Source organism: Tachypleus tridentatus, chromosome 2 (genome assembly GCF_004210375.1).
Source record: "Tachypleus tridentatus isolate NWPU-2018 chromosome 2, ASM421037v1, whole genome shotgun sequence".
NCBI classification, from domain to species: Eukaryota; Metazoa; Arthropoda; class Merostomata; order Xiphosura; family Limulidae; genus Tachypleus; species Tachypleus tridentatus.
This window is the reverse complement of record NC_134826.1, coordinates 21,764,758-21,908,936: the sequence shown is the minus strand read 5'-3', so window position 1 is coordinate 21,908,936 and position 144,179 is coordinate 21,764,758. Positions and strand designations below refer to the sequence as shown.

The 144,179-nt window shown below is 34.1% G+C and overlaps 4 protein-coding genes and 1 long non-coding RNA gene across 11 annotated transcripts; 3 read left to right on the top strand and 2 right to left on the bottom strand.

The window, feature by feature from the left end:
• Positions 1-75,804: 75,804 nt before the first annotated feature.
• LOC143239353 (small EDRK-rich factor 2-like) lies at positions 75,805-94,069 on the top strand. 4 transcript variants are annotated; one of them, XM_076480354.1, is made up of 4 exons: positions 76,015-76,162; positions 79,843-80,611; positions 89,256-89,379; positions 93,365-94,069. In XM_076480354.1, the coding sequence occupies exons 3-4, from the start codon at positions 89,291-89,293 to the stop codon at positions 93,444-93,446; spliced, it is 171 nt and encodes a 56-aa protein (XP_076336469.1). In that variant the 5' UTR covers positions 76,015-76,162; positions 79,843-80,611; positions 89,256-89,290; the 3' UTR covers positions 93,447-94,069. The 4 variants fall into 4 exon arrangements, with proteins under 4 accessions (XP_076336458.1, XP_076336477.1, XP_076336469.1 ...); XM_076480343.1 differs by lacking the exon at positions 79,843-80,611 and having other exon boundaries at positions 75,805-76,162; XM_076480362.1 differs by lacking the exon at positions 79,843-80,611 and having other exon boundaries at positions 76,001-76,162; positions 89,239-89,379.
• On the bottom strand, positions 94,064-114,458 carry LOC143239342 (PCNA-associated factor-like). 2 transcript variants are annotated; one of them, XM_076480339.1, is made up of 6 exons: positions 114,311-114,458; positions 108,839-108,904; positions 107,656-107,739; positions 102,913-103,063; positions 99,040-99,104; positions 94,064-95,552 (listed from the first exon to the last, which is right to left on the bottom strand). In XM_076480339.1, exons 2-5 carry the CDS (start codon positions 108,873-108,875, stop codon positions 99,059-99,061), a joined length of 318 nt encoding a protein of 105 aa, XP_076336454.1. In that variant the 5' UTR covers positions 108,876-108,904; positions 114,311-114,458; the 3' UTR covers positions 94,064-95,552; positions 99,040-99,058. The 2 variants fall into 2 exon arrangements, with proteins under 2 accessions (XP_076336454.1, XP_076336447.1); XM_076480332.1 differs by lacking the exon at positions 94,064-95,552 and having other exon boundaries at positions 98,926-99,104; positions 114,311-114,457.
• A 6,258-nt stretch (positions 114,459-120,716) lies between these two features.
• LOC143239307 (uncharacterized protein C3orf38) lies at positions 120,717-126,770 on the top strand. 3 transcript variants are annotated; one of them, XM_076480238.1, is made up of 3 exons: positions 120,717-120,858; positions 122,806-122,991; positions 124,848-126,770. In XM_076480238.1, exons 2-3 carry the CDS (start codon positions 122,899-122,901, stop codon positions 125,442-125,444), a joined length of 690 nt encoding a protein of 229 aa, XP_076336353.1. In that variant the 5' UTR covers positions 120,717-120,858; positions 122,806-122,898; the 3' UTR covers positions 125,445-126,770. The 3 variants fall into 3 exon arrangements, with proteins under 3 accessions (XP_076336353.1, XP_076336362.1, XP_076336373.1); XM_076480247.1 differs by lacking the exon at positions 120,717-120,858 and having other exon boundaries at positions 122,831-123,011; XM_076480258.1 differs by lacking the exon at positions 120,717-120,858 and having other exon boundaries at positions 122,831-123,041.
• A 5,643-nt stretch (positions 126,771-132,413) lies between these two features.
• RpS15 (ribosomal protein S15) lies at positions 132,414-141,139 on the top strand. Its single transcript, XM_076480222.1, has 4 exons — positions 132,414-132,487; positions 133,785-133,873; positions 135,501-135,735; positions 140,969-141,139. Exons 1-4 carry the CDS (start codon positions 132,479-132,481, stop codon positions 141,080-141,082), a joined length of 447 nt encoding a protein of 148 aa, XP_076336337.1. The 5' UTR covers positions 132,414-132,478; the 3' UTR covers positions 141,083-141,139.
• Positions 141,069-144,139, bottom strand: LOC143239299 (uncharacterized). The gene is made up of 2 exons (XR_013021108.1): positions 143,950-144,139; positions 141,069-141,328 (listed from the first exon to the last, which is right to left on the bottom strand). It is a non-coding gene; the product is annotated as an uncharacterized LOC143239299 (long non-coding RNA).
• Positions 144,140-144,179: the final 40 nt, after the last annotated feature.

Genomic DNA, 144,179 nt, shown 5'->3' with positions numbered 1-144,179 from the left:
CCATTACTGATATGGCCAGGTGGTCAAGGTGATTGACTCGTAATCACAGGGTCGCGAGTTCGAATCCCTGTCACACCAAACATGATCGACCTTTCAGCCGTGGGGGCGTTATAATGTTACGGTAAATCCTACTATTCGTTGGTAAAAGAGTTGGCGGTGGGTGGTGATGACTAGCTGCCTTCCCTCTAGTCTTACACGACTAAATTAGGGACGGCTAGCGCATTTAGCACTCATGTAGCTTTCGGCGAATTCAAAAACAAACAAACAAACCCACTAGTCTTACACTTCTAAATTAGGAACGGCTAGCGCAGATAGCCCTGGTGTAGCTTTGCGCGAAATTGAAAAACAAACAAACATACTGAAGGCTTTAATTTTTGATACAATCCTTTTTTTTCTTGGCTAAACTCGATAAAATATCGATCTTTCTTCTCAGATTCTTAAAAAACCTAAATTCTTCAGTAAGAATAATAAATTTTGATAATTAATTAATTTTTTTTATCTTCGTTTTATCTTAATATCCATAGTGTTTGTGTTTATCCAGAATCTATATTGTTTGTTTAAAAAAATCGAACGGAGGTTAATTTGCAGAAAGCAATTCTTAAGCTAGCAGATAAATTATATTTCTTATAACTTCCTAAACCCGCACGAAGAATAAACTTTGAATGTAATAAGCCTTCTGACATATCTTAAGATAAGGTTTGTTCTCGGTACAAAACAACTAAGAAACGTATATACATAGATTAAATTATAAAATAGTTTATACATATATAAGTGTAATATATTGTGTAACATGAAAGAAAGCGTCTCTGAAATACATCTATTTCCATAAACATTTATATTTCATTATATCAGTACTTTGGGACATAATTAAGCTACAACAGATATAGGATCTAGTGAGGAGAATCCACCAGACACTTTAAACAAAAATCTGTCTGATATCAAAATATTGTACAATAAACGTCTAAAGAGTCTTAGTGTAAGAGTAAGTCTGATACAACGTCTAACAAAACTGTATCTTTTAATTTTTATTTAAATATATCTGGTCTGTTTTCCTTTTATAAAACTACGCTCTAAGTAATTTATTTATATCTTAAAACTATACTTTGTTTGATTGCTTCTCGCCAGAGGGCCTCGATCCCGAGCAGCTTATCAAAGATTTAATGGCTTTCTGCATTTTAAAAGTTGTCTGGTTTGCCTTCGATACAAGTTTATCATTGCAATGTTACACCATGTGGTGAACAATAAAAAAAATATTGTTTATAAAAATCACCTTTAAAACAAATTTTATTCCCTCTAGAAAATATGCCTCTCCAGTAAATTTGAGCTATTTTAATATTTCATTAAAAGTTGACTTACGTTTTGTAACTTCAATATAAAAAGTTCACGATGTCGGGTCTTTCAACTAGAAGGTAATTAATCTGTAAATAAGCAGATAGTAGTTGATAGAGTAATATTCCACAGTTACTATAGGATCTTTCTGAACCCTAATTGATTAGAAGTAAAGTTACACATGTCTATCTGAATCTAACATGCTTTTAGTTTTCTTCTCCATTGTTTGCCAATATTAAGTTTCATTATTGTGCAGTATAAGTGTCAAGGTATTTTTGTTTATCCATTGTTTGCCAGTATTAAGTTATGTGGAGTTATAAGTTGGTCACTAAGGCTAAGTGCTAAAGCTGATTGGAATTGTGGGATCAGTTTAGTGAGAGAAGTAATATTTTTTTGGAATTAGTGATTTACACTTAACTAATAAAGCTGTCTTGTTCGCTGCGGCCTAGCTGTAAAGTTTTGAACTAGGACTATACAGTGATGAAGGATCAATCCCACTTTTCGTTGGTAAAAGAGTAGCCCAAGAGTTGGCGGTGGGTGGTGATAACTAGCTGCCTTCCCTTTAGTCTTACACTGCTAAATTAGGGACGGCTAGCACAGATAGCCCTCGAGTAGCTTTGTGCGAAATTCCAAAACAAACAAACAAAAACAAAAGAAGGACAAAATAAACTAAATACAAAAAAAAATGGTTTAGAGAAACGTTTGGGATAGGAAATGACCATGGAAGTAGTTATAAAGGATAGGTTTAATTGTTACTATTGTTATGCTGGAAGTATAATAAAAAATAGATGTCTTTAAAGCACTGGCAGGAATAGGAGATTTAGATATAATGGACAAACTGAAACTTGGTTAATAAATGTGATAATAAATTTACATAATATTTTGCTAAATTAAAATATATGTTCGGTTTGTTTTGAATTTTGCAAAAAGCTACTCGAGGGCTATCTGCGCTAGACGTCCCTAATTTAGCAGTGTAAGACTAGAGGGAAGGCAGCTAGTCATCACTACCCACCGTCAACTCTTGGGCTATTTTTTACCGACGAATAGTGGGAGTGACCGTAACATTATGACGCCCCCACGGCTGAGAGGGCGAGCATGTTTGGTGCGACGGGGATTCCAACCCGCGACCCTCAGATTACGAGTCGAATGCCTTAACCACCTGGCCATGCCGGGCCCGAAGTATACGCACATTATCACTAGTGAAATTGGTGTCAGATCAAAAAGACCGTTTCACGTTTCGAACTGCTGGCTGGAAGAAAACTAACTAATCAATAGCATTCCTTTGCCATGGGAACGTTTTCCGGTTTTGAAATGAATAATGGAATTGACACTCACTCTTATAACGTGCCCGCAGCCGAAAATGTGGGTCGTTTTTAGAGGAAGGACGGCGCAAATCTTAGACCTTCCGACCTGCTGTCCTGCATACAAATCATAAACTACGCCCGGCCAAACTAATGATTACACGTGTTTTATTATGTAAATCTGTAGCTGCGTCATTGTAAAAACAAAGGCGTCTAAAAGCCCAACGAAAACATTGTTTCAGAGCTCTATTTATTTTTACTTTTCAACAAAAAATAATGAAATAACAGACAAAAAAAAACTTTCTTTTTAAGACAGTAGGAACATCACAAAGTTGGCAACATTCTTTCTCCCATCAGGAAATTTAGTTAATGTTCCATGAAAATCATAAGGCTGACCGGAATTCGTGTTACTAAAAATGGACTTAAAATTCGTCCAAATGAATAGACGTAAAACTGTTTTCACTGTAACAACCGAGTCCTGAAACGTTGTGCAGACACTTTTCAGGGTGTGGTAAATTGCGTGCTGAAAGTGATATTTGTGCACGAGAAACGCCTAAAATGTTTGGCGGATCGTCTTACAATAGTTGATGAGCACAATCCTTATTATGCTCGTATTTTTAACTTTGAAGAATTGCAAGTGACTGTAAAAAAAAAGTGCCAGTGGAAATAATTTTGTTCCACGCTTTGATTCGTTACCAACTTCAATCTTCAAGAAATTCAGAAAATACACTGGAAATAATGAAACGAGAAGTAAAATATTAGCAATTGATAAACATATAGTTATAAGTACTGCACTTCAGTATTAAAAAAATGTTTCGTTGGACTTTAGATTCTTTGATGTAAGATGACAAGATCTGAACCTGGTATTCGTTTGTTTGTTTTTGTGAATTTTTCGCAAAGCTACTCGAGAGCTATCTGCACTAGCCGTCCCTAATTTAGCAGTGTAAAACTAAAGGGAAGGCGGCTAGTCATCACCACCCACCGCCAACTCTTGGGCTACTCTTTTACCAACGAATAGTGGGATTGACTGTCACGTTATAACGTCCCCACGGCTGAGAGGGCGAGCATGTTTGGTGCGACCGGGATTCGAACCCGCGACCCTAGGATTACGAGTCGAACCCCTAACACACTTGGCCATGCCGGGCCCAAACCTGGTATTCAACGTTTGTTTAGTTTTTTTTAATTTCCTGATACTCATCAAAAGCACGCGCAGTTTTTTCAGGTTTACTCTCGGGAGGCCATAACGCAAGATTACGTCACTGCTGTGTCTAATTAGGAATTAAAAACTAATGAACATGTTTTGATTTTGTGACGATTTTTACGGTTTGTGGGAGTAGGATAATGTCATAAGTCGTATCCCGATAGCTAAGCCTTTCTACTTATTGTGTAAACGATTTATATAAACAGCGTTTCAACTAAGCCTGAATTCTGTAAACCAGTAAAAATAAAGAGCATTCGTATTGAACGAAATCCCAAACTAAGATGTAGATAAAATGGTAGTGTACAAATAAATCCATTATTTTGAAACTCGTAAAGAATAATGTGGCCAACATTATTACCAGTCTTATGTTGATGTTTTAACACATATACATTTATGCAGCGGTATGTCTCCGGATTTACAACGCTAAAATCAGGGGTTTGATTCCCCTCGGTGGGCTGAGCAGATAGCCCTTTGTGGCTTTGCTATAAAAAAAACACGCATATACATTTATATTAAATGTCTCCTTCCTCCAGTAAAAGAGCTTTATGCCCTAAGCTGATATGAATATCAACATATTTCGTTTTCAGCCGCGGCATAGCGGTGGATAGAATGTTTCTTTTTTTGCCTCCTTGTTTTCGACTACATATTTTAAGCCTATATCTCCGTCATCTCTTGACCGATTTGAAATCTAATTACAGTTTTGAACTCAGGAAATCAAACCGTTTCCACTGATATATTTGACCACGCCCAAGGTTTCGTAGATTAATCCATTCTAATTATATCTAAAAGAATTTCAATTTAATGATGGGCTAGTAGAAATCCTGATGAGTAATAAAATTGGATCGAGTATACACGCGCCCTACGTTTAGTGATGCTGGCGTACAAAAAATATAACTAATGAAAAGAGAAAACAACATCTCGTAAATTAATATACTCAAATTAATCCTAAAAAAAATTGTATCACTGCTGTTCAGAATCTCCTCTTGTTTTCCACTTCTTGCGTACTTTTTTTAGCGAATTATCTCGCTCTGAAAACTGTAATTTTATCCTACGTTTTTATCATACAAGTTTTGCATGAGCTTTAGCCTAAACTCGGTTTTTTAATTCTGCTGTTGTTAGGTTACTACACATTACATCATCACTCAGAAGCCTCGGCATGGCAAGGTGGTTAGGGCAATCGGCTCGTAATCTGAGAGTCGCGGGTTCGAATCACCGTCACACGAAACATGCTCGCCCTTTCAGCCGTGGGGGCGTTATAATGTGACGCTTAACCCCACTATTCGTTAGTAAAGAGTATCCCAATAATTGACGGTGTGTGGTGTTGACTAGCTGCCTTCTCTTTAGTCTTACACTGCTAAATTAGGGACGGCTAGCGCAGATAGCCCTCGTGTTGCTTCATACGAAATTCAAACCAAACTAACTGTTTGTCTAGCCAAAACTGTTAAGTTTTATATACGTATACCAGTAAAATACTTCAGCAGTTCATAACATTACTAATGTTAGGAAGCCCACCATGGCCAGGTGGTTAGAACGTTCGATTCGTAATCTGAAAGCTGCGGATTCGAATCCCAATTAAACCAGTCATGCACGCGTAATTCAAAAGAAACTAAAGTTACTGAAGAAATACACATTGAGATATCAAGGTCTTCATAGACTTTTATTTTAACATCTTTTACGTTGAAATTAAGTTTTTGTGGGACTAATCCTTCCAACAACAAAAACATTACAAGAACATTGATAATATTAGACAGTTTGTGACTTATAGGCGTAATTAAATCAAAGTATTGTTCGGAGGTCACAGTTTGTTCTGGTTGTTTTATTTTACGCAAAGTTATTCGAGGGCTATCTGCGTTAGCTGACCCTATAATCTGGAAGTAATAAACCAGAGAGTAGGCATCTAGATGAAACAACCCACCGACAACTTGCGGGCTACTATTTTACAAAGCATATTTGGTGACGGGAATTCGAACCCGAAACGTGCATATTACGAGTCGAGCGCCCTGAATATAGTAATGTTCCGTTTTATGTATTGTGTTTAGACGTTTCGTGTGTGAATGTGTGCCTCGTTACACTTGTGTATGCTTTAAAGTGGTTGTATGAAAACAAAAATCGAAAATAATTACAAATGCTATGAATAAAAATAAATATTTATGGAGTTATCCTTAAAAGCAGAAAGAACTCATATAATGTTAACAGCTGCTTAACAATTTTTGAGCAAAGAACTTCATAGCTTTATTAGTGCTTCAACTGACAACCAAATATTCCTAATCTATCTTTTCTTCAATATCATTTTTGTTTTTAACATCTTAATTGTTACTATTTAAAAATCCTCCAATATATACTGACATCTACAGGAAACAGACGTCAAAGTGTCCATGATAATTATGTTCTACGGAAGTTCAGAACTATTTTTTAAAGGTTTAATCAGACGACAAATGTTTTACGCTTGCACAAACGCATAAATTACTTTCACGTGTATATTTTCCTTGTATCATCCGCGAACGTATCTTTTGAAACCGAAGAATAGAAGCACGTGCTTCGTCTCAACATTGTATTCCTACTCATGCCACATTAAGCAAATGAGCGACTGCAAAATGTTCATCGAAGTTTTACGTGTTTCGCTGCCCGTGACTTTTAACGTCTGTTCATACCTCACGTATTGTTTCGTGTGTTAAGATATTTTAAAACCTCGAATAACGTAGCTGAAACTAAGAATCCCTAAACATAAGGTTAACAAAAAATACCGCCTCGACAGAAAGGTTTTGAGATGTGGTAGCTCATTTTTGTTTTAATAAATCAAAATTAATTGGAAAACGCAAGAGCAACATAAGCTTGGAATTTGATCTCAACAATTCAGAAAAAAAAAAGAACTGACTGAAGCCCCAACAGAAAATCAAAGGCATTAGTTTTTCTGACGTGTTAAGTTTTAGTGTGTATATTACTGGATTGTCGTTTTTCAATTGATGTGTTTTTAATATATTTCTAACTTTAGGAAAGGATAATACATAACAGTTTTCGTTAGATTTTTCACTGAAGGTCGAAAGGTTTGTCTATTGTCTCTTAGTTTTATATTTTTTCTAGAATTACGTTATATTAAAATTATCTGCTATTTTTCAATAATATATTGTATTTTTCACTGAAAATAAGCTAAGATGAAGATACACTGCTTGAAACTGTGATTTAGCGATTTTTTTTTCAAAATCTGACTCTTAGAAAACAGTGTCTCTGAATTGATTGAGTTTTGTTTTATGTGATTGTTTATAGATAAACGTAAAGCTATACAATGGGCTATCTATGCTCTGCTCACCACAGGTGTCAAAAGCTACTTTGAATTAATCGCTGAGTCATTGGAAAGCCTGATTGAGTTTACATGTTCTGTTGGATTGGTTATGATTGGATAATTTTGAACATTAGAAGCAACACACCAGCATGTGTCTCAAGACGGCTGATATGGTTTATTAAAACTTTTATTAAAATAAAGTAGAGAATAACGTTTCGACTTTCTTAGATGATCTTCAGGTTAACAAAGAGGTTAAGGTTCAGGTTAACCCTCCTTGTTAACCTGAAGATGACCTAAACGTTGTTCTCTACTTTGTTTTAATAAAAGTTTTGATACCGATACCTGCCGTCTTGAAATATATTTTACTTCAAGTGGGGTTCTCGTCATCACGACTACACCAAGAGTCAATCAAAATAAGTTTATAGCGCCATCTGTTGAATATGTTTTACTTCATCCCCAATCAATTGAAGCGTATGGAAAATTTCTTCGAAGCTTTTAATTACCTATGTATAATACAATTCATCTATGACGGAAAAAACTTTATAGAACGTTGGCATGATTAGGCTAGTTATACTTCTAAACCTTTCTTTCAGTTGAAACTGTGGAAGCTTAGCATCAATCTCTTATATGTGGAGACTTTCCACTTACTAGAAAATTAACTGTTGTTTTGCGTAAGAGAAAACTCACCAAGTAAGATAATGCAAACAAAACTCGCGTCCGCACTTTGAGGCGTGGATGTACAAAACGAGTGGCAGTCAAATTCCACTATTCTGTTATAGTAAGTAGCCCACGAGCGATGTGTGGTGTTAGTTAAGTGCTTTCCCTGTGACTTCTTACTCGTATCCGAGGGACGCGGGTTAGAATCCCGGTCGCACCAAACATGCTCGCCCTTCCAGCCGTGGGGACGTTATAATGTGACGGTTAATTCCACTACTCTTTTGTAAAAGAGTAGTCCAAGAGTGGGCGGTGGGTGGTTATGACTAGCAGCCTTCTCTCTAGTCTTACACTGCTAAATTAGGGACGGCTAGCGCAGATAGCCCTCGAGTAGCTTTGCGCGAAATTCAAAACAAACAAATTTTTGTGTTGTGAATTCTGCTTAGTTAACTGGAAAAATTTGTTTGTTCTTTTTAATTTCGCGCAAAGCTACACGAGGGCTATCTGGACTAGCCGTCCCCGATTTAGTAATGTAAGACTAGAGGGAAGCCAGCTAGTCATCACCGCCCACCGCCAACACTTGTCTTTCTCCTTTACCAACGAATTGTGGGATTGACCGTCACATTATAACATACCCATGACTGAAGAGGCGATCATGTTTGGTGTGGCGGAGATTCGAATCCGCGACCCTCAGATTACGAGTCCAGCGCCCAAATCACTCGGCCATGCCGGGCCATATCATTTCAGACGGCTATACAGTTACTTCCAAAATGTAGCTGATCATCTGGCTATTCTGAGTCTGTCTAATTTTGGTCAAAGCTATTTAGACTTAGTTATAAATGTGACGGTTTGAAAAGGCTTGGTAAAGATACATACACACACACAAAATACAGCACTTTATTTCAGACATCAACCGTGAGTTAGACTCGGAGAACTTTGACTTTTTGTTCCTTAAGAACCGACTTACACGGTTAATGTTAGAGCATTTTTTGTTACCTTTGTATCTAATGGATTTTTCTTTACGAAATGACTAAAAAAATAGTTGGAAATTGATTCAAATGGTCAACACTAATGCCATGGTCTACATTGATTCAAATAGTCAACACTAATGCCATGATCTACATTGATTCAAATGGTCAACACTAATGCCATGATCTACATCGATTCAAATGGTCAACACTAATGCCATGGTCTACATTAATTCAAATGGTCAACACTAATGCCATGATCTACATTGATTCAAATGGTCAACACTAATGCCATGATCTACATCGATTCAAATGGTCAACACTAATGCCATGATCTACATTGATTCAAATGGTCAACACTAATGCCATGATCTACATCGATTCAAATGGTCAACACTAATGCCATGATCTACATCGATTCAAATGGTCAACACTAATGCCATGATCTACATCGATTCCTATCTTGAATCTGTTGGTTTGTTTATTTTACGTTATCTTCTCTCGGTCGCCCTTAATTCTGAGCTGATGGTCTAGAGGTAAGGCATGTAGTCGACAACATCTGCCGAATTTTTGAGACAAAGAGATGCGAACAATGAACCCTCCATTCCACAGCATGAACACATTAGCTACGAAGCCACGCTTATCCCCCTTGATTTGACCTTTACGTGATAACTAACCCTTAAACAGCAACAAAATGTTGGTAATATATTTAATTTTAACACCTGGTTCTACTACAACATCGGTGGACACAGCAGGTAGCCCGATGTGTGTTTACTGTAAGAAAAAACCATACACCGGAATATTATTTGTTCGTCTTCCATACAGAAATGTATACAGAAAGGTTGTATCATACAAATAGCCTGCTTCAAGTCTGCAGGGTTAAAACGCTACAATTCGGGTTTCGATACATGTGGAAGGTAGAGCACAGACAGTCCGTTGTGCAAAAAGTGTTCACTCGCCTATTCTGTCACCTACACAACAGGCCCGGCATGGCCAGGTGAATTAAGACACTCGACTCGTAATCCGAGGATCGCGGGTTCGAATCCCCGTCACACCAAACATGTTTACCCTTTCATGTGACGCTCAATCCCACTATTTGTCGGTAAAAGAGTGGCTCAAGTGTTGGCGGTGGGTGGTGACAACTAGCTGCCTTCTCTCTAGTCTTACACTGCTAAATAAGGGAAGGCTAGCGCAGATAACCCTCGAGTAGCTTTGTGTGAAAATCAAAACAAACCAAACCAATCAGTTTTACAAAGTGCCAAAACAAAAGCGTTGCGCAACTACTCAAATGGCCAAAGACAGTACAGAAGGTTAAACACTTAATGTTAAAATATTTTCAAATAAATATACGAATTAGCAAGTAATGTAACAACTACAGCCGATATAAAGTCGGAGAGAAAAGGCACGTATCCGAATATGATTTCAATTTTTGACGTTCGAAGTCATTGCCACTGAAAATTATACTCTTCTGGGGAAGGACACATTACAACCATTTCCGACATACAGTATTCATATATTCATTTAATAAAAGCGTGCTTGGACGAGGAATTGGGAATTTCCAAGCGTAGATATGTCTTATACCTAATAACAATGGAAAAACAAAAGAATATGAATCAATTTCTGATATACAAACAAACAATCATTTCAGTCGAAAATTCTGTTTCCGCGCTTATTTTAAAAAATAGAAAACGTTTTCATCTTTCTCAAGTATTATATAAGATATGAAATACTGCATTGCGTTATATTAGTATTTCGTTTTAAAGGAACCATATTTGTAACAAATACCTTTACTTAAAGGGGTATATGTTCATTCTACGTATAACTATCTAAATCTTCATAATATATGTTTAAAATACAAAAGTTCAGAAATATTAAATGTAATTTTTTTTCGTGTGCGCAGCGAAACAGGTGTTAATCGTTGAAAGCAAAACTGTGTAATTTGTATGTTCTATTTGAGACGCGTTTAATGGATCTAACGAAAATGCACTAAACGTGTCTCAACTAGAATATCCTTATTACAGGATAATGCAGTGTTTAATAAGTTGATATACATAAATATAAATTAAGAATGTGCAAGACAAAAGTTGGTTTGATGTTAGCAAACTAGTCATTAGTTTTATCAACAACAAGCTTTGAGCACTTAATCCATGTACTGATGTATTTCATTCGTGCTCTCAATCTATAAAGAAAGTGTTTGTGTCTTCTTATAGCAAAGCCACATCGTACTATCTGCTGAGTCCACTGAAGAGATTCGAACCCCTGATTTTAGGGACTATAAAGAAAGAATGAAAAACACATGTAAATAAAGTTAATTAATAAACACGTATAAATGAAGTTAATTAATAAGCACGTGTAAATGAAGTTAATTAATAAGCACGTGTAAATTAAGTTAATTAATAAACACTTGTAAATGAAGTTAATTAATAAACACGTGTAAATGAAGTTAATTAATAAGCACGTGTAAATGAAGTTAATTAATAAACATGTGTAAATGAAGTTAATTAATAAGCACGTGTAAATGAAGTTAATTAATAAACATGTGTAAATGAAGTTAATTAATAAACACGTGTAAATGAAGTTAATTAATAAACACTTGTAAATGAAGTTAATTAATAAACATGTGTAAATGAAGTTAATTAATAAGCACGTGTAAATTATGTTAATTAATAAACACTTGTAAATGAAGTTAATTAATAAACACGTGTAAATGAAGTTAATTAATAAGCACGTGTAAATGAAGTTAATTAATAAACATGTGTAAATGAAGTTAATTAATAAGCACGTGTAAATGAAGTTAATCAATAAACATGTGTAAATGAAGTTAATTAATAAACATGTGTAAATGAAGTTAATTAATAAACACTTGTAAATGAAGTTAATTAATAAACACGTGTAAATGAAGTTAATTAATAAGCACGTGTAAATGAAGTTAATTAATAAACACGTGTAAATGAAGTTAATTAATAAACACTTGTAAATGAAGTTAATTAATAAACACGTGTAAATGAAGTTAATTAATAAACACGTATAAATGAAGTTAATTAATAAACACTTGTAAATGAATTTAATTAATAAACATGTGTAAATGAAGTTAATTAATAAGCACGTGTAAATAAAGTTAATTAATAAACACGTATAAATGAAGTTAATTAATAAACACGTATAAATGAAGTTAATTAATAAACACTTGTAAATGAAGTTAATAAACACGTGTAACTGAAGTTAATTAATAAGCACGTGTAAATGAAGTTAATTAATAAACACGTGTAAGTGAAGTTAAGTAATAAATACGTGTAAATGAAGTTAATTAATAAATACGTGTAAATGAAGTTAATTAATAAACACGTGTAAATGAAATTAATTAATAAATACGTGTAAATGAAGTTAATTAATGACATGACTAAACATTCCTAAATTAAGCACTTATTTGGATACTCTCAACACATGACGGTGTGCAGAGTGTCTGAAGCAATTTTTACAACTGCAGAATTCTCGCCGGATATTTTGAGAATTACTCTTTGTCCTGTCGGAAATGTGTCGTTAAGAGTGTTGTTTTGGTCGGTATCCAGGGTGACAGTGATGTAAGTATACATCATTGGTCGGTATCCAGGGTGACAGTGATGTAAGTATACATCATTGGTCGGTATCCAGGGTGACAGTGATGTAAGTATACATCATTGGTCGGTATCCAGGGTGACAGTGATGTAAGTATACATCATTGGTCGGTATCCAGGGTGACAGTGATGTATGTATACATCATTGGTCGGTATCCAGGGTGACAGTGATGTAAGTATACATCTTGGTCGGTATCCAGGGTGACAGTGATGTATGTATACATCATTGGTCGGTATCCAGGGTGACAGTGATGTAAGTATACATCATTGGTCGGTATCCAGGGTGACAGTGATGTATGTATACATCATTGGTCGGTATCCAGGGTGACAGTGATGTAAGTATACATCTTGGTCGGTATCCAGGGTGACAGTGATGTATGTATACATCATTGGTCGGTATCCAGGGTGACAGTGATGTATGTATACATCATTGGTCGGTATCCAGGGTGACAGTGATGTAAGTATACATCATTGGTCGGTATCCAGGGTGACAGTGATGTATGTATACATCATTGGTCGGTATCCAGGGTGACAGTGATGTATGTATACATCATTGGTCGGTATCCAGGGTGACAGTGATGTATGTATACATCATTGGTCGGTATCCAGGGTGACAGTGATGTATGTATACATCATTGGTCGGTATCCAGGGTGACAGTGATGTATGTATACATCATTGGTCGGTATCCAGGGTGACAGTGATGTAAGTATACATCATTGGTCGGTATCCAGGGTGACAGTGATGTATGTATACATCATTGGTCGGTATCCAGGGTGACAGTGATGTATGTATACATCATTGGTCGGTATCCAGGGTGACAGTGATGTAAGTATACATCATTGGTCGGTATCCAGGGTGACAGTGATGTAAGTATACATCATTGGTAAATTTCCCTATTCAAATTATGGAATAAAAATGTATTTTGTACTTTAGTATTTCTAGAACACAGGAAATATCCTCCCCTGCAAACGTTAACGTTGTCTTTGAACTGGCGATAATATAACTCATAATGAACTTTGGTTTTATGCGATAGGCCACGTTAGGCTTAATATTTATGTGAAATAAACCTAATAAATTTATTGACATTAGCTCACAGATAACTGAACTATAATTTTCGACTGTTTTTGGTAAATGTAAGATCTTTTAAGATGGACATAAATGTTTAAAGTATTCACCGCTTGTGAACTTAGGTCGATGTTAAGCAGGTTTAAGATTTGATATGGTTTTCTTCTTTACTATACTTACAAGCTTATAATGTCACTTTCATGCGACTAGACAAGTGAAGAAATGTTTGATACCTGTCTCAAACACTGCTCGAGACCTGTATGTGTTCTTGTTTATGACAGTGACAGTGCTTATACTGTGGTTTATATTGTTTACAACAGTGACAGTGCCTACAATGTGGTTTATATTGTTGATGACAGTAACAGTGCTTATACTGTAGCTCATATTGTTTACAACAGTGACAGTGCTTATACTGTAGTTTATATTGTTTACAACAGTGACAGTGCTTATACTGTGGTTTATATTGTTGATGACAATGGCAGTGCTTACACTGTAGTTTATATTGTTTACAACGGTAACACTGCTTACACTGTAGTTTATATTGTTTACAACAGTAACAGTGCTTATACTGTGGTTTATATTGTTTACAACAGTGACAGTGCCTACAATGTGGTTTATATTGTTGATGACAGTAACAGTGCTTATACTGTAGTTTATATTGTTTACAACAGTAACACTGCTTACACTGTAGTTTATATTGTTTACAACAGTGACAGTGCTTATACTGTAGTTTATATTGTTTACAACAGTGACAGTGCTTATACTGTGGTTTATATTGTTGATGACAGTAACAGTGCTTACACTGTAGTTTATATTGTTTACAACGGTAACACTGCTTACACTGTAGTTTATATTGTTTACAACAGTAACAGTGCTTATACTGTGGTTTATATTGTTTACAACAGTGACAGTGCCCAAAATGTGGTTTATATTGTTGATGACAGTAACAGTGCTTATACTGTAGTTTATATTGTTTACAACAGTAACACTGCTTACACTGTAGTTTATATTGTTTACAACAGTGACAGTGCTTATACTGTAGTTTATATTGTTTACAACAGTGACAGTGCCTACAATGTGGTTTATATTGTTGATGACAGTAACAGTGCTTACACTGTAGTTTATATTGTTTACAACAGTGACAGTGCTTATACTGTAGTTTATATTGTTTACAACAGTGACAGTGCTTATACTGTAGTTTATATTGTTTACAACAGTGACAGTGCTTATACTGTGGTTTATATTGTTGATGACAATGGCAGTGCTTACACTGTAGTTTATATTGTTTACAACGGTAACACTGCTTACACTGTAGTTTATATTGTTTACAACAGTAACAGTGCTTATACTGTGGTTTATATTGTTTACAACAGTGACAGTGCCTACAATGTGGTTTATATTGTTGATGACAGTAACAGTGCTTACTCTGTAGTTTATATTGTTTACAACACTGACTGTGCCTACAATGTGGTTTATATTGTTGATGACAGTAACAGTGCTTACAGTGTAGTTTATATTGTTTACAACAGTGACAGTGCCTACAATGTGGTTTATATTGTTGATGACAGTAACAGTGCTTACACTGTAGTTTATATTGTTTACACCAGTAACAGTGCTTATACTGTGGTTTATATTGTTTACAACAATGACAGTGCCTACAATGTGGTTTATATTGTTGATGACAGTAACAGTGCTTACACTGTAATTTATATTGTTTACAACAGTAACAGTGCTTATACTGTGGTTTATATTGTTTACAACAGTGACAGTGCCTACAATGTGGTTTATATTGTTGATGACAGTAACAGTGCTTACTCTGTAGTTTATATTGTTTACAACACTGACTGTGCCTACAATGTGGTTTATATTGTTGATGACAGTAACAGTGCTTACAGTGTAGTTTATATTGTTTACAACAGTGGCAGTGCTTATACCGTGGTTTATATTGTTTCACAGCAATAACAGTGCCTACACTGTATTTGTTTGTTTGTTTTTGAAATTTGCACAAAGCTACTCAAGGGCTATCTGTGCTAGCCGTCCCTAATTTAGCAGTGTAAAACTAGAGGGAAGACAGCTAGTCATCAGCACCCACCGCCAACTCTTGGGCTACTCTTTTACCAACGAATAGTGGGATTGACCGTACATTATAACGCCCCCACGGCTGGAGGGCGAGCATGTTTGGCGCGACGGAGATGCAAACCCGTGACCCTCAGATTACGAGTCGCACGCCTTAACACGCTTGGCCATGCCGGGCCGCTTACACTGTAGTTTATATTCTTTACAACAGTGACAGTGTTTACACTGTAGTTTATATTCTTTACAACAGTGACAGTGCTTACACTGTAGTTTATATTCTTTACAACAGTGACAGTGCTTACACTGTAGTTTATATTCTTTACAACAGTGACAGTGTTTATACTGTAGTTTATATTGTTTTAAACAGCAACATTTCACTCTGTTCCAAAATTATCGAAAATTCAATACAATGTTAGAACTAAATTTTTGACACCAACGCTTTTCTTTTGAATTTCAACCATTTATAATGAAAGAAGTTTAACAGTTTTATATTGTTTATTTATATAAGAAAATCGTTTGAATTATAACAAAATGTTATTGAGAGCATGGTCTTATTAAAATCGTGTACTTAGGCTTCAAGGTTCTATTTCGTTGTTAAAAGTTAATAGTATACGGGAACGAGAATATTTCCATTAATTAAAACAAATATTCATTCTAAGCCTATATTTTGTTGTCATTCGGTTGCATACGTGTGATTATGTTGTTGTTGCTCATAAATATGAAAGCTGACAAACAACGAAATCAAGTCAAATGTAATTTGAAACAACTTTCTTTCTTCTCACTGTAATGCTACCACAGCGACATCTAATAAAATCGTTTAAATTAGGTGAAAATTAGCAGTCATCATTTTGAGTTAGTAGAAATTTTCATGTTCAGAATATATATATTTATAATCTGTTTATTGTTTAGTAATTGATAAGTGGTAAAGTATTGTTTTCTTTTACAGTTTTTATCAACGAATTTATTAGCGTTTTAACTTATTTAGTATCACAATATTTTTGTGTTCTAACAACTCGTATCTGTAAGAACATGTACACATTTCACTGTTATTGTACATCACAGTATTCTCTTCAGTAATTAATATCATAGTTTTGTACAAGACTGTTAATGAATGTCAGAGTCTTCTCTTCAGTAATTAAAACAGCAGTTTTCTAAAACAAAACTGTTATTGTACATCACAGTGTTCCCTTCAGTAATTAATATCATAGTTTTGTACAAGACTGTTAATGAATGCCAGAGTATTCCCGTCAGTAATTAACACGGTAGGTTTGTATAATACAGTTACCGAAGACCAGAACATTTCCTTGAATAAATAAAACAGTAGTTTTCAATGATACAGTTACTAAAGACCAGAACATTTCCTTGAATAATTAAAACAGTCGTTTTGAATAATACAGTTACTAAAGACCAGAACATTTACTTGAATAATTAAAACAGCAGATTTGTATAATACAGCTGATGAAGGCCAGAATTTCAATTGAATAATTAAAACAGTAGTTTTGAATTGTACAGTTACAAAAAGCCAAAACATTTCCTTGAATAATTAAAACAGTCGTTTTGAATAATACTGTTACTGAAGGCCAGTTTATTCCCTTAAATAGTTAAATCAGCAGTTTTGTATAATACAGCTACTAAAGGCCAGAACTCTCCGTTGTAATGAAAACAATAGTTTTGAGCAATACAACAACAGAACGCCAAAATATTCCTGTAAATAGCTAAAACAGAACGTAGAGAAGAAAGCATGAACTCATAAAAAGCTTGCAACGTGATAACCTTTAATTTCCATATAAATAGCTTTTTATCGAGATCTACTATTTATTCTGTACGAGTAATGTTTGTTTCAACCTTTTAAAAATCAAGAGAAAAGGTATAATATTAGGATCAATTAGTAGGCAGAACAGCACACTTGTCGATAACAAACCCTTCAGTTTGATATTGGTTAGGTTTTGCTTTATTTCGAATCGATTTTTAAGTTTAAATTCTCCTTTCTCTCTTTGTAAGATTCGTTTCTTGTTCTTATACCTCTAATGGCCACGAATTTCTCCGCTATTTCTAAATTCTGTTAGGTTTTCAACTGGTATTGAAGTTCTAATCTCTCTCCCCCCCAAAGAAAAAACAAAATCAATAAGTTATTTATCATCTAAAGATTGATTACTTTCCAAAGTCGTTAATCAAACAGGATGGAAAAAGAGAAAAGCCTTAGCCAAAAGTTTGTTAGAGCTTTAGTCAGTCATGTAAAAGTTTTAAAGCTTACTGACCCGTTTGAAACCAACATAATTTTTATCCTGTCTTATATTCAAAAACAGTACGCTTGCTACTAAAGTGAAAAGCGAGCATCCATAGGCCGTGAAATTAAGCTTACCGATGTTTGTTTGTTTGTTTTTGAATTTTGCGCAAAGCTACACGAGAGCTATTTGCGCTAGCCATACCTAATTTAGCAGTGTAAGACTAGAGGGAAGGCAGCTAGTCATCACCACCCACCGCCAACTCTTGGGTTACTCTTTTACCAATGAATAGTGGGATTGGCCGTCACATTATGACGCCCCGACGGCTGAAAGGGCGAGCATGTTTGTTGTAACGGGAATTCGAACCCGCGATCCTCGGATTACGACTGGAGTGCCTTATCCACCAGACCATGCTGGATCTGAAGGGTAATAGCTTTTCCTCTGCTAATATTCTTATTTAGAAGCTATTTGTCTTTATAATAAGCATTTTGCATAGGTGTTAAAATTTTAAAATTGTGCTGGAGAGGTAGAGCATTAACCTTGTAAGTAGTGCAATAGTTGCAGCAAGTGGAAACTATAGGGGTTTGAGAAGCATCATCTCATGTGAAAACTTAGATCAAGACATGGTTCTGTTATCGTGCTCTACTCGCTTTTGGCTTTCCTTTCTTACATCACTGTTATGAAAGTTTCTCATGTCAACGTAAATATTACACATGCTGTTTTTTAGTTGTTACTCAGTAACACATTCAGAAATAAGTTTGTAACAAATTACTTTCTTTCTTCGTCTCTCTTGGTTTATGTATATTTCACGTGTTTTCTCCTCATTTCTATTTTCTTGATGTTCGACTCCCGTTTCTTATCTCAAACCTACAATAAACCGGTCTCTTTCTTTATCACCCAGCATCTGTTTCCCGAATACTGAATTATAATATTTCGTAACCACATGACGTCCAATGACTTGCAATGCTGTAATCCCATAATATTTTAGAGATTGACCAGAGAGTCGCTTTCTTACCTCTCTCAGTTTCATTACACCTAACTTTATAAGAGACAAGAATCAGGTAAAAAATAATAATGACAGTCGAGATTATTGTTTGTTTGTTTTTTTAATTTTGCGCAAAACTACACGAGGGTTGTCTGCGCCAGCAGTACCTAATATAGTAGTATAAGACTAGAGGGAAGGCAGCTAGTCATCACCACCCACCGCCAACTCATGAACTACTCTTTTACCAACGAATAGTGGGATTGACCATCACATTATAACGCCCCCACGGCTGAAAGGACGAGCATGTTTGGTGCGGCGGGGATTCGAACCCACCACTCTTAAGCTAAGAGATGAACGTCTTAACCACTTCGTCATGCCGGGTTCTGCTAATATGAAATTAAACAGTTTTATTTGGTTTCTTGAAAATACGTAGAAACTGATACCAAGAAAACAGATATAGTTGTCTTAAAATTCAGCAAACAACTTTTGGTTGTTTAGTTACGTTTTAACCACAGATTACACATATAAGTAACTTGTTCATGTATGCAGCCAATCATATAGTAAAATTGTTTATCAATATGGAATACATAATGTAAATTCAACTCATAAGGATAAATAGGTTTGTTACAAGGAAACATAATATACATTTTATTTGTATATGTTTTCATTTTAAATCAATATTGTGATATCCAAGAACCAAGGCCACGAGTGCACGGAGTGGATCCCGTTATATCAACGACTTGATGGTTGTATCTAAGTGCTCTTCCCAAAGTTTTGTTCTTGAAACAGGACTCGTGTCATCTGACAAGCACGACTGTGGTTAACATATCGACAGAATTGGGTGTTCAGGACAAAGACATGAAAGTTTGATATTATATACACATATCGTTATATCCGTCGTTTCGCTAACTTACGTGTGTTGTATCCAAGTTCAAAACTTCCACTCAAAGAAAAGTGTAACGTAAATTTCTTTCAACTTACCGTCTTACAGGGTTACGGGCCAATGGAGAAGATGGTTGGTTTCGTTTTCGTTTTTTGGCTTTTCTGCTTGTTGCTGACACGTGTGTGCACACAATGTGAACAATCAAACTGAGAAATAATCCGTGTTCGTCAGTTTTTGTTACTCTGTTTGTTTTAAGTTTATAACACTTATTACGTTACACGCCTATCGATAAAACCTGAATCATTTCGTAGACTAGACTCACTAGACTTCTGTACTTCCTATTTCTGCATGACCAGGTGGTTAGGGCGCTCGACTCTCAATCCGAGGGTTGCAAGTTCGAATCCCTCTCACACTAAACATGTTCGCCCTTTCAGCGGTGAAGGAGTTATAATATGTCGGCCAATCTCACTATTCATTGATAAAAGAGTAGTCCAAGAGTTGGCGTTGGGTGGTGATGACTAGTTGCATTCCCTCTAGTCTTACACTGCGAAATTAGGGACGGCTAGCGCAGACAATCCACATGTAGCTTAGCTCGAATTTCAAAAACAAATAAACTATTTTTTGCGTTTGTTTATTTCTCATCGAAAACAGTAAACTCGTCGAGGGTTAATAATTAAATAAGCTTTTAAAGAAAGAGTCGAAATAGAACAAAATATTTCATTCACCTCGGACTTAGACGACAACCCTTGTTTACATATATATAATATTTATAAAATAAAAACCTTGTTTAATAATATACACATATATTCAAGTACATATTAGCGTGGAAAGAAGAACAGTATTCGTACATAACCAGTACGACAATCGGTATATTACCAGTTTCATCGCAGATAGAATATATATATATACACTACATGGCCAAAAGTATGTGGAAACCTCTTTCAATTAGTGGGTTCGGCTATTTCGGCCACACCCATTGCTAACAGGTGCATAAAATCAAGCATACATCCATGCAATCTCCATAGACAAACATTGGTAGTAGAATGAGTCGTACTGAAGAGCTCAGTGACTTTCAACGTGGCACTGTCTTAGGATGCCACCTTCCCAACAAGTCAGTTCGTCAAATATCTACCCTGCTAAAGCTTACCCGGTCAACTGTAAGTACTGTTATTGTGAAGTGGAAACGTCTACGAGCAACAACGGCTCAGCCACGAAGCAGTAGGCCGCACAAGCTCACAGAAAGGAACCGCCGATTTCAGAAGCACGTAGCATGTAAAAATCGTCTGGAAACAACGTCAGCACAAGAACTGTTCGTCGTAAACTTCATGAAATGGGTTTCCATGGCCAAGCAGCCGCACACAAGCCTAAGATTACCATGTGCAATGCCAAGCGTCGGTTGGAGGGTGTAAATCACACCGTCATTGGACCCTGTAGCAGTGGAAACGCGTTCTCTGGAGTTATGAATGACGCTTCACTATCTGACAATCTGACGGACGAATCTATTTTTGGGGGATGCCAGGAGAACGCTACTTGCCTGAATGCATAGTGCCAAAGGTAAAGTTTTGTGGAGGAGGAATAATGGTATGGGGCTGTTTTTCATGGTTTGGGCTAGGCTCTTTAGTTCCAGTGAAGGTAAATCTTAATGCTATAGCATACAATGAGATTATAGAGAATTGTGAGCTTCCAACTTCGTGGCAACAGTTTTGGGAAGCATTGTTTCACCATGACAATGCCCCATGCACAAAGCGAAGTTCATAAAGACATGGTCCGCCGAGGTTGGTGTGGAAGAACATGACTGGTCTGCACAGAGTTCTGACCTCAACCCCATCGAACATCTTTGGAATGAATTGGAACGCCGACTGCAAAATAGGCCTTCTCGTCCGACATCAGTGCCCGACCTCACTAATGCTCTTGTGGCTGAATAGGAGCGAATCCCCGCAGCCATGTTTCAAAATCTAGTGAAAATCCTTCCAAATCCTTCCAAGAAGAGTGGAGGCTGTTACAGCAGCAAAGGGGGGACCAACTTCTTAGTTTTGGTTTTTGGTATGAAATGTTTAACAATACATATGGGTGTGATGGTCGGGTGTTCACATACTTTTGGTCATGTGGTATGTGTGTGTGTGTATATATATATATATTTACCATTGACGTTTTTTTACATTTTTTGTTTTATCTCGTGCTTTTTTGTTAAAAACTTGTACAAGTTTGTTAAAAGTATATTTTTATTAGAATTATCGAAACAGTAACGAGCAAATTGTTTCATAACGACACTTTATTTCTTTAGGTACAATGGCAGGAATAAATGTTTGTTTGTTTTTTAATTTCGCGTAAAGCTACACGAGGCCAATCTGCGCTAGCCGTTCCTAATTTAGCAGTATAAGACTGGAGAGAAGGCAGCTAGTCATCACCATCCACCTCCGACTTTTGGGCTACTCTTTTACCAACGAATAGTGGGATTGAATGTGACATTATAACGTCCCTACAGCTGAAAGAGCTAGCACGTTTGGTGTGACGGGAATTCGAAGCCTCGACCCTCAGATTACGCATCGGACGCCTTAACCACCTGATCATAGGTAGATATGATAATAGTAATCATATAACAATATCTCAGTAACTTTAAGATAACTCGGTAGAAAAACAACTTTAAGTTACGCATTCATAGAAAGGTCTAACAACTAAATTAACGTTTGTCTGTGTGTGTTTTCTTATAGCAAAGCCACATCAAGCTATCTGCTGAGCCCAACGAGGGGAATCGAACGCCTGATTTTAGTACTGTAAGTCCGTAGACTTACCACTGTACTAATAAGAGACCGTACTAATAATAAAATTAAAGTATATAAACATCTAGCGTAATGCAACTGAAACTGAAACTTAATTTTAACTGAGATTTTAACGCAGTAGCTTATAGTGTTATTGTATCTTTCCAAATTAAGAATTTTATAGTCAGATCATAGCTTTCTTCACTCTCTAGTTTTTCAAATGGTAATCATATTTAACCTAATATTTTACTATTGTTATGTTTCATTAAGACAGATAATGTATTTAAGAGGATGATAGCGTTTTTTAAGGTTTCAAGTGAAACTTTCAAAATGCGAGATTTTTTACATCAAGCTAACGTTTGTTTACTCGCTGAATAACAAAAAAGACAATAAAACTTAACCTACAGTTTCATATTGTTCTTTGTTTCGTAGAGTTATTTCTTACTCTCTCAAGTATTGATCATCAGAAAGATACGCGTGCGTGTGCACGTGCATGTCCGTCAAGAACGAAAACATCGTTTTGAACCCTCAAATAGCACCATTACAACACTTTGTATCGTATACAATCAATCCAGAGCATTTACAAAGGATCACAAGAAACAGCTCGCATCGTAACGTAAACTTCTCTCCGAAGAATTGAAATATTTTTATATCCTGGGAGAGCTAAGAAATAATAACCAAAAAAAAACATGGTTAGCTTTCACGTGAACACTAGTTTATTTCTTAAATCAAATATGAGTTTTCATAGTTTAGACCTATTTGCTCAAATAAATAAAATGGTTTGCTGTATTTGAAAGACAAACACAGTCAGTACAGATGCAGCATTGCATATTAAGTGAAGTAACATCATACAGAAAGCCACACCTGGTGGTAAAAACATTATTCGGTTTAGGCTTAATCATTTGAATAAAATTTTGACGAAACCAAGGTTAGAAGCTATAAAGTGTCATCTGGCGGTAAATTTGTAAAACATCTATTCAGCTACTAGTTTTAAAAAGCACGTATATTTACATTTTCTCGCCTATTATATCTTGGATTTATATTTATTTTTGAGTCCAAAACAAAATATTTTTTGTGCACATATCACGTGACTTTACGTGAGGACATGATAAACTTTTGCAATATAAATTACATTTCAAACTTCCGAAAACAATCGCTGAAGCTACACTGTCACTATTTTTCTATGTTATACACTGCTGGCCAAAATCTTAAGGTCAATGAACATAAAGAAAAATATGCATTTTGCATTGTTAGACTCAACCACTTATTTAAGTAGAGCTTTGAAAGATGAAAATAAGAAAAGGGAAAATAAAAATAAAAACCTTTTTTAGCATTTAATAGGGAAAATGTGAACACTATGAAATTAGCCAAAATACTAGCTGGTCAAAAGTTTAAGACCATACTGAAATGAAGCATTAATCAGTAAAAACCTAACGAAATTTAGTCATTTGTGTTCAAGCATTCGCGTTGTCAATATCTCCCACTGAGATATTCTGTGTTACATTGGGTAAAAACATGGCAAAGGCTAAAAAGTTGACAGAGTTTGAACGTGGTAGAATTGTCGAGCTGCAAAAGCAAGATCTCTCTCAACGTGCCATCAGTGGTGAGATTGGGCGTAGTAAAACTGCTGTTGCAAATTTCTTAAAAGACCCTGAGGGATACGGAACGAGAATTTCAAGTGGTCATCCCAAGAATCTTTTGCCGGCGTTGAGCAGGAGAATTCGACGGGTTGTCCGGCAAGACACCAGCCCATCGTCAAACCAGATTAAGGCCCTTACGGACGCACAATGCAGCTCAAGAACAATAAGACAGCATCTATGAGAGAAAGGCTTTAAAAAACGTAAACGTCTTCAAACGCCACACCACAAAACAGCTCAGTTAAACTTTGCTCAGAAGCACCAAACATGGGACGTAGAAAAGTGGACGAAGATTTTGTTCTCTGATGAGAAAAATTAACCTGGACGGTCCAAATGTCTTCCAACGTTACTGACACGATAAGGATATCTCACCGGAGACATTTTCTACACGACACAGTGGAGGAGGTTCCATCATGATCTGGGGTGTTTTCTCCTTCCATGGAACAATGGAGCTTCAGGTTATACAGGGGCGTCAAACAGCAGCTGGCTGCATTGGCATGTTGGAGAGAGCATCCTTATTCACTGAAGGTCCTCTTTTGTGTAGAAATGACTGGATCTTTCAGCAGGACAACGCTGTAATCCACAATGCCCACAGGACAAAGGACTTTTTCATGGCGAATAACGTGATTCTTTTGGACCATCCAGCTCGTTCCCCCGAACTGAACCTCATTGAAAATGTTTTGGGGTGGATGGCAAGGGAAATCTATAGAAATGGACGTCAATTCCAAACAGTGCATGATCTTCGTGAAGCCATCTTCACCATTTGGAATAACATTCCAGCCAGCCTTCTGCAAACGCTTATATCAACCATGTCAAAGCAAATGTTTGAAGTTATTCGCAATGACACCTGTGTAACTCACTACTGAGACAACGCAAAATGCATATTTTTTCTTTATGGTCATTTACTTTAAGATTTTGGCCACTAGTGTTATCTATATTATATGAATATATTACAAGAATAAAAATCACCATAAAAAATATAAAACTTGAAAAGAAATAAAAATGCTCATTAACAAAGAATTTATATTGAAAGTTTTTACAGAATTCCACATGAAAACACACAGATTTATCAAGTTTTTATGGTAGTACACAAAACAGCTTACCTCTTTGGACATGGACAAACACGTGGTGTATGTCTTTTATAACATTCGTAAGTTACCAAAATAATTTATGGTAATAGATTATACAAACAAGAAAAGTGATATTTGGCTATGTGTTCAGATAAATTTTAAACCTTTGAAATAACCTTCTACTACAAGTGGCAAAACAAATATTAATTTCGGTTGTATACGTTACGTATTACTATTTCAAACAGCCTGAAACTGAGTTAAATTATAATTTGGATTTAGAAGTTGATTTACCGGTTTGAATTTCGCGCAAAACTACACGAGAGCTATCTGCGTTAGCCATCCCTAATTTTGCAGTGTAAAACTAAAGAGAAGGTAGCTAATCATCACCACCCCACGTGGAGTCTTGAACTACTCGTTTACCAATGAGTAGTGGGATTGGCCGTCACGTTATAACGCCCCGACGGCTGAAAGGGCGAGCATGTTTGGTGTGACAGGGATTCGAACCTGCGACTCTCGGATTACGAGTCGTGAGGCCAGGTGGTTAAGGCCAAAACAACATGTCACGTGATGTGTCTCCAAAGTAAGTGATTTTCTCGACTCTTCCTGTCTAATTATGATAACGAAACATCTTTTAAGTCCTTCAACAGGACAGTGATACGTTTAAGGATTTACAACACTAAAGTTCGAGGTTCGATCTCCACGATAGACACAGCAGATAGCCCAATGCGGTTTTACTTTAAAGCATCAAAAATAAATCTCGCCTTTAAGTAAATTTGATAACAGAATATAAAAATATCTTTCAACAAGCACTGTACGACATACTTTAAATAACTCCATCATTACTTCAATATCAGTTCAGATTAACTTAGCATAGGCTGCAACGTTGAATTTTGTTTACAAGTGCCTTACTGACAGAACATAATAGATGCTTCATTCTTGACAGAATGACACGCGTTAGTAATGTATGTTTCAGAAGCTTTTCCTGGACGCAATGTATAAAACACTACTACCAGCCGAAGGAAACAGACATAAACCTCTTTTTTTTTTTAACCATGGACTAGGATACTAGGGCTACGCTTTAGTCAAACGGTTTCGTTAAGAAACCCTTTCCAAGAGAATAATTAATTCAATCGTTTTAATTTACTTTGGGGCGAAATATCGATAAATAATATTTCCCGAAAGCTTTGGAGTTATAGGCAGAAAAATAACCACCATAGAAGTTTAATAATAATAATGGAATATTTATGCTCCTTACTTTGCCTAGTTGTTGTGAACAAATGTCAGATTAATTCTAATAATATTATTTCGAAAGACCCTAAAAGGGTAGTGATATGTTTACGGACTTACAAACGCTAAAATCACGGGTTCTATTACCCTGGGTGGGCTCAGCAGATAGCCCAATATGGCACTACTATACGAAAACATACAAAGTCATAAAAGGTGGTCCGGCATGGCTAGATGGTTAAGACACTCGGCTTAATATCATCATATCATCTTCGTCTTTGTCTTGATGGGTGAGGGGGGGGATGCTTACTGAATTTCTTTAGTTTTATATTTACTGTAAACAATCTATCAAACGCTTTTCGTTTGTTTAACACAAAGCTAGACAACAACCTGCCTACGCTGTGTCCGCCACGGAAATCGAGCCTCAAATTTTAGCATTATAAGCTCGTATGATTACAGCTGAACCCTGAGAACCATAAGACTGTCCGATTGTTAAAATGAAATTTTCTAAATTATAATATCAAACGGGAATAAAAAACTTATATTTAATGTGTTATAAAAATTTAGGTCCTATTACAATGAATTAATTGTTCTTCGTTTATTGTTAACACATGTTACCATTCCCCCTAAGGTGTCATTGTTTTTATGGTCATTGGGTGACAGCAGACACACAAATGTTCATCAAACAATGTGTCACAGTTCACCTAACTATAAGATTGTGTGTTGTTACAGCAAAGCCACATCGGGCTATCTGTTGAGTCCACCAAGGGTAATCGAACCCCTAATTTTAGCGTTGTAAATCCGTAGACATACCGCTGTACTAGAGGGGTCTAACTATAAGAAATAACGACCTCATTTTTGAACACTCAAGACAGTTTTTTTTCATATGCTTTTTCAGTCATTAAAATCAGAGATTTCGAAAAGTCACAGCCATTCCCAAACGTTTCTGAGTTTGCGCACAAGAAATATGATTTCTGGCTTGTGGTTAAAACTGTCCAAGGCTGAACGTGTGGAACGTATATTGTTTCTAATTCCCTTCACAGAAAAGCGTTTAAATTTAAAAGAAAACAGAAATTAATCAAAAACATTCTAAAGAAAAGTTTTAAATGTCTTCAATTCTTATATCTTGATCGTTGTTGTTGTCTTTTGTTAGTTTGTTTTTGTTTGTGTTCTTTGTGGAAAGATCACATAACCCTATGAACTAATAAATGTATTTTTTTTTGGGGAAAGGTATTTTGCTCTTATGTTAGTATCCAATTAATGTGATTTCAAATCAATGTTATTATTGTTCGTTTGAAATAAAATGTGTTATTTTGAGATATTTAGGAATTAAAGGTTTGTTCGCTGAATATATTGTTACTTTGGGCTTAGACTGTTTATTTTAGGCTATCAGTTGTATAACTTTCTTCAGATGGTTTAAAATTATAAGTATGTCTAAAGTCCTATTCTGAACTCTGAACCAGACGTGGCTTAAAGTGGTTATTACGTTGGGCCTGTGGATCCAAGAACATGAAGTTCCAGACGTCATGACTATAAAGGACCTAAGGTTTCAGACCTCATAACTTTGAAAGGTCTGAGAGTTCAGACGTCATTACTCTGAAGGACCTGAGGTTCCAGACGTCTTAATCCTGAAGATTCTGAGGTTCCAGACGTCATGACTCTAAACATGATCCGCACTTTTACCTGTAGATGCTTTACAGAAGTAAAGATAGTTTGTGTGTGTATGTGTGTTTTCTTATAGCAAAGCCACATCGGACTATCTGCTGAGCCCACCGAGAGGAATCGAACCCCTCATTTTAGCGTTGTAAATCCGTAGACTTGCCGTTGTACTAGCGGGGGGGGCGAGATAGTTTTTGCACGTGGTCTAAAAGGTCGAATACAATCCTTTTGGCACTTGTGCTAATAACTGACTATCAGTAGCTCAAAATTAAGGACGTCAATATTTTAAAAAGGCCGTTTAATCCAAGTATGTTTAAGGTGACATTTTAGGTCGAAAATTCCAATTTCTGCAAATGTCTTTATAATTAAAACTTAAAAAACATATATTTATTCTTCTCTATTCTAATTCCATACCATTCGCTTCTTCGTGTGACGGGTAATAACAAACCTGTTAGGAACAACGACCAGCATGAAATCGTAGTGGCTGCAGTCTACAGAAATGTTATTAACTTTGTAAATATATCTCCATTTACGAAATCATAAATGTGGTACAACACGATGAAAAAAACTAATAGTCTTCAATGATCGAGAGATACGTTGTAAAGTTGTTACCCAGGTTCTAACGATCCATTACGTTGAATGACTAAACTCTTATCTTTAAATTAATTTACATTTTATGAACGTATATGTCGGAGAATTCTGGGAAGTATTTCCCTTCCAGTTTTAAGCTTCCCTGTCTGTGAATCATTTAGCTATGATACAGTTACAAAGAGAAGATTGGTAGATATCTAATGAATCCCGAATGACAAGCAAACAGTGAGTTTCAAACATCTAATTTTTGTGTTGCTTTTCACGTGACCATACTAAACACTGAAATAAAATATAATCATTACCACGCATACATGCAATATAACTTTCTTCCGCTTAAACATTTGGTCATAAACCTACGATCTAGTTAAATCAAGTAGACATTCGATTGCATCAGGGAAATCTCCGGTTATGCATTAGCCGTTGGTAATAATGGTGATTACGTGTCTCATACACCTAACGTCACTTTTCGTGAACAGAATGTCATCTTGGACAGTTTTATCGATTATTAAGCATCTCTCCTTGTCTTAAACGTATGGCGTTGCACTTGGTAAAAGCTATATGTGATTATATCACATGTTTCGTTATTAACGATAATCTATTGCTTAAAACATTTTGTCAAAAGCGTCAAAACGTTACCAAGCCAAAACTTATTTACAAGAGAAACAACATATTAAGTCGTCAACCGTTGCATGCTTTCAAAGCGATTGTTTCTAAACAAATCAAATTTTAAAGATTAGTGAAGTAAAATTTTAAGCACACCGTTGCATCTAATTTCGTATGCGTGATAAAACGTGAACTTCTAATTGGCCAAAACTGGTGTACAGGAGAAAAATGTAGCGTATTCTTCGGGTTGTTGATTGGCTTTCCAAACCGTCAAGATAATAGTTAGTGAAGGTTATTGACTGTTCTGATTTTTACTCCTTCCATGGAATAAGTCTAAGAGTTTTTCTCTTTTTCATAGTTTTCAAATATATTGTTTGTTTGTTTGTTTTAATTTCGCGCAAAGCTACACGATGGCGATCTGTGCTAGCCGTCCCTAATTTAGCAGTGTAAGACTAGAGGGAAGGCGGCTAGTCATTACCACCCACCGCCAACTCTTGGGCTACTCTTTTGCCAACAAATAGTAGGTTGACCGTCACATTATAATGCCCCACATGGATTCAAACCCACGAACATCAGATTACGAGTCGAGTGCCTTAACCACCTGACCATACCAGGCCCTTCATACATGTATATAGTTAGATATTATAATGTGACGTATTTGCTATCTTATGTCTTTTTTAATATCGATGTTTGCTTAAGCTAAATTTATATTTAGAAATGTACGTAACTTATACTGTTAAATCTGTATTGCGAAATTCTCGTTTATTCACTAAAATTGTAGAAGATTCCCGAGTGTAAGAATCAACAATATATGTGTACGTTAACACTAATGTATTGTATATATTATGTGTAGCGAGGGGCCAAGAGACGGTATATATTATTGGTATGCTGTAGATGGCATACCATAAACCTCAGAGGCTATAACTGATTAACGCTTATTAAACAAGAACTTCAGATATATTGACCAGCAACGTTTATAGTTTTCGAATATTGTAAACCGTTCAACTTTAGTGGATTCGCATCAGACAATAATACTTTTACGAAAAGGTTAAAATATAGCTTCATCTTTGAAAACTCCACGTGTGACTAATGAAAAAAAGAAGAACGCAGAGTTTGCTAGCTCTCTGTAAAGTGAAATGTGCCATTACAACAAATAAATATTAATTCGCTCATCATGAACCGTCGATGAAATATCCATTTCCAGACTAGATAGAAGACTCATTATTGTTTGTAAAACTTGAAGAACTTTGTAAAACTTTCGTATATAGATCATTATTTGTAATAACTATTGCTATCAATTGTATTTGATTATTGTTTATATATTCAAATATATTTCTACTAAAAAAGAAAAGTGTTTATAGCAATATTTTTTGACAAATATCAACATTTAAATCACTTCCAAATTTAAATTGCTACTTAACTCAGTTTCAGGCTATTTCAAATTCTAACATGCAACAATAGTAACTACAAAAGGTCACTATTGTGACTTTAAATCATGCTAAGAAAGTGTTAATGTTTTAGTTTGGTTAGGCTCAACCAGGGAAGACATATGACTGAAAAAGAAAATATTATTTGCTTTATTAAATATTTACCCACAAATGTCAATACTGTATGAGACTTACCTTTTAAAGTTTTATATTCATATTGTTTAGTGTAAACCTCAGCGTTCCTAATAAACTTTCTCACTACGTACTTATTGGAATATCATAATACCTATAATAGAAGACTGAAACGTCATTGTTTATACAACGGGCCCCGGCATAGCCAGATGGTTAAGGCACTCGACTCGGGATCTACTCGCTATTTTAGCCGTATAGGTGTTATAATGCGACAGTCAATCCCACTACTTGTTAGTACAAGAGTAGCCCAAGAATTGGCGGTGGGTGATGATGACTAGATGCCTTCCCTTTAGTCTTACACTGCTAAATTAGGAAGGGCTAGCGTAGATAGCCCTCGTGTAGCTTTGCGCGAAATTCAAAACAAACCAAACCAAACTAACACAACAGAATAAAACATAGCACCCACACATGTACAGAAACTTCAACGTATACAAAATTCAGTACTAACTTCAGCATATAAAGTACCACGTAGCACCTCAACCACATTCATGCACAAGTATGCAAACATAGACACAATATCTGAAAGACTCTTGCATAATTCTTTAAAATATTTCAATAAGAATTGGCATAAAAATGACTTAATGTGTGATCTCGACAGATATCACGTACATGATGTAAATAGTCCTAAATACCTCTCCCCTTTTAACATATATTTAAGAAATGTAACACAAGCTGGCCACTATGCACAAGACACTTAGTCCTTGTTTCTTTTTTATTATTATAATTATTATTTTATTTTTTATTTTTTTTCTTCACTCTCTTTTTGAATTATTATTCAAGTATTAAATAATAATAATTATTATTACTTTTTTGTGTGCGTGTGTGTGTTACTACAAGTAGTAGCAGCATTCTCTCTATCGAGAAAAAGGAGAAAAATACAAATATATATATATATATATATGAAAATACAAAAAAATGAAAAAAAAATAAAAAATGAAGAAAAAAACACAAGAGAAATAATAAAAGAAAAAAAACTTCTTGTTCGTCCATGCATGGACTGAGCCCTGAAATGGGCCTGAGTATGTTGTTATACTTTTACTCTGGCCTAAAGCTTAAAAAAAAACAAAAAAAACCTAAAGACAGACGCTATAATCGTTCGGGAGGGAGGAAGAGGTCAAATGTACCTGACCCTCCTGGGTATTTAACAACATCAATACCCAAATACCGACACAGTGAAACTTGGAATGAACACTGTTAATAAAAATATTCCTGTGTATCGAACTATATGCGCAGTAGAATTCCTCGTCGAGATTGAACAATGCGCAGTTCCTAAAATAATGTGTAAACACAACACTTTGAACATTCAGTAAAATAACATATTCTAGGTAGAAAAAACGAGCAAACCGTAGAATGCAAAGTACAATAAACCACAATTCTCAATATTTATATTAATAAAGTACAGAAAGCTTTTCCAGGCACAAGATTAACAGTGTTATTTAAAAATTAAATAAACCTTTTTTGTGATAATTTCGACAAGAAATTGGTGGTCCAGACGACGCAAGATAGGGACATTTTCTTTCTCCAAGAATCAACTCAGAACACACGTTCTGAATGTTCTATTTTCAGAAGCACTAAGCGACAAACCTTCTCCTACGACAGGACTTGTCATATCACGTTTTTTAAACACTGATTCAATTTCTAGAGGTGATATTATTACGTTATTGCTGTCTTATATTTGTATGCATCTGACACATACAAGTATATTAGAATTGTTCCTTATACTAAATCACGATGTGAAAAATAACCCTAATAACCCTATTTATTATTACTAAGGAAAATACATACTGTGTACTTTGTATTCTGATAGTGACATTTCTTTTCTGTTTACAAATTAAGACTGTTTTGTGCTGATAAAGTATTGTACATTTCTAAACAAACCTAGTATTTTGATTAACTTATGAATTTGTTTTTATCTAAGAACTGCCATCTAGGAATTAAAATATACTCTTCAAAAAAAAGAAACGCAAAAGGCAAAATGTGAGACATATTGTTAACAAGTGTATTTCGGGTAGTTCTATATGGCATGTGTAAAACTTTGCACATTCACTGCTGAACATCCAAAGTCTGCAAAGGCGAAGTCCACGCTCACTAGGTGAAGTTTAACGTCACTCAGCGTCAATAACGAGTATGCCCACCGTGAGCATCAATAACTGCTTGGCATCTCCTGCCCATGGAAGCGATGAAATGACGAATCACATCCTGTGGAATGGCTGTCCACTCAGCCTGCAAAGCTGCTGCAAGCTGAGGTAGAGTCTGCGGTTGAGGTTGTCGCCGTCGCAGACGTTGGTCCAACTCGTCCCAAAGATGTTCGATGGGTTTACATCTGGTGATCTGGAGGGCCAGGTTGATGTTGTGGTGTCACAAGAAGACAGTGGTGAGTCGGGCTGTGTGAGGACGGGCGTTGTCATGTTGAAAAACGTCGTTGACGTTCACCATGATGGATTGCACATGGGGCCTAAGAATCTTGTCGACGGTTGCGTACGGTCTGATCGGAAATCCTACGCAGCCCCGGTATGGTTGAGGCATTAAACGTCGCAGTGGTGGCCCTATCCCGAAGGTGACGTAACCGGATGTTGCGATCTTGTGCAGGCGTGGTCACACGAGGTCTGCCAGATCGTGGACGGTCACGAGTTGATCCATGTTGTTGGTGACGATTCCATAGCCTTGTGATGGTGCTTGGGTGAACATTCACAGCTCTGGCAACATCTGATCGAGATTCGCCTGCTTCCAAGCGACCAATGGCGTTGTTGCGTTGTGCTTCAGTCAGTCTTGGCGTAACTGTATTGCGTGTCGGTGGCTTAACACTGAGCTATGGAAACCGAGAACCCGTTACTTTTATAGGGATTTTGCACATGTTGCACTTGCAAAACATGCAGATCTCTCAAACAAAGTTATTGGACACGCATGCGTTTTGGCGAAAAATCCGATGTTTTCCTCCGATTTCAAAGTGCAAAACGTTTATTGTCATTTTGGTCTGACAATCAGTGCCTTAACACGTGTAATATCACATACTCTGAGCTTATAACGTTATTACATATATTTTTCTTTAAAACAACAAAAACATCCAATTTGCGTTTCTTGTTTTGAAGAGTAAAGTAAAATTCGCAAATTTAAAATTAAAAGCAACATAAGAATATGATGTATGTAATACAGAGTATCTCAAAAGGATATCATAATCCAGAATATCTGTAAATCCAGACACTTGGAACGCTCTGTAACATAAATTGTCATTAACAACTATTTTATCTCTATTGTTTTGTTGCTTACGTAGAGGTAATATCGTATATAAAACAAAACACGTCTATAAGAAAGTATTTTAAAACCCTATTTACTCAAACCCGCATTTAGGCAGTTTGAGACCCTGGAGCATTTTTTTTAGGCTTCTTGAATAGGTTACAAATAAATTTAAAGTTAATTATAATTAGTGCATAATAAGTTAATTACTGAATATATATTTTCTGACATGTTTTGGAACACTAAATGCTAAGATAATCAAAAAATAGTTGTTTTCAAGTTATTCTATGATTGCATATTATGACAAACCTGCACATCTATTGCATATTTCCATGAATGCAAGTAATTTAACAATCACATTTAAAGTACATATGCTAAGATAAAATAATATGTCATTCCCTTGTTGTTTCCTTTAGCTCTATTTTCTACATAAAGTTAAGGGTAACAATTTAATTTTCATTTCAGTTTAAATGTGAAAATAAAAACGGTCATATTACGACGTATTGATTACTTTATGTTGTCATATATTGACTAGGTAGGTCGATAGCAAGCAGTTCAAAGAGTTTAGGAAATATATTATGAAATAAAATTATTTATACATTATAGCTTTAACAAAATAATATAAATACTTATAACTTAAGGCTGAGTAATCATTGAAAGATCAAATAAATATATACTTTGATCCACTTTCCACGCCTACTTCTACCTTACTGTAAATTACGATTTCTTAATACATTTTACTAAGGTCAACTGCAATTAAACTTACAACCAATAGCTAGCTTAGATTCCAACTGATTGATTGGCATATGTTACAGATAATTGACAATTTAGCTGAAGAGAAATTTTTTTCCCCACGAAAACGCAATGGGAACTAAAGTTGAATTTTAACTGCTCAAGTCACGTGGTTAGAAAACCAGAAAATGTCTCCCAGAAAGACCAGGAAATTAAACTGTGCTATTTCTCCTTTATTATTTTATTTAAAATATTTTGTGTACTGGTATCATTTGATAATATAGGTCTAATATAGAAGAAAAATCGAGGGCAAAAAGAAAAACCAGATAGGCGAGTGATATATTTCTTCATTTTATTATCTGTTCTTTATTTGTTATTATAAAATTAACTAAATATGTAAAAATTAGGAAATTTTAGGCTAATTTAGGTTAAATTAGGTACTATAAATAAATATAATGATATTAATAATGAAATTATTCTACTAGGTACACTCACTAGGACTAACTCAATAACAGCTCCCAAATAGCACGGACTTTATGCAATTTGGTTAGTGTACCATTTAATTCATGTTACCGTATATTTTGACACTTCTTGTGGCGGGAATTTTGAAAAATCACGATCAAAAGGCATTAAAACAACACAGTTTAATTATTAACAGTTGTATACGGTTAAGAAGTTTTAAACTATTTAGTGTAAAGAAATGTTGATTTGTTGTTAGAACTTAATTGTAGAAAGAAAAAAGGGTAATTTCGATTCATTTTGTACTTTTTGTGGTGGTTACGAGGTCGGCCAAATTGATCTAATCTGTATTGAGTAAGAATAGAACGAATGAAGTAACTTTCACACACTCACACATCAATTTCAGCTATGTTGTTGTTGCGTTTAGTTAGTGTTTGCTTCATTCACAAGTACATTTACACTCATCTCAGCTATGTTGTTGATGTGTTTGCTGCTTTCACAAGCACACAGTGCTCAAAGTCAAAGCCACACGAGCGCTATCAGCGCTTTTCGTCCTTAATTTGAAAGTGACAGACTAAAAGAAATGCAGTTACTCAATAATATCCATTGAAAACTTTTGGTTTACTCCTTTCAGAAGAAAAAGTGGTCATCACATTTATCACGCACCCAAACTCGAATACGTGGAGAGCAATATTTTTGAAAGAGGTAAATCATCCCATCGCCACACTAACCATTGAGCCACACTTGGCTTCCATCATTACCACCACACAAAAGAAGCATAATCAATAAACAAACATCAAAGCCACTTATGTGCCTTCTTTAACATTTATATTACAAATGTAGTTATCTCCAGAACTACCAATGAGGCCCATATTTATCAGATCTGTTTTTCAAAAAATAAATTCTACAGTATTTTTTCAATCTTGTTTTTACATTTATTCTAGTAAAAGGATAACCTTAACATTACTAGATATAATACATTTTATGGACCCTTGCGATAATAAATGGTATGAAAATAAATCGGTGATTTGAGAACCAGAAAAATACATTCATCACCCTATGAATAAAAACACTTCACTTGCTCACGATATTCCTTTTCTAAAATGCTTCATGTTGTTAATGTGTATGCGGTCCCTAAACTTGAATTCCTAGTGAAATATACGTTGGTATTATCCAGACTCACATAAAGCGAAAAGACCTGAATGACACATTGTTGGTTACAAATAATGTAATATATTGTTATGTTAAACAATTAAATAAATTTGTACACTTATTAATTATTTTTATCTTGAAACCACTAAGGTCGCCGTCCTTTACTTTTGAGTTTGGTTTGTCCTGAATTTCGCGCAAAGCTACACGATGGTCATCTACACATGCCGTCCTTAATTTAGCAGTGAATGACTAGAGGGAAGGCAGCTAGTCATCACTACCCACCGCCAGATATGGGGCTACTCTTTTACCAACGAACAGTGAAATTGATTATAACATTATAACGTCCCCATGGCTGAAAGAACGAGCATGTTTAAAGGTACGGAAATTCGAACCCACGATCTACAGATTACGAATCAACCACCATAACCACTTGGCTATGCCAGGCCCAGTATGTAAGTTATGGTAAAAGAATGAACTGAGGAAAATGGCGGACTGGTCCATATGGCACTGTACGTGTGCCGTAAAACCGAATTTATATTCAGCCTAGCTTCTAATTCATATTTTGTTCAGTGTAACGCAGCAATAATTCCTAGATTAATTAGGAGGGAAACCTAATGTAGACTCAGTTTTACAGCACATGAATAAAACAACATAATACGGGTAATGCCAAGTTACTTTATTTTGCTATATTTATGTGGTATTGTTCGAGAAAAAGTGTGTTTTGGTTGGTTTCATATAGTTCTGTCTACGCTTGATCCCCAAATTGTGAGTCAAGCGCCCTAACCACCTAGTCATGCCGAGCCCACTAATTTTTAGCTACTGATCATAAAGGTGGAGCCACTCAGCAGCATTCTTCAACTCATCCGCTGCGGTAAGGAACTTACCGGTCACGCCTGTAACGTTCTGTATTATTCTGTGGTAACTTCAGGATTCGCATCCTACTTTATCAATTCCTAAATTCAAAGCTCTACCACAGGACCAACCCACGCAACCAATTTCTACAAATTCTTTTTATTTCTATGTAACCATGTGGTAACGTTTGACGAAATTTCAAACTCTTTTAATTTTTAGGTCATAAAAATGTTACTACAGGGTTCCGTGCGTGTAACCATGCCACAAGAAGGTTCTTCTCATTTTCACGGTTTCGCCTCTCTGGATATAAGAGATGGACAATAAGACGTCAATTTAATTCTGTTTCCCCAACTCTCTCTTTTTTTTTCTTTTTTTTTTTATCAATGACCTCTCGAATAATCTTCGCAGGAAGATCAGATATTAGGGTTAGATCCATTCAGCCATGAGTGACATACAAAACTCTCAAAGGTTTTTGTATTACAAAAGTAAAGAATAGAATAAACAGGAAACTATCATTATTTTTGTCTTAAACGAGACTAAACACTTTGTTATTCAAATTTATAACGCTATATTCCTAATTTGGTCGTGGATGTTTGTTTTAGAATTTCGCACAAAGCTACTAGAGGGTTATCTGTGCTAGCCGTCCATAATTTAGCAGTGTAAGACTAGAGGGAAGGCAGCTAGTTATCACCATCCACCACCAACGCTTGGACTACTCTTTTACCAACGAATAGTGTGATTGACCGTCACATTATAACGCCCCAAGGCTGAAAGGGCGAGCATGTTTGGTGCGACCGGGATTCAAACCCGCGACCCTCGGATTACGAGTCGAACGCCTTAACGCACTTGGCTATGCCGAGCCTAAAGGTGGTAGTGAGCACAGATAATTTTGTGCTTATAGCACACAAACAAACAAGCACCAGATGCAACACTGAATTAAATTTTTCTTTAAACAAACATCTCAGTTCACATATAATCATTATATTAGCGTGTTAAACTTAAGCATTGGAAGATATATTTGTCTGTTGTTGTTTTTTTATTTCGCGCAAAGCTACAAGAGAACTATCTCCACTAGCCGTACCTAATTTAGCAATGTAAGACTCACCCACCGCCGACTCTTGAACTACTCTTTTACCAACGAATAGTGGGATTCACTATTATAATGCCCCCACAGCTGAAAGGGTGAGCATGTTTGGTGTGACGGAGATTCGAACCCACCACCATCAGATTACGAGTCAAGCGCCCTAACCACCTGGCCATGCCGGGCCACCGGAAGAGATAATAAAAACCATATATAATATTTTGTTCAAGAAACATGCTAAAACCATATAGTCTGACAAGGCTTGTACATTTCTTGTTTTATTTTGGAAAGAAATTGACTTGATTGGACAATCTTCCCTCTTCCCCCATCCTGAAGTCCTGATCTCTGGGAACTGGAGAAACAATGTAAATATAATTAATTATCGTTGACGAATTTGAACCGTTGCGAAACGTGTGTTTGTTCAAATCCAGCACGTGGGCCCACGTGCGCACATTTTGCAACGATTCAATTTAATCTGATGACTTTCCGATTATCTCGGCATTACATTATTTATGCATTATGTATTGCTCTATCTTATATAATCTTTATTTACAAAAATATCGATCTCATACTTTTAGTAATTCAGGTTTTCTAGGGTTTTGTTCTGTGTGTTCCCATCACAAACACTCGATGCCACACTTCAGGTATTAAGTATTCAAATAACAGCCATATACCCTCTTATTCTACTGACATATTTCTAGCTTATGCTTCAGTCTTGTTGTAAGCTATAGTTCTCTATTTTGACGCTTGTTTTCTGAAGGACACATGACTCAACGTCTGGAAAGTTTATGAAAGTCAAAAACCTTTGTTCAGGATCCAGGCATTTTGTGCAATATGTGAAAAGAATGATACAGTAGGGATGTATGAATCAGTGTCGGAAAGTGAGTTATTCAAGTCTGTGATTCACTTAGTGAAACAGTGAAACTTAGCTGAACAGTGAGCTGAAGTGTTTTCATCAGTTTATATGTTAAGCTTACGTACCATTTGCCTTATAATATCTGTTCAAAAGCTGGTTCTGAAGTTACGCAATGAAGTGAAAGTAACCAATAGTGAAGAATAAATAATCTAACTGATCATCGTTCGAAGGGCTGGATTTATACCAAACAATCCAAACCAGCCCATCCAACAATAGGATACATTATAATAGTCATGTGATATTTACAAAAAATACTAAATGAAAGGGTACAAAAGTTTTATTTACTAACAGTTACATTGTTTTAAAAACAATTGTTATGATGTGAACACCTTTTCCAAGCTGACAAATCATAATTATAACTAGCCCCCAATGACACAGCGGAATGTCTGTTTACTCACATCGCTAAAAACCGGTTTTCGATACCCCTTGTCATAACACATTCCCTGCCAGTCTTACTATTCGGTGTTACAAAAAGTAGTCCTAGAGTGAGTAATATTATTGACTAGTGTCCTTTTCTCTGGTCTATCACTACTAACGCGAAATTCAACCCAATTACTGGTTTATATATAATCCTACTTCAACGGGTCTAATTTTTTATACAATTAGAATAAAATTCATAAAGCGTTAGACATATGTTGCACCAACAGCTCCCCGTATAAATTAATTACTTAACTGTGTTTGACATATCGCGCTTTCCTTAGAATTATCAAATTTTATAACGAAAGGGTAGATACCAAATGACGTCACAACACGTTCCAATTTAGTTTCTAGAAAGACACCAACAATTTATGTCAAACTGAAAAGTTGATTGTGAAAATTGTAATAGTGCATTTCACTTTAAATATGCTTCACAACACGAAGAACTTTGTTTTGTATCTCAAAGCCACACAAGGGTTTTTGTACACCGCGGAGAATCGAACCCCTGATTTTTATAGCATTGTAAGTTCGTAAAATAACTGTTGACCCACCGGGGCAATAAGTTGTCTGATACTTACTATTTTCGAAACTTTGCAACCAAATAACACAATGAATCTGCTGAACATCTCGTTAGTGTATTAAAACTGTCCACATTAGCGGCAGATGCTCTGGCTATTTACCCTCAAGGTTAGAAATGTGTATATTCCTTAACCCTTTGAAGACTCTCCTCGACGTTTACTTCATACTGTCATTAGGCGCTATTCAGACTGAAATATCAAATACCTCCGAAATCAGAAAATATTTTGTTTTGCTCTATTTGATTAAGTTCATCAGATTCAAGTGTAAACATGACACATACACACTTATTCCAAGGCGTACATTTAGGTTTAAAATACTTGTTTCTGAACTAGTAAGTCAAAATTTTTCTATATTTTACACCATTGGGAAATGTTTAAAGATTATTTTCATTTACTTCTAATTTATTAGATTAAATAAATTACAATAGTTCAATTCCTTAAAGTTCTAAAATATGGTTAATAAATATTTTATCACAAAACACTTTGGTGTAATGGAACTTCAGAAAAATAGACAGCACTTGATACCTCTAAACACTACTAAACTGTATTATATACCCTCTCCACATCCGATTAAGCATCACTCAATATGACCTTAACATGCTAATTATCAATCCTAAAAAATAAGCATCTTGTAGTCATTAGAGTTGTGACTTATAAATTATGGTGAAACTTTTCTTCTGATACAAACAATGTCTTTTATCTTAATCTTTTCAAATTAATTCACCCTTTCTCCAAAACGGACAAAATATCATCAGCATATCTACATTTGGTGATATTATTTAAACTTTTTGATTTAAGCTAGTCTTAAGAATGAATATCCAAAGGGTTTTAATATCAATCTGAAGAAACGTTTGGTATCGACCTGAAGAGGAGTTGTCTATCAGGTTGTGGTGATAGTCAATCTAATGAAGAGTTATCCATGAAGGTGTTGGTGCTAATCCATGTAAAGAATGACTATCCATAAGGTTTTATATTAATCTGAAGAAGATCAGTTTAAAATGTTTTGGTGTTAATCACCCTAAAGAGAGACTGTCCATAAGGTTTTGGTGTTAATCACCCTAAAGAGAGACTGTCCATAATGTTTTGGTGTTAATCACCCTAAAGAGAGACTGTCCATTAGGTTTTGGTGTTAATCACCCCAAAGAGAGACTGTCCATAAGGTTTTCGTGTTAATCACCCTAAAGAGAGACTGTCCATAAGGTTTTCGTGTTAATCACCCTCTAAAGAGAGACTGTCCATAAGGTTTTCGTGTTAATCACCCTAAAGAGAGACTGTCCATAAGGTTTTCGTGTTAATCACCCTAAAGAGAGACTGTCCATAAGGTTTTCGTGTTAATCACCCTAAAGAGAGACTGTCCATAAGGTTTTGGTGTTAATCACCCTAAAGAGAAACTGTTTATAAGGTTTTGGTGTTAATCACCCTAAAGAGACACTGTCCATAAGGTTTTGGTGTTAATCACCCTAAAGAGAGACTGTCCATAAGGTTTTGGTGTTAATCACCCTAAAGAGAGACTGTCCATAAGGTTTTGGTGTTAATCACCCTAAAGAGAGACTGTCCATAAGGTTTTGGTGTTAATCACCCTAAAGAGAGACTGTCCATAAGGTTTTGGTGTTAATCACCCTAAAGAGAGACTGTCCATAAGGTTTTGGTGTTAATCACCCTAAAGAGAGACTGTCCATAAGGTTTTGGTGTTAATCACCCTAAAGAGAGACTGTCCATAAGGTTTTGGTGTTAATCACCCTAAAGAGAAACTGTTTATAAGGTTTTGGTGTTAATCACCCTAAAGAGAGACTGTCCATAAGGTTTTGGTGTTAATCACCCTAAAGAGAGACTGTCCATAAGGTTTTGGTGTTAATCACCCTAAAGAGAGACTGTCCATAAGGTTTTGGTGTTAATCACCCTAAAGAGAGACTGTCCATAAGGTTTTGGTGTTAATCACCCTAAAGAAGAGTTATCCATAACGTTTTGTTTGGGTACCAGTCAACCTAAGGAGGGGCTATGTATAAGGTTTTGGTGTTAATTAGCCTAAAGAAAAGCCATTCTTAATATTTTGGTAATTATCAATCTAAGACTACACAAACGATTTTGGTTTACACTGACTAGGGAAAAATATTCATGATGGTAGAAAAAGACTTCTGTTCAAGAAGTCAAGGTGGAAGTGAAATAGAAGCCCTATAACCCGAGCGCTTACGAAAGGTGGACCTTTCTTTTCAGGGAAAAACTGAGAGTGGGGTTGTAATCAAAGCTCTGGTATTGGCTTCTCTATTTCACTGACATGAAATTCGCTACATTACGTCATTTTTTGTAAAGTTTCAAGTATCCTTTGTTAACCAATATCTAGTTAACATTTTGAAATATACAGAAAACGTAGATGGATTTAAGTAGACGACACTGAAATCATTACACTTTCGTTATGATGACAATCAATCTTCTAAAATATTATGACTTGACAAGAATGATTGTATTTACTACCTTTCTGTCAAATTATTGAACTTTTTACAAAGACCTCCTTCCTATTATATCCTTTGCAAAGATCTTTGGATAACGCTTTCCAACAGTCATTCACTCGGTTTATTGGAAATCCAATTCCAGGCTTTTCTTTTCTTATCTTAGACCTTTCATGTGTATAACGGATTGCTTCAGTGTTACTTTTGAAAGACTGTCGCCTTGCGCTCCACCAAACACGTTACTTAATGACTGGACCATCTTCAGTAAGTAACAAATTCACTTATTTAAACAGATGCAACGAGATTTCCTTGAAAACGATGTGACAAATTAGATTTATTTTTCTTTGCTCTTTCTCTTCAATATAAATGAGGTTCTTCAGCAGTTACTAAATCTAATCGTTTCTTGTTGTAAGTTAAAAGCAGAGAGAAGTATTAAAAACAAATTATGGATTTGAAAAATTATAAATTTACTTTTAAAAAATCTTACTTTGAAATACAAACGATTTTTAAAAATTGCTAAAGAAGATTAAATGTTGTTATGCTGCAGTTTCATCTGAACCAATAAAACAACCAAAATATAAACGTGCTCAAACTTATTTCTGCACATGTATAGTCTTACCTTATTCTATATAACTTATCTTTAGACACAAACTGCAACTATATATTAGTTTTCGACAAGACTATCACGACTAGACATTTAGTTTATATATATTTAACATTTTATATGCAAAGGATGGTTAAAAAATAATCATTTTTCAGTTTAACGTTTTACCAACGAAACACTGAAACATCTGGTTGTTAATCAGCATCGCTGTTAAAGTTGAGTCTACTTCGTTATTCAATGTTAGAGCAAAATAAAATCTATAATAATAAAAGGGCGTGTCTGTGTCTGTGTGTGACCACTATTACTCCAAGAAAAAAGAACCTAGAAACTTGAAATTTTGCACCTATAATAGGTGGATCCTGAGGATGTATACCTTGGTATTGTTACTTGTCCATGTGCGTGCACGCATGCGCATCTTTATACGAAAAGCATACAGAAAAGAAATGTTACCACCGTAGCTCCAAGAGGAAATAACCTAGAAATCCGAATTTTTACACACTCATACTAAGTAGACCCCGAGGGTGTGCACTTGGACATTATTACGTCTCTTATTCACTTGCGTGCATATTTTTATGATGAGGCAAGCTGGCGAAAACCACATAGAAAAGAAGTGATTACTTATATGACAGCTTCTAATATACAGGAAAATCAATGCCTGTTTTGGTAACACTGAATTATAACAATGACTTTTATGTATAACCTAATATTGTTGCTAGTTTATATACTTAAAAAATACAGTTACATGTACAAACCAGAAGACTGGAAAAATATTTGTTGATTAATTACTTTAGAGTCTACGCTGATTAAAGAGGTTTGATTTTTACTATATGTAAAAACGCTCGTTTGGGTTGAGAAAATTTTTTACGTAGAGGAACGAACAACGTTTCGACCTTCTTCAGTCATCGTCAGGTTCACAAAGAAAGGAAGAGGTAACTTACCGGAAGCTGACCACATGTTTAAAAGGGGTCGTGTAACTGAGTGTCCGAATGTAGATGGCGTGCTTAGATGTTTGAATATAATATAAATTTTATATTATTTATTTTATTATTATTATTTATTATATTATTTTAATATAGGTATAAAGGTGTTCCTTTGTATTGGTTTATTTTGGGCTTGAGTTGTTGTATAAGTCAGGCTTCTCTAATTTTGCGTTTGTTTATGCTTGTTTCTTTATTTAGTATTTGAGTGTTTTCTATGTTTATGTTGTGTTTATTTGACTTCCAGTGTTCGGTCCTCTACGTAAAAAAATTTTCTCAACCCAAACGAGTCGTTTTTAAATATATATTTTTCTTTACAAGTGGGTTTTCTCGATATCACTGATTGATTTTTTACTGAAATCGTTGGTAATATAACAGAAAATGCCTTAATTTCGAAACGTTTCATGTTTAAAATCAAGCTTAACATGGCATGACACACACACACACTGGAATTCTTATCGGTTAGATAACGTGACGTATAGTGGCATCTGTAATTATCTATAGCATAGTCATCTAGAATATATCAACCTAATAACTCGAGCGAAGTGTTCCATATGATAGCATACTACAATGTGTTAACTAAATTCACGTGTTCAATACAGTCAGTTTCTCACTTCAAACAGAAGCTTAATTAAATCCAAGAATTTCGATTGTCTCGTGAAACACCTCTATAAGACAATCTCAGACTTCAGTTACTTTCTATTACACAACACGTGACCATTTAAGTCGCCAGTTTCAGATTATCAAAAGTCAGTGTACTAGCATTTGGCTTTTACTTTGCAAGATAAGCAAACATAGCACAACTGCATTGGATATTACGTGAATCACAGTAATAATATGTTTATTAAACTATTAGATTATGAACACGAATGTGCTTGGCAGAAACTAATTAGCTGAATTAACATAATTATTGTTTATTCATTTGTTTTCGTAAGTCTTGTACTTATTAACATTTACTTATTAAACGGTCCCCCTTTCAAGTAGAATATTTAAGTGAATGATACAAGTTGGTTTGTTCTTTCAGTCTTATAAACATGAATACTTTACTTTGTTTCATAATGGGATTACTTTTGTTGGTTTTTTTGTTATTGTCTTATTTCGCGCAAAGCTTGTTTGTTTTGTTTTTTAATTTCGCACAAAGCTACTCGAGGGCTATCTGTGCTAGCCGTCCATAATTTAGCAGTGTAAGACTAGAGGGAAGGCAGCTAGTCATCACCACCCTCCGCCAACTCTTGAGCTACTCTTTTACCAACGAATAGTGGGATTGACCATCACATTATAACGCCCCCACGGCTGAAAGGACGAGCATGTTTGGTGTGACGGAGATTCGAACCCACCACCATCAGATTACGAGTCAAGCGCCCTAACCACCTGGCCATGCCGGGCCACCGGAAGAGATAATAAAAACCATATATAATATTTTGTTCAAGAAACATGCCAAAACCATATAGTCTGACAAGGCCTGTATATTTCTTGTTTTATTTTGGAAAGAAATTGACTTGATTGGACAATCTTCCCTCTTCCCCCATCCTGAAGTCCTGATCTCTAGGAACTGGAGAAACAATGTAAATATAATTAATTATCGTTGACGAATTTGAACCGTTGCGAAACGTGTGTTTGTTCAAATCCAGCACGTGGGCCCACGTGCGCACATTTTGCAACGATTCAATTTAATCTGATGACTTTCGGATTATCTCGGCATTACATTATTTGTGCATTATGTATTGCTCTATCTTATATAATCTTTATTTACAAAAATATCGATCTCATACTTTTAGTAATTCAGGTTTTCTAGGGTTTTGTTCTGTGTGTTCCCATCACAAACACTCGATGCCACACTTCAGGTATTAAGTATTCAAATAACAGCCATATACCCTCTTATTCTACTGACATATTTCTAGCTTATGCTTCAGTCTTGTTGTAAGCTATAGTTCTCTATTTTGACGCTTGTTTTCTGAAGGACACACGACTCAACGTCTGGAAAGTTTATGAAAGTCAAAAACCTTTGTTCAGGATCCAGACATTTTGTGCAATATGTGAAAAGAATGATACAGTAGGGATGTATGAATCAGTGTCGGAAAGTGAGTTATTCAAGTCTGTGATTCACTTAGTGAAACAGTGAAACTTAGCTGAACAGTGAGCTGGAGTGTTTTCATCAGTTTATATGTTAAGCTTACGTACCATTTGCCTTATAATATCTGCTCAAAAGCTGTTTCTGAAGTTACGCAAAGTGAAAGTAGCCAATAGTGAAGAATAAATAATCTAACTGATCATCGTTCGAAGGGCTGGATTTATACCAAACAATCCAAACCAGCCCATCCAACAATGGGATACATTATAATAGTCATGTGATATTTACAAAAAATACTAAATGAAAGGGTACAAAAGTTTTATTTACTAACAGTTACATTGTTTTAAAAACAATTGTTATGATGTGAACACCTTTTCCAAGCTGACAAATCATAATTATAACTAGCTCCCAATGACACAGCGGAATGTCTGTTTACTCACATCGCTAAAAACCGGTTTTCGATACCCCTTGTCATAACACATTCCCTGCCAGTCTTACTATTCGGTGTTACAAAAAGTAGTCCTAGAGTGAGTAATATTATTGACTAGTGTCCTTTTCTCTGGTCTATCACTACTAACGCGAAATTCAACCCAATTACTGGTTTATATATAATCCTACTTCAACGGGTCTAATTTTTTATACAATTAGAATAAAATTCATAAAGCGTTAGACATATGTTGCACCAACAGCTCCCCGTATAAATTAATTACTTAACTGTGTTTGACATATCGCGCTTTCCTTAGAATTATCAAGTTTTATAACGAAAGGGTAGATACCAAATGACGTCACAACACGTTCCAATTTAGTTTCTAGAAAGACACCAACAATTTATGTCAAACTGAAAAGTTGATTGTGAAAATTGTAATAGTGCATTTCACTTTAAATATGCTTCACAACACGAAGAACTTTGTTTTGTATCTCAAAGCCACACAAGGGTTTTTGTACACCGCGGAGAATCGAACCCCTGATTTTTATAGCATTGTAAGTTCGTAAAATAACTGTTGACCCACCGGGGGGCAATAAGTTGTCTGATACTTACTATTTTCGAAACTTTGCAACCAAATAACACAATGAATCTGCTGAACATCTCGTTAGTGTATTAAAACTGTCCACATTAGCGGCAGATGCTCTGGCTATTTACCCTCAAGGTTAGAAATGTGTATATTCCTTAACCCTTTGAAGACTCTCCTCGACGTTTACTTCATACTGTCATTAGGCGCTATTCAGACTGAAATATCAAATACCTCCGAAATCAGAAAATATTTTGTTTTGCTCTATTTGATTAAGTTCATCACATTCAAGTGTAAACATGACACATACACACTTATTCCAAGGCGTACATTTAGGTTTAAAATACTTGTTTCTGAACTAGTAAGTCAAAATTTTTCTATATTTTACACCATTGGGAAATGTTTAAAGATTATTTTCATTTACTTCTAATTTATTAGATTAAATAAATTACAATAGTTCAATTCCTTAAAGTTCTAAAATATGGTTAATAAATATTTTATCACAAAACACTTTGGTGTAATGGAACTTCAGAAAAATAGACAGCACTTGATACCTCTAAACACTACTAAACTGTATTATATACCCTCTCCACATCCGATTAAGCATCACTCAATATGACCTTAACATGCTAATTATCAATCCTAAAAATAAGCATCTTGTAGTCATTAGAGTTGTGACTTATAAATTATGGTGAAACTTTTCTTCTGATACAAACAATGTCTTTTATCTTAATCTTTTCAAATTAATTCACCCTTTCTCCAAAACGGACAAAATATCATCAGCATATCTACATTTGGTGATATTATTTAAACTTTTTGATTTAAGCTAGTCTTAAGAATGAATATCCAAAGGGTTTTAATATCAATCTGAAGAAACGTTTGGTATCGACCTGAAGAGGAGTTGTCTATCAGGTTGTGGTGATAGTCAATCTAATGAAGAGTTATCCATGAAGGTGTTGGTGCTAATCCATGTAAAGAATGACTATCCATAAGGTTTTATATTAATCTGAAGAAGATCAGTTTAAAATGTTTTGGTGTTAATCACCCTAAAGAGAGACTGTCCATAAGGTTTTGGTGTTAATCACCCTAAAGAGAGACTGTCCATAATGTTTTGGTGTTAATCACCCTAAAGAGAGACTGTCCATTAGGTTTTGGTGTTAATCACCCTAAAGAGAGACTGTCCATAAGGTTTTCGTGTTAATCACCCTAAAGAGAGACTGTCCATAAGGTTTTCGTGTTAATCACTCTAAAGAGAGACTGTCCATAAGGTTTTCGTGTTAATCACCCTAAAGAGAGACTGTCCATAAGGTTTTCGTGTTAATCACCCTAAAGAGAGACTGTCCATAAGGTTTTCGTGTTAATCACCCCTAAAGAGAGACTGTCCATAAGGTTTTGGTGTTAATCACCCTAAAGAGAAACTGTTTATAAGGTTTTGGTGTTAATCACCCTAAAGAGACACTGTCCATAAGGTTTTGGTGTTAATCACCCTAAAGAGAGACTGTCCATAAGGTTTTGGTGTTAATCACCCTAAAGAGAGACTGTCCATAAGGTTTTGGTGTTAATCACCCTAAAGAGAGACTGTCCATAAGGTTTTGGTGTTAATCACCCTAAAGAGAGACTGTCCATAAGGTTTTGGTGTTAATCACCCTAAAGAGAGACTGTCCATAAGGTTTTGGTGTTAATCACCCTAAAGAGAGACTGTCCATAAGGTTTTGGTGTTAATCACCCTAAAGAGAGACTGTCCATAAGGTTTTGGTGTTAATCACCCTAAAGAGAAACTGTTTATAAGGTTTTGGTGTTAATCACCCTAAAGAGAGACTGTCCATAAGGTTTTGGTGTTAATCACCCTAAAGAGAGACTGTCCATAAGGTTTTGGTGTTAATCACCCTAAAGAGAGACTGTCCATAAGGTTTTGGTGTTAATCACCCTAAAGAGAGACTGTCCATAAGGTTTTGGTGTTAATCACCCTAAAGAAGAGTTATCCATAACGTTTTGTTTGGGTACCAGTCAACCTAAGGAGGGGCTATGTATAAGGTTTTGGTGTTAATTAGCCTAAAGAAAAGCCATTCTTAATATTTTGGTAATTATCAATCTAAGACTACACAAACGATTTTGGTTTACACTGACTAGGGAAAAATATTCATGATGGTAGAAAAACACTTGTGTTCAAGAAGTCTAGGTGGAAGTGAAATAGAAGCCCTATAACCCGAGCGCTTACGAAAGGTGGACCTTTCTTTTTCAGGGAAAAAACTGAGAGTGGGGTTGTAATCAAAGCTCTGGTATTGGCTTCTCTATTTCACTGACATGAAATTCGCTACATTACGTCATTTTTTGTAAAGTTTCAAGTATCCTTTGTTAACCAATATCTAGTTAACATTTTGAAATATACAGAAAACGTAGATGGATTTAAGTAGACGACACTGAAATCATTACACTTTCGTTATGATGACAATCAATCTTCTAAAATATTATGACTTGACAAGAATGATTGTATTTACTACCTTTCTGTCAAATTATTGAACTTTTTACAAAGACCTCCTTCCTATTATATCCTTTGCAAAGATCTTTGGATAACGCTTTCCAACAGTCATTCACTCGGTTTATTGGAAATCCAATTCCAGGCTTTTCTTTTCTTATCTTAGACCTTTCATGTGTATAACGGATTGCTCCAGTGTTACTTTTGAAAGACTGTCGCCTTGCGCTCCACCAAACACGTTACTTAATGACTGGACCATCTTCAGTAAGTAACAAATTCACTTATTTAAACAGATGCAACGAGATTTCCTTGAAAACGATGTGACAAATTAGATTTATTTTTCTTTGCTCTTTCTTTTCAATATAAATGAGGTTCTCCAGCAGTTACTAAATCTAATCGTTTCTTGTTGTAAGTTAAAAGCAGAGAGAAGTATTAAAAACAAATTATGGATTTGAAAAAATTATAAATTTACTTTTAAAAAATCTTACTTTGAAATACAAACGATTTTTAAAAATTGCTAAAGAAGATTAAATGTTGTTATGCTGCAGTTTCATCTGAACCAATAAAACAACCAAAATATAAACGTGCTCAAACTTATTTCTGCACATGTATAGTCTTACCTTATTCTATATAACTTATCTTTAGACACAAACTGCAACTATATATTAGTTTTCGACAAGACTATCACGACTAGACATTTAGTTTATATATATTTAACATTTTATATGCAAAGGATGGTTAAAAAATAATCATTTTTCAGTTTAACGTTTTACCAACGAAACACTGAAACATCTGGTTGTTAATCAGCATCGCTGTTAAAGTTGAGTCTACTTCGTTATTCAATGTTAGAGCAAAATAAAATCTATAATAATAAAAGGGCGTGTCTGTGTCTGTGTGTGACCACTATTACTCCAAGAAAAAAAGAACCTAGAAACTTGAAATTTTGCACCTATAATAGGTGGATCCTGAGGATGTATACCTTGGTATTGTTACTTGTCCATGTGCGTGCACGCATGCGCATCTTTTATACGAAAAAGCATACAGAAAAGAAATGTTACCACCGTAGCTCCAAGAGGAAATAACCTAGAAATCCGAATTTTTACACACTCATACTAAGTAGACCCCGAGGGTGTGCACTTGGACATTATTACGTCTCTTATTCACTTGCGTGCATATTTTTATGATGAGGCAAGCTGGCGAAAACCACATAGAAAAGAAGTGATTACTTATATGACAGCTTCTAATATACAGGAAAATCAATGCCTGTTTTGGTAACACTGAATTATAACAATGACTTTTATGTATAACCTAATATTGTTGCTAGTTTATATACTTAAAAAATACAGTTACATGTACAAACCAGAAGACTGGAAAAATATTTGTTGATTAATTACTTTAGAGTCTACGCTGATTAAAGAGGTTTGATTTTTACTATATGTAAAAACGCTCGTTTGGGTTGAGAAAATTTTTTACGTAGAGGAACGAACAACGTTTCGACCTTCTTCAGTCATCGTCAGGTTCACAAAGAAAGGAAGAGGTAACTTACCGGAAGCTGACCACATGTTTAAAAGGGGTCGTGTAACTGAGTGTCCGAATGTAGATGGCGTGCTTAGATGTTTGAATATAATATAAATTTTATATTATTTATTTTATTATTATTATTTATTATATTATTTTAATATAGGTATAAAGGTGTTCCTTTGTATTGGTTTATTTTGGGCTTGAGTTGTTGTATAAGTCAGGCTTCTCTAATTTTGCGTTTGTTTATGCTTGTTTCTTTATTTAGTATTTGAGTGTTTTCTATGTTTATGTTGTGTTTATTTGACTTCCAGTGTTCGGTCCTCTACGTAAAAAATTTTCTCAACCCAAACGAGTCGTTTTTAAATATATATTTTTCTTTACAAGTGGGTTTTCTCGATATCACTGATTGATTTTTTACTGAAATCGTTGGTAATATAACAGAAAATGCCTTAATTTCGAAACGTTTCATGTTTAAAATCAAGCTTAACATGGCATGACACACACACACACTGGAATTCTTATCGGTTAGATAACGTGACGTATAGTGGCATCTGTAATTATCTATAGCATAGTCATCTAGAATATATCAACCTAATAACTCGAGCGAAGTGTTCCATATGATAGCATACTACAATGTGTTAACTAAATTCACGTGTTCAATACAGTCAGTTTCTCACTTCAAACAGAAGCTTAATTAAATCCAAGAATTTCGATTGTCTCGTGAAACACCTCTATAAGACAATCTCAGACTTCAGTTACTTTCTATTACACAACACGTGACCATTTAAGTCGCCAGTTTCAGATTATCAAAAGTCAGTGTACTAGCATTTGGCTTTTACTTTGCAAGATAAGCAAACATAGCACAACTGCATTGGATATTACGTGAATCACAGTAATAATATGTTTATTAAACTATTAGATTATGAACACGAATGTGCTTGGCAGAAACTAATTAGCTGAATTAACATAATTATTGTTTATTCATTTGTTTTCGTAAGTCTTGTACTTATTAACATTTACTTATTAAACGGTCCCCCTTTCAAGTAGAATATTTAAGTGAATGATACAAGTTGGTTTGTTCTTTCAGTCTTATAAACATGAATACTTTACTTTGTTTCATAATGGGATTACTTTTGTTGGTTTTTTTGTTATTGTCTTATTTCGCGCAAAGCTTGTTTGTTTTGTTTTTTTAATTTCGCACAAAGCTACTCGAGGGCTATCTGTGCTAGCCGTCCATAATTTAGCAGTGTAAGACTAGAGGGAAGGCAGCTAGTCATCACCACCCTCCGCCAACTCTTGAGCTACTCTTTTACCAACGAATAGTGGGATTGACCATCACATTATAACGCCCCCACGGCTGAAAGGACGAGCATGTTTGGTGTGACGGAGATTCGAACCCACCACCATCAGATTACGAGTCAAGCGCCCTAACCACCTGGCCATGCCGGGCCACCGGAAGAGATAATAAAAACCATATATAATATTTTGTTCAAGAAACATGCCAAAACCATATAGTCTGACAAGGCCTGTATATTTCTTGTTTTATTTTGGAAAGAAATTGACTTGATTGGACAATCTTCCCTCTTCCCCCATCCTGAAGTCCTGATCTCTAGGAACTGGAGAAACAATGTAAATATAATTAATTATCGTTGACGAATTTGAACCGTTGCGAAACGTGTGTTTGTTCAAATCCAGCACGTGGGCCCACGTGCGCACATTTCGCAACGATTCAATTTAATCTGATGACTTTCGGATTATCTCGGCATTACATTATTTGTGCATTATGTATTGCTCTATCTTATATAATCTTTATTTACAAAATATCGATCTCATACTTTTAGTAATTCAGGTTTTCTAGGGTTTTGTTCTGTGTGTTCCCATCACAAACACTCGATGCCACACTTCAGGTATTAAGTATTCAAATAACAGCCATATACCCTCTTATTCTACTGACATATTTCTAGCTTATGCTTCAGTCTTGTTGTAAGCTATAGTTCTCTATTTTGACGCTTGTTTTCTGAAGGACACACGACTCAACGTCTGGAAAGTTTATGAAAGTCAAAAACCTTTGTTCAGGATCCAGACATTTTGTGCAATATGTGAAAAGAATGATACAGTAGGGATGTATGAATCAGTGTCGGAAAGTGAGTTATTCAAGTCTGTGATTCACTTAGTGAAACAGTGAAACTTAGCTGAACAGTGAGCTGGAGTGTTTTCATCAGTTTATATGTTAAGCTTACGTACCATTTGCCTTATAATATCTGCTCAAAAGCTGTTTCTGAAGTTACGCAAAGAAGTGAAAGTAGCCAATAGTGAAGAATAAATAATCTAACTGATCATCGTTCGAAGGGCTGGATTTATACCAAACAATCCAAACCAGCCCATCCAACAATGGGATACATTATAATAGTCATGTGATATTTACAAAAAATACTAAATGAAAGGGTACAAAAGTTTTATTTACTAACAGTTACATTGTTTTAAAAACAATTGTTATGATGTGAACACCTTTTCCAAGCTGACAAATCATAATTATAACTAGCTCCCAATGACACAGCGGAATGTCTGTTTACTCACATCGCTAAAAACCGGTTTTCGATACCCCTTGTCATAACACATTCCCTGCCAGTCTTACTATTCGGTGTTACAAAAGTAGTCCTAGAGTGAGTAATATTATTGACTAGTGTCCTTTTCTCTGGTCTATCACTACTAACGCGAAATTCAACCCAATTACTGGTTTATATATAATCCTACTTCAACGGGTCTAATTTTTTATACAATTAGAATAAAATTCATAAAGCGTTAGACATATGTTGCACCAACAGCTCCCCGTATAAATTAATTACTTAACTGTGTTTGACATATCGCGCTTTCCTTAGAATTATCAAGTTTTATAACGAAAGGGTAGATACCAAATGACGTCACAACACGTTCCAATTTAGTTTCTAGAAAGACACCAACAATTTATGTCAAACTGAAAAGTTGATTGTGAAAATTGTAATAGTGCATTTCACTTTAAATATGCTTCACAACACGAAGAACTTTGTTTTGTATCTCAAAGCCACACAAGGGTTTTGTACACCGCGGAGAATCGAACCCCTGATTTTTATAGCATTGTAAGTTCGTAAAATAACTGTTGACCCACCGGGGGGCAATAAGTTGTCTGATACTTACTATTTTCGAAACTTTGCAACCAAATAACACAATGAATCTGCTGAACATCTCGTTAGTGTATTAAAACTGTCCACATTAGCGGCAGATGCTCTGGCTATTTACCCTCAAGGTTAGAAATGTGTATATTCCTTAACCCTTTGAAGACTCTCCTCGACGTTTACTTCATACTGTCATTAGGCGCTATTCAGACTGAAATATCAAATACCTCCGAAATCAGAAAATATTTTGTTTTGCTCTATTTGATTAAGTTCATCACATTCAAGTGTAAACATGACACATACACACTTATTCCAAGGCGTACATTTAGGTTTAAAATACTTGTTTCTGAACTAGTAAGTCAAAATTTTTCTATATTTTACACCATTGGGAAATGTTTAAAGATTATTTTCATTTACTTCTAATTTATTAGATTAAATAAATTACAATAGTTCAATTCCTTAAAGTTCTAAAATATGGTTAATAAATATTTTATCACAAAACAGTTTGGTGTAATGGAACTTCAGAAAAATAGACAGCACTTGATACCTCTAAACACTACTAAACTGTATTATATACCCTCTCCACATCCGATTAAGCATCACTCAATATGACCTTAACATGCTAATTATCAATCCTAAAAATAAGCATCTTGTAGTCATTAGAGTTGTGACTTATAAATTATGGTGAAACTTTTCTTCTGATACAAACAATGTCTTTTATCTTAATCTTTTTAAATTAATTCACCCTTTCTCCAAAACGGACAAAATATCATCGGCATATCTACATTTGGTGATATTATTTAAACTTTTTGATTTAAGCTAGTCTTAAGAATGAATATCCAAAGGGTTTTAATATCAATCTGAAGAAACGTTTGGTATCGACCTGAAGAGGAGTTGTCTATCAGGTTGTGGTGTTAGTCAATCTAATGAAGAGTTATCCATGAAGGTGTTGGTGCTAATCCATGTAAAGAATGACTATCCATAAGGTTTTATATTAATCTGAAGAAGATCAGTTTAAAATGTTTTGGTATTAATCACCCTAAAGAGAGACTGTCCATTAGGTTTTGGTGTTAATCACCCTAAAGAGAGACTGTCCATAAGGTTTTGGTGTTAATCACCCTAAAGAGAGACTGTTTATAAGGTTTTGGTGTTAATCACTCTAAAGAGAGACTGTCCATAAGGTTTTGGTGTTAATCACCCTAAAGAGAGACTGTCCATAAGGTTTTGGTGTTAATCACCCTAAAGAGAGACTGTCCATAAGGTTTTGGTGTTAATCACCCTAAAGAGAGACTGTCCATTAGGTTTTGGTGTTAATCACCCTAAAGAGAGACTGTCCATAAGGTTTTGGTGTTAATCACCTTAAAGAGAGACTGTCCATAAGGTTTTGGTGTTAATCACCCTAAAGAGAGACTGTCCATTAGGTTTTGGTGTTAATCACCCTAAAGAAGAGTTATCCATAACGTTTTGTTTGGATACCAGTCAACCTAAGGAGGGGCTATGTATAAGGTTTTGGTGTTAATTAACCTAAAGAAAAGCCATTCCTAATATTTTGGTAATTATCAATCTAAGACTACACAAACGATTTTGGTTTACACTGACTAGGGAAAAATATTCATGATGTTAGAAAAACACTTCTGTTCAAGAAGTCAAGGTGGAAGTGAAATAGAAGCCCTATAACCCGAGCGCTTACGAAAGGTGGGCCTTTCTTTTTCAGGGAAAAAACTGAGAGTGGGGTTGTAATCAAAGCTCTGGTATTGGCTTCTCTATTTCACTGACATGAAATTCGCTACATTACGTCATTTTTTGTAAAGTTTCAAGTATCCTTTGTTAACCAATATCTAGTTAACATTTTGAAATATACAGAAAACGTAGATGGATTTAAGTAGACGACACTGAAATCATTACACTTTCGTTATGATGACAATCAATCTTCTAAAATATTATGACTTGACAAGAATGATTGTATTTACTACCTTTCTGTCAAATTATTGAACTTTTTACAAAGACCTCCTTCCTATTATATCCTTTGCAAAGATCTTTGGATAACGCTTTCCAACAGTCATTCACTCGGTTTATTGGAAATCCAAATCCAGGCTTTTCTTTTCTTATCTTAGACCTTTCATGTGTATAACGGATTGCTCCAGTGTTACTTTTGAAAGACTGTCGCCTTGCGCTCCACCAAACACGTTACTTAATGACCGGACCATCTTCAGTAAGTAACAAATTCACTTATTTAAACAGATGCAACGAGATTTCCTTGAAAACGATGTGACAAATTAGATTTATTTTTCTTTGCTCTTTCTCTTCAATATAAATGAGGTTCTTCAGCAGTTACTAAATCTAATCGTTTCTTGTTGTAAGTTAAAAGCAGAGAGAAGTATCAAAAACAAAATATGGATTTGAAAAAATTATAAATTTACTTTTAAAAAATCTTACTTTGAAATACAAACGATTTTTAAAAATTGCTAAAGAAGATTAAATGTTGTTATGCTGCAGTTTCATCTGAACCAATAAAACAACCAAAATATAAACGTGCTCAAACTTATTTCTGCACATGTATAGTTTTACCTTATTCTATATAACTTATCTTTAGACACAAACTGCAACTATATATTAGTTTTCGACAAGACTATCACGACTAGACATTTAGTTTATATATATTTAACATTTTATATGCAAAGGATGGTTAAAAAAATAATCATTTTTCAGTTTAACGTTTTACCAACGAAACACTGAAACATCTGGTTGTTAATCAGCATCGCTGTTAAAGTTGAGTCTACTTCGTTATTCAATGTTAGAGCAAAATAAAATCTATAATAATAAAAGGGCGTGTCTGTGTCTGTGTGTGACCACTATTACTCCAAGAAAAAAGAACCTAGAAACTTGAAATTTTGCACCTATAATAGGTGGATCCTGAGGATGTATACCTTGGTATTGTTACTTGTCCATGTGCGTGCACGCATGCGCATCTTTTATACGAAAAAGCATACAGAAAAGAAATGTTACCACCGTAGCTCCAAGAGGAAATAACCTAGAAATCCGAATTTTTACACACTCATACTAAGTAGACCCCGAGGGTGTGCACTTGGACATTATTACGTCTCTTATTCACTTGCGTGCATATTTTTATGATGAGGCAAGCTGGCGAAAAACCACATAGAAAAGAAGTGATTACTTATATGACAGCTTCTAATATACAGGAAAATCAATGCCTGTTTTGGTAACACTGAATTATAACAATGACTTTTATGTATAACCTAATATTGTTGCTAGTTTATATACTTAAAAAATACAGTTACATGTACAAACCAGAAGACTGGAAAAATATTTGTTGATTAATTACTTTAGAGTCTACGCTGATTAAAGAGGTTTGATTTTTACTATATGTAAAAACGGCTCGTTTGGGTTGAGAAAATTTTTTACGTAGAGGAACGAACAACGTTTCGCCCTTCTTCGGTCATCGTCAGGTTCACAAAGAAAGGAAGAGGTAACTGACCGGAAGCTGACCACATGTTTAAAAGGGGTCGTGTAACTGAGTGTCCGAATGTAGAGGGCGTGCTTAGATGTTTGAATATAATATAAATTTTACATTATTTATTTTATTATTATTATTTATTATATTATTTTAATATAGGTATAAAGGTGTTCCTTTGTATTGGTTAATTTTGGGCTTGAGTTGTTGTATAAGTCAGGTTTCTCTAATTTTGCGTTTGTTTATGCTTGTTTCTTTATTTAGTATTTGAGTGTTTTCTATGTTTATGTTGTGTTTATTTGACTTCCAGTGTTCGGTCCTCTACGTAAAAAAATTTCTCAACCCAAACGAGTCGTTTTTAAATATATATTTTTCTTTACAAGTGGGTTTTCTTGATATTACTGAAATCGTTGGTAATATAACAGAAAATGCCTTAATTTCGAAACGTTTCATGTTTAAAATCAAGCTTAACATGGCATGACACACACACACACTGGAATTCTTATCGGTTAGATAACGTGACGTATAGTGGCATCTGTAATTATCTATAGCATAGTCATCTAGAATATATCAACCTAATAACTCGAGCGAAGTGTTCCATATGATAACATACTACAATGTGTTAACTAAATTCACGTGTTCCATACAGTCAGTTTCTCACTTCAAACAGAAGCTTCATTAAATCCAAGAATCTCGATTGTCTCGTGAAACACCTCTCTAAGACAATCTCAGACTTCAGTTACTTTCTATTACACAACACGTGACCATTTAAGTCGTCAGTTTCAGATTATCAAAAGTCAGTGTACTAGCATTTGGCTTTTACTTTGCAAGATAAGCAAACATAGTACAACTGCATTGGATATCACGTGAATCACAGTAATAATATGTTTATTAAACTATTAGATTATGAACACGAATGTGCTTGGCAGAAACTAATAAGCTGAATTAACATAATTATTGTTTATTCATTTGTTTTCGTAAGTCTTGTACTTATTAACATTTATTTATTAAACGGTCCCCCTTTCAAGTAGAATATTTAAGTGAATGATACAAGTTGGTTTGTTGTTTCAGTTTTATAAACATGAATACTTTAGTTTGTTTCATAATGGGATTACTTTTGTTTGTTTTTTGTTGTTGTTTTATTTCGCGCAAAGCTTTGTTGTTGGTTTTTTTGAATTTCGCACAAAGCTACTCGAGGGCTATCTGTGCTAGCCGTCCCTAATTTAGCAGTGTAAGACTAGAGGGAAGGCAGCTAGTCATCACCACCCACCGCCAACTCTTGGGCTACTCTTTTACCAACGAATAGTGGGATTGACTGTCGCATTATAACACCTCTACGGCTAAAATAGCGAGTGCCTTAACCCACCTGGCCATGCCGGGCCTTAAGAATTTTGTTAGAAATATGTATGAATAGCTAATTCGCTTTTTGACACTGGAGAGATATCCAACTTCTCACGAGCATGTAATTATGCTATTAACAAAAATAATATTAAGAAGGTTTTGCTGGCCCGGCATAATGGTCAGGTGGTTAAGGCACTCACCTCATCTAATCGCGGGTTCGAATCCCAGTCGCACGAAACATCCTTTCCCCCCACTTTAGTCGTGGGGGCGTTATTTAGTAACGGAATAGCCCAAGAGTTGGCGGTGGGTGGTCGTGACTGGCTAGCTGTCTTCCCTCTAGTCTTACACTGCTAAATTAGGGACGGCTAACGCAGACAGCTTTTGTGTTGCTTTGCGCGAATTTGAAAACAAACCCAGGTTTTGCTAAAAATAAATCAGAGTGCGTAAGCTATAGTTAAGAACAAAAACAATATTTGATTATTCTTTATGATTTTAAAAAAAAGAAAGATAACCAGTAGTCTTATACAAAAGGACTTCGAAAAATATTAGTATTCAATATCACAATGCTGTGACTTTGTTGTAATAATTCTTTTCGTCGTGGCGTATTTCAACAGTAAAAATATTTATATAAACATTGGCTTCCACGTAAAAGGATATAAAAACGTGCAAGTTATAGGAAATGTTGAGTCTTTCAAGAATAATAAAAAAAAACGTTTTAGGTTTTTTAATACATACAATTTACATACGTTCATTATTCCTCACCAACGCCCCGCTAGTGCAGCGGTCTGTCTCCGGATTTACAACGCTAAAATCAGGGGTTCGATTCCTCTTGGTGGGCCGAGCAGAAAGCCGGATGTGGCTTTACTATAAGAAAAATACACACACACACACACACACCTCATTAAAAGACAGTAACGGATGTAAATTTAAAGGAACAACGTATTATATTTCACTTTTAATTCCAAGGTACAATATCTCAGTTTTCTTATTAAGAATAAATGTGGGATGAACCGTCACATTATAACGCTCCCCTGGCTGAAAGGGCTAGCATATTTGGTGTGACGGGAATTCGTCCTCGCGACCCGCAGATTACGAGTCGAGCGCCTTAATCAACTGACCATACCAGGCCCCTAATAATTGGATTTCACCCTGTGTTACGATCAAGCTCAACTTCGCTTTTCCTTCTTATGTCCATCAACTTTATTCAAGTTGTATTTATTTCTGTCAGAAATTGATTCATATTAATGTAAACATGCTTTTTATTACTATTATCAGTAATACACGGCCTGGCATGGCCTAGCGCGTTAAGGCGTGCGCTTTGTAATCTGAGGGTCGCGGGTTCGCGCCCGAGTCGCGCCAAAACATGCTCGCCCTCCCAGCCGTAGGGACGTTATAATGTGACGGTCAATCCCACTATTCGTTGGTAAAAGAGTAGCCCAAGAGTTGGCGGTGGGTGGTGATGACTAGCTGCCTTTCCTCTAGTCTTACACTGCTAAATTAGGGACGGCTAGCACAGATAGCCCTCGAGTAGCTTTGTGCGAAATTCCAAAAAACAAACAAACAGTAATACATTGATTTAAAAACTAATTTTGTTTTCTTCCTTCTCTTCTCGTGGTTTATTTTTCCTTACAGTTTTCGGTATTGGGTTCGGTTCCCCTCGGTGGACTCAGCAGATAGCCCGAAGTGGCTTTGCTATACGAAAACACACACACTCGGTATTTTCTCTTCTTTCGTCGAACTCCTGTCTTCTACAACCTTTTCTCAAACCATGCTGAAAAGGTCCTTCTTTTTCTAACCTGGCCACGCCTCTTTGCTGTATATTGGATTATAACGTTTTATAGTCAGAGGTGGTCTTGTAATCTCCATATTGGCTGAACTAGAAAAGCAACCACTCACTCTGATGGTTTTTAATGACTTGGTTGTGGTTTCGTTTGAACTGAATTTTAAGTGTGTGAATACAATACTAATTTTATTTATAAATTTATCTCTTTTCTCTAAATTTTTGGGTAATTGTATTAGCATACAAAAGGTTCACGAAATAAGACCATATTAGGCACATACAAGCTAAGCCTTGCTTTTATACAAACTACACGCATGCATATAATATCATACAAAGAAATTTACGTGTCGTAAATCATCAAAGAACTGAGAATTAATTTGAATTTCGTGCAAATCTACACAAGGACTATCTGCGCTAGCCGTCCCTAATTGAGCAGTATAAGACTGGAGGAGAAATCTACACAAGGACTATCTGCACTAGCCGTCCCTAATTTAGCAGAATAAGACTGGAGGAGAGATCTACACAAGAACTATCTGCACTAGCCGTCCCTAATTTAGCAGAATAAGACTGGAGTAGAGATCTACACAAGAACTATCTGCGCTAGCCGTCCCTAATTTAGCAGTATAAGACTGGAGGAGAGATCTACACAAGGACTATCTGCGCTAGTCGTCCCTAATTGAGCAGTATAAGACTGGAGTAGAGATCTACACAAGAACTATCTGCGCTAGCCGTCCCTAATTTAGCAGTATAGGACTGGAGGAGAGACAGTCAGTCATCACCACCCACTGCCAACTCTTGGGATACTTTTTTTACCGATTAATAGTGGGATTGATCGTAACTTATAATGCCCCCAGCTGACAATGACAGCATGTTATATGGGACGGCAATTCGAAACCGCAGATTTTAATGGCTCAAGATTGCTGTAATCTCCTAATCCCTCAGGGAGCGACAAGAGACCGGTCACTTTCTCACCTCTCTCAACGTCAACTGATGTTCCTTCCACTTAACTTCATGACACTCTTGTAAAGTGCAAAACTCAATTTATATTTGTGTGTGTGTTAACGAGATACGAACCATTGATTCACAGATCCTAACTTCAGTAAACTAAGAACTGAACCACTCTTGGTCCAGTATTCATTCTGACAGTTTCGTCTATTTATACCTATCATGTTAGGCTGTTATGAATATCGGGCTTCCAATTCTGTTTTTTTTTTATTCTTGCCTATATACCAGTATTTCAACCAACTTAAGGTAAGCTTTACTTGAAAAAGCACAAGAAAGCACCCTTCTTGTATCCATAAAATAATTTTGTCGCTCGATTAGATTTATATATTTATGTAAAGGTTATCGAATATATATCACAAGAGCTTCGTGGTTGGTCATTTTGTCTTTATTACCTACACATTTTAAAATACTATGTATGTTATTTAAGCCTAATTATATGCAATTTCTTTAGTAAATAATTACATTAATCCATGTTGCATACCAACATTCCACTACATTTACCTAAGCAGAGACCGCAATGAATTGGTAGAATAAATGTTTACGAAAATTTGGGGGAAAAACCAAAACACTTATAGTTGTTTTTCCAAATTTTTATCATATATGTTAGGTGAATAAAATTCGTATACAGAAAGTCAATAAACAACAGTATTTCACATACTAATATAAAATGTTTATGGTCAATAACACCATAAAGATGAACTTTGCCTCTTTTCTAATACAGTTAAACCCTAACGTTTTTTTATGGTTTTAAGTGAGCAGTAATATCAGGAACTTAGCTTCTTTTTGTTTATAGTGTAATGTATTAATTTTTTGTATGATATTAAGTTATCAGTTACACCGGGAAGTTCGCTTCTTTTTTCTTTTTTGTATAAAGCATTACGTTTCCGAATGGTGTTAAGCACTCCGTAACACCAGGAACTTCGCCTTTTTAAAACTGACGTTTCTGTGTGGTGTTAAGTGACCTGTAACACCAAAAACTTCACCGTAAACTTAAGTTAAAAATCCAAATTAGTTACATTTGTCGAAATAAATTAGTGTATTAAACCTATTATATTTTTAATACTGCATTATTCACTATTACAGCTTTTCAAGAAGAATATATAACAGTATTTCAACCGTACTATGTACCCAATATTCATTGCCAAAAATACGTTTCGCTCAAAACAAAGCATATAAAAACTAGACTTCATTATAACCATGCTTCACCAGATTAGAGAAAGCGTTCATCCAGTAACAACTGCTGTTTTAACAAGTGGATTATTTAAGTTGTGTTCCAATCACTACTGTGTTTGTTGTGTACCAATTGAACTGGAGAACTCTGTACTAAGTGAAATAATGCATCTACATTTATGCATTTAGGATGCACTGAAGCAAAAACAAATGCCAGTTAGTATGTTCATTTTGTCAAATAAACACAGCACCAGTAGGGTTTCAAGCCTTGAGGAACTTAGCGCCCCAATAACATCCATTTTATAAATCGATTTGGGTGTCGCGCTTCCAAGGAGAAATGAGTTACAACAAATAATGACACAAAATATCAAATAAGACGTCCGATAATAAATTCACTTACGATAGCGAACAACAGTATAACAAAGTGAAATTAATAGATAAGTAATAGAATCGTACAAGTTAATAATAGAAATAGCTCGAAAGAAGGAATAGGTTAAAATAGATGAAGAGGCTTTATGTGTGTGTGTGTTTTTTTAACAAAGCACGCAATAATAACAATTAATTAAGAAATAAAATATTAAAGAAATACAAGACAATAGAATACCAAAGCGAAACAGAGAACACACAAATCTATAACAATGAGTACTTAAAGACAGGAACAAAGTTCTCTACTCAGACCAGAGGAAAAGTAACATCAAGTAATACCCGAAATTGTACTATAAAATGTGAATTAACTTGTTACATTACTAATGGTAGACAGCCATGAACAAATCGCTGTGAAATAACTTGCTACATTACTTATGGTTGACAACCATGAATTAAACTGTATGAAATAACTTGCTACATTACTTATGGTCGACAACCATGAATTAAACTGTATGAAATAACTTGCTACATTACTTATGGTCGACAACCATGAATTAAACTGTGTGAAATAACTTGCTACATTACCTATAGTAGACAGCCATGAACTAATTTCTGTGAAATAACTCACAACAGTATTTATGCTAGACAACCATGTACTTTCTACAGCATTTCTAGATTTCTGTACAACGTATACTTCATGTCACTAGTGTTAATTACTGATAGTTTAGTGCAATCATACGCAGTTGGCTATCTACTCTCTGTTTATCACGTGCAATCGAACCCCAGATTTTAGCGTTGTAAGTCTGTATAGTTATTTCTTACATACGGGTACCAGATCATCAGCAGAACATTCCGAATAGAAATTAATCAAGAATTATCTGGGTGGTTTAGTGAAAGATATGCATTTAAACAGACAAGCTGGGTGTTTGAACACAACTGACGTACTTAACTGTTTCACACAGACAAAAAAAAAATCGTTTCTCATGAAACTCTAAAGGGAAGGGGAGCCTCACCCTAAGCTAATCCCAGGCCCTCATGATTCATGATGCACCCCTGATAATACCTGCTAAATCTAGTCGTATTTTAATTTCAGTTTAACCTTATATTCAACAATTGTTTGTTATCTGTCTTCAACTTATTCCCTTTTCTGTAAAGGTTTAAGTTCGTAATACATTAACATTCCACCAGCGATTTAATATTTAATCTGATTGGCACGTGACATTAAAGTGCGTGTTCAAAAAAGCACCAAATGTGGCTCTGTCATTTTAAAATTAGAAAAGGCTATGCGCAGCTAGGCTAGCTAGCCCTCGTGTAGCTTTGCTCAAAATTGTGAAACAAACTGTACTCAAATAATACAGGACGCTGAAAAAAAAACGATAAAACTTTATTACTTTAGGTTCTTCTGATGCGGCAAGTGTTTTACGGTATCGCAAAGATCCGAAATCAGCGCCTTGAAATGAAACAAACGTAACTGCGCAGACAATAGAATCAAACATATTTCCGCGTAAAACCAAGAAATATGTGGCAACGGTGTTTTGCAGCAATACTTACATATATTTACATATATAGTATTACTTACATACATATACTATAAAAAATAAGTATAAAAGGTATCTCCAGTGACCAATATAGTTTTAAGTTTAATTTGTAAGATGAAAATGGATATATGTTTTAAATTTAATGAAACTAAATATTGATAAAATGCTTAACAATTTAACCCTAAACATACAGTATATAGTGTAATTCTCCATGCTGTTATTAGCACATTGCAAGAGTTTTCGTATGATGGAAAGCCATGTAATAATTTAAACTTTTTATCGAAAAAAAATTAAGGAAATGAATATTTCAATTGCTCTAGAAATTTTCTGATTATAACCTAGTTTACTTCCATTTTACCTCAGAAACTTTTTATGAGAGGCGTTTAGTTTAAAAGTTATATGTATATATATAGGGTGGCCCGTAAGTCCCTACCCATCCATATGTTATTATGTTATATTCAATAATACTAATGATGAGTTGAAGGCAGCTGTTACTGCGGCATTTGAACAATAGCCCCTGCTATGTTGAGGAAAATGTCTCACAGAACATGGCGTCGCATAATATTATGCAGCGAGAATGAGGGACAGCACACAAATACACTGGATACACAACATATATGGATGGGTATGGATTTACGGGCCACCCTGTATATATCAAATATAGATTTTCTCTTACGATAAATTAGACTAAACCACAGTGTCCCCTACCCTGAAAAATATCGTTGATAATAAAGTAAAGAATTAATTAGCAAAATACGATACCATCATACCAGCTAATAATTTAAAATGGTAGAAACTGATTAAATTTTAAAATTGTATGTAATTTATGCACTAGTAGAATAATAACCAGTACATAGGAGATAAATGAAATATATATAAATCTATCTCAGGTTGAATAAGCAAGCAGCAAACATGAGCGTTGTAGATATACCAAGTTTGAAAGGGTGAAGAATAAATTAACTGACTTCTTAACTTTTTTATATACTTTAACAAGTTTTGTTTTGTTTAGAAAGTGAAACACTGCTTTTACTGATGTTTTGTCTTAAATAATTCTACATTAATTATAACTACCACAAGGGGGAAATAGTAGTTTACTAAAGAGGAATCGTTTGCGTTATTTAAGCATAATTGAATCAACTCTTCAAATTAAAGTGGAATTGTTAATGTGTTTGGCAGTCTTCATGAATTGTCACACTGAAATTCTTGGGTATAGCTTTTTTTGCTTAACAACGAACAAATAAAAGATAAGTTCAAAGTAACTGTAAGGCTTAACTAGTTTATTGTAAAGCCTAATTCCGCATACGTTCAACCCCGAAGGAAGTCTAACACGTATCGTAACTAATTTGTTTCATCCGTGAGAGGCCCTTATTGTCTAACGTTTTTCGTCGCATTGAGCGTTATATCTATCTCCTAATCTTGTTATGTTCACAAACGAGAATAACTGGGGTTGACAGGAATATGGCAGATCTAAACTTGCTGAGAGCTTTGGATCGATTCGCTACATCAGTACGCTCTTAGCACTTTCTTGGAAACCCAAGTTTTTTGTTGATTTCTTCTTCGAACTACCTTCATTATTCGTATCCATGTTGTCTGAATGTAATTTTCCGTTCCGCCATTTTCTTTCTTTCTCAGAATATCCAGATTTTAATAAGAAAGTTTCGACTGATAAAAAGACGAATAGATTTTCCATGCTTTGATGTATGTCATCACTTTGATAATCGTAGAATTCTCTGTGTTGATCTGTCTTTTTAGCCTGACAGCCCTTTATGAGTAACATGCGAAATGAAATGTATGTCAACTGGATGACAAGTTCTTGTTAGCATGTTTAAATAACATAGAGATGAAACGTATTGATAACTTTACCAAGTTCTTCAGTTCTCTATTTTATTAATACGTTTAAATATAGCAGATAAAATGTATATAAAATGAACGCATGATATAATATCAAAGCTAATATTCTTTGCTTTAGGATATAAAAATGTCCCCCGACTAATACAGCGGTAGGTAAGTGTACGGACTTACATCGCTAAAATCAGGGGTTTGATTCCCCTCGGTGGACTCAGCAGATAGCCACAGGTGGCTTTGCTAAATTAAAAACACACACACTGCATAAAATAACTTATTTACAATCTTAAAAATGCATAAATATATATTTTAACAGATTTAGAATTTACACCAGTATATTTTCTACGGATTCATTTGCAACACAAGTTGTTTAATAAAATCCATATGGGTTTTTAAAGAGTGGTACATGTTATAATTAATTTCGGACGAGTCTGATTTATTATGTTGCATATTATAATTTATCTCGGACTAATCTCCGATTTATTGTGTCACATACGTTACGTTTTACTATTTCAAACAATCGGAAATTTTAATGTTAATTTAGTAGTTAATTAAGTATTAATTTGTATTAGATTTATGATATTTGCCAACAAGATTGATACACACAATTTTTTTCTTAACACACATATATATATATTTTAATATACGAACAATAACACAATTTATAAAGGCGATTATTACAAATAATGATTTATATACAACAGTTTTACAAACTTACAGACAATACTGAGTCTTATAACTGGTATAAAATTGAATCCTTTATCAATGTTCCAGATTCATGATGAGAAAATTAATTCTAAGTTGATATTGTTACACTTCACTTAAGCTGTCTGACTTGTTTGGCCTCACGTTGCTCACTTTTTGCCGATGGAGTTGATGTCCTCGTAGAAATACAAACGTCCGAAGTTAAGTCACTGATGTTGAACGGTTTGTAATGTTCTAGACCTATAAATGAAATTCTGTAGTTTTCCAATTAATAAGCATTGATAACAATCATAGTTTCCGAGGCTTATAAAATCACGCGAGATTCTAGAACGTTCAACAATGTTCTTAAACACGTCAGCGTTTTCATAAAACAAATATTGTTGGTTCTTTCACTTAAGGATATTCTACAAATTTAGAGAACAGGCGGGCCTTGAGTAACACAGATCCAAAATATATGTCACATGCATCAAACTGAAACACACGTGGGTATTAGTATAAACGTATAAAGTTAAATACGTTGCAAGAGCCACTAATGTAGATAGATAGAAGTAAAAAGCAGGAATTTTGAACAAAGATGTGGCTTTCATCGTTATCGTATTAGTTGTTGTTGCTGTTTTGATTTGGTTTTTTGTGAAAGTAATACGTTTAAATTTGTAAAAATTCAAAATATAACTATTTTAAAAACTGGATTGAAAAATCTTGTGTTCTAGCGATTAAAGATAAAAATTAAGAAAAAGTTTTAAAAATGGAGTTATTGTACTAAAGTTTAAAATGTCTGTTGAAATTATAACACTACATTAGTGATATTCATCCTTTTAACACGACATATAAGACTGTAATTGTTTTGTGGTGTATATAATACACCACACACGTATCGAATTTAAGCAGTTAAAACCATTATATTTGAATGTAACAAAATTGGAATATGTCTGTAATTCTATTCTGCAAAGGTCTGGGTGTCTTATAATATTTAGTTGTATCAGGAAATCCAAGGTTCGCGCCGAGATGCCACTGATTTCTTTCTTCACGTTCACTAATAGGTATAATCTAGTTATTTCATTCCAAGCATCTTTGATAGTGGTTGCTGATGACTGGCTATCTTCTCTCTGATCAGTAGTTCAAAATTAATGACGATTATACCTGTAACTAAAGTTTTTTTATCCAGTCTTGTGGTTCATAAGATGCTGTTCAGACTCAAGCAAAAAGGTTAATACTGTACTACTAACATACTATTGTACTTATTTCATCATGATATCACATTTATTTATTTCTTATTTGAAACTATAAGTAAATACTGTGTAACATCGAATGTAGATCCCCGTTCTGAACGTCTTTCCGAATGATTTCAAAAGTGTCTTTATTTGTTTGTTTAAAATTTGATACTGAAAGTATAATCTGTCAATCAGAGTACATTAAAAAGTCCATCATAAGCTGGAAGAGCACTCAGTAGAGTCTATATCGCTGCCATGCAATGCTGATCATATTCGGTCCTCAACAAATAAGAAAGTTAATTCGTCGTTATCAAAAGACATAGATCATATCTGACAGAACATGAGAAATTATATTCTACATATGTCCACCAATTTTCATTGAAATTCGATCATTTTTAGCAGAGTTATACAGCAAAAAATAGTGTAAAATATCGGTCCCAATGTTTAAAGATAGGATTTTTTTCATGAATTTACTGTAACCTTGAACTTTGACCCTTTAAAAATTAATCACTTCTAAGTTGAATCATAGCCCAAAAGTATATAAACTTTTGTTAAAATCCATTCAACCTTTTTTTTTTTTTTTTTTAGAAATCCTGCTGACAAACACTGTGACGAATTTACTATTATATACCTAATTTAACATCGACGTTTGTTTAAGTTAAATTTATATTTAGAAATGAACATAACTTGTACTGTTAAATCTGAATTGCGAAATTCCCGGCTATTCAGTGAAGTTGAAGATTCTCGAGTGTAAGAATCAGCAATACATGTGTGTACATGAACACTTAGCGTATCGTCTATATTGTTGTACAGACTGAAATTTATAGAAACTCTCCTCACGCCTGTAAATGCAACCACCGCGACGTGCCAAATGACAATATATATTATTAGTACGGTGTAGTTGGTATACTATAAACCTCGAAAGCTATAACTGTAATTAACGCCTATTAATCAGGAACTTCAGATGTATTAAACAGGAAGGTTTATAGAGTTCTAATATTACAAACCATTTAACGTCAGTGAATTCGAATCGGACGTTTGTGTCTTTACGAAAACATTATATAACTTTATCTTTATCTTAGTAAAGAAGTAGCAAAAAGATTTGGCAGTGGGTGGTGAGGACTAGCTGCCTTCCCTCTAGCCTTACACTGCTAAATTAGAGAAGGCTAGCGCAGATAGCTCTCTTGTAGCTTTGCGCGAAATTCAAACCAATTCCTAATTCATTGGTGATTTACAATAAGGAAATTAGTCCGAGTAATTTGTATACAAGTGAGGCTTAGCTCGTATATGCCTAATGAGACATTATTTCTTGAATCTTGTGTTTCTATTACAGTTTCTATTACCTTTAGAAGAACCAAGTAAATTTAGGAAGAAAATTAATATTGTATTGATACATCCAGACAGCGATAATGATAATGAGTTATTAAAATAATAATTATGTAAATATCACATACTTAGGATTAAAAATATTTAGTTTTGTTCATTAGCCTTTACTTAAATTGTTGCAAAGATAAGCCTATGATTTGACTTGGCACTTATTATTTATGTCAATGTAAAATTTGTGTTAAAAAAATCTGTTTTGCGTGAATACTGATATAAAACACAATATCATATTGCGCAAAACAGATTCTTTTTACGCAATATTACAATCGTCATCACTAATAAGTGTCAATTCGAATTTTAGGCCTATCTTTACTTAAATGTTGCAAAGATAGGCCTATGATATAACACTGAAAACAAGGTTTCGATAGACGCGTTAAACACATCACACGTTACCCACTGTGTAGCTTTGTGCTTAATAACAAACTACCAAGCTGTTTAGTAGCCTAACATTTCTGTCGTCCTTCAAATATTTAACTGTTAAAATATTGCTTGGTATTTTCCAGTATTCGTTTACTGCACATGAATCTTCAAACCTTATTTGCTGCATTTTGTTTCTAGCAATTAATCAGTATTTTCCTAATTTTTGGCTATGTAAAATGTAGTCGACTGGTTTGTGAAATCTTGAAATTCCCACGAGCGATCATCTAATGACTTCCGTAAGTGTTTGAGTTGAATCGACGGAAATCACGTTTTTTTTGTTGTTGTTTTTCATGGCAGTTGCTTTCGCGAGCTAGTTTTCTTTCTACAACAAATCATTGTTGAAACTTTCGTTGGTTTACTCTAAATAGTGTTATTCCATATTTAATTTTATTAATTTTGCATAATATTTATGTCGCATCTCATAACAATTAGCTTTCTTTTAATATCTCGTGAGAACATAGTATTATTAGTGCAACTGTCCACAGAAGATTTTCTACCTTCCGTTTCTTGACCTAAATCATACTACATGCGTCTTTCGTAGCTTTACTCAATACATATGATTTTAGGAACCATTTTAGATTTGTCTTTTGGTTTTATTTTTGTGTATTGTTAATTTAACTCACTATAATTTCGTAGTATCAGAAGTTATCATATACGCCAACCAGTTTACATTACAACAAATTATCACGTTTTTACGATGGCTTCTACGTGTTCACTGGTAGTCATTTACTGTTCAACCATTACAAACTACATTAGTGCGCGATTACTATATGTAAAGTAAGCTTTTATCGTACCTTACACTTTCTTCAGTAATGCGATACGAACATCTCTTCTGGTATAGCGTGAAAATGTTAGACAGTATGTATATATATATATGTATATATACACACACTTAGGAATAGCCACATTTCATAAAAATTGTGACGTTTTTATTTTGTATTTCAAAATAAATTATTGACACAATGATAATTAGAAAGTAAAGAATCGAATAATCTATGATAATGTATTATTTATAGTTAAACCGTTTGTGGTCTTGCAATTCGACGATTCCCCGTCACACCAAACATACTCGTCTTGTCAGCCGTGGGAGTTATACAGTGATGTTCAATCCCACTGCTCATTGGTAAAAGAGTAGTCCAAGAGTTGGCGGTGGGTGGTGATGACTAGCTGCCTTCTCTCTAGTCTTACTCTGCTAAATTATGGATGGTTGGTGCAGATAAACCTCGTGTAGCTTTGCGTGAAATTCAAAAACAAAGAAATATTTTATAGATTTGTTTAGCCCTGTTGTTACAAAACTGTTATTGTTTTACATTATTGTTGGAAATAGATACAAACAAATATTTAAATATAATTATTTCAGACAATAAAAATAATTCTAACAGTTTTGTAATTTTCTTTTAACTTTCTACAAAATCGTTATTATTATCAAACATTTATTCTATAACAATTTGTTATACCAAGCGACAGATGGCAGTATAAGTTTTCTCTTTTTATAGCTTAAAAAATATAGTGAAAAAAACAGCAAAAACAATTATAGGCTAAATATTGACCAAACGTTTTTTTCAGATAAAAAACACATCTGTGGTACTAGAACCCGGTTTTTAACGGGTTTACCGTTTAAATACAAAAAGCAAGAGCTTATTCCATACAGTGGACATAGCAGATGTAGCGTTGTGCTAAAACGATATCAAAATAAATATCGTATTGCAAGATGCTGTAGTTCAAACTTTTGAACACATTCATCATGTTGAAAGAAGAACACAAAATTTTCTTCTGAGAAGAGAACAGCCCTTTATAACATCGCTAGGAAGATATATTAATCAGATAAACTTGAAAACAATTGCAGAACATTTGTTGTTTTTGTATACCATGATGAAGAGACGTAGTTGAAAAATTAGTATTGAAAATTAATACTTACTCTTGGGTATATCTTCTTCCGATTGATATTAATTATTTGTTTGTTGTTAAGCGCACAGCTACAGAGTTGGCTATCTGTATAATCCCCACGACAAATATGGAAACCTGGATTATAGAGGTATCAGCCATGTCTTACTGCTGAGCTAGTGGAAGGAACACATTATTTACAGGCCTTTTATAGTTTACGAAAGTAATTTCTCACTTCATCGTAAGTCCATTATAAATTCGTTGAAATGTAAGCATTAGTATTTAAAAGGTAAAAATACATTTTTTAAAACTCTTTATTTTAATGGAAATAAATTTTATACTGTTGCAAATTTTAACACAGTATTTATGTAAAATCTCCGATTAATAATTATTTTTATATAAATATAAATGAATTAAAATGCTTGGTCGAAAAGGTATTTTTGGCACAGTGGTATGTCTGCAGACTTATATTTCTTAAAACCGGGTTTCAATTCCCGTGGTGAGCAAAGCACAGATAACCCTTTGTATAGCTCTGTGCATAACAAAAACAAACAAACACAACATCAAGTATTATGATATACAACACTTTATGTCGGCGAAGGTTAAACTATTGATTGGTAGTTTGGGTTTGGCACATAACAATAAGTTTATTAATATTTTTTTACAAATCTTTCTATGCTGACTATCTTCTATGGGTTTCCATTAAGAACATAATAGCATTTTGACTCACCAGAGAAGAGGTCGTTGCTAACATTTAAACACTGTGTACTATTTACATTAATGTATCCAAAGAGAAGGTGCATTTAATGCCATGAATGTATGGCCCAGAACACTAGGTAACACTAAAATCAGGTGTTCGATTCCCTTCGGTGGACTTAGCGGATAGCCTGATGTTATTTTGCTCTAAGAAAACAAACATACACTAAGTAACTACAGCAAAAGGAATTTGCCATTTCCTTAATCTTAAATGTACGTTTATTTATATGCATGAATTTTTGTTTTTAATATTGAATACATTTTAGGGGTAAATAAAAGGAGCAGAACATATATATAACACTAGTATACCATATACATTTCCCCCACATCCTTTAAATCTCTTTGACTGTTCTTTATATTATAATATAAAATTCAGATAAATTGTTAATTTTTTAAGAAACTGGTATAACTTACTCTTGCCTAGCCACAGATACGTTAAACAGACAACATAATCTTACAACCCAAGAAATTACTAATTTTATAATCTGAACACAGTGCATTATCACAACACTGTAAACATGAAGTAATCTCTCCGATCTAATCAAAGTTACTAAATAAATTAAACTTTTTAAAATCAGATTAACAGAGATAGAATGAAATATACCCTTTGAAATAAGTAATACAAAACGAAATAAAACTTAATATTACATCAAAAAATAAAATAACCCCATCATGAAGAATAAAACATAATAGAATCAGAAATACAATATAACAGGCAGTATAAACCATGTAAGATTTAAAAAGTAAAATGTTTTCATATTTAATCTGTACAAAAATTATAATAATGTAAACCAATTGAACAAAACGTTTCAACTTGTATTTTAAACACACTATAATAACGATGGAAAAAAAGGAAAATAAACACAATTTCATACATAAAATATCTTAAAGTAATTAATATCCGAAAAACAAAGAACTCTAAAGTTCTGCACTGTCCCATAGATGGGAAGTAAAATGTACATATATTCAAATGATAATGATTTCAAAACAGCAAGAATGACAGTTTAATAACTATACATGAAATGCACTGTTTAAACTTATAAACAGGAAATGTTTTACATAAATACCAAACCACTTATGTACTTACAAATAAACACAATTGAAATTACATTAAAACATAATATCATATAACATGTACAAAGTAATTAGAATTTAGACACCCTTACCTTTACTGGGACTCAACAACAGGTTCTCAGATACTGTGGTTGACCTTTATTGGCAACAGTCATCTGACTGAGGAGTTCATTGATTCTTGCCAGGGTCTTAATTGTGTGTATCAAATATGCTCAGTGACACCCCACATCTTCCTCCAGGTGAGAGGATAATCTGCTGTGCTTCAACAGCCAATACATCGTGAGCCAGTCTTCGAGCATAACAAGTTGAACCTAAGTAATGCTCAAAATTAAGAGCAAAGAAGCTTAATTGACGTTTTGAAACAGCTTATTTTTCCATAGTTTTCAGTTGGCGAGCTTGAAGTCTAGTTGAACTTCACAACAACATGAACTATTATGTCCTTACTTCTGTTGAATACTGTCAATATAGTTTCTTTATTAAGCTTTCTTATACTATTTTTTTGCAATCACCTAACTTATTGAAGCTGATAAAAACGTTATTTGCTCTTTGGTTCTGAAACACTTTATTATTATTAACAAAGTAAAAACAGATGAACGAATTCAATAGTATCAGCATTAAAAGTGACCACCCAAAGTTGTTATGGGTTAAAAAGTGAAAAATATAAGCCTGAGCACTTGAAGGGAAGCCCATATGAAGAAAAGGTTCAAATATGCTAAAGTGGATGCCACTTCCATTAATTGTATTGATGTTATCTGTTTGAGGAACCTAAATAAATTCTGCATTTTATTTGTTCATGGGAAATGTGGCGTTTTCTTTACGAATGACCAGATTTCGAAAAAAACTTGTTAAAGTTGAGATACTGTGCATATTGGCCCGGTATGGCCAGGCGGTAAAGGCACTCGGCTCGTAATCCGAGGGTTGCGGTTTCGAATCCCCATCATGTTCGCCCTTTCAGCCATGGGAACGTTATAATTTGATGGTCAGTCCCACTATTCGTTGGTTGAAGAGTAGCCCTAGAATTGGTGACGGGTAGTGAGGATTAACTGCCTTCCCTCTAGTCTTACACTGCTAAATTAAGGATGGCTAGCGCAGTTAGCCCTCGTGTAGCGTTGTGCGAAGTTAAAAACAAATTGTGCGTCTAAAATCACTATTACAAGTAATATTACAAATGAATAACTGTTATTTACAATCAACCTAGCTTTTCGATCTTTGTAATCCCATATAAGGATTTCTTTAAAAATAAACATTCATTTAGTTTATAATGCTAAAAATATAATTTCGACAACGGCGTTGACAAAAGCAAGGTGTATAGCTTTGTGCTTAAAAACACAAACAAAACATTTTTACTGAAAATATGTTTATTGTAATGGAAATAAAAGTACATTTTATGTATATTTGTAATTATGGTTGAAAGAGAGCTGACTAATATTCACTATTTAATTTGCTTTTTTGTGCGTTGTACATTATTTTCATCACTTTTTAAATTAATATCTTAAGATATCACGAAGAAACTTAACCAGATGGATTTTGGTAGTATTAAAACAAGGAAAAATTTATATATTGTAACTTTCACTTTTATTTCGATATTATTGGTTGATTAATATGGTTTTCTTGAACTTTATCTGGAAGAAGCTCAGCCTCTACATAGGGCTAAGGTTTCAAAAATTGAAAAAGTGTTAACGCAGAATTAAAAGGGTGACTGTTGACGAAGGTGTAACCTGGTCAGCGTTTGTCATTAGTTGGTCTCTCTGATAAAATTAATCATTGAGTTCCAGCATCGCAATGGCACGTGGGTATCTCATTAATTTTTATATTTTGCTAATAAAAGTTACCTTTAAACTCGATAATGAATTATAACTGTTAACCCTAACGATGATGGCGCTAGGTTTTCGTCATTGTAAACTTATGTTATATTGTTACGTGTCAAATTAAATGGGTATATGTATTTGCGTCGGGATTCAGGGTGGGAGTGATTTTATGAAAAATATATAAAAGTTTTGATTATTATTTTTTTTATTTAATATATGGTAGTGATTGTAATTATACATTCTTATACTGTGTAGTGTGGTGTGATTTTCCACGTAGCATGTTGTTTGTGTGGTGTTGGAGGTGGTGAGCTAGTCATATCACATGCTTTTGTAATCAGAGGAAAAAGATGGGTTATGTAAATTAGTAAGATCTGTTAGGAGTTTGGGGGATGCATTTTTTAAAACTGTGTTTGGAATTTTGTTTTTTTTTTAAAGTGAGTTTTGATTTCAAATGTAATTATAGGAGTTGGCATGTCCTTCAGTGAACTGTGAGTTGGCACAGAAGTGTGATAACTGGAAATTAATAGAAAATAATTTAGTATTGTTATTAATAAAGGAATTTATTTTGTTTCAGTACTTGCTGTTTGATCTAGTGTCCCATGAGGTAATAAATGTATTATGCAAATAAGTCCGACTTTTGCTTGTCAGTAATGGGATTGGTGTTTTTGGAGAACCTTTTAAAACATGAAAAACTGACACAGATGGGTTGGGTTTAAGATTTTAAAGTTTACTATAGAATTTATTCCAGTTATAATTTTCTTTGGTCCTGAATAAACTTTGTTTCATTCTTGAATGAATTTATATGCATCTTTAGAAGTATTTAATAGAGCCATTTATAGTGGCTCCTGACAGTTGCTAATAAACAAAAACTTATTTTCTTGTAAAGTTCTAGTAGCTGAACATTTCAACTTTTCTGTAGAAGTGAACTGGTATATATGTATTATTTTAATAGAATTTGTTATACAATACAAAATGTATATATACTGAACCATAGGACCACTGTTTAGAAAACTTCTCATTTTCTTAAATATTAAACTTAATATAATAAAAAATTCTATAAAATTAGCTCAGAACTTCAGGTTTAGAGAATTCTCTTTACATGAAGTGCAGAAATGTGTGGCACAAGTAATATAATAATTATAATTTAAAAAATCAATGGAACCACATTTTGTTGGTGAAATTTCTAACATGGGAGCTTTTGCAACTCTCTCTCCGTTCTTTTGACTTAAACAAGAAATTCATGTTCAAAATAATGCATTTCAAAAGTATCGATTTAACTCAAAAACACCACTATTAGATCTATAGTTGACAAACATCACATTATATATTTTGAAATTATTGTTTTAAAATTAAATTTGACAGATGCTTGTTGCATTTGAAAACTTGTAAACCACAAAATGTATTTTGCAATGAATATACCTATGTCAGTGTTTTTCTCCAAAGGTTGTTTTAAGGTTATTAAACTGAATATGAGCACCAGTTGCAAAAGAACTGGTAATTCTACCAACATTGATAGCATTTAGTATTTGTTTTTTTTCTTACCTCTATTAATAAACTTTTTGCACAGAATTCAGTTTTTCATATTTCAGATGTTAACTACATTTCATTCTTTAACTGTTCTCTTTGGGCTGTTTGAGAGATTATTCAAACATTAATCATACAATTAGATCATAATTTACCAGTATATAATCTAACAGATCAGTTAAATTTACTGTTTGTAGCTTAAAATAATGGTAGAATAAACTCACTAATAAAGCTTTTTTTTTTTCTTTTCTTTGAATAGTGTTTACATTTTTAGATTTATGGTACTAAAATTAGTAATTATGTCCCTCTTGTAATATTGTATACAGTTTTTGTCATAACATGCAGACAACAAATAAATGTTTAGTCTCTTACACCCTTGGAAAAAATTAAAATTTAAACATTTTAAAGAAATTATCAATTGTCGTATTAAACTCTGTAAAGTGTTGGCTCCAGCTACTGCCAGTAGTAACTAATACCGTAAGTTTATCACCTTCTTAGAAAAAATAAAATTTTAATAACTCTGTCTCTGCTGCTTGATATAGTATGTAACTGCCTCAACATTTAAGTTTTTTAATTTCTTTGGTCTTACCCATCTAATTTTGGTGAACAGTTTCTTTTGTTTTTCTAACTTTCCTTGACATTTACCCAAACAATAGACATTACTGTTAATATATATTTCCTACATTGTGAGATGGTATTTGAAGGGTTTGGACAATAATACCATTCATATTGAACATTGATCAGTCAATCTATCACGACTCTAAGTGGTGGATCACTTGGGTCGTGGCTCAATGAAGAACGCAGCTAGTTGCAAGAATAAAAAAATTCATTCATAGTATTGTAGTTGAGATGTAAAAATATATGAATTATTAGCTGCTAAGATGCACCCATCAAACTCTACCTCGCTAGATTTTCACATTCCCCTGGTAATCCTTGATGAACTACCACCTGACTTCACCCATTGACAAATTTTCTCCTTTATCGACCATTACTAGCCTAATGTTTCAAGTGACCAGATGCAAACAAGGATGCTATGACGCGACAGAGTTTTTCTTCAGCTCTCCACCATGGACACTCCATTTTTCTATGTAAATTTTGGAATGCCAACATTAATGTATGGTGTTCTGCCACTAAAAGCCATTCCTTAAGAGACATTCACTTATCTATCTCCCAAATGAAGTTCAATACTAACTTGAAGTTGCCACCTCTTCAAGCTTGCATGCTGTTCACCGATTCTGCTCCCAAATCACTGGCCAACCTTTTCACTTCATAAAAGTGGTAACCTGTTGTAAACAAGTAGCCGAATATATCTTGATTCACAGTTATTTCCTATATGTCTTCCAATACAGAGCCGAATGTCCTCACCAAGGACCACCACCACAACAAGTGAACAAGTTCTACAAATATGTTTTCCCACATAATATTAACTCTACAGTCCCTTCACTGTCTATAACTTAACTACCAATAATGCCTGTAGATCTACCTCAAAGACAACTATCCAGACAGTCCAAGTCAACTCTGAAGAAATTCAACAAATTCAGCCAGACTCCAGCTGCCCCCAAGCTAACCACATGCACAAGCCAGACTCAAATAGCATGTGTCTCAACTATCAGCCTCAATGGACAACCTACTTGCAATTTGCCAGCAGGAGACACAAACTACAATTGTAAGGAAAGACAAGAAACTTCAGACCAATAATGACTTCTGTTTCTCTACTGGCTAATTCACCTATACCACATTTGTGTTCATTTTTACATCACTCACAATACTAGCCTTTTCTATATTATTATGTTTGTCAGTTTCAATTCCTGTGATGTTGTATTAGCCTAGCTTTCCTTTTCAGCCACTCTCAGGAATGGTCAGGGTAGTTCATTTAGCATTCTGCCCATGAAAGTGGGTTTTCTTAAGGTATTCCTATTTTCTCCCACAACCAAATTATTCTCCTTTGTCATTAGGTCCTGTGATCTCTGCTGTGAAAAAGTGCCTTCTCTTGTAATTGTCTAAAATTAAGTTTAAGTCATATGAAATATATACTGAAAGTGAAAAACTGCCATTCACAGTTAAGCTGGTAAATTACTGTTTAGCCATAACTTCTCTCTCCAGTAAGCCACTTATCATGTTCATTTTGTTAATCCAGGAACTCGTTGCTTCGTCACAGCTTTGGTCTCTTCTGCATCATATGGATTTACCAGCCGTCTTTCAAGCCCTGTCTAACCAGCAGCAGTCCCGCCAAGAACACACTACTTCCAGCCTCCTCCAGCTTGTTTCTCCCAATGCTAACAGCCTTCTCTCCAACTTCTACCTTAATTCTAATACATTTTTAAACCTGCCTAAAGGTCTAGTGAATTTACCATTCCCCCATGTATGCTCAGTATGCATCTACACTTTAAATCAAACCTTATTTCTTCACTCGGGCTGAAGAGAAACAAAAGTTTCTGAATGCTCCTGGTCATCTTGCAAGCCCCTTCAGGGCATGCGAGATTCAAAACCTAAATAACTGACAAGTAAGATTTGATTGGATAACATTCATCAGTCTTTGACATGTTACTCTATTTTCCACTCCTTCATTGACAAATTATTTCAGTTAGCTCTGTTTTCTGTTCTGTGAAAAAGAGATGATTTTGGATTCTGTCACATCATCTGAGTGTGATGTGTAACAGATTTACTGTTATACATTTATTTTAATATCTAAATTTGTTTCAGTTTAATGTATGTAACGTATATTGTTAAATTGGACATCAGATGTGTATTCCTGTGTGAAAAGTAAGCTTGTAAACCACATTACACCAAACAAGAACAGAGCTAGCTAGCATTCACATCAGGTAAAGTGTATCTGTGTATCAACATAAACCAGGACCATCTATAAAACATTAGTTCCAGATCAGATGTTAGACTGAATATTGTTTGTGAGTTTGTAAAGGTTTTGTATGGAAATAATTAATTATAATAACCATTGTTATAAATTGTGTTATTGTTTGTATATTAAAATATATTTATGCTAAGAAAGAAAATTGTGTCAATTATGTTGGTAGATGTCATAAATTTGATACAAGTTGACATTTAATTTCTAAATTCAAATTACAGTTTCTGTTTTTTCTTAAATCATGAAACATAAGTAACAGATGCTAAATCACACTTTGTTCTTTTATAGAATTCCCTGCAATTCATCCATTATAACTGACATTTCTGGCTAAGAGTCAGCCAGCACCCTGTGAAATTTTGTCATTTACTTTTTAACATTCACATTACACAGGGATTTGTCCAATTTTTTCTAACTGGCATCACCATGTTTTCATCAGTTCCAAGACATTCATTATTTAACATCAACTGGAGATCACTTGATGTCCTCAGAACTTTTGTCAGTTTCCAAACTTTTGTTTGGTAACTGGAGTTTGCAGGATTACATTGCAAACAAAAGGTTTTCCATGTTGTTTGCTTCTCTTTGATTTTTTTTGTTGAAATCTTGCAGTGACTTTATTGAATTCTGCTGTATTATATTGGTCTCATTTTTTTTCCTTTATTATGTCTTCTGACCTAAATTGTATGCTTTATGAGCCTCAGTCTGATCTTTCCAAATGTCCTCCATGTGTGTTCTCTTCTGGTTGTGTTTATTTTGATTATCATTCATAATTTTTTACTGACTCATGATGGCTCTAGATTCATTTAGTCTGAATAGGTTTTTGAGACCTCTTGTTTCTCGGCTGTTTTCATGAGTAAGGGCTTTTGGACACTGCCTAATAAAAGAAACAGCTTCCATTTCAAGAAATACACAGATGAAACATGGATGAGATCTAAGTCTAAGATGTTAAGCCACAGTCTTCCTGCTGTTTGGGTTTATTGACTGTAATAAAGTTGATGTTTGCAGTGACTTCAAAAGTCTGTCATTCCATTCCCATCAGTTTGTCTGCTTCTACTGCACTAGACTGTTAAATTGGGATTCTAACTGGGATTTTAACGTGCATAAACCAGATATACAGCTGATACCCTTGGGAGTTGTCCTATTACTCAACTCTCCTGGATGTATAACCTTCGTTGCTACAGTCAACAGCTGCTTTGTGTATTGTATAGTCATTTATTTACTTTATTAATAAATTATTACACTTTTTTCATTATTTCTTCCCCATTATCCTTTACATTGTATACTGGCTAGAATAAATAAGAAAGAGGAATGGTGGAGCCTGTAATATTATAAATAATTATAAAATAAACATGAGCCTGTTTCACTATTAATAATCTATACACTTGAACAAACTGAGTACATTGACCTAATACAATAAAATGTAACTAAGTAAAACTTTGTTTTTAACATTGAAGATAGTTATTTTCTTATATTTAATATAACATAATTTATATAATTAAATTTTTTAAATTAAAGTGCTGAAGTGAGGTAATATTCATTAGACAAAACTTGTAGTGTAGAATAATAATGACAGCATTGTTCCATTTGAAGTATTTTTACTTGTGCATTAGTATTTTAGCAATTAGGAATATGCTAACTGTTCATTTACTGTCTGAAATATCAGCTGTAGTAACAGCATAAGCAAATGTAAGTCTTGTTTAGTCTCAATACTTGTCTAATATAAAATTGCTCAATCTTAGCAAATTTATCCAAGTTAGTTGTTGTGTTCGTAAGATAAATTATAATACATAATACTGGTCGTCTCGGGTGAGTCTTTGATTTATTATGTAATATACATTACATCTTATAATTTCAAATAACTAGAAGATTTTAATTTAAAAGGTAATTAAATGTTCACATGTATTAAATTCATGATATTTGCTAACAAGATTGGGACACACAGTTTTCTTTCTTAACACTCCTCAGTATGGATTTCTGTTTGTGGTGAGGGGACCTCACAGGGAATGTTCTGTTCTGTTTCAGTTTATCTCTGCTGGGATCTAAATATCCACCCACGTGTTTGTGGCGACTCGACTCGTGAAGGGGAGGAGAGGGTCCTGGTGGTTGAGGGTTCCAACACAAACACACCACTTTTGCCTTGAATTCCTGTAGGGTGGCCCCCCTTGGGTCAATCGGCTGGTCCACTTGAGCTAGGGTCAATCAAGTACTAGTGTTGGATGTTCTCAATAGGTATTGTGGACATTGTATCTGATGCTGGTGTTTTGGTATAGTGCTCAAGAAACCCTGGCATTGCTGCAGTATCCTTGTTTGGCATTGTAGTGCATCCCTTCATAGGGCTTTATGGTGGGTGGGGTCATTGGGCACCAAAATATTCCTTTTTTTTTATTATGGATCCTCCAAATAAAAATTAAATAAAATAGTAAAAAAAAAAACAATCCATAGGTAAACAATCACATCTTGAAGATTCTGAGCAGCAATCTTCAACATCTGTAACACATTTTCTTATCCTACATTCTTTTTCAGACAAACCTTTAGGGCAAATGTCTCCCTTTTTCATTGAGAAGGGACTAGAGGGACTTGCTGGCCCTTCAAAGTCAGTAAAGGTGGCATATTGGTGGAAACATCCACATCTCACACTTGCAAATTCCTCTTGCATTCAGAGGCAATTGGGGATATACTTATTGAGGTTACATCCCATGCTACTTTGAATTCATCAGGAGGAGTTATTGTTGAGAGGGATTTGAAGAACATCCCCGAGTCAGAGATTCTCGCTGATTTCTCCACTCAAGGAGTTTCTGCAGTGAGGCGCATCTCCACTCGCAAAGAGGGAGTTATACTGCCGACAAATATCCTCGTTTTGACATTTACATCACCATGTGCACCTGCCACCATCAAAGCAGTTTATCTTAATTGCAGGGTATGGCCATACATTCCAAATCCTCTCCGATGTTTCTAGTGTCAGAGGTTAGGTCGCTCAAAGATGTCATGTCGTGGTTCCCTGACATGTACTCATTGTGGTGGCAAGGAACATGATACCTATGAGTGTGAGATGGACCCACATTGTGTCAATTGCAATGGCTCTCACCCATCATACTTTCATTCTTGCCATAAATGGTTGGAAGAAAAAGAGGTGCAGCATTTGAAAATGATTCAAAACATTACTTATCCTGAGGCTTGAAAGTTGCTGTTCACCACTTCATCTCAGATGTATGCTGCTGCACTTTATTCCACTACTACAGTGGAAGTGCAGATGGATCTTTCTGTGCCTACAAAAGAATCATTCTCAAAACAAATAAAAAGTCTTTTGACCTCTGTAGCTAAAAATGTTGATGAAGCAACTCTAATACCCATCTTTGTCCCTTACATACATTCCAACAAACTCCAAGATCCTCTTCCTTTGGTTTTGGGTACAGACATTTCCTCGGGTACATCTTCTTCTCCCACCCCAAGATGCAAAATGATCATTCGTTCATGTCCTCATTTACTGGAATCCTTTTCCAAGACCAAAAACGTGCCCAATCGGCTCAGGGCAAGCTCCATGGAGGTCTATAGACCTCCCTCCACTAAAGTCAGTAAAGAAAAAAGGCATGGTTGTAAATAGAAGGGTTCTTCACTCAGTTCACCTACACATAAATAAAAATAGCCACTTTAATACAATGGAACTGTTGAGGTTTACATTTTAATCTGGATGACATCAAAACATTGATTGCTTCTTACTATTCTGTATGTCTTTCCTTACAGAAAACATTTCTGAAACCTGCCAATACAGTCACTATTCAGCAGTTTTTTTTTGTAGAGAAATGACAGGCTGTGTGATGGATGAGTGCATGAAGGGGATGGCACTGTTGGTTGATCAGCATGTGCCCACCCTGTCTTTGCCACTCGACACACCCTTGGAGGCCGTAGCCATCTGTGTTTCCTTGGGTCATATTATCACTGTTTGTTCTCTCTACCTGTTGCCTGGAAAGACCTTGATGCTCTCATTGAACAGTTGTCATCTCCATTTGTAATCCTAAGAAACTTTATTGGACATCATCCCCTCTGGGAAAGTGCTAACATTGATGGGAGGGGTCGCTCTGTAGAGGATATGCTCTCTGATCACGACCTTTCTTTTTCACTACTAATTTTTCTACGTATTTTCATGCACCTGGTCAGTCCTTTACTGCTATTGATCTCTTAGTTTGCTGTCCTTCACTATTCTCCCATTTTTCATGGAGGGTTAACAATAATCCACGAGGCAGTGATAATTTTCCTATAATTTTGAGAGAGACTGGCTGTGGTCGATGCCACCTGACCCACATGCCCTGATTGAAGCTAGATCATGCAAACTGGCCCTCTTTCAATGCTCTCGCAGAACTTGATCCTGCCATCAATCGATGACTGTGTGGCAGCAGTACTGACTGTATTATACAAGCAGCTCCTCAATTTATTCCTAAAACCTCAACATGTTTTCCATGATATCCTTGTCCATGGTGGAATCCTGACTGCCACATGGCATGGAAGGCTCAAAAACAGGTTTGGGATACTTTCTGTAGATATTCCACACTTGAACTGCATCACTTTCCAGCAGGCCCATGCACGTGCTTGGTGGGTAAGACATCAAAGCCAGAAAGAATCTTGGATTAAGCTCACAACCAGTTCCAAAGTCATATGGGACAAGTTTCAAAAGGTCAGTGGGCAACATAATTCAGTCCCACTTTCAATCTTGCTCTGTGTTGGCCAAGAAGTAGCAGATACCCAAAGCATCGCCGATACTCTAGGTGAAAGCTTTTGCCAGGTGTTTAGTACTTCTGCTTCTTCCTCCACCTTCTTAGCCATCAAGACTTGAGCAGAGCAATCACCTCTTTTCTTTCAAACTCATTGTCTCTACGACTATAATTGTCCCTTTACACTGATGAAACTCAAACTGGCCCTACCTCGGTTCGACCTGATGATGTACACTATGAAATGCTGCACCATCTATCTCATGCTTTTCTTGCTATTCTTCTGATTGTTTTTAACTGGATCTGGCAGGAGAATGTTTTTCCTGATGCCTGGCACCATGCTGTTGTCCTGCCTTTCTCTAAGCTTGGGAAGGATCCTAAGATTCCTTCTAACTATTGACCAGTTGTTTTCATGAGCTGTCTCTGTAAGACCTTGGAGAGGATGGTTAATGCTCATCTTGTGTGGTTCCTCAAATCAAACAACCTCCTCTCCTCCACCCAGTGTGGTTTCCGACAACAGCACTCCACTGTGAACCATCTGATTTGACTTGAAATGTCAATCAAAGAAGCCTTTCTCAAATGATAACATCTTGTATCAATATTCTTTGACGTTTGAGAAGGTTTATGATACAACTTGGAGGTATGGTATTTTGAAAGACCTCCATATATATATATGGGTTACATGGCCATTTGTCGGGTGATTCCAAATTCAAGCAAGTTCGACACTTATCTGTTCTTTTCTACAGGAACTTGGAGTCCCTCAGAGCTGTGTTTTGAGTTTTGTACTTTTCAGTATAAATATTAATGCCATCACTGAACAACTCCCTTTCAATGTTGCAAACAGGCTGTATGTTGATGACTTTCATATTTCATGTCAGTTGTCGAACATGATGTATATTCAGCAGCAGCTACAGATTGCCCTCAAATGTCTACTGAAGTGGATCACAGCAAATGGCTTTAGCTTCTCTAAAACCATTTGCATGCAGTTTTACTGCCAACGGGTTATTCACCCTGATCTTGAAATCCCTATCAGTGAAGTTGTGCTGCCTGTGGTCCCCGAGACAAAGTTCTTGGGGCTTAGCTTTGACCATAAGCTGACCTTTATACCACACATCAAGCAGTGATGGGTCAAATGTACAAGAGCACTGAACATCCTCCGTGTCCTCTCTCCCACCACTTGGGGAGCAGATTGGTGTTCTATGCTAAAGATATATCATGCTCTTATTCAATCGAAACTCAACTATGGGTCACTGGTCTATGGCTCTGCTAGGACCTCTGCTGGACCCAATTCATCATTTAGGATTTTGGCTCTGCACTGAGTCTTTCTGCACTTCTCCAGTTCAGAGCTTATACATAGAGGCTCACAAACCTTCTTTGCACCTCTGCCATATGTAACTGTCTTTACTATATACTTTAAAAGTTCGTTCCTTACCAAAGCATCCCACATGGGGATGTGTTTTCTTTCCTTGCTGGGCCATAATTTTCCAGAACAGACAATCTGCTATTACTCCTTTTGTTCTTCATATCCAAGCACAGTTTGATGAATTGTGTCTGTCCTTGGATAACATTGCTGTATCCACTGGTCAGCCCATCCCACCATGGCTTCGTACAATCCCCAAATGTGACCTATCTTTAAGTCATCTGAGAAAAGCAGACACTCCCAATTGAAAATACTGTCTGTTATTTGCTGAACATCTTTCAAACCATCCTTTCATTCCTATTTATACAGATGGTTCAAAATCAGGTGACTATGTGGGCTCTGCCATTGTTTGTTTTGGTTCAGTGGTTGTGAGCAAAATCCCTTCTACAGCTTCTGTGTTCACTGCTGAAATTTATGCCATTTCTCTTGCCCTTGATCACATAGAAGCTAAGCAGTACTCAAACTGCACTATTTATACTGACTCGCTTAGTTATCTACTGGCCCTATAAATCCCTTCACATTAGTTCACACCCTGTTCTTTCCAATATTCAAAATCGACTTGCCTATTTCTCTTTAATATCTACTTCTATCCAGTTTTTCTGGATACAGGGCCATGTTGGTATTCATGGAAACGAGCTTGCCGACACCGCAGATAAATCTATCTGCTCTGGCACTGTCACTGTTGTGCCTTTTCCATTCATGAACTATGGTCCTGTATTCAAGGCTCAGCTCTGTGCCTGCTGGCAGTCGACTTGGAGTGAGCAACGTGAAAACAAGCTTTTTCAAATAAAACCCTATATTGAACTTTGGCCATCTTGCTTCCGTAAGGTTCAGAAGGAAGAAGTTGTTCTAACTGGACTACGCATTGGTCATAGTTTTTAAACTCATTGTTTTCTATTATATAGGACTGATGCACCAGTGTGTAGTCTGTGTAACACTCAGGTAACAATAAGCCACATTTTACTTTCTCGCCATCGTTATGACTCAACAGCGGCACCATTTTAAACATGTTCTGTCCTAAGGTTTATCTATAATGTTAGACAGTGTTATTGGTGATGGTAACACTACCTTGGAAATGTTTTTTTGTTTTTCAAAGGCCGTTAATCTTTCTAATGCCATTTAAGTTTTTTAATTTATACATTAAACCTTTAATGTGATTCCCTTTTAAGAATCATAGTGCATCTAGTTCGATTTGAAATTGGAAAATGGCCGTAACATCAAATAACTCAAAACCAGGACTGGAAAGGCCAATGTCAGGTGAATAACGCTGCCTTTGAATTTTCCGTTAATCATCCTGGCAAGTTATCATTAAAATTTTGTGACAAGTCTTTTGAAACTTTTATTACTTTGCTTTTTGAAAATGGCCATAACATCAAATAACTCTGAACCAGGACTGGAAAGGCCAACTTCAGGTGACTGATGGTGGTTTTTGTACTTACCTGTCAGTCTTCTTGGCAAATTATGATAATTACAATTATGCTACAGAAAGTCCTTTACAACTTGTATTACTATAGTTTTTCTCTTAACATTGTAGACTAGATATAAACATTGGTTTTATGTTATTTATGGTTTTTTTTTATTTGTTTTGTTGTACCTTAATTTCCTTATGAATTTTACTAAATTTACTTTAACTTTTAACCGGATGTTTGACACAGATAGTCTAGCTGCTTTGTGCCATAAAACACCAAACCAATCAATGAATCCTTCACAGCTGTACAGTTAAAACATGTAACAAGTATGCTTACAGCTTCCTTCAACATTCTACTATCTAATCTGCATTAAGTATAGCCCAGTTTTAGTGCATAATTCACCCTTTGTAGTTCCAACCAGTCCATCCACCTGTTGCTTCAAATTGTTAACATTTATTTATTTGTACTGTACACATCATGGTTTGAGGAACCATGTACTAATCAGTTGATGGGGCTGTCAGTTAATCAGTTAAATACCATTAATCAATCAGTTTTTACTACATTTTAGAATCTAACAACTTGCTTACATCTGGTCAAGTTAATAAAATTGTACAGAACAAGAAACTTTTATTTTGTCAAAATTGGCTGTGAAACACTCTTAACAAAATTAACAACTGGAATATATAATCTTCATTCCTTATTTATAATGCAAAATATTTTTGAACATATTAGTAAAAACCAGCATTTCAAATGTACCTTATTAAAGAATATAACATCCAATGTTGTCATTGAATACAGAACTTTTTAATCTGTTTTGTTTAAAACAAATGCTTGCCACATACAACAAACTCAACATCATTTAGTACATATAAAGAAAGAAATTTTGCACATGCTTTTTGAAGGGTAAAAAGTTAGTAAGTTACATTAAGTGTTTCTTCTGTAATTGTATTATCACTGTTGAATATGCCATATAGGAAAAACAAACAAAAGACATTTTATTAACTTGGAAATTTAAATAGATCCATGTAGACCCAGAATGTTTCATTCTGTTTCATGAGCTCTAGAAATGGTGATGCTTGTTAAACTTTAATTCATGGATAAATAAAATAATCCAAAATATAATTTGACAAACATTTCTCAGTTTCTGTAAATGTTTAGGTGGGAACCAGCGTGAATTGGCTCGACAGAAGGCCATGAAGAAACAACAGGAGCTGTCCAAGAAGAAAGGTTCTGATAAGAAAGATGGAAATAAAGGACTTACGCTTGAAGAACGTAAACACAGGTAATTATAACACTTTAACTACCTTATCTGATTGTTTCTTTATACTAACTGGTAGGAGTGTGTTTTCTGCTATTTGGAAAGCCTTTTGGATCACAAAAGTTGTTAAAACACAAAGAAACCTATGACCTTGGCACTTCTGAAAGGAAGACGTTTCTTTATTGTTAATTAAATTGGCATAATTTCCAAATACACTAAACTACATAAAACATAGATGGTAAATTGCATTCCATAACAAAAATTTACATATGCTAATTTATTAAAGTATTGCCACTTCAATATCATGATTGACATGTTTAACAACTGATGAAATGGTGACTTATTTAGATGTATGGCTAGAGGATATACATCACATGCATCTATAGAGTGAGGCTGTTAGGTGATAAAGAGTGAAAGGACCCAACATTTTAAATAAAGGAGTTCTCAATGTTCTCCAGGGAAGTGGGAAAACATGCAAAGAGGAAAATTTAGGATAGCATTAGCCTTAAAAACTAATACCACCCTACTGTGGAGCAACAACTCATTTATAGAGTACTGTCTGTGGTATTAAAAGAGAATATTTGATATAAAAAGTCATTACAATAAAGCTGGGCAGACTTACAGTTTAACCTGTAAAACCTATATGGTGAAGGTGTTCTTATTTGTGTATGAAAATGTCCTGTAAAATCTGATCTGAACACACATGTAATTTTATATTTGACAAAAGTATTTTTCAAAAACAGAACTAGAAAAAAAGGATAGTTCTTCACTATAACAGTAAACAAAACCTATAATAAAAATTTTAAGGAACTGATAATAATTCTTTAGAAAAGTGTAAAAAATTTATTTTGGTACATGTAATAGTAATATTATGTCTGGTTCAAGTTAGTAAATTGGATGTTTGCTAAAGAAATTTGGTAGAAGGGCCTATAAAACCTTCTATTCTTTTGATTATTGAGTTAATGAAAGCTGTATCTTTATGTTACAGCATTTATTTTTGTATAAATTAACTTGGTGGCTTAAGATTTTAAGTTGATAAAGACTTGCAAGCTTCCACCTACACCTCTAACTCAGTGGATGTTTTGATGAGAGGAATGGTTTAAAAAAAAAAAAACTGGTATCACAGCAACCTCATTCAACCCTATGCCTGGAAGATACACCAATCTGCTTAGGTCTAAAGATGTGATGGTCAGATTGGTTTCTACAGGACACTGAGTGTTCCCATAAAAGTATGTAAACATAAGGTTGAATGTTTTTGTAGTTAAAACAGCTGCCAGAATTCTTAACCAACCCCACAAAATATCAGGTAAAGCCATCACTCTGGCTGTCTGGTGTTAACTTGGTTCTTTCTAATAGAAATTAGTTCAAGATATGTAAGGATACATAAGTTTATCAGTGATGCTGTTTTTCCCAGATGAAGGTTTTGTGTCTACTCTTGTTTCAACTGTTGGTATCTTTGAGGATAAACATATTGTGGAAGATATCCATCAGTGTGGCTTTAGTAGCAGGTGAACTGTGGTTCTACTAAAACAAAACATCCAATGCCAGCAAAACAGAACCCAGAATACATGTAGAGAAGTCACGACTCCTTGTAATACACAAGTGTCATTTCATAGATCTCTATGAACACACACCTTTGCATTGTTACAAGCTACCATGCATAAAACATGGTGATGTCATTCAGTTTTCATCTTTCATCAAGTTAAATTAAGCTTCTTACAGAGGCAGGGACAGTATCCAGTATCTGTAAAGCCATTGACTAAATTTCGTTACCAACAGTTACTAGCAATTACAACTATTCCCCTTTTGGAAATGACTCTGCTGGAGTAATGAGACAGTGATGGGAGATTCTTACATGTGTGAAAAGGTAACCATGATAGCTAGGCATTGGTCCAGAAGGGAACCTTGCAACAGAGTTAATGTTTTCTTTCCATAAGAACTTGGCTTGAACCAGGAATTCATAAGTGCTAGAGAGACTTATTTTGGAAAAGGATAGTTGTATATATTACTGTGAAAAAAATTATGTATACTCTGTTTGATTTCCTTAGATTATATGTGACCATTGAAGCTGTAACATTTAATATGCAGCTGATTTATCTGGTGATCAAAACTTATCAATCATTTTCAATCCTTATATGGGACCAAGTTTTTTAACATACTTACCACCTCCTTAAAATATCTTGCTTGATTCAGCAATAATGTGCAACAGTACAGAACACCTTCAATCTATCTGAGAAGTATAACATTCAGTAAAGAACTACCAATCATGCCACCATATAATTATACCCAGTAGTCCTAGTGACAGGAGGACAATCTCTTGTAAGATTATTGCCATTAAACTACTTCCACTAATATTACCTAGCACATCTGCTCTTCCATCACCTTGGATAGGTATACCCTGCTACAACCACCAGAGTCAGACCCAAGTTTTCCCACTGTTCAACTGTCACTGGCTCTCCATCAAAATGTGGCAAAGTCATCCTGTCAAAGGGTACAACAAACAGCTGCCACGTAAAAATCAAGTGTATGTGTGTGTGTTATATATATATATATATATATATATACACACCTTCCATGAATTGAATAATTGCCAAAGAAATCCTGGGATAAAGACAAAGTTTCATTGTAGAAAGTTTTCAATGTCATTTATCCTTAGAAATTTAATAAATTTAAGTTTACCGAGATATGTTTTTTACTTAGTACAACTCAGTGTTGTTAGTGTAATACTGATTGATTTTATTGTTACTGGTTTACATTAATGTATTCTATAACAAATACTTTAACTTCCAAATTTTCAAAATTTCTGTAATTCTCTGAAAATCAACTGTTCTGCTTATGGTGATTATCATATCTTGTATTGATTTTTATGTTCTTCAGTGTATGTAGAAATTTTCAACAAACATCATTGCATTAGATTAAAAAATAAAAAAAGGAAACCTTCAATCTTTACATTTAGAGGTGTTACATTTAATAATTTGTAAAATTTAGTATTTCAGTAGAACCTGGTTATATAGTTCTAAACATTTCTGTAAGGTTGTGAAATCCAAACAATGATTACTCTCTCTTTACATCTTAACACATGAATATTCAGAATTATGTTAATGTTTTTTATAATACAATAAAATCCCTTACAATTATAAGTTAAAATTTTGCTTTCTCAAAAGTTCTCCATATAACAAACATCATTCTTCTGAAAATAATTGTTAAATTTGAGGTTGTTATTCACTGGTCCATACACTTAAACTGGAACACTTAAAAAAATTTACTTCATTAATTAAATAGTATGATTAAATTGTATTTGAAGTTAAATAAAATTATTGATATATAAGCAAAGGACATAAAAATTATATAAAAATTAAGTAAGCATAGGGAAAGAGAAAAAAATGATCAATCTATTTTATATTTTCATTGTTATCTATTTTGTAATAGGTTTAGCTGGTCATTGTTGTTTCATTCCAGAATGAAAAATGTATTTTCAAACCCTAAATCTGTAACTTAACAAGACTCATTATGATGACTGATCTTGTTAATAGGCAGTTAGTTTTCCATGCTATCTCCTGTTAAAGAAAAGAAACAAAGCAAACACTTGTCTCCAATTACTGCTAAGTGAAAACAAAAAGTTAAAAGTAGAATTGACCATAATGTACCTGTGGTTATTGTTTGTGTTGTAATAGTAGTGATCAAGTTTACAGAAAACTTGCAATTGACTTTTGTCATATGTCACCTTTGACAATCAGTTTGGAAGTTGTACCAAAATGTTTGAGTTTTTGTACTGGTTCTGGATTCCTTAGACCTAAATCTAAATGATGTAACAACCAAAAGTGAAAATTTAGTCCTTTGGATTTAATTTATTTACAATTAATACCACATGTTAGGGATTTTGGCTTTGTTAAATCACAGAGTTAGAGTAAGTTAATTTGATCAAAATACAGAACTATTTATTCTAATCGGCCATACTTACCTTGTGTGTGTGTGTGTGTATATATATATAGATGTTTGTATATAATAGGGATGCAGAAGTGATGCGTTTAAAACAGAAGAAAGCTCTAGAAAAGAAGGAATCCAGTGGAGAAAATAGTGGACAACAGTAAAAGCCAGTGAAACTGATATACTGACATTACTTTCTATTCTTCCAATCATGTATTTAGTAAAATACCGTTTCTGAGAATAACATAAAATTGCATATATTTTTATCTTTTGTAACAGGTTCTTAATAATCCTGTGCATACAAGTTATAAATTAAATGAAAATCAGTACACTTAATTTAATGCTGTGTAAAATTATGTATATTATTTTTGCAATACGGTTTGATACTTTGATATGCAATATTTATGCTAACTCTTTCAGTTCTTGATACAAAATCATAACTGCTTACTGCTAAAATTTTTCTTTACAAAATAATTGTGACTATATAATAAATATAGATTGAAGCTTCTTGCATTGGTACTCTCTTTTCCTCTGAAATTATAAATAAATGCTGCTATTTCTGTAATATTAACATTTTGGTGTTTTGATCAAGATATTTGAAAACACCAGTAGTCCTCTTTCCATCACATGTAATCATTATGCTGATTTCCTTTTGTGTTAAATAATGTATATATAGTTTGATAAAGTGGTCATTCTTGTGCAAATGAAAGTATTTCAATCATATCCCAATTCTTGCATTTTTTTTAAATTTTGTAAAAAGAAAATCATAAAAGTTTCATAAAATGTGTATTTGCTAATTTTTATTATTATAGTGAGTCGTACATTTTTCAACTTGCATGGCAGCAACGGTACATTATACCCAGTTATGTAATACAATCTCTAAGTTAAAAGTTCTAAATTACTCGTAACTGCTATTAACGTTTTCTTATTTAAAAAAAAATTGATTTGATCTTAATTCTCACATACCTAATTCAAAATTGATACAATACTTCCTCATCCTCACTGTATGAAATCCATTGAGATATTTAAGCTATATACCAACCACTATTTGAACACACACTGTGTGTCTATCTAATTACACGTGTCATACATGCTGTCGGATTACTTCTTTTTATGGTTTATGTGACTAAACTAAGCATTCTTTTCAAACACAGTTTTTGGGCTTTGGATTCAAGATTTGTGCCCTGTTATTATAAAAATATTTGTCAGTTATACACTTTGGGGCCCATGGGTACACTATAACAGAGACAACCAAATCCCACTATGCAGTCAGTGGCCTTGAAGTGATTTTGCATGAAATAATAATTCATTTTTATTAACTGCATTTTCCAGACAATGTGTTTACACACAATATTAATATCATTAATTTGAATCTAGACTTTTTTCATTGTATTACGATTCAAACTTTTACTCATGTTGTCAGTTTATAAAATTTGCATATCTTCAGCTTCATTGTGAATTAGAAGAACTACCACAGAATGGGTTCTTTGTTCAAATATAGACAATAAAAACTTCTAAGATTAAGCCAATCCAACTAAACATGGTAATACTTAGCCCCTGGCTACTATGATGTAAATTGGACTTAATTTTCGATTTTTTCTTATTCTGCTCTAGTAAGATTCTAAATAAACTTTTTAATGTCATGACATTACTAAATGCTGTTTTTTTAATTCAGACTTGGATTAGAAATCAAAAGTAAACAGATGACACATTTTAGCTTTTTCTATATTTGTAGGATGATTTTTTCTGATATAGCTAAGTTACAAAGATATATGTTCATTTTCAAATGGTATCTTCTGTGCAATCCCAATTGTTTGTAATTTTTTTTAAATTGCACCAATTTCTCATAATTAGCCATCAAATCCAAAGAGTTGCATTCCATATAAGATAAAACTTTGAAGTATTTCGGTTGTAATATTCTCCTCTGTTTAGGTTCCGGATTTTTTCATTGTGCTGCTAAATAGTGGTCTATTTTGACAGTCATGCATATTTATTCAGTTAGTATAACTGGAGAGGAACCACTGTTAGTGAAACAAATTTCTTATGAAATGTTAGGTCTATCACAGACTTAAGTATGGTAGGGGTGTATATATTCCATCCACTTTTTCAGTTTTCTTGGATGCAACTAGTTCTGCAGCAAATATATTAAATCTACCTTTCTGCACTTAATTTGTCCTCCCTTCATATATAAATTGTCATGCCTACTTGCCTCATAGGCTGTGGCCTTGCAGTTATGTCCTATCTGTGAACATAAAGGTTTCGTCTTGTTGCTATAAAAAAAAAAAAAAAATCACTTTAGGGTTGAAAGTGCACTACAAGAGTGATGTTTATTCAGTTAGACAGAGTTACCAATGAATGCTGTTGACTGATCAGCAAGTTAAAAATTTTTATGGCTATGTACAACTGATGATTGTTAGACTTAAAAAAAACTATCTTAACAAATACAAATTTTTCAAGACTGGGGTGGGGGATTCCTTCGAAGGTCTAACCAAGTGCTTGAAAACTATTATCTAATTATTCATTTAGTAGGCTTGGATAACACTGATCAATCAGTTGGAAGAGGTCATTTAAAAACAGTAGAATATTAAATTTTTTTGTTGGTGAAACTGTGTACACAACAAATATGTACAAAAGAAATTTTAACCTTACTTGAATATCACTAATCTTGATTTTGTGAAATAAGTGTTTTAAAATATTTGAAATTTATCATAGATGTGTTTCACTAAAACTATTCACAACATTTTAGGCAAGGGCCCCTTCATGAGGCAGTTTAAACCCTGTTATATAGAGAGGAAAAAACAGACTTAGATCCATTTGAAGGATTAGAACACAGATTCTGAATTACATATTGTGTGCAGAAGGCTTAACAAGAAATGTTATAAGAAAATTAAAAATGATACAAATTATATTTTAAAAATTAAAAGGACACAGTAAAGTAATAAATGTAAGTATGAAGAATTACAAAATAGCAGTTTAATACAGAAAGTGAGTGGGTAAGGGCCAGTCCTGATTTGCTCCTATTACATGAATAATTTCCTTAATTTTTGTGACCTTGCTTGAGTATCACTGATCGTAAGATGTAGTTAATAGTCCGTCGTGACATACTCCTGTCAGTTACATGTTTTTATAGTTTGAAGTGCAATTTATACAAGGCATGGTATTTATTCATCAGATGGTGATATTGGTACAACCTTAATTAAATAAAACAATGTCAATTGTTCTTTAATGACTGTTTGCTTGACAGGGATAGTAGAAATAAGCCCAGGACAATCTGCATAAAAATGATTGACTTGACCAGCATGTCTTAATCAGCCCTTCATCAACCATATGAACATAAAATATAAGGCTGTAACAGAAGATATCAATAGCACTAAGTGAAAACTTAAGCAATTGTTTCAGTGATGAAGCAAGAACATCATGTAATCACACACAAAACCAGCCAAATTTAATTCTATTTAAGTCAGGCCTCACACACACACGTGTTTGTGAGAAACTGAATTATAAAAGAGAAAAGATGAGGTTAGATAAACAAAAACAAAGTTTAATCTGTAACATTTTCACCAACTACCCTTCATCAGACCTATTCCTCAACTCTCAGAATATTGGAACATTTTAAGGAGGATATGTGGTTCCAATTCATACATAAAACATTGGGAATTATCTGTAACACTATTGAAAAAGTAACAAACATGGCACAGCAACATAATACACTGCTGGCCAAAATCTTAAGGTCAATGAACAAAGAAAAATTATGCAACTTGCATTCTTAGATTCAATCACTTATTTGAGTAGAGCTTCGAAAGATAAAAATACAAAAAGGGAAAATAAAAATAAAACCTTTTTAGCATTTAATAGGGAAAATGTGAACCCTATGAAATTAGCTTAAATACTAGTTGGTCAAATGTTTAAGACCATACTGAAACGAACCATTAATCTGTAAACACTTAACGAAATTTAGTCATGTTTAAGCATTAGCGTTTCAACATCTGTGTTACATTGGGTAAAAACATGGCAAAAGCTAAAAAAGTTGACAGAGTTTGAACATGGCAGAATTGTTGATCTGCAAAAGCAAGATCTCTCTCAGTGTGCCATCGCTGGTGAGATTGGGCATAGTAAAACTGCTGTTGCAAATTTTTTAAAAGACCCTGAGGGATACGGAGCAAGAATTTCAAGTGGTCAGCCCAAGAAATTTTTGCCGGCATTGAGCAGGAGGAGAATGTCTGGCAATACATCAGCTGATCGTTAAACCAGATTAAGGCCCTTACAGATGCAGAATTCAGCTCAAGAACAATAAGACAGCATCTATGAGAGAAAGGCTTTAAAAACCTTAAATGTTTTCAAAGGTCACACCGTGAAACAACTCGGTAAAATTTTGCTGAGAACCAAACATGGGACATAGATTTTGTTCTCTGATGAGAAAAAATTTAATCTCAATGGTCCAGATGGCTTCCAATGTTACTGTCACGTTAAGAATATCCCACTGGAGAAATTTTCTACATGATACAGTGGAGGAGGTTCCATCATGATCTGGCATGCTTTCTCCTTCCATGGAACAATGGAGCTTCAGGTTATACAGGGGCATCAAACAGCAGCTGGCTACAATGGCATGTTAGAGAGAGCATCCTTATTGACTAAAGGCCCTCACTTGTGTGGAAATGACTGGATCTTTCAGCAGGACAAAGCACCTTTTCATGGCGAATAATTTGATTCTTTTGGACCATCCAGCGGGTTTGCCCGAACTGAACCTTATTGAAAGTGTTTGGGGGTGGATGGCAAGGGAAGTCTATAGAAATGGATGTCAATTCCAAACAGTGCATGATCTTTGTGAAGCCATCTTGACCACTTGTAATAACATTCCAGCCAGCCTTCTGCAAATGCTTATATCAACCATGCCAAAGCAAATGTTTGAAGTTATTCAAAATGACAGCCGTGCAACTCACTAGTGAGACCTCTTGTTGATGTGGTCTTAAACTTTTGACCAGCTAGTATTTAGGCTAACTTCATAGTGTTCACATTTTCCCTACTAAATGCAAATAGTTCTTTATTTTTATTTTCTCTTTTCTTATTTTCATCTTTCGAAGCTCTACTCCAATAAGTGGTTGAGTCTAACAACGCAAAATTCATATATTTTCTTTATGTTCATTGACCTTAAGATTTTGGCCAGCAGTGTATCTTATATTATATGAATGGTTTTTAGAAATTAGAGAGAATGAGCCAAAACTTTGAACACTTAAACCTAGACCAGTTCTAAAACAATAATGTGGTTAGCTTACTAGATTTGTAAAACTGTATAATCTCAGTTTGAACTTGTTCAGACATTTGTTGGATAAAATACTGAAATGAAAATTACATTTAGCTGGTGCTAGTCTACTTTGTTAAGAGAAAATGAAAAATATTCCCAACATGTTGAATCAGCTATGACACATTGAAAGTAAGATTTAAGGAAAGCAAAGTGTCAGATTGAGATATTTTATTTGGTTTAATCTTAAACAACAAGGTTTGTCAGTACTCAAGTAACTGATTTTGAAATCCTCATCAGTAACTAATATCTGAAAAATGTAAAATGAATATAATCTTAATACACTTCGATAATGTTAAAACATGTGAATGACAGCATCTCTTTAAATGATTACCACAGAGAAGTGTGATGCCATGAATTTATTACACTAAACTTTCACAAATCAAAATGTACATGTTTAATATAATCCAATTACACAAGTTAGTATGACCTAAAAAATTTATTATAATAATATTTACAGAAAAAAAATCCACAAGGTCAGTTTTCTTCATCAGATGGGAGAGGTTCAGTTTTAATATGTGTCCTGAAAAAAAAAAAAACTAAATCAATAGGTATATTCAAACAAAATATACTTGTATATATTATTCATAAAAATACCAAACTATTTCTGACAAGCATATTGCTTACACTTACTGTTTTAAGTACGTTGACATAAACACTGCACAAAAACAAATAATTTACCACTGACATTAAAACTGGTAAATTTAGAGAAAACAATCACAAACATTACAAGTGATAAAAAATGATATTGACATCAGTTACACAGTGTGTTGATTGTTACAAAATAAGAATTACAAAAGTCTTTAGTGTGTTATTACTAGGTTTATTTTGTGGCTTGATATTTAATGACAATTCATTTTTCCTAACAAAAGGTTTAAAAGTAATTATTTTAAAGGGGACAGTTATGGCACATTTAGTTGCACAACAAGTTTTACGCTGTGTGTCTGGTTCAATAGCTGCAGTACTGTTAAGATGAAGTTATCCAAATCTTCAGTATTTTCTTGTTACCTTATCTGATTATTGATACATTTTAGCACTCACATAGTTTATAAGTTGTTCAAGGCCTCAGTGAACAAAATATATGTAACTCACAACCACAAGTAGACTAGAAGTGAAGTAAAAGTTAAAAAATGTAAAGTTAGCCAGTGTGTAAGTGATTACCCATAGCAGGCAATATTTTAAAGTGAGTTTCACTGTTTAACAGAGATCAGAAGAAAAATCTGTCATGTAAAAATGTGTTCTAAAGTAATTGAACCTGTGTATGTGGACTGTAGTGAAAAGGAGACATTTATTTAAATTTCAGGATACAACTGTGGTAACTCATCACAGATATTACAATAAGAAAAATAGTTCATCCTGATAGTTAGATTCTAAAGTAATTGAATCAGCTTGAGTGAACTTTTGACAAGAAAAGAGAATTATTTAAAGTTCTAGATAAAATTGTGATTTTGTATAGTGTAGAGGTATATATAGAGTCATTTAAAAAATGACTTTTAAAACAAGTGGATTGTGTGCTCTTTTGTTTATTGTTCAAACTTATCACCAACAAGTTACAGACACCTACTGTAGAAGAATCCCAGCCCAACTTACATATTTAAAACTCTGACACTCAAAAGGCATACAAAGCAAATGCTGCCTGAAAATCATCAATTTCTAAATAGTTTTAAACACACTATCAACCATAAAAGTTGGAGATGAGGAAAATTCAGAAGTGTATTTTAAGCAGTGATCTAATAAAGAAATAAAAATTGAAGATTCATGACAAAAAAACGAAACAGTCTGCTAATGAAGACAAATCAGACTGAAAGAATGAAGAAAGATTAACATGATTTGTTAACTGTTTTGGAATATCATTATTCCATCATCTGTGAAATCTGACAACAAAGAATATTGATATACAAAAGTCAAAATCACATTTAGAAGATAATAAAAAAATGAAGTAGTTCATAGTAGAATTAACATGTATAAAACAAGGGATAAAAAGTAAACCATGCACTTTTCTCAAATTTTCTGTCACCATTCAGATTTTTAAGAATCTAGGAAAAATATAATGCTCATTTGCAGTTTTAGGACTAAAATTAGACTTAAGATTTTCTGAGAGTATGTTTTCCAACCAACTGCATCAGAAGTTTAGCAATAAATAAACTCAAAGAGATGACTTTTGTTTCTTAACTTTCCTTCTTAATCTTTTGCACTGGTTGCCATTGCACACTTCACGCACAATAAACAGGTAATGTAGAAATATTTTTAAGCATGCTAATAATTAAAGCTAGGCAACATTTGCTACCCATGGTCAGTTTCCATGAATTGATGCTCCATAAAATTATAAACTAATCAAAACTGTGATTAAATCAGTTGCCTTAAAACTAATCAAGTGATTATAATTATGGTTTCCAAGTCACTGAAATATTGTCACAAAACTTGCTCATCCATTCTTTGTTATGTCACTAATTTTGAATCCTGACTAAAAGAAAGGCAACTGGTTGACAGCACCCACCACCAAATTAATGTTGTTTCTTTTTAAACCATTGACTAGAAAGAAGGCAACTCATTTGGTAACACCTGTTGTCAACCTTTCTTTCTTTTCCTGAACTGTTGACCAGAGGGAAAACTGGCAGCATCTACTGTCAATATTTGTTTTTGAACTACTGACTAGACAACAAGCTGTCAATATTGTTTTTGACCTGTTGACTAGAAAGAAGGATGATAGCATCCACCATTGTCAGTTTTAATTTTTTTAACTGCTGACTAGAGGGAAAGACCAGCATTATCCACTCATAGGTACCATAGTTTAAAAAATGCTGTACTAATCAATTAACCAAACATAGTAAATGTATGCAGCCACTGATCAACTCATTAACAAAAGACAACTAACTGCCCAACTCAACTGATGATCAAGCTAAACCTAGGAGCTCACTGAGAAAAACAATTTGACCCTGCATAATATATAGTTAAAAAATTTACATAATTCAAATTCATGGGAAAACAAAACTTATTTTTAGAATGTCTAAAACCTATTTCTGTCTACTACTCATGGAATCTTAAAGATTAAAAACAAACCTCTAGTCAGATTTAACTCAAGACTTATCTCTAGGTTTAATTTCCAAATTCAAAACTATTTTCAATGTTGGTGCTGTCATATTCTCATACCAAATGATCCACCATATTAGCAAGAGCTGGTCATTACATGTTTACTGCTCATGGCTCAGTTAATTAATCCCCTATTTCATCACAAAACGTTATGTATTCAGTTGTGTAAATCACTGTCTTAAGTATGTTAAAAACAGTGATTCCTCATTTTATATGATTCCAAGTTTGTCCGCAAAACTGACAAGATGGAAGAAATAAAATTAAGCAGTGGCACAGCGAAAAATCAGACATGGATCCCAAAAAATGGACATATTTATATGAATCACCCCGTTTCATGAGTGGAAAGAAAATCAGTTATAAGTGAAATGACTCTAGTATTAGCTTTAACTTAGTTTAAAAATGACATGAATTCATTATCTGAATTTTATTATTCGACATTCACCTAGATATAGCAAAATTGTCTCACTAAGCAATCTGTTTATAGTGCCAAACTACAGTTTTAAAGTTATAATCTTTATGTCACTTGAAAAATAATTTGGTGGAGAAAATTAGGTGTACTAACTGCATGAGGTTGTAATGTCAAGCATGTATTACAGTTACCACAACATTTAACAAGTGTCAGCACCAAAAAGGAAACCAAGTACAACCTCAACAACTAATTACTAAACCACAGTTCACCATGAACTTAAAGCCCTATCCTACTCTTAAGCCTTGTGTCCACTTTGTGTTTAAATTCTGAGGTTTTTATATCTTTTTACCAATTTATCAAAACTGGAAAATAAGAATCCTGGCCACTTTGACAATGCTGCATTTGTATTTTCTATTTTTTAGATCTGAGTGCAGTAACAATAACAAACACCATTTCAGTAAGGTGAAAGTTGAGAGAAATGAGAGCAAAGAGAACACACACTAACCAAAACGTTTTTTGTGTTGTTTTGCTGGAGCTAAGAAAGCATCAATACAAATTTCTATTTTAAAATTGTTTTGAATGTTGTGAAGGGAAGGAAGCTGGTAAACCTAAACACACACTGCTATTTTCAGAAAGTGGAAAAGACTGATGTATGAATAACAACCAGAAACTAGTATTGTCTCCACAGTTTGGTGTCAAATACACTTTGAGGTTTCAATAATTAAGGTATCAGTAGTTTCATACAAGTTCTAGATATAACTGAAACCTATGATTTACAAATTCTTAAAAAATATAAGAGTGAACCACATCAAATAAAATATAAAGTACAAACTCTATGGAAACATTTGATAATTCCTGCCCATCATCTTTGTATTGGTCAATTTCATGAGTCTTTGGTATCAAAAAGGCACTGATTTCTTTTTGCCATGATGGAGTGGGACGAGGACAGTAAGGATTTCCACCAGCATATTTATCTGCTTTACCTGAAAAAGGCATTTTTTTTTATTAGATTAATTTCTGTAATTTCAAAAATGTTCTTAATTTTTTTGTAAGTCTTCAATGCATTAATGAAAACATGAACAATAACTCCAAGAGTTGAAGACTTACATGTAAGCACAAAGAACAAACAATTCAAACAAAACTAGTGTTTTTCTGGATAAATAACTGAAACATAGAACACGTGGTGACCAAAAACATTGTGACATTATCAAACAATATGTAAAGCTGAAAAATAAAGAAAAATATAACCCTAGATTTCTGAAGACTTCTTTCCCTCACCAATAGGAAAGAGACTAAACTTCTCTGATAGCTATGATTTTTCTTTTACTTGCCCTTTAATTTGTTTAAATTTCTTTTTAACAGGACAACTATGACAATGAAGTTTTTGAAATAAAGAGATGTAAAGTATACAGAATAATAATTCTAAAGGCAATTCTGTGAGATTTAAATATAAATATACTAGCTTCTTTAATAGGCTTAGTTGCTAAAATTCTAATATTAGGAATATTATTAACAAAAGGTACAAGTTCAGGGTTCTAGTTGAAACTGAAAATGGTGATATGATGAAAGTTTCCAAACCTTGGTCAACAAACTATAACAAAAAGTTGCTACAAATAAGAATACTGATGTAATAATCACAGGAGACTTCAATTTTAGAAGCACTTACTGGTTGAGATTGTAAATAGTCCAGTACTGTTAAACAATATAATGAGAACATGATTGGAAGAAATGAGGAGGGAGAACATTTTGGGAAAATGTTCATTGCATAATTAGTTTCAGTATTTTTCTATAAATGGAGAGGAAAAGAAATTTTAGTTCCTCATTTTCATAAATTCAGTTTTGAGACCCTAAGACAAAATTTGTTAATTGCAAATATGAGTTTGAAAGTAATGTGGGACAGCTTTATAGAATAATAAGATAATTATCTTCTAATTCAAGATAAACCTGCTCCAAAATAGAGAAAGGATAACAGAGCAAATAAATGTAATTAGCTTATTAGAGACAAGTAAAAAATCAGTGATAAATGAAATAGCATTAAGTTTAAATTGACATAAAAGTTGAAAACTTACACAACCATGAGACTAGAGATTTAAGTAAAACAAAAATTAGGAAATCCAAAACAGCTTATGAGATTAAAACTAACAAAGATTTTATGTATGTTAATGGTAAGTAAAATATTGAATTGTGAAGTAGGCCTTTAATGTATGCCGATTACAAGGTTAAAAAATGAGATCGATAAAAGTTTAAATATTGTCTTATGTTCAAACAAGAGAACATACTAGCATTATTCTCAACCTACAGTATTCTATGGGGAGTATTGGAACTGCCCTGAACTATATAAATATTAATCTCTTAATGGTAAGTAGTTAAAGATTAAAAACACACAGGCTTATTCCTATATTTTTAAAGGAGATAAAACACTCCTGTAAAGATTTTGATAAAGCTCTACGCATAAAACCTGGCTGAGAAAATAACATCAGTAGAGGTTGGGAAAGATTATTTAAATTTAGGGTTGCTGGATGGAAGTAAGGAAAAAACTTTTAAATGTAGCCAAACCAAACTTCGCTCTTTCTCATTTACTTTAATGATACTGATGGGGACATAATTAAAGTTTGCTAGCGACTGTATCTCTTTGGTATAGTTCTACTGATGGTATTACAGCATGACATGGATCACTTTGCAAGTTATACAAACATTAGGTAAGTTTTCTTTAATTATAGTACAAGTAAAGAACTTAATACACATGAAAACAGTAGAATGACTAAAGAAACAATAACTGGCATTAGTAGTGGATAAGTCACTAAAGCTATCACAGCAGAGCTCTCTTTACAGTTGTAAAGCTAATATAATTTTAAGTTGTATTTGAAGATATACCAATGAAGATATATCATCAGTTGAGCCTAACTTGGAATACTCAGTATAAAGTTAGGGTCTCCTTAACTATAAAAAGGTTCAGAGGAGTGTTAACAGGATGGATAAAAGGGTTATATAGATAAAATAAGATCTTCAAACTTATTCTCTCCAGATTAAAAAAAAAGGGAAAGGTGGCATTATTTAAGTTTACAAGATAATCTCAAGGTCAACAGGACAAAGGTCTACGACTTCTTTGTGTGTATTCTAAAGACACAAGGATGACAGCATGAGTTCTAATAAGATTTGTAAAAGGATTTATTTTTCTAATAGGATAACTGATGTAGAGAATGAGTTACCATCAATAGTAGTGGAGGCCAGCACTTAACAGGGCTTTAAAAGGCAAATTAAAATAAATGATGGATTTCAAATTTTTACTTTTCTCAAGGGTCAGCATGCAAGGACAGCCTTGAACAGTCTCTCATTGTCCATACAATATGTAATGTTGGATTTTAGTTTTGTTTATAATGCTACAAATATTTGTCTTGTGTATATCTACTGTACACACTAGCATTATGGCTTAATTTTATAAAACTCTGATAAACCATTCACAAATCACTAGTTTTTCTATCTTGCCAAAAATATAACTCTGAATCACAATTATTTTGGAGTTCATGTATAAATTACCTTTGTCAAAGTATAACATAACCTATTTTTATATAATTTTATAATAATAAAAATAAACAGAAAATTAAATTATCAACTTTTAATTTTGTTATGCAAGCATAAACCTTCTAAATAACTTAATATGCTATTTTTCTTATAAATTACCATGGATTTCAATTTTACTTAACATTATGATTGCATTCATACCCATATTTAAAACAATCATATGAAAACATAAAGTGAATTTTATTGGAGAAATGGTACTCTTCAAGGATAAATCAGTTGTATATACCAATACTTCATAAAGAAGTTATAGTCTGGAATCACAGTCAAACCATATAAAGTTCTGAAAATTCAGATCCATAACTTTAATTTCTACTTTGAATGAAATAACTATCCAAACTTAAATACAACACGTACCAAAAAACCTTTGTCCAAACACACATTTCAACACTGTTTTTGCTACTTAAGAAAACCTCACAGTATAACATTGATAGTAATTTATTGTATAATGCCAACAACAGAAACCAAGAAATTTGTTTACATTGCATTCATTACAATTAAATTTCACACTTGCTCAGTAAACACAGATGAGTCACTTTAAAAAATTACTTAAACAATAATAATACAGATTATACAAATTAGTTCATTTGATGAACTTTTATGAAAAAAACAAAAATGAAACTTCTAGAAGACAGTAGTTAATAATATGGAAGAGTAAGATTCAAAACCTCAAGATGAGATGAACTAAACAAAAAATGTCTTTCAGACTTTTATCAAGAAAGAAAAAGCTCACAAGGGAGTCGTGGCATGCATCACTGAAACATAACCAGCAGGACTCGTGGCATGCATCACTGAAACATAACCAGCAGGAGTCGTGGCATGCATCACTGAAACATAACCAGCAGGAGTCGTGGCATGCATCACTGAAACATAACCAGCAGGAGTCGTGGCATGCATCACTGAAACATAACCAGCAGGAGTCGTGGCATGCATCACTGAAACATAACCAGCAGGAGTCGTGGCATGCATCACTGAAACATAACCAGCAGGAGTCGTGGCATGCATCACTGAAACATAACCAACAGGACTCGTGGCATGCATCACTGAAACATAACCAACAGGACTCGTGGCATGCATCACTGAAACATAACCAACAGGACTCGTGGCATGCATCACTGTAACATAACCAACAGGAGTCGTGGCATGCATCACTGTAACATAACCAGCAGGAGTCGTGGCATGCATCACTGAAACATAACCAACAGGAGTCGTGGCATGCATCACTGAAACATAACCAGCAGGAGTCGTGGCATGCATCACTGAAACATAACCAGCAGGAGTCGTGGCATGCATCACTGAAACATAACCAGCAGGAGTCGTGGCATGCATCACTGAAACATAACCAGCAGGAGTCGTGGCATGCATCACTGAAACATAACCAGCAGGAGTCGTGGCATGCATCACTGAAACATAACCAGCAGGAGTCGTGGCATGCATCACTGAAACATAACCAGCAGGAGTCGTGGCATGCATCACTGAAACATAACCAGCAGGAGTCGTGGCATGCATCACTGAAACATAACCAGCAGGAGTCATGGCATGCATCACTGAAACAAACATTTGTACGAGTTATTTTCCTCATTTTATTACATGTTTGTGTGGTGGTATTGATAGCTAACATTCGTCCTTATTACTCTACCACTTATTGATGTAGAACTACTTTCCCTTAATTTTTAGCAACTTGTTTTTTATAATTTTAACAAGATTATTCTCATACATAATTATTTTAGATATATGTGTAGCTCCTTCATAAGCATGAACTAGATTTAGCATTCAGAATATTTTCAAAATCATGTGTATATTTTTATTAGTGTATTATAGATTGTTACTCTGTATATCTGTCTCCATTAAAAGATCTGGGTAGATGTTATTCTTTCACTGACTTTTGAAACATTATGTACCTAAGTATTCAAATTTTAAGAATCAGATATTGATGTTAACAACTGAGAAGTCATTACAATAATTCAGTTTTAATGAAAACTATTATTATACAAACTTGATCTTGCTGGGGAAGATGTGGACAGACTACAACCAACAGCAGAAGTACTGAGAGCTTTTCTTGGTGCTTTGGCTCCAACAGCTAAAACAATGAACAAAGTGATTCTATGCTATCAGTCTTACAACTACATCAATAACAAATTAGTTAAATGTAATGATTTAATAATTCAGATAAATCACTGAATATGAAATTATATTAATATAATTCTAGCATATAAAATCTCTTAATATTTATAATGAACAGGTTTACAACTCACTATAAAACTATCAAAAAGAACAACATGAATTACATGAACCATAATTATCAATTGTTTTTTCCTTAAATAAAGACTATCATAAATATATTGCATGGTTTGTATATTAACAAAGCTGTATGTATTCTAATAACATATATAAACTAGTCCTAAGTTATAGGAATATTACCAGTAGTAATCTTCAGTATAACCCTTATCTTAGTACAGTATAAAAGATTTAATTGATAACATGCACAAAATTCACATCAACAATAATATACAACCATAAACTAAACTTGACAAAGCTACGTTCAAATTCTTCAAGTTGGTGGTTTTCATTTATTTCCCTTCGTTTTGTTTTTTATCAAATTACCAAGTTTCTCTGTATAATGTGCAGTAAGGCACTGACAACAGTAACTGCTTTCTGCAAACAGATATCTAAAAATATTCCACAACTTGCATGCAGTTCACTTCATCATATTAAAGTTCATGCAGTAAATTTACTTAAAATATACAACTATTTGCACAAAATTGCAATTAATTTTATATTAGATATTAATTTTTCAGTAAGTTTCGAGCTAATAAGAAATACCAATAGTGTATATTGGAAAAATCACCAAAATTACATAAACAAAGTTTTAATTTAAACAAAATAAGTTTAGCAAAAAATGAAAAAAGGTAAAATTCAGGAACAGTGGCAAGGAATAAAATTCCACAGCAAGTCTGTTACCACATGAAAAGTAGAATATATTAACATACTTAGAAATTATGTCCTATTACAATGGTTCTTTGATTGTTTTTTTTAATAAATGTTAAAATAATTCATCATAAACAAATATTATGCATTCAGCTGGCTATTCATGTTGTTAATGTTTGTTTGTTTACAAAAAAAAATCGTAAGTACATAAAATCAAAACTAACAGCTTTTATATAGTGATTTCTTCCTACCTTTCTTAGAACAGTTGTCACCTTTGGTACGAACCATTTTATAGTTCCTAATTATCTGGATTAATTCTGTGGTAAAAAATAAAATTATGTAGGATAAGCAGGTATCCCATGGACTTTAATTTTCTGATTTATCAAATCAATTCAAAGTGTATTAACTACACAAAACATTCAAATACTTTATATAGAGGCAAGTTACATTTATACATCAAAACTGATAGAAGATTAAAGCTAGCATAATTGTTTGTTTGTTTTGAATTTTGCACAAAGCAACAAGAGAACTACTATCTGCACTAGCCATCCATAACTTAGCGGTGGAATGACTAGAGGGAAGGCAAATAGTCATCACCAACCTTTGTCAACTCTTTGGCTACTGTTTCTATCAGCAAATATTATAATACTTCTATAAATATTTATCCTAAAACATTAAAAAAGGACATAAAAAAAAGATTGGCTGAAAATGTAAAAATCAACAGTAAGGATTTCTATAAATACATTAGGGGTAAACAGGATGTTAGGAAGGATGACTGAAATCTCTGGGTTGTTAAAGTTATAATTTTCCTATAACGAAAATATACTTGCAATGGGCACTTCCCTCTAATCACAAAATCAAGCTATTTATATCCAGTGCTGCCCTCTATATGCATTTTTTCTTTACAAATTCCACAGTTCTTCTGCTCCCCTTATTGAAATCAAATAATTCCAACATGTTTCTCATACACCTCTTCTCAACAAATAGGAATGAGGCATACATGATTCCCTCTATACATCACCAAACTATCACTTCAGCATTTGGTAGAAGACTTAAGCACCACAGTAAAGTGGAGAGAGGAGTTGGGAAATATGAGAAGGAAACTTCTATCTGAAACACATTTTAAGTATAAGAAATTTATAACTTTCTGATAGAGTACTTTCCTTCCCACACAATATTAGCTAAAATTCCACACTGATTAAGTGGCAAGACCAGTGTAAGGGAATGAACACAAGTCCCCCAAAAAGCATCTGAAAGATAGACCTAGAAATGAGAGTTAAATCCCAAGATCTAACAAGGGGAACTGTACCAATTCTGAAACGGTTATACTTTTTGCTGATATGTGAAATGTTTAGTAAATAATGGCCGAAAAAAATAGAAGAGCACATCTAAGTGGGAGAGAACTGGAGCAGCCTAATAATCCTAACCGTGTGTGTATTAGTGAAAATAAATACATTTTAATGAATTGTTATAACTCAAAAACAAGCCAAAACAAAAACACTGCATTACCTAAAAAGATGCCAGGGTACAAGCTACAATGTGGGATTATAAAATGTAACCTAGGTTTTGGAGGTAACTAAAGAAGTAGGACCCACATTGTGGTGGGGATACACAATCTACAAGTCTTAACCTCCATTCACTAGGCTCACATAAGAAATAACGTGTAGCAATAGATATATAAATTAGGAGAGCAAGATGTGGGTGTTCATGCCCACAATATCCCACACCTATATCACCCTTGTCATTGTCTACAGAAGGTTGTGACAGAGCAATCACCTCCCCACATTTTATAATCCCACATTATAGCTAGCACCCTGGGATCTTTTCAGGTAAGGCAGCATGTTTTGTTTAATTTGTTTTTATTTTGGCTTACTTTTGAGTTATAACAAACTAATGTATATTTACATGCATATAACTTAAACCCGCAAAATATAGAAATGATTAAAATAAGGATGTGCCCCAAGGTATACAGTGGCTAGAGCATGATAAACCATACTTGATAAGTTGAAAAACTAATGCCACTGGGAACCAACATCCATGCAGGGATAGAATTATGATCACATCATCTTCACATCAAGCTCATGAAACTGAGAGAAATCTAGAGCCACCCAGACTCCTGAGCATGAGATTTGTTAGCTTGGGACCTGACTCATCTGATACCAAAAGGATGTCCTTATAATACAAATCAACTCCCCCAACAACAAAACTGACTGAACCATCCAAAAAGCAATAACATCCTCAGAATAAAATACCATAAGAGATAGCAAAAAGGAGAGAACCTGAACAATTCACCTTACTTCCACTATGACCCACAACACAAATGAAGCATGATTAAGAGAGGAATACAGACAACAAGTGTGAAGACTTATGTTCATTGGTTCTACTCTAAAACCAAAACCCAATCACAGAGTTCTCACATCCATGTGTGGGTAAGATGAGAGCTACCAAATGAAGAGGTGAACTGCAATTTGATGTATCACTCCTTTGTGAGTGTAGATGGAATATCGGAGAATAGCATGTTATATCCACCTGCAGAACATCACCACACTACTCTCCTCTAAAAGGTTACTCATCTTTGTATGGAAACCATTCAGGAGAGTGCCTTCATGGTTGAGCACCCCAGTGACTTGGAACTGGAAAATGGTTAGTACTCCCATACTCCACAGGAAGAAAGTTGGGTAAAAACTCAGTATACAGTTCTGAGGAACATCACCACCTGAGACAGTGCAATGGTTGACCATGAAACCTTATTGAGAACAGAAGACCATAATGATTTATTCAATATAAGGCAAGCCAGAGATGGGCAGCTATTCCCTTCTGCTTTACACATGAAGTCCATGGATTGTATGGTCCAAAACAGCCAAGTTTACAAAACAATTACATTGCAGGATTATTTACTTACAAAAAATCCTGTGGAACACCCCATACAAGAAAAAGCATGAACTAACATGGCTTTTTAGTACAGATTTCACACTGAAGAATACCTGGTCAAGCACTATTTACCACAGAGTAGGATCCATATAAGTAAATGATACAAGGATCCCTGAAAGGAAAAGTATGAATATCAACTTACCCAGTCAAAGATGCACCGAACCTGAAAAACAGCCATAGATGGAAGGAGAAAATCTGACAAAGAAAAAAACCATGATATGATGTAATTAATGGGAGAGTAATGTATTAGGTTTAATAAATATACCTTACTATAGGATTTCTTCCAGTGGCTAATGAAGACAAGATGGAAGGGGAAAAGTAAGATGTCAAATCTGATAAGAAGATATCTGAAACAAGTTCTGGGAGAAATAAGGTAAATGAAAAGTCAAACCCAACTGATGAGGGTAAAAAGGAAAAGATCCTCAACAGATGAAGATTGCTATAGGATAAATAGAAGAAAGTCATGCAGACAATATGACAACAAAGATTACGGACCAGACAAAGAAGACTATCCAGATCAAGACAAGGTTAGTGATGAGATGTAGAAGGAATGGAAATAAGCAAAAAGAAAGGGCTACCCTCCCTAACTGATGAGGTCTTTGGGAGGAAAGAAAAATCCAGATAAAAGATGGGCAAGGAAGTAAAGCATACATGAAACATCAATAACCAGACCTATGATATCCATCGGCTAAGAGAAAAAGGTAATATGTTTTAAGGGAAAAATGAAGCATAGAACACGAAGAAAGCAGTTCAAACAGAGGTAAAGTGAGGAAATAAAAACCACTTTAATATCCTAGTCTCAAAGAGCAAGCCGTCTGGAGAGTTGAAGACTCTAGAAAGAATTCATTAACATAACAAGGACAGGAAGAAGCAAAAACTCGACAGTATCAGGAAAAACAAAAATTATAAGGCAGCCCAATAACCAAAGGAGACTGAGGCCCCCAGTTGAAAAGCCTTGTAAAACATTTGGCCACATAAGGTCAGTCCACAAGAAATACCTGATTTCAGACCCCATCCAACACCTTCCCTCGGCACTGATACCTTTCCAATGGAGATGGATATATGAAATAAGCTAACAGAAAAGTAACTCAATGTGAGAAACCTGATCCCTTCACTGAGGATCAGCTGAAAGCTAGGTGTTAAGATGGATGGTTAAATGTAGAACCAGAGACTTAAGTCTGAAGAAGAAGGGAGGGAGACAAAGAGAGGTACCAGATCGTGGACATCAGGATTAAACTGGCCAATAAGAAGTTATCAGAAGGACTTGACATGGCCTATTATGAATGAGAGAGACCACCCAATGAAGTAACTGGATAGGATGATAAACATAATGAAATCTGTGTGACCAATCCTGGCTGAAAGCATCAACAACCAAATCCCTAGGAGTGAGATGAGGATCAGACCTTCTTAACCTTAAGTTAAGGAGACTGGAAGGAATCTAAAACCACTGAGACTCCTGCGCATGATGTGTGTTAGCTTTAATCTATTGAGCTGGGGACATATACAATATTAAATGAATGTCTATCCACTATAAATCAACTCCCATAACACCAAAATTCAAGTATGCAAGTTTCAAAATGTAAAATAATTACAAACATAAAATTAATTTAAAAACATAAAAACAGCAATTTATTATAGATTTGAATACCCTATGGATTTTATAGCCATGATGCAAATTCCAAAAAATGTAAACTGTGTTTGAAAGATCTTTAACATTTAGTCTGTTTCAATCAGTTGATATACAGTTTAACCCTTAAACAGTAGGAATGTTGTAGATAGGAACATCAGTTGACAATAGCTGCTATTTCAGGGTTAATAATTACACTAGTCTGTATTTAGTAGCCCTGCCTCATTATCTAATGAATTCCTTATAACTCCCCATTTGACAATTTTTTACTATGTGTCAAAATTTAATTTTACAAATAATCTGTATTTAGTGGATAGCATGGTACTTGTAACAAATATAAATTAACAATGAAATGTGACACCTCTGTACTGTGTCTAGCATAGAAATTAGAAAAAAATCTTATGTACATTAAAAAAAACACAATAAAATTTTCCAAACTTAAAGACTTGTCATTTGTTTTCAAATATTAAGATATGAGGCCTAAACTTTGAGCTGATATTATATAAGTACTGTTGCAGTTTTAAACTAAGAAAAATCCTGTAAAGTGATTCATTTACTGCATAAAACTGTTAGATGTTAACAATTACACTTTCAAGTCATAATTACAATGGATAGCTTTACAATACAAGTTACGCAAGTTAACTTGTAATTAAAGTAAAGCTTATATTAATGAATTAACTTAATCATACTCTTATTAAATTTAGTTTCGTTAATATGTTACGTTAAACAGCTTACAATAAAAGTTGTTTTGCACAATTACTTGAATGGAGCCGAGACAATGAGTTAAAAATTAATTTAATAACTGAAGTTCATTTAAAATAAAAAGTGCTTTTAACACAAGTTTATAAACAACCAAGTAAGCTTATTTACTAGATATCTGGAATACCCAGAATTTTAAATAAAGAAATATTTTCAGTTTTTACTTAATAATTATTAATAAAACATGAAGTCAAATAAATTGAATTTACATTATTTACACCCAAAGTTACGCCTAGATACTAACTCTAATAATAAAAACGAGTGATGTTGAACTTCAAATAACATTTTTTTTTTTTAAATGCTTATTTATAATCTGGTGAGTTAACAATCAACTAGTCAGATTTGTACAGTAACTTAAATAATAATAATCTATCATAATCATTCAATATTGGTGCTCTGGCCTTACCTTATTTAAACTGTATTATTATTTTTTCTTGTCCAAGACTTCAATATATTCTCACTGTAATACTTAACACTAATAATCGTAACAAATGGAACACAATAACCTGCAACACAAATTTCACTAGATTATAGGTACTGCTTGTAGCTTGTATATTTCCCGCCACTCCAGGCACAAATATTCTATAGAGGGAGTAATAACAAATGCAAAAAATAATAATAATAAGATTCGTAAATAAACGATGGAACTTTAACTGCTATCTTTCACAAATTACTAGGAAAATTCTTGACGGCGAGAAAATTATTAGTATCACTTCTATTTTAAATAGTCGAAAGTTAACAAAGGAAATATTACCTGGTTTAACTTTCACTGTGAGAAAGGAACAAAAAGAAACAGCTTTTGTTTGCTTGTTTTTTAATTTCGCACAAAGCTACTAGAGAACTATCTGCGTTAGCCGTCCCTAATTTTGCAGTGTAAGACTAGAGGAAAGGTAGCTAGTCATCACCACTCACCGCCAACTCTTGGGCTACTCTTTTACCAACGAATAGTGGGATTGACCGTCACATTATAACTCCCCCACGGCTGAAAAGACGAGCATGTTTGGTACGACGGGGATGCGAACCCGCGACCCTCAGATTATGAGTCGCACACCGTAACCCACCTAGCCATGCCGGGCCTGAGAAACATCTATAGTGCATTGAATAAATGATATTTATTTGTGTAATTTCGCGTTAAACTACTCAAGGGCTATTTGCGCTATCTGTTCTTAATTTAGAAGTAATAAACCAGATGAAAAGCGTTTAGTCAACGCCAACCAATTTTTAGGCTACTCTTTATCAACAAAAATTGGGAGTGATCATTACATAACACCTCAATGCTGAAAGGACAAGCACTTTCGATGCACTAACTATCTTATATTTAAAATTAGTAATCACAGATAAGACGAGGAACACTACATAAACATGGGTCTTTTTGTTGTCTAGCTGTCTACTTATTCATTCCGCACTATAGTCGAAAATACTTAACAAATTCCGTTCTTCTTAGTAGATGTTTCGAATAGATCCATTCTCATTTTATACAGTTTTAATCAATCGCATTTATGTTGGTTAGAAAAAAGACGCAAAACACAAAGTAAAAATGAAGTGCAAATCAACCTTTATTTATTCAAACATGAGCAAAGAGAATTAGTCCACGAAAACATAAAACAATACTCCATGATGATTAGAAACCCACTCAAAGGAGAAATATATTATAAAAATGGCTGCTATGGATATTAAAACTTTTATTAAAATAAGGTACAGAACAACATTTTGACATTCTTAAATCATCTTCAGGTTAACAAAGCAAACTCTCTTTTATGACAAAGCGTTTGTGTTGCATTCTAATTTAGGTGGAGAATCTACATTTAAAAAAATTGCAAACTGCTGGTATGGTCTGCGAATCTTGTATGAATAAAATATAGATGCTTAGAAAGTAAATTAGAAAGAATGGTAGTGGGCCTAATTGTATTTTATGATACTTGTCATGTATTCAAGTAGGTAATTTGTAATTTCTCGAGACTCTGTCACTAATGTTGAATTAAACGAATGTAGTTATGAGATTTTTCCTAACAGGAAATTGATTTTGAAATACTATCCGGATCATAGTCAAAACAAGAAACTTTATATGTCTAAAACCCTCATCAATTAAATATTTATTAAGCCTCCCTTAAATGTACTGCATCTACTTCATTTGAAGGTAACCCATTTCAAAGACCAATTACCGTAAGGAAAATGAAGCCTTTTTTAAGGTAACTCCTTTTCGTCTAACATTTATATTTGTCTCCCTTAGTCCTAGCAAACTTAATAATAAGTGCGAAAAAAAGATGCTGAGCTCATGCCATCAATTCTGTTAACAATCTTAAACAGTCTACTCTATTCCCTTCTAATTTTTCTACTTTTCAAGTGAAAACAATTTTAGAGATCTTAGTATGCTAGTATGACAACCTTTTTATTCCACGTATCATCCAAGTAGCCCTCTTCCGAACTCTTTCCAATAATTCAATGTTCTTCATAAGATGAAGAGCCCATAAGCACAATACTGTAGTTGAAGTCAAAACATTGATATATATCAGGTCATTCCTTAAATAATGTTCGATTTTAGGTTCAGAAAAAAGAAAGGACTTCAAATGTTTTTAATGTTATTTAATCAATAATTATGTTCCATTATTATTAATTACTTCCTGTCAACGATTCATAAGCTTCTGAACATCACTTCCATAATATTCTTGGAGTTTGGAGGAAATGAATTTAGAGAGGGTAGTTTTGACATCTTCATATATTCCAAGCTCTTCTCCACCAAGATAGTTTGCAAACTTCAGAATAGATGATAATCAGATGGGGCATGGTTTGGAGAATAAGGAGAATGTGGAAGTTTTCCCAGTCTTGTTCTTCAATCTTTGCTGTATTGGGCCATGTATTATCCAAGTGTAACACGACACCTTTACGACTGATTAGAGCAGGCCTCTTTTTTTTCAGTGCAACATTCAAGTGCACTAACTGTTGACGATAGAAGTCTGATGTAATCGTAACACTGAGTGGCAGCAACTAAAAGTGGATCACATCAACAGCATCCTACCAAACGCTTGATAAGACTTCCTAGGATGGAGTTCCATTTTGGGCAGTGCTTTAGCCACTTTTCCTTCACTGAGCCATTGTCTGCGGCGCTTAACATTTTTGTAAAACATCCATTTTTCATCTTCAGTCACTAACCTGTCCCCCCCCAAAAGGTGAGTTACGTTCACGAGAATGCAAAGTAGTGCAAATATCCACTCTTGTTCTAAGGTTGGCTTCTGTAAAGTCATGGAGGATCCATTTTTCAAATTTAACACCTTTCTAAGCTGTTGTAGATGACAGTGAACTGTTGAATGGGTTGAATTAAACTTATGTGCTAGTTCTTCAACTGTTACAGCACAATCTTCATCATATACAAGTCATCATTAAACTCAACAGGACGACCTGAACATGGTGCATCACTTAAGCTGTAGTCATCTGATCTGAACTTCTCAAACCACCTTTGACATTTTCTTTCATTGAGAGTTTCCACACCATAAACACCTTGAATATTTCGTGTAGTTTATTCTCTACTGTTGCCTTTTTTAAACATATATAAAGCATCATATTCCTAATGTGCTCCTCAGACACATACATCTTCATAAAGGTTTATGTGATTAATGATCTGAAACAGTGGAGTTGGGTTAGTTTTTTTTATTTGTCTGACATTTTTATACATGTCCAATTCATGTTTTAGTCATTAAAGCCTTCTACAAAGACAGAAATAATGATCCACTTTCTGTATTAAATTTTCGGACATTACTTATGGAATGACCGGATACATGATATGAAATTGTAATATCTACAAACTTATATTCAGTATTTCTGTAGATGCAAATTAAAATCTTATTTGTACTATTATTACTAAAATAACTAGTAATAACATATGGCTTGAAGATGACTTAAGATACTGGTCAACCATTTTGGTTATTCAAATCAAAATTATACTTATAAATTATAATAACCCACATACATATTTAGCTCTGACTCAGGTAATAGTATTTTTTTCACATTTTCTTATGGTTTGCTATATGAACTAATAAGATTATACATCTTTGTATTTATGCTTGGTGGTTATTGTTAAGGCCGCTACTAACTAGTATTAGTATGACGAAACTAGCTGAACACTTAAATACTTGACCATAATATATTATAAGGTTGGGGCTAAATGAAATATAACGGCACATAGTACTACATATTTTTGATAAATCAACATTTGGTAACTTGAATTAATTTAGGCGCATTAATAGTATTGTGACATTGTGCCAATAATTTTATTTCATATCATATAGTAGGTCAACTGTTTGATTATTATATTATATATTAGTTTTCAATAACGGTAAAATTGGAAATCTATGTTAGAGTGAAGGAATCTGAAACTAACGGTTACTTACGTTGAGCACTTAGTCCAAAATTTAAATTAGAAAAAGTATCGCGATGTCAGTGAAGGACGGAAAATAGTAGATTACCATTTAAATTTTAGTATAATTTATAAAGTATAATTTTATAATATAGGTTAGGGTTAAAATGCCGAGAGCTGGATAAGTACTCTATTACTAGTATTAGTGAAATTCTCTTGAGTGTGACGCTAACACCAGCAGTGGCTAAAGTAAAACTAATTTTCATAAAGTAATACTGGTTGTAGTTTACGAAGTAGTTGAATTTCTGTTGCATAGTCTATAACTATTATTGATTTAGGATTATACTAATACAGGCATATAATAGAATTATTCATCTAAAATGATAAATTTTGTGTTAAAAATCAAAATTGCAGTTAATGTAATTTTTGTGATAGTTTTTAACCCTGTTGATTTCTAGAACCTCTTAAGTTCAAACTAAATTGCTTTGTAGAGCATTTAAATTTTAACAAATAAACATACTTGGAGCTGTTAATATTGTATAAGTTTTAAAAGCAAACATTTTGTTAATTGCTAGCCAAACTGCATTAATACACAGAGCTATAAATAAATCAGTTTATGTATTTTTGTTATAAGTAACGAGTTGATGGTGCCTGTTGCTGTTTTACAAGCATTATGGGTTCTGACAATAGCTTCTTGAATTTCAAGTTATCTCACACTTATTAGATTATCAGAGTTAACATCCAGTGTCAGCCATACCTGAGTAAGAATTTTATTCTACCTCATGGTATATTGATAGATGCTATATACATATATCACAACAATTATTATAGTATGAAACAGATTAGGTATGTAAATTATAATTACTGTCACCTTTATTTAAATTATTGACAACTAATATTTATAGATTAAGAATGTAAGATTACATTTACTCATGAATTGTCTTATTATTTAGTCCTTGTAGTATGTTCACTTTGTTTGATCATAACTAAAGGAATATAGATGTAATGTATTTCCTTCTTAGATTGCAGGTTAGATGATAGTGGTCATCTTTAGAGGTGGCTAGATCCTGTAAACTATGAAAGTCAATTCTTTAAAAGAAACATGCTTCTATAAAGCACATGAACATGCTTCAGTTACACATTTGTTACATGGATGGGCATAGATTCTAAGATTGAGGTACGGAAGCTGAGAAATTAAATTTTCTTAAATCGGTAGAAGATTGAAATATTAAAGTTAAAGATAACGAAGAACTGGTCACTCTTTTGGAAGAATTAGACCAGCAGTAAGAAAAAGCAACCCAATCACCATAGCTTGTACTAAGACATTGCTAGCACTGCTTAATAACTCAGTAAATCTGTTAAGAATATCTGGTGTGACAGTAAGAGGCAACATCCACTATGTTCAGCCAGGTAATCCAGTTTGAAGTGATTACAATTCCAACAAAGTTTTCTTTTGATGTAAAATAGTGTGTCATTGTGGTCCCTTTGCAAAAAACAAACAAAAGAACCCTTAAATTATTAAGACTATAATGTCTGTTCTGTGAGACTGACATTAGCACATAGCAAGATTAATAAATAGTGAAACAAGCAAAACTAGTGATAAAATGTTTTGGTAAAATAATGGTCTTCCTTTAATGTATTGGAAACTGGTGTACACTAACAGTCTAAAATTGGGTTGGGTCAGAGTACACTTCACAGCTTTTTACACAGTTACATCAAAAATTTAAAAGGTTTCTAAGCTTTGGATTAAAAGAAAAACTATCATTCTCTTGAGAAGTTTCCTCTCGGAATCTGGATTCCAAAACAAAATCCAACAAACATATAAAAGGTGTCAATATAAATTAATTTAAATATTAGCCAGTTATATCAATCTTACATCAAATATTTTCTACCCTGACAAATGATGTTAAAAAAACAAGTTTATCAAAATTCTGCACATTGGTCACATTCAAGCAATATTTGCAAGTACTTTGGGCAATACCAACAATTCTTTTTTCATGTCTTTTTTTTTCTCAAAAATATTCATGTTGACATTTAAAAAATAAAAGAATACAAAAAATGTCAGCTTCTAGATAGAACTGTGTGTTATAATTCTTATTCCTAAGTTGTGATTATTCATTTTAAAATCTAAGTGTGATTGCGTATCATTACAAAATATTTAATATGCACTGGAATCCAAACTTTCTCCTGAGCAATTTTGTTCAAAATTATAGTGGCAAATCAGATGTGTAAAATATTCATATTTTTACAAAAGCTGATTCCTAATAAAAGAAAACAAAGTGAACTAAAAAAAAAAAAAAGAGGACATTGATTCCAAATTTTTGCATTCGTTCGTTTACAGACTTTTCCAGACGAACTGGTTAATGGGTTTGATTTCCTGTACAATATTAATTATTAGTTATGGAAACTTATGGAATGTTTGTTTAGTTTTGTATATAAAATAACTATTTTGTTTTTCTAGTTCTAACTGAATTGTTTCACAATGATAACTGCAAAAGAAAAGAAGGGCTTGGTAAAGATACTGAGTAGGCTTAGCTCTGATGACATTTATTCACTTTCATATACTACTACGAAGGGTATGGTGAAAGCTGAGACAAGGCAAGGTATGTTCAGATAATTTTGTTTTTAATTCTTTAGAGTGTCCAGAAAGTCTGGAACTGCATGTGACTTGTAGCTTTTCTTAATTTTAGTTATGTGAATGATTGTGGTTCTGTCAAAGCATCAGAAGGTCAGGTTAATCTATGTTTCTTTCAGAGTACAAGAACAGCATGTGGAACACACTATAAAACTTATTGAAGTTTCTGTGGTTCCAGTATTTTCAGTTAAACTTGAATATGTATCTGATAACAAAGAAATCTTAATTATACATTTTGTGTACACTGCTAATTAACATGTATGATCTTTGTTAATTAATTAGATATTTTTCTATTATCTTCTCTTCATTGATAATGAGTAGATCTGGTAAGGTCTGTGTGCACATGTGTTTTTATAGCAAAGCCACATCGGGCTACCTGCTGAGTTCACCAAGAGGAAGGTCTGTAGAATCCAAGGAGATGGTTATATATTGGATGTTGTTTACTGTTGTGTATTAAACTCATTGCAAAGCAGGTATCGGCAGTTTTTGGCAGGTTGAGTACATTTTCAACTTGGAAAATGTGCATCAGAGTTATGGAGATAGAGAATTCATAGAACAAATGTATTTATTTAAAATAAAAAAAACAATATACAAAACCAATGCTAAGTGACTGTGTAATTAAATGTTGTAACTTTTTATTCTGTAGTTATATCCACAGACCTGCCAACTCTTATGATTTAGGCATAATCATTTCAGTTTCATTTTATGCCTGTAAAATATGTTATGCTATTTCATGGATTTATGTGAAATTCTGTAACTCTTTTCAATGATTTTTTTTACTAATAACTTTCTGGAAATAATTCGCCATTCTCTGTTTGTGACTCAATCTTTACAAATGCTTGAAATAGTCTATTAAAAAGTGTGTAATTACTGACTATTTAGAATACATTACTATTTTTTTTAGAGGAAATAACAAACAAAATGTGTTTTTTTCATCCCTAATTATGTCCAACAACAAATAAATTATGGTTAACAGAAGTTTGTACCTGAGTATTCAAAAAAAGTTCAATAATATTGTATCATCCTTCAAGGATATGAGTTATACTGGATGTATAGTTTGAGTTTTTTACAGTGCTAACAGATGTGAAAATGATATTAAAAAAAATCTCAAAATTACTAAACACCAGCACTTCAGAATCAGTGCTGATACACAAAAACCACATTTCTCCCAAGAATTTACAGATGATTTCCTAAAGGAAGCCAAAAGTGCTATTTACAGAGCCCTTTGGTGGTACACAGTAATTTGTAAGTATTAATAAAGCATAATTAATATCAAACCAATTTCTTTTTGCATTTGTTTGCTATTTTTCCTTGTCCTGGTAAGAATTACTATTTTTTCAAAATTTAATGTTGATTGATTGGTATCCAACTTAAACGTTGTTCTGGTGCTGTTCTTAACTAATTTCTGGAACATTGATAACTCCAACATTTTTATTGTTTATTCTACCTTTTGTAATAACTCATGCTGTACTCACATTAGCTTTATAAATTTTCACTAAGTTAGACATTGTTTGCTTCCCAGGACCTTTTTTTTCTAAGTATTATTAGGGATAGCCATATTTAGGTTAATAGCCTCCACACAAGCAGTAAATACCTTGCGTTGTCTTAGAAGTAATCTATCATTACACACCTTTCCAAGTTGGGCCTCTCACAATGTGGCGAAAACAAATCTTTCATTGTAATGTATGCACACTCTACATTTGTCTTGAACTCCAGGTTACTTAAATAACTCCAAACGTTATCTGCAATGTTCAATTACGTTTTTAGCCATTGAACAGATATTTAATATGCACACTTTGAACAATTTGTTAATTTTAAAAGTCCAAGTTGTTTTGTACAGAAATTAACTCTCATATATATGTGTATTAAATTAATTAGTTCTAATGTACATTGTTTAATCTATGTTTTGTTCTAGATGCAGAACGTGCAATCCTAATTTTTTACAGATAGAGCAGTTTTATTGCTGAAACGTAGAAAAATCAAAAAGGAAATAATATTCTCTTATCTCATGTCCGAGGGCGTAAGTGTCAACCCAGATGGAGAGAAACGACATTTCATTCAAGCATGCCTGAATTATTGGAACTCTGAAATTGTACCAGAGGTTAGACAGCACGAAGAAAAGTATTATTTTCTGAAAATCAAACTTAATTAGTAAAGATATATTTAATTTTTTGCTAGTTATTAGTTAATAATTATTATTAGTAATCTTTTTTATATTAATTGTTGGAATATAATGATTCTAGAGGGAAGCCGAGGTAAAAATATACTCTTCAAAAAAAGAAACGCAAAAGGGATATTTTTGTTATTTTAAAGAGAAATATATGTAATAACGTCACAAGCTCAGAGTATGTGATGTTACACGTGTTAAGGCATTGATTGTCAGACCAAAATGACAATAAAAGTTGTGCACTTTGAAAACGGAGGAAAACATCGGATATTTCGCCAAAACGCATGCGTGTCCAATAAATTTGTTTGAGAGATCTGTATGTTCTGCAAGTGCAACATGTGCAAAATCCCTATAAAAGTGACGGGTTCTCGGTTTCCATAGCTCAGTGTTAAGCCACCGACACGCAATACAGTTACGCCAAGACTGACTGAAGCACAACGCAACAACGCCATTGGTTGCTTGGAAGCAGGCGAATCTCGATCAGATGTTGTCAGAGCTGTGAATGTCCACCCAAGCACCATTACAAGGCTATGGAATCGTCATCAACAATATGGATCAACTCATGACCGTCCACGATCTGGCAGGCCTCGTGTGACCACGCCCGCACAAGATCGCTACATCCGGTTACGTCACCTTCGGGATAGGACCACCACTGCGACGTCTATTGCCTCAACCATACCAGGGCTGCGTAGGATTTCCGATCAGACCGTACGCAACCGTCTATGAGATTATTAGGCCCCATGTGTAACCCATCATGGTGAACGTCAACGACGTTTTCCAACATGACAACGCCCGTCTTCACACAGCCCGACTCACCACTGTCTTCTTGAGACACCACAACATCAACGTTCTTCCCTGGCCCTCCAGATCACCAGATTCAAACCCCATTGAACATCTTTGGGACGAGTTGGACCGACGTCTGCGACGGCGACAACCTCAACCGCAGACTCTACCTCAGCTTGCAGCAGCTTTGCAAGCTGAGTGATCAGCCATTCCACAGGATGTGATTCGTCATCTCATCGCTTCCATGGGCAGGAGATGCCAAGCAGTTATTGATGCTCACGGGGGGCATACCCGTTATTGATGTTGAGTGACGTTAAACGTCAACTAGTGAGCGTGGACTTCACCTTTGCAGACTTTGGATGTTCAGCAGTGAATGTGCAAAGTTTCACACATGTCATACAGAACTACCTGGAATAAACTTGTTAACAATATGTCTCAAATTTTGCCTTTTGTGTTTCTTTTTTTGAAGAGTATATTTAATTTACATGTGAAAGGTGTTAATGTACTTCTGGAGCATGGGTACTTTTTCTAAGTGGAAATATCATAAGAAATTACTGAGATACAACGATAAGTACGTTTTACTTTTATACCACCAGTAACCAAAGTTTAATAAGGTTATTTAAATCATTCACGTGGTTTAAGCAAGTCTTTAATAAATATACAGAAGTTGTAATTCATAAAGTTAATTTTATGTGTATTAGGAACTTCAGTTGTCCAACTTTGTCAAAAACACACTAATTTACATTGTCTAGTTTATTTATCAGTAATTGTAAATATATCAAAAGTTGTACTGATGGATTTAGTCTCATTATTTGTAGAGCAGGAACGTTGATTATATCAAAAATCAAAGCAATATATGTATATAACTTTTTGTGTCTTGATTAGGAACTTTAGTTACATAAGAAATGATACTTTTGTTTTTTAATTGTTGTTTGTGTGACTATAAACTTCAGTTATTCAACGTCATTTTAAGTTTATGCATCAAGTGTATTTTATTTCTTTTGCAGGACCTGGATTCAGAAATGGGTGAGGATAATACTGAAATACATAATACATTACCATCACAAAGCCAGTTAGAAGAATGTAAAAGTTCTACAGTTTCAAACAATCAATTGCTTCAAATGGCAGAAAAGTTTTCTGAATGGTTTTACAGACTCTTAAACAAACACCAAGTGGGAGAACAGCCTTCAAGTGACTGCTTTGGACCACATCATTTCTGGCCACAAAGTATATTGCATTTGTCAATCACTGAAAGAAATGACGTTATGGAAGAGGAAATTTTAGGGGATATTTTAGTGTATCAAACTCTGAGGAAACTTGTCCAAACAGAAGAATTACTGTTTAATCCAAATTTTGGATCACCGGAAAATTGTTGTTTTCAAGATTCTCACGGCCCAGTTAAGCTGGCTGTTGCAGGAGTGGTGCACCGTAATAATAACTGTATTGGACTGTTTGACAGCTGTTTTGGATTAATTCAGGACCCTCACTCTGATGATAGGTGGCGGATAAAGTTTATGTCCCTTTCTCTTCGGCTTGGAGAAAGACTTCTATCTTGTACATCTCTTCCTTCTCCAGAATATTCTTCTGTTTGCCTTACAAGATAATGCCTTGATTTCTGTTTCATGATTTGTGTATATATATACATGGTGTACATCAGTAATGCATAATATAAATTATTTTCATATTATTTTGTTGAAACTTGAAAGATGGCTTCATCCTTTAAGAGTGTAATGTTGTCTATTCTGTTCATGAATGTACCGTTAGCCTTACATCTACCAATGTTTTAACTAGTAGATTCATTTTACAGAGTCTCTTCTCCTGAACACAATGTTTAATTTAATATATCTTCTGTCATATGTTATGACCCTGAAACTTGGGAAAGAAATTGATCTAGAAATCCATCATTATCATAATTGAAGCTCAAACAGTGCTAATAATACATACTGGTGAACTTATGCTAGAAATTTACAAAGAGCTGATGTAAGTTACAACTTGCTGTATCTGATAGGTTTATTAATTTTAATTTTGGTGTATCTAACTGTTGCAGTTATCACCCAAACAGAAACGTTACATTATAACGAACCTCAGAAACTTTCTAATGTGAGTAAGTTGAACTGGTTCAGTGACATGAAAATTGTTAAATTTCTTCATTCTTGGTGACTGTAGAAAAATTAAATCATAATTTAGTGACTTACATAAAAAATCTTTTGATTTATTGGTCAAAACATTTTAAATTTGTGAGGAAAAACGAAATACAAGTGGGAATTTACATAAAGTATCATCAGTTGAAAACATATTTGCTTTAAAACTGTTGTGATTTATAAAATAAGAGGTTATTGATGTTGCAAATAGATATAATATTTCACTTACCTTTTTCTTATAATCAAAATCAAATTGTTAGAAAGGAGGTAAAACCATTACTATACAGTATTAAAAATCCATCATAGTGATATCAAGGGCTATTTACAACAGAAACTGTGCAAGTTAGTGAATAATGCTATTTGCTTAACAGTTTTATAAACCTCTGAACTATTTGACAAAAATTGTACCTTGGTCTTCTGCAGAATAAATAACATGATTTGTCTTTTTTTTTTCAAGTTGCTATCTTTTATGTTTTTAGACATTTTAGTGAAATACCATCTAGTTTTCCATGAAGTATTTCTGTGGCATGTTGCAAAGAAAGGATAATCACCTTGTTCAATTAAGCATTTCTAATGTCAAGTTGTTTTTCAGTGGACCTTTTTAACGAACACTGAACAACTTACAAAATATGCAAATCTTTGATAGTTTGTATTTCAAAATTTTTTATACCATTACTTCATTTTGTGTAGCTGCAGTAACTATCCACATAATGGCTTAGATTATTTCTGGTTAACTGTACAGTGTTTTGAGATATATTGTATATTTATAAATAAAAATTTACTCAGTGATCTCTGTTTTCAAGCTTGAATGTACTTTATATATGATATGAGTCTTGAATATTTTTTGAAATGTAATTTTCAGTTTCACAATATTTTATGAAATATGATACTATATATTTTGCTGCAAGTTACAAACCAACATTTTATAATAAAACTTGTATATTTTTATGAAAGAAAATGTTATCTTAAAAAGAAAATTAATGTGGAAGTGCATTTTGTAAGTTCTTTCCTATGTTTTGTTCCCCCAAGGGTGAGCTCATGTTGAATTATTTGAAATACTGGGACGTATAATTTCTCAAACATGTGACTTTCATTATTTCCCATATTAGCTGGCCCGGCATGGCCAGGTGGGTTAAGGCATTCAACTCGTAATCTGATGGTCGCGGGTTCGAATCCCAGTCACATTAAACGTGCTCGCCCTTTCAGCCGTGGCGACGTTATAATGTGACGATCAATCCCACTACCCGTTTGTAAAAGAGTAGCCCAAGAGATGGCGGTGGGTGATGATGACTAGCTGCCTTCCCTCTAGTCTTACACTGCTAAATTAGGGACGGCTAGCACAGATAGCCCTTGAGTAACTTTGTGCGAAATTCAAAAAACAAACAAACCCATATTAGCTAAATGTGATTAAAGATTAATCTTAATAAACTATTTGAGAAACATTGTTTACAAAAGCTTAAAGCAAAAAACAGAACAATCGATGCGTTTTTTTTCTGACATATTTGATATTTTAAGAACCATATTAAGAATGAAAAACTCCATTGAACTAATCTCAAACATCCAATTTACTATTTCTTACACGTTAATCTGAGCTTTAGCATTTAGTCCGCTAACTTACTTATGATTTAATTCCCAGAATTAGGTTGTCATGGCCATTTTCTTTATATGATGTTATCGGTTTCTTGTAGCTAATTAGTAATTACCTTCTATCCTACATCATTAGGCCCTGTGTACGTTACAAATATAGGTTTGTGTGTATATATTTTTACTTATATATAACATAGGCATATGATATTAAACTTGCATAGCAACTGTAAATTATTAATTTTCTTGGAGAATCATGCCCCCAGCCAGTTCCCTTTCAATTGATCTGCCTTTAGCAGCATGGGAGTGGATTTCAGCAGTGCGTCTAGATAAGAACCTGTACAATAACAACTCGCATAATTATTCCACTGCAATGTATTCCATCATTGGATGGATTCTGTAGGATTACACGGTGAAATAATGTCCACGTTGCGATAAAAATTAATATTTTCCTTAATAAATGTTCTCTATAGCCAAGTTCACATGTAGGCCTAATTTCATAAACACATTTTTAAAGAACTCCACAACTAAATGTAGGCCAATTTTCAAATAAATCATTGGAACTTGAACTGCGAGATGTATGCCTAAATTAATCAACTTTGATTGATAAACATTGCATGGCTAGGTAATTAAGACACTCGATTCGTAATCTGAGGATCGTGGGTTCGAATCTCCGTGAAATGCTAATGCTCCCACGGTTGAAAGGGGAACATATTTGGTGTAAGACTAGTCAATCCCACTATTCGTTGGTAAAAGAATATCCCAAGAGTTGACGGTGGGTGGTGATGACTAGCTACCTTCTCTCTAGTCTTACACTGCAAAATTAGGAATGTCTAGCACAGATAGCCCTCGTGTAGCTTTGCGCGAAATTCAAACCAAACTTATTAGAATTAGCAAAACAACAACTTTTCGTTTTATCACTAGCTGATTTAAATCTTTCCCTGTTAAAGTTAGTGACATTCCTTTGTTTCTCTGCATATTTTGTGTAAGTCTCTGTTGAGTATGGCCAGGTGGTTAAAGTGCTCGACTCGCAATCTGAGGGTCACAGGTTCAAATCCTTGTTTCACCAAACATGCTCATCCTATCTGGCATGGACCATTAAAATGTGACTATCAATCCTGTTAGTTATTGGTAAAAGAGTTGGCAGTAGGTAGTGATGACTAAGTGATTTCCCTCTAGTCTTTCACTGCTAAAACAGGGGCAGTTAGTGCAGATAGCTCTTGAGTAGCTTTGAACGAAATTCAGAACAAACCAAACCAATTCTGCTGAGTAAATACTCTCTGGACGTGAGTGTAGTGTATACAGTGATGCCTTACGCGTTGTCCCCCAAACATCAGGGATGGTGTTGTGTTGCCTACAGCTTTATGTTCTTGCATTTAATACTTCACAAGTGCAAGTTTTGATCCCACGTTTCCTGATGTCTATCTACATAAATAACTATTTGGTTTAAAAGTGCGTATGACTGTATCTCTCTACCATATCATTAGAAGATGGGTAAAAGGATGTTAATTCAAAGGTCTAATATGTTCTGCTAGCAGGGGTGATTCAAAGTTTTATCCCTGATCTGCGTGAAGATCCATAGACAACAAAGTCTTGAAGTCATTTATTAGTTTTCTTGCTAGAGTTTCTGCTTCCTAATTAGAAATGGCACATATCTCTGATCATTTGTTAAAACAATCCATCACAACCATGATATATTTATTCTCATCGTTTCTTTTTGCCAGAGGCCAAGTGCTTCAACAGGAACTATTTTCACGTCTTACTCAACATAATGCTGCTGTACTTATTCATGCAGTTTCTTTTACAGTTCATTTTACTGACGACGTTGTTCATATGATTTACATCAGTTTTATACAAATATCTGGCTTCCAACCCGATTCAAAAGATATTTTACTCTTTCCAGTGTCTTCTCAATACTTCAATATTTAGCCATTAAAAGTTGTGTAGATGAAAGAGTATTTTGTAATATAAAAGACTGTGGAATTACTCAATTTAATTGTTGCTTATATCCATGAATGTCTTGCATTTCCAATAAATCAAGTCCTTTAAAGGCTTAACGAATCCTATTGTGCCAAGTAATACTTTATTTTGGGGTTTATAAAGTTACTATTTTCATGAAGATTTTTTCTATACTATTATTAATACATATTGAATAGTTGACGTCAAACATGCACAATTTGCCTGAGCATCTTTCAACTGAGTGCTGAACCATAATTCATCATTATTTGTGGATGTCCCACTTACCACAGATGATTCTTTTGAGATAAAGGTTTCATTAGCATATGACCAATTTTTATATGCTAAAAGAGACAATAGCATAAGAATTGGGTTAAGGTGTACAAATATCATTAGAGCTTGAGTCCATCAAAGTTGCGGATACAATATTAAAAACACTGTCTAGAATTCGCAGGAATATTAGATCCTGCAGTATTTAAACATCAATTCACCTAATAATAGTCAAGAAGAAATTTAAGAAATGATCAAATAGATGGTTACGTAAAATGGAGGGAATAATCAAAAGTAAATTGGTGTTTGAAGCGTAACCTCAAAAAGTATGTTTTGAGGAACTGCACATTAAAGACAGTATGAGATAAGAACACTTACAAGAGGATAATGGAAAGAAGGAACATTGGTCATTACAAATGAGTCTAGAAGAAATCAACAACTATTATTAAGCCAACAATTCAAGACCCGAAAGAGCTATTTTTGAGCCAAACCAGATCAAGAAACAACAGAATCAACCAAACCCTAAGCTGGCAAGAACCAGCTGGATTTTTGGGGTAGTTTAGCTGGAAATATCCCATCCAACACAAATTATATGTAAAGCTCATTAGTTGAGAAACATCATTCATAGCCATAAATATCTGTCTAGTGGTTGTGACATAGTAGAATTAAACACTCAAGCTCTCAAGGATGTGTGAAGAATATAGGAGCAACACATGAATTTATTCAGGAAAGACTTGTATCACTTTGTGATAAAATGAAAAGTATCTATGCTGGTAATGTTGATAACCTGAATTTCATATTGGTGATATGGTACTGCTGAACACTTCTTATGACTAAGGAAGTATCGCACATCATAGTGAAAAGAACCAATAATGTTGATTACATAGTTCAAAGTCCATGCTAAATGTCATCCACAGTAATTGTCTTTGGATGCATGTCAGTGAGAGTATGGCCAGCCTACTGAACAGCATCGGGTTCCTGCCACGACCACTTTCAGAGGATCATTAGGGATGAAGCAACCATTGAATTTAATTGATTACTTACTAAAGAAGATTCATCAGTGATAGGATAGCCAGTGATGACTATTGATATGTCACCCCATCTTTATATTATGGGCCTCAGAAGAGAAGACCACCAAAATGATTTGGTTAATGAGCAGTTTACTGTAGTGTTTTGCTTTTCTATTAGGACTACTTAGAAAACTTTACACTTTAGGTAGGAGCAAGAGCTGTAAGTTATATTTTTAATGCTTTCATCTAGATGTTAGATAAAGAGCATGTGGTATTAAGATTGGAAAATTTATAAAAGTAAGCCTAGAGTACCTAGAAAGTTTTAAATTTGACAGAAAGAATCTGGTAACTTTAAAAAATATCTAGAAGTGAGATATCAGATATAAAAGCTACTGAATCTGTCAGTTAGTAAGCTAACAGCAAATCATACAATGTTTTGTTTTCACTTGGTATAGCGCCTGACATTCAGTGAAATATTTGGATCCATGTTCGATCAGCTTTGAAACTGTAGAAATAAGTTCAGTTTTGTGTTAATCATAAAACCATTATCAAGGTATTTCTATAGGAACGTCATTTATAAAATTAGGTCTACAAGTGATGTAACGTATTACATTTTATCCTAGTTGGTGTTTCTGATTTGTTAATTGTCATGGTTATGTCATGTTATGTTAATGTTTACACTTTTGAGAGATAATTAATATGCTTTTTATTCATGTCGCGAGTGTGAAGTTAATTGATTTTAAAGTTGAATTTAATTATCGACTTGAGGATAAACATAAACAATGGGAGAAGAGAAGAGTGGTATTTAAGCATACTATATATATATTCTACCATATTTTAATGTCAAATGCTTTTTTTAATGCTTTGACGTTTCTCAGAACAATGGCCTAGAAAACTATTAATTTGACTCCATTCTAGCTGTCTCTGTTTCTTTAATGGTTCTTAATACTGTTAAAAATATTCTGGAAATTTATATTTATTAGCAAACTTTAGTAATGGACTCATTATACCACTGTGTAATTAATAAAATAAGAAAAAAGTAAAGGCTCCAATCACTGGTCTCTGAGGTAATTCTTGATGACAAAACCCACTTGAATTAAAAATGTAACTCAGAACGGCTGGTATGGGTATTAACACTTTTACTTATCAATGAAAGTGTTAATATCCATACCAGCCGTTCTGAGAAACATAATCTCTGAGGTCATCACTAGCAACAAATGTCCAATATGACTTTCTGTTTTCTTTCACTTTAACCTAGCTACTCTTAACCAGTTTACTAGTCTTTTCACATCCTTCCCACCTATTTAATATGTAAGATATCCAAAGTAATATAAATAGTCCCTGGTTCGTATGCATAATTAAACAGGTAAAAAATTATTGCATTTGCTGAAATAAAACTTTCAAACTTTTACTTTATTTCACGTAAGTAATCGTTTATGCCAGTTGTATGTCTATAATAATTTGACTTACACAAAACTGCTCTTTTGAATTTATGCTTCTTTAATCGGTGTTCATTATTTTTCTTATTGTTGACCCTTATATTCTTATAAATATGTTTAATACATTATTTACAAATATTAAAACCAACAAAGGTAACTGAAGCGCCATCTAAGGATCACAATATATCCTTTTTCAAAGAATTGTGGGATGTGATTGATCTTTTCTTTACAAGTCGTCATGGAGGAGGTAAGGATTATGCTAAACTCTGTTAATAAATCTGTTGAGATCTAAAAATTGTTAAATTTTACTGATATTTCTGTACAGTGTTATAGAATTTAAGATGGCACTGATTTCATTTTTATAGTTATTTTTAAGTTTTATAAAACACGTTTTTAGTGTTCTTTTGACTTGTGTTCTAGACGCGTCTCGAAGCAGCACTTATGCCTGCTATATTAAATATGTGTAAAGTTTTTTTAGCTTGAATAATGATTATTATAGTAAGCTTTACTTGTCTCCGAATTAAACTTCAATTAACCTTAGTCGTTTTATGTTCATATGTCATTGTTTCGTGATTGACTGATGTCTGATAAAATGCTTTTACCTCAGAAGTACGTAAGCCTAACGAGACTGAAGAAATTTTGGTGATATGTAAATAATGAAAATAAGTTCATATACCAATGAATTTTACAGTTTTAAGGTGATAAATTCATAGTACAAGGTAAATGTGATTTATAGTTTATGATAAACAAAAATTATATCTATAAATCGACTTTAATATTCACATTACCTTCCAGTTGGAACAGTATTAACAAAATGTCACAATCGGCGATTCACCTGATAGTGTGACTCGTGTTAAAGCAAGATGAAATGTTCTATTTAAAGTCCATGCATTTCAAACTTATTCCCAAGTATTCATATTATGTGGATAAATGAAATTAAAATGGTCAATAATCAGATATTAATAATGAAATACAAGCTTATCTATGAAAGTATAGGAGAGGATTTGTAGTCACGTTGGTTGTGCACTTAATGCAACAGATGTATGTTAGTACTAGTAGTAACCTGTCCATTCTACGTTGTCATTGATGTAATTGATCATTCATACCACTATTGCAGCACACATTTTGTTATTGTAACTACACCCAATGATATTAAAACAAGCGGTTTCTGGGAAAATGCATACTGTGTACAATCTCCATTGTGTGATGTGTTTATTTTAATTTGGCAGATGTCTGTTTATTAGTTTGTGCATTACACTTGAGGTATGAAAAAATGGTTTCATTAGAAAATACTTTTTAACCAGGGTTTCATTCACAAAACATGTTATCTGTAAACTTGTGTACTCTCTTTGTTTTTGCATTCTACAGTTTGTAAAATGGCTATGATGAATACCTTCCAAAACATTCGCGGTTTCCACCAGAAGGGTCGAACCCTGAAGATGGTATTGCCTGCTGGATGTCTGAGTCATTATTTAACTTGTGTAATAAATAATGTTGAGTTTCTAAGGAAGATTTTATTGTAAATATGACACTTCTTTTTGAAGGGAGAACAGGTAGAGGTAAAGAAGAAACGTACTTTTAGGAAGTACACTTACCGAGGTGTTGACCTCGACCAGCTTCTTGACATGTCTACGTAAGTTTTTCGTTCTTAATATTTTGAGTAATTACTTGAATAGTAGCAATTAAAAAACAGTTCTGTATCTAGAAAGTGTCAGTTATCAAGTGATAGTCAACAGTTTAGACTGTTTTCTGTGAAGCAAAATAATTTTTGTCACTGTTATACTTGTTCGTTTATATTTTTGTAAAACTCTTGTAAATAGCCAAACAATTGTAAATCTACCTATGCTGAAGACAGCAATTTAAATGCTATTAAAACATTATTAATTTTTCAGTTATAGATTTTTGTGATTTCATTTGTATGGGAAAAGTTCAGTTATATGAGAAAGTAGTTTAAAAATAACTAACCCCATGTACATGGGTCAAACCATATTGAGAAAGTATTTACTGCAATTCTGAGTTTACTGTGTATATATCCCCAAAGTGTGGAAATTTGTAATGAAGTATTTTTACTAAAGATTTATGAATAAGAGGTGGCTTGTTAAAAATATTTTTAATAGTTCATTGACATAATTTGAACAATATCTTAAATAATCAGTGATGTTGAGAAAACCCACTTGTAGAGAAAGATGTATGTAAGAAAACAGTTTGTTTGGGTTGAGAATTTTTTAATTTTTTTTTTACGTAGAGGAGCTCCTGTACATAAATTTTCTCAACCCAAACGAGACGGTTTTTCATATTTAATCTTTTAAATGAATATCAGATACTCTGTCTGTCCTAACAACAATTGAACATGATCAAAATATACAGTGAATTGAAAAGTTGAAAAACACAAAATGAAATTGTCTCTTTCTATTTATTCTTTGGAGCTGTTATTTACCTTGTAGTTTTAACTGCTAATTCAGTTGCATCTTACTATGAATTTATTTCACTAAATTCTTGGGATTATTTTAAGAGCACACAACAATTAATATTCTAAAACATCTAACTGAACATTTAAAATTCATGAACTGAATGAAACACATTTACAAAAAAATGGAACTGATGTAAAATGTGTACCAAAACAAACCTTAAATTTTGAACAGTCTGCTCTTTTTTAGTTATAAATAGTTATAGAGCAAATATGATACAAAATTATTGATGTTTTTAAAAAGAACAGGATGACATACAAGGGTGTGGTATGTAGTTTTAGTGTTTTTTTTTGAAAGCTTGAATGTGGGAGATTTATATTCTGGCTTGTTTCTCTGTAGTACCACAAGTGTAATTCTTTGGACACTTGGATGATTGTACTATGGTAGTAATAGAAACAGCAGTCTATCACTGTGCTCAGATGTCAGTTGATAGATAATTTTAGTATTTAATTTTGATATTAAAAATCAAATTGCATTTTATAAAAGTAATTATAAACTATTTTAATATCAAGCTTAGTCATATATTGGTAGTATAATTCTTTGAAATTTGAATGTTAGTTTAAAAAGGCAGTAGTGTGTACCTTTGACTCTCCTGTACACATAGGGTTAGCAGTACTTTAAATATATGGTTCAGTCATAGAAATGTTTAGTGCTGTTACCAATACTTTGTTGATCTGTGTGTAATTTCAGTACTGGGTCTAAATTTATCATTCCAAAAGTTGGCACTTGGGAGGGAGGGTGTCAACGTTCATTTTTTGCAAGTTTTGATGGAAAATATATTTTTATATTTAGGGAACAGTTGATGGAGCTGCTTCATAGCCGTGCAAGAAGGCGTTTCTCCAGAGGTTTAAAAAGAAAACCGATGGCACTCATTAAGAAACTTCGTAAAGCTAAAAAAGAAGCTGACCCCCTTGAGAAACCTGAAGTTGTAAAAACTCATCTTCGAGATATGATCATTGTTCCAGAAATGGTTGGATCTATTGTGGGGGTGTATAATGGAAAGACTTTCAATCAAGTTGAAATTAAGGTAAGTGCATTTGAAATTTCTTTGGCTTTCGCTGTATATGTGCAAATTGAGGAATAGTGTATATTAATGTTTTATGACATGTTTTTGCAAGTAGGTGAAAAATTCTGTTGTGAAAGTATGTCCAATATAAATGCTACTGTTGAGTAATATGTCAGTTTTGACACTACTGATGCAGTGAAGCATTTTTCCAGTTTTTAATTTTATGAGTGCTACTAATTTAGAGATTTTGTTAAATTGGAAATATATTTGAAGTTCATGCCATCTATGAAACCTTAAATATGAGTGTTTTTTAATTGAGTTACAATAGAAACAAAAGTACTATATGACAAGTAATTGTTACACTGTTCATGTATTACATAATGGCTAAACTTGTCAAAGATTTTATTCATCATTTATGTAACAATTTAAAAGTTGTAGTTTGGAGTATTCTCCTTTACTGTTTATATTAAAATGGGTGGTTGAAAGCTACATTAATCATTTTTTGGACAAGAAAACTTATGAAAGATTAAGGTTAAGAAAGACTGGCTTCAGAAAGCAAAAGGTCTCATCTTATTTTTTCGCTTTTTTAATGTTTTTTGAGCAAATGTAAAAGTTTCTACCTTTTGCCTTAAAGTTGTGTGATGTATTATGAAACTTTAAACTCTGCACACTTGCACTAGGTGATTTACTGTTATTAATGATTAGTTTGAGTAATTTGTGGAGCAATAAAATTAGTGAAATTAAATATAAAATGTAGCAAGACTAAAGCTCAATAAGAAGCTGCAGTCATTATGGACAAAACGGTAACTTAGTACCACCACTAGTACTTGGTGGTCAAACTGACTGAGTGCATCTGGTGATAGGGTAGAGAAAAATGACCAGTATTATACAGTTTTAATGGAAAGTGAACTTGTTATTCATTTAGGAGGTTCTGGTGGCTGTGTAATTAAAATATAAAGACAGATGAAAATGTACTTTTATTCACAACTTGGAAGTTGCCATGTTTTTTAGGCTAGTTAATTTGAGCCAGAATAGCTAATACAAGTTTAGAGACTAGTTTGAATCTTAGATGTATTGGACATACAGCAAATGCTCTACCAACTGAGTTTAAAGAGTCAACCTGCTAGCAATTCATAGTAAAGAATTTTTACTACTAATTCAGACTGTCATTTCAACATTGTTAGTTCCTTGCCTTGGGTGCAAGTGTGATACCTCTTGTATGTACTAGCAGTTCTTTAGCAACAAAGCATTTGTTAATAAGGCTCTTTTTATCAACTAACTTAGTACTGCCACTTATTTTCTGTTAATATCAGGTTGCAATCTTCTGCTTATTTCCATTCTTTCTCCTTTGAGTTGGAGTCAGTCCAAGAAATCTAGCACACCAGTTGGGTGTTCTACCATCCTGGCTAAAGGAATAACCCATTAGTACTTGGTGTAATGAACACAGGGACATATACACTACTGACCAAAATCTTAACACCAATGAACATAAAGAAAAAAATATGCATTTTGCATTGTTAGACTCAACTACTTATTTCAGTAGAGCTTTGAAAAATGAAGATAAGAAAAGGGAAAATAAAAACAACTGTAGCATTTAATAGGGAAAATGTGAACACTATGAAATGAGCCTGAATACTAGAAGTCCTAAAGAGGGTAGGAAATGCCCAACAAGAGGTCTCAGTAATGAGTTGCATGGTCAATATAAGCATTTGCAGAAGGCTGGCTGGAATGTTATTCCAAGTGGTGAAAAGGGCTTCATGAAGTCCTGTTTGGAATTGATGTACATTTCTGTAGACTTCCCTTGCCATTCACCCCCAAATATTTTCAATAGGGTTCAGTTTGGGCAAACATGCTTGATGGTCCAAAAGAATTGCATTATTTGCCATGGAAAAGTCCTTTGTCCTGTGGGCATTGTGGATTGCAGCATTGTCCTGCTGAAAGATCCAGTCATTTCCACACAAGCGAGGGCCTTCAGTCAATAAGGATGCTCTCTCCGACATGCCAATGTAGCCATCTACTGTTTGACACCCCTGTATAACCTCAAGCTCCATTGTTCCATGTAAGGAGAAAGCACCCCAGATCATGATGGAACCTCCTCCACTGTGTCATATAGAAAATGACTAGTGGGATATCCTTATCATGCCAGTAACATTGGAAGCCATTTGAACTATCCAGGTTAATGTTTTTTCTCATCAGATAACAAAACCCTCATCCACTTTTCCATGTTCCATGTTGATAAGCATCAACAAAGTTTAACCGAGCTGTTTCATGGTGTGAAAGGAGGTGTGGCCTTTGAAGATGTTTATGGTTTTTAAAGCCTTTCTCGCGTAGATGCTATCTTATTGTTCTTGAGTTGCATTCTGTGTCCGTAAGGGCCTTAATCTGGTTCAATGATCGGCTGGTGTCTTGCTGGACAACCCGTCGAATACTCTGCTTAATGTTGGCCAAATTTTCTTGGGCGAACCATTTGAAATTTTTGTTCTGTATCCCTCAGGGTTTTCTAAGAAATTTGCAACAGCAGTTTTACTACGTCCAATCTCGCCAGCGATGGCACGTTAAGAGAGACCTTGCTTTTACAGCTCGACAATTCTGCCATGTTCAAACTGTCAACTTTTTCAGCTTTTGCCATGCTTTTACCCAATGTAACATAGGAGATGTTGACAATGCTCATGCTTGAACACAGATGACTCAATTTCGTTAAGTGTTTACTGATTAACGCTTCGTTTCAGTATGGTCTTAAACTTTTGACCACTTAGTATTTAGGCTCATTTCATAGTGTTCACATTTTCCTTATTAAATACTAAAAAAGTTTATTTTTATTTTCCCTTTTATTATTTTCATCTTTTGAAGCTCTACTCAAATAAGTGGTTGAGTCTAACAATGCAAAATGCATATATTTTCTTTATGTTCATTTGCCTTAAGATTTTGGTCAGCAGTGTACTTGTTTATTGCAAGTATCAAATTATATTGTATTTTAGCTTTTTTTTATTCACTTGTTTAATACCATACAGGTTCGGGTAATTCCACTTTGTAACTATTTAAACATTCCAAATTATCTCTCGATACCTTAAATATATTTTTATGAAATTTGGTGAACTTTTAGTAAACCTTGTGTTGATATACAATCAGATGTTTTAAATTATTTTTACTCAGGATTTATTGTGAATACATAGTAACTTCTTTGATTACAAAGTGATTTAAGTAAACATCAGATTTGTTTTGCAGTTAAAACAAGTTTTATCTGCTAGTTTCTCTACCCCAATCCTATATGGACTTTTAGTCTTAACTGACCCTGTAATCACCACAGAAAAGAATTAAACCTATGTGCTGTTTTTTCTTTCTAGAATTATTGCAGGTAGTCACAGAAAATTACACTGGCTTATTTTATATAGCTTGAGACTCATAATAACAGTTTTTCTACTTTTCTGTGTTATTTGCTATTTGAACCTGAAGTGTGTAAGTGGTAATTTTGCCACACAAGATAGAAATCACTTGGTACGTGCATAGCCTGTGTTGTACTGTTATTTATTATTATTGTACCTGAGACTACTATATTAATTCTTTTAACCCCAGTATTTTTTACTATGCATGTAATATTCAAAATGTAATTAAACCACTTTGTTATATTACTGAGCATATCATAAAATCTTAGCCAACAATTCGTATTTTAAAGGTATATCCTAATTCTATAAGGAAGTATTTTTAAAAAATCATGAATTTCTTCTTGTATGATGAAACACTTGATATATTTTTTCTGGCCATCTTGTTTTCTTTTTTCCATCACATTTTGAAAGAGCAAGCAATTAAATGCAAGTTAGAGTTGTTATTGCTAAGACAAACCATGATATCCAGTATGGTACTTAACTCCATTCACAAGATTAGCTATTATCTTTCAGCACTTCCCTCATTATGCATGTGACAAACCTTCTGCTCTCCCTAATAAAACCAAGTGATTCACAGATGTCTCATGTAAGTCAACATGCATCACTTTTTCACTTATAAGTGTGACATCATGACATGTTCTGCACACCCCTACCAAACTCCCTCCTTGTTTGGTAGCATTCAAGCTAAACATACTTTTCTATTTGCTTATTGCTGACTGAGTTTTCTTCACAAAGTGATGGATTTTAATCTTCAAATAATCTGTTCAACAAAACGTTTTTCCATAATTATTAGTTAATTTGCATCACTTTATTTCTGCACTCGAGTTTTGTGAGGCTTTACCATGCAATGCATTGCAAGGCACACCTTACCACTTCAAGGGGTTACAATAGCATCTAGCATTTGTTGTGGGCTTCTGGTGCGAATGACCCAACAGTAGATTCATCTCCTGTTAAGCATCAGAATGCTGAATATTACAGGGTCCAATCTTTTTCCCTGAACTTTGCTGTGGCTTCTAAAGAAACTCCAAATCTTCTGCTGGCTGATGATGACTGTAGAGTTGTTTTATTCCTGAACAAGTGTGGTCAGATGGGTTAAGGGCATTTGACTCGTAATCTGAAGGTCGTGGGTTCAAATCCCTGTTGCACCAAACATCCCCTTTCAGCCATAGGGGAGTTATAATGTGATGGTCAATCTCACTATTTGTTGGTAGTGAGTAGCCCAAGAGTTGGCAGTGGGTGGTGATGACTACCTGCCCTTCCCTCTAGTATCACACTGCTAAATTAGGGACGGCTAGTGCAGATAGCTCTTATGTAGCTTTGCACAAAAAAAAATTCCTGTACTAACCATTTCTTTTTTCATCTCATCCTTCGCTTTATTTGCACAGCTTTTCCACCTTTGGTTTTCTTTCTCCATCTGTTAACCTGACATTTCCATGAGAGGATTATAAAGCCCAAGAACTGAAATATTAATTAATATTTAAAAACTTGGAAAATCAGCTGTGCACATGCTACTGGAGTATTATCAATTTAAGAATTATTTAAACCTGTGTTGTGAATGATGCTGTACATAATTTTTTTTTGATTTTCTCAAAACTTAACTTTATTTGTTTTTCACTTACAAAAACTTGGATTTGGTAAAACTGATTTCGATACGAGTTATTTGACTATGGAAAAGGCCATGTGCTTCATGTTAAGGTATAAGTGTGAGAGAAGATCTCCGGTTCCAGGAGAGGGGTGGGATCAGGTATAACAGTGATCTGGCTTGTTTTGGTTTGAATATTTAAATAAATAAATTATACTGGTTTGTTTTTTTCCAAAGTTTTTGGGTGAAAATTAGGGTGCTGGCATTAAAATGAATAATTACTTTACAGCCTGAAATGATTGGCCATTACCTGGGGGAATTTAGCATCACTTACAAGCCAGTTAAACATGGAAGACCTGGTATTGGTGCAACACATTCATCTCGATTTATTCCTCTCAAGTAAACTTTGGTTGCTTTCTGTAATATAACTGAAGAAGAAAATAAAAACCTTGAAAAAGAAGTTACTTGTTTAATTTTTAATGTGACATGAGTAATTTAAGCGTCTAAAATGAATTCTTACTTCCTAGTTGGTTTCCTGAATTAACAGCGACTCATTAATTATAGAAGGTATTGCTCGTAATTGTTTACTGTTGATATTTTTATACTTCTGCCTACTCGTTAGAAAATTTGGGTAGTCATGTCAAGAAACCTGGGTTGTCAAAATAATATTCTTTTAATATTAAAGTGATGTTACAATTATTTTAAGGAGAGATTTTAGAGGCTGAACACGAGCTACTGTGGCAATGATGATTACATTCCACAACATTCGCGGTTTCCACCAGAAGGGTTTAACCCTAAAGATGGTCTCGCCTGCTGGATGTCTGAGTCACTGTAACTATGATAGTAAGTTAAGATTAAATTTGAATAATGTTTTTGTAATTCCTTTGAGGAAATAAACATTTTTATCCTGTTCACTGTGTGTGTGTGTGTGATTTCAATGTTTATTAAGAACAAATCAAAATATTTAACAGTTAAGTATTTGTAGGAAATGTGGGTAGAAATGTAAAGAAACCCTTGCTGACAAAATAATATTATTTTAATGTTAAAAGTGATATTAGCGGCTGAACACGAGCTACTGTGGCAATGATGATTATATTCCACAACATTCGCGGTTTCCACCAGAAGGGATTAACCCTAAAGATGGTCTTGCCTGCTGGATGTCTGAGCCACTGTAGCAATTGTGCTCACTTTTAAGTGTTGCAGACTCTATTTTCACAAATTCTATCTTTCTAGTATGTTTCAGAATAAAATAAAAATTTTGCTTATACTATGGAATTTTTTTATTAAATATTGTGACAGCTTGTTTATACGTTTTGCAATACCTGAATGGTTTAACCTCACAATTAGCCAGAAAGGTTCAAGGTTAACAACGGGAAAGAATGTGATAGTTGTTAATTTTCAGATAACATATGGAAATATATGAATTTGTGTAAATTATAGTAAAGCTGTTCAGATATTAAGTGTACTGCAGCTTTGTAACCCATTTTCTCAGTTAGCAGGTCTACATACAGTTCTACATAAATATTAATACATTACATGTCATAACGAGTACCTTCGAATCTTAAATTTTACTTACAACATTACAATCATCTATTCTAAATAGTTTAAATAAATTATGCATGATCAGTTTTATTTAGGAAAAGTGATTGGAAGCTTAAACCTTTAAGTATAGAATCACCAATTGAATTTTGTTCAGTGTTCATCCAAAATTAATCAGATGAAAATGGGATATCTTCAGGGATATTGTGTAATTCTCTAACTTTCAGATAATTTTTGAAATGTTATTAATTAATTACAGTTCATAATTCAACATAACTTTACCTAGTGAAAATTATGATAGTGACAATGATGAATACATTCTACAAACACTTGCGGTTTCCATCTGAAGAGCTTAACTTTAAAGATGGTACTCCTTGGTTGATAACTACTCTACAATGTATCTTACAGTTAGCAATTGCTAAAATTCAATGTCATTTTGTAGAAAATGTTTAAAAATAAACGTTTTTCAACTGTTCCATAAGTGTGTGTGTGCTTTCAGTATTTTCCTGAGAAAAGCTAATGTCTGTTATCAGTTCTGAGAATACAATCAATTTTATTAATTTCATCTACATAACAATGTTAAAATATGTAGTCATAAGGGAAAGTAGGTATAAGTATTAAATAATTTGCGCTAAGAAAATCAAATCGAAAAATAACGTCGTAAAATTTTGTTGTAACAATGTGAGATTTAAGCTGATAAGCGTGAACTACTGATTCTGTGCTAAACACCAAGAAAATATGGAAATAAATAACTTGTGACGAGAAAATGAAATTTATTTTAAAATAGTATTTATTTGTTCCTGCGAGTATGTTTTAACAACGTAAGATTTTAGCAGTTGAACACGAACTATTGTGGCAATGATGATTACATTCCACAACATTCGCGGTTTCCACCGGAAGGGTTTAACCCTAAAGATGGTCTCGCCTGCTGGATGTCTGAGTCACTGTAACTATGATAGTAAGTTAAGATTAAATTTGAATAATGTTTTGTAATTCCTTTGAGGAAATAAACATTTTTATCCTGTTCACTGTGTGTGTGTGTGTGATTTCAATGTTTATTAAGAACAAATCAAAATATTTAACAGTTAAGTATTTGTAGGAAATGTGGGTAGAAATGTAAAGAAACCCTTGCTGACAAAATAATATTATTTTAATGTTAAAAGTGATGTTAGCGGCTGAACACGAGCTACTGTGGCAATGATGATTATATTCCACAACATTCGCGGTTTCCACCAGAAGGGATTAACCCTAAAGATGGTCTTGCCTGCTGGATGTCTGAGCCAATGTAGCTGTTATGGTTAAATGTGAACAATGTTTTTTGTAATTACTTTGAAAAAATAAACGTTTTTATACTGTTCATTGTACGTGTGTGTGTGTGTGTATCAGAACGGCTGTTATGGGCATTAACCCCTTTATTGATAAGAAAAGAAGTTTCGATTTTTCTAAGCCATTTTCAGGTTAAGAAAGAGAGCTTGCAAGTGACCATTGCCGGATACACATCTTAGAAACGAAAGTATAAACGGGTACAGGACTGTGGGGTGCGATGCAGTTGGATGTTATGTTATTAATTAGGTACAGATGAAAAGGTGTTTCTTTACATCGGTTTAAAACCTCAAACAATTGGACAGTTCGGTATTTGTAAATCTTTTTATACATTTCACCTGTAGTATTCTATATTAGAATGTTAACTCAGGTACTCGTTAGAAAATTTGGGTAGTCGTGTCAAGAAACCTGGGCTGTCAAAATAATATTCTTTTAATATTAAAGTGATGTTACAATTATTTTAAGGAGAGATTTTAGCGGCTGAACACGAGCTACTGTGGCAATGATGATTACATTCCACAACATTCGCGGTTTCCACCAGAAGGGTTTAACCCTAAAGATGGTCTCGCCTGCTGGATGTCTGAGTCACTGTAACTATGATAGTAAGTTAAGATTAAATTTGAATAATGTTTTGTAAT

Excerpts from the sequence above, each read along its gene's own strand:
- LOC143239353 (XM_076480343.1), top strand. Across the intron at positions 89,380-93,364 it reads CTTGAAGAACGTAAACACAG|GGATGCAGAAGTGATGCGTT; the intron begins GTAATTATAACA and ends TGTATATAATAG.
- LOC143239342 (XM_076480339.1), bottom strand. The coding sequence starts at position 108,875 with ATGGTTCGTACCAAAGGTGACAACTGTTCTAAGAAAG. Across the intron at positions 107,740-108,838 it reads TGACAACTGTTCTAAGAAAG|CTGTTGGAGCCAAAGCACCA; the intron begins GTAGGAAGAAAT and ends TCATTGTTTTAG. Across the intron at positions 99,105-102,912 it reads TTATCAAATGTTTCCATAGA|GACACATATTAAAACTGAAC; the intron begins GTTTGTACTTTA and ends TTTTTTTTTCAG.
- LOC143239307 (XM_076480238.1), top strand. The coding sequence starts at position 122,899 with ATGTCCGAGGGCGTAAGTGTCAACCCAGATGGAGAGAAACGACATTTC. Across the intron at positions 122,992-124,847 it reads ACTCTGAAATTGTACCAGAG|GACCTGGATTCAGAAATGGG; the intron begins GTTAGACAGCAC and ends TTTCTTTTGCAG.
- RpS15 (XM_076480222.1), top strand. Across the intron at positions 133,874-135,500 it reads CAGCTTCTTGACATGTCTAC|GGAACAGTTGATGGAGCTGC; the intron begins GTAAGTTTTTCG and ends TTTTATATTTAG. Across the intron at positions 135,736-140,968 it reads TCAATCAAGTTGAAATTAAG|CCTGAAATGATTGGCCATTA; the intron begins GTAAGTGCATTT and ends ATTACTTTACAG.